This window comes from Leptodactylus fuscus, chromosome 5 (genome assembly GCF_031893055.1).
Source record: "Leptodactylus fuscus isolate aLepFus1 chromosome 5, aLepFus1.hap2, whole genome shotgun sequence".
NCBI classification, from domain to species: Eukaryota; Metazoa; Chordata; class Amphibia; order Anura; family Leptodactylidae; genus Leptodactylus; species Leptodactylus fuscus.
In genome coordinates this window covers 145239136-145366120 of record NC_134269.1, presented here as the reverse complement: position 1 = coordinate 145366120, position 126985 = coordinate 145239136, and the positions used below count along the sequence as shown (strand labels likewise).

At 42.3% G+C, this 126985-nt stretch overlaps 2 protein-coding genes across 3 annotated transcripts; both read left to right on the top strand.

Annotated features, from left to right (window-relative positions):
- The first annotated feature begins 8647 nt into the window (after positions 1 to 8647).
- RAB3IP (RAB3A interacting protein) lies at positions 8648 to 32298 on the top strand. 2 transcript variants are annotated; one of them, XM_075274431.1, is made up of 11 exons: positions 8648 to 8765; positions 21022 to 21285; positions 22340 to 22595; positions 23891 to 23986; positions 25319 to 25396; positions 26256 to 26456; positions 27579 to 27707; positions 28094 to 28206; positions 30982 to 31081; positions 31162 to 31231; positions 31904 to 32298. In XM_075274431.1, the coding sequence occupies exons 2-11, from the start codon at positions 21044 to 21046 to the stop codon at positions 31984 to 31986; spliced, it is 1368 nt and encodes a 455-aa protein (XP_075130532.1). In that variant the 5' UTR covers positions 8648 to 8765; positions 21022 to 21043; the 3' UTR covers positions 31987 to 32298. The 2 variants fall into 2 exon arrangements, with proteins under 2 accessions (XP_075130532.1, XP_075130533.1); XM_075274432.1 differs by lacking the exon at positions 8648 to 8765 and adding an exon at positions 18630 to 18669.
- Positions 32299 to 43534: 11236 nt separating this feature from the next.
- MYRFL (myelin regulatory factor like) lies at positions 43535 to 121154 on the top strand. Its single transcript, XM_075274440.1, has 25 exons — positions 43535 to 43685; positions 62485 to 62575; positions 66236 to 66294; positions 69203 to 69440; positions 72944 to 73035; positions 73161 to 73311; positions 74532 to 74727; positions 76489 to 76565; positions 77376 to 77486; positions 78347 to 78437; positions 88392 to 88592; positions 89844 to 89952; positions 92953 to 93062; positions 93843 to 94006; positions 94216 to 94300; positions 96164 to 96243; positions 97522 to 97596; positions 98650 to 98705; positions 98929 to 99090; positions 100156 to 100218; positions 102977 to 103064; positions 104203 to 104277; positions 115318 to 115426; positions 116687 to 116761; positions 118324 to 121154. Exons 1-25 carry the CDS (start codon positions 43631 to 43633, stop codon positions 118408 to 118410), a joined length of 2700 nt encoding a protein of 899 aa, XP_075130541.1. The 5' UTR covers positions 43535 to 43630; the 3' UTR covers positions 118411 to 121154.
- The last annotated feature ends 5831 nt before the right edge of the window (positions 121155 to 126985 follow it).

The following is a 126985-nucleotide window of genomic DNA, read 5'->3' as shown; positions in this document are numbered from 1 at the left end:
TTTTCGCAAGCTAACTTTTCCCCATAGAAATGCATTGGCCAGTGCTGATTGGCCAGAGTACGGAACTCGACCAATCAGCGCTGGCTCTGCTGGAGGAGGCGGAGTCTAAGATAGCTCCACACCAGTCTCCATTCAGGTCCGACCTTAGACTCCGCCTCCTCCGGCAGAGCCAGCGCTGATTGGCCGAAGGCTGGCCAATGCATTCCTATGCGAATGCAGACTTAGCAGTGCTGAGTCAGTTTTGCTCAACTACACATCTGATGCACACTCGGCACTGCTACATCAGATGTAGCAATCTGATGTAGCAGAGCCGAGGGTGCACTAGAACCCCTGTGCAAACTCAGTTCACGCTAATAGAATGCATTGGCCAGCGCTGATTGGCCAATGCATTCTATTAGCCCGATGAAGTAGAGCTGAATGTGTGTGCTAAGCACACTCATTCAGCACTGCTTCATCACGCCAATACAATGCATTAGCCAGTGCTGATTGGCCAGAGTACGGAATTCGGCCAATCAGCGCTGGCCAATGCATTCTATTAGCCCGATGAAGTAGAGCTGAATGTGTGTGCTAAGCACACACATTCAGCACTGCTTCATCACGCCAATACAATGCATTAGCCAGTGCTGATTGGCCAGAGTACGGAATTCGGCCAATCAGCGCTGGCTCTGCTGGAGGAGGCGGAGTCTAAGGTCGGACCTGAATGGAGACTGGTGTGGAGCGATCTTAGACTCCGCCTCCTCCAGCAGAGCCAGCGCTGATTGGCCGAATTCCGTACTCTGGCCAATCAGCGCTGGCCAATGCATTCTATTAGCCCGATGAAGTAGAGCTGAATGTGTGTGCTAAGCACACACATTCAGCACTGCTTCATCACGCCAATACAATGCATTAGCCAGTGCTGATTGGCCAGAGTACGGAATTCGGCCAATCAGCGCTGGCTCTGCTGGAGGAGGCGGAGTCTAAGATCGCTCCACACCAGTCTCCATTCAGGTCCGACCTTAGACTCCGCCTCCTCCGGCAGAGCCAGCGCTGATTGGCCGAAGGCTGGCCAATGCATTCCTATGCGAATGCAGACTTAGCAGTGCTGAGTCAGTTTTGCTCAACTACACATCTGATGCACACTCGGCACTGCTACATCAGATGTAGCAATCTGATGTAGCAGAGCCGAGGGTGCACTAGAACCCCTGTGCAAACTCAGTTCACGCTAATAGAATGCATTGGCCAGCGCTGATTGGCCAATGCATTCTATTAGCCCGATGAAGTAGAGCTGAATGTGTGTGCTAAGCACACACATTCAGCACTGCTTCATCACGCCAATACAATGCATTAGCCAGTGCTGATTGGCCAGAGTACGGAATTCGGCCAATCAGCGCTGGCTCTGCTGGAGGAGGCGGAGTCTAAGGTCGGACCTGAATGGAGACTGGTGTGGAGCGATCTTAGACTCCGCCTCCTCCAGCAGAGCCAGCGCTGATTGGCCGAATTCCGTACTCTGGCCAATCAGCGCTGGCCAATGCATTCTATTAGCTTGATGAAGCAGAGTGTGCACAAGGGTTCAAGCGCACCCTCGGCTCTGATGTAGCAGAGCTGAGGCTGCACAAGGGTTCAAGCGCACCCTCGGCTCTGATGTAGGAGAGCCGAGGGTGCACTTGAACCCTTGTGCACCCTCAGCTCTGCTACATCAGAGCCGAGGGTGCGCTTGAACCCTTGTGCACACTCTGCTTCATCAAGCTAATAGAATGCATTGGCCAGCGCTGATTGGCCAATGTATTCTATTAGCCTGATGAAGTAGAGCTGAATGTGTGTGCTAAGCACACACATTCAGCTCTACTTCATCGGGCTAATAGAATGCATTGGCCAGCGCTGATTGGCCAGAGTACGGAACTCGACCAATCAGCGCTGGCTCTGCTGGAGGAGGCGGAGTCTAAGATCGCTCCACACCAGTCTCCATTCAGGTCCGACCTTAGACTCCGCCTCCTCCAGCAGAGCCAGCGCTGATTGGCCGAATTCCGTACTCTGGCCAATCAGCACTGGCTAATGCATTGTATTGGCGTGATGAAGCAGTGCTGAATGTGTGTGCTTAGCACACACATTCAGCTCTACTTCATCGGGCTAATAGAATGCATTGGCCAATCAGCGCTGGCCAATGCATTCTATTAGCGTGAACTGAGTTTGCACAGGGGTTCTAGTGCACCCTCGGCTCTGCTACATCAGATTGCTACATCTGATGTAGCAGTGCCGAGTGTGCATCAGATGTGTAGTTGAGCAAAACTGACTCAGCACTGCTAAGTCTGCATTCGCATAGGAATGCATTGGCCAGCCTTCGGCCAATCAGCGCTGGCTCTGCCGGAGGAGGCGGAGTCTAAGGTCGGACCTGAATGGAGACTGGTGTGGAGCGATCTTAGACTCCGCCTCCTCCAGCAGAGCCAGCGCTGATTGGTCGAGTTCCGTACTCTGGCCAATCAGCGCTGGCCAATGCATTCTATTAGCCCGATGAAGTAGAGCTGAATGTGTGTGCTTAGCACACACATTCAGCTCTACTTCATCAGGCTAATAGAATACATTGGCCAATCAGCGCTGGCCAATGCATTCTATTAGCTTGATGAAGCAGAGTGTGCACAAGGGTTCAAGCGCACCCTCGGCTCTGATGTAGCAGAGCTGAGGGTGCACAAGGGTTCAAGTGCACCCTCGGCTCTCCTACATCAGAGCCGAGGGTGCGCTTGAACCCTTGTGCAGCCTCGGCTCTGCTACATCAGAGCCGAGGGTGCGCTTGAACCCTTGTGCACACTCTGCTTCATCAAGCTAATAGAATGCATTGGCCAGCACTGATTGGCCAGAGTACGGAATTCGGCCAATCAGCGCTGGCCAATGCATCCCTATGGGAAAAAATTTATCTCACAAAAATCACAATTACACACCCGATAGAGCCCCAAAAAGTTATTTTTAATAACATTCCCCCCTAAATAAAGGTTATCCCTAGCTATCCCTGCCTGTACAGCTATCCCTGTCTCATAGTCACAAAGTTCACATTCTCATATGACCCGGATTTGAAATCCACTATTCGTCTAAAATGGAGGTCACCTGATTTCGGCAGCCAATGACTTTTTCCAATTTTTTTCAATGCCCCCGGTGTCGTAGTTCCTGTCCCACCTCCCCTGCGCTGTTATTGGTGCAAAAAAGGCGCCAGGGAAGGTGGGAGGGGAATCGAATTTTGGCGCACTTTACCACGTGGTGTTCGATTCGATTCGAACATGGCGAACACCCTGATATCCGATCGAACATGTGTTCGATAGAACACTGTTCGCTCATCTCTATTAATTTCCTATTCCTATTGTAACAACTCCTGGCTTTGCTTCAAAAAAACTGCAGCAAAACCTGCAACATAAAATGCTGTTTTTTAGTCATATGGAGCCTTAGATTAATGATAGGAATCTGCTTAACCTCCAATGAATTGAATTTGGGAGGCTTTTTGAGGTGGATTTTGCAAAATATATAGTTTGAACGTAGCCTAAGAAGTCAGCTTACTGATTTGCTGATGTCCTGAAATACCAACCCCTCTCCACATAGAAGACAAGTTCATCAAGTATAAATCATACTAAGCGACCCCCACTCATCTCCTACAGAGATGGTAGCTCTCCTTGACCTGTGCAGGAGAGCACCTCCATCACTCTTGGTTCCCCATGCCGCTGCGTTTAGGCACTTCCACCTCAAGCTCTGGTCTCTGGTGAATTTTGTGGTGGAGAGCAGGGGTATTGAAATGTATGGAATAGGCTCTCTGGATTATGCACATTATTTACATGTCTTTTTTCAGAGCATTGTAATGTTTGTAAATTCTCTTTCCCTATGCTACACATGCTTTTTACATACATTTTTGTGGGAAAAGGCAATTTGGAAGTCTAGCCTAAGGCCAGCTGGAAATGCTGCGATTCGTCTGTGGCGGAAATGACGCAGGAAAAATTGCGGCGTTATAAAGTAACAGCAAAGTGGATGGGAATCATGCAAATACCATGCCCACTTTGTGTTAAAATCCGCAGTGCGAACACGCTGCGATTTCCAAAACCGGCGTGGTTTTGGAAATCACAGTATGTTAATTATATCTATGGAAACGCCGGTGGCTTTCCTGTAGATATAATGGTAACAGAAATTCCGCGGATAAAAACTCTGTGAACTTTCAGTTCAAAGCGCTGCGGGAAAAACTGCGATGCGTCACCGCCGCGGTTGTTCTGCAGCGCTTTAGCGCGGCATTTTCAGCCCGTGGGGTCTTAGCCTAAGCCATATACAAATTTTAGGACTGCTGTAGTATTTACATACAGTGGCAGGAGGATGCTGATATAGTGAAGGAAATAAGTATTTGATCCCTTGCTAATTTTGTAAGTTTGCCCACTGCAAAGACACGAACAGTCTATAATTTTAAGGGTAGGTTAAATTTAACAGTGAGTGATATTGCATTTTGGATAGAGAAATAAGTATTTGATCCCTCTGCCAAACAAGACTTCATACTTGGTGGCAAAACCCTTGTTGGCGCGCACAGCAGTCAGACGCTGTTTGCAGTTGATGATGAGGTTTGCGCACATGTCAGGAGAAATTGTAGTCCACTCCTCTTTGTAGATCATTTCTAAATCAATAAAATTTTGAGACTGTCGCTTGGCAACTCGGAGCTTCAGCTCGCTCCATAAGTTTTCTATGGGATTAAAGGGATTCAATCATTAAAATGTTTTTTCTCCCTAACACATAGGAATAGCCTTAAGAAATGCTATTCTTCTTCTACCTTTAGAAGTCTTCTCCGTGCCGCCGTTCCATAGATATCTCAGTTTTCTTCGGTATGTAAATGAGTTTGAGCATCCCTGGCCAGACTCTTTCTTCTTCTGGCACAACTTCCCGCAATGTCTTTTTCCAATGGCTTCTTCTGGCTTTAAATGGCGTGCATACACAGACGGCTCTGCCATCCGCCAGAGCCGACTGCGCGTGCTTGCAGCCATTTTCTTCTGGCGCTTACACAGTATTCCCCTGAACGGAATACTGAATGCATTGACAAGAGGTGAGCCTATGAAAGCATAAAGACCCCATAGACTATAATGAGGTGTGTTTTCTGCATGGTGTCTCTACAAAACATGTAGATAAGAAATATGCACAAAAAGGCCTTCCAGTTGGTACAGAGGAACTTGCTCTAGTGCCATCTTTTGGAAGATAACTCCCTATAGATCAATGCCTGGATGTCAGAGAATCTAACAATCAGTGGCATAACTATCGCCATAGTAGCAGAGGCAGCTGTCACAGGGCCTGGGACATTAGGGGCCCAGTGACAGCTGTTACCGCTGCTATCATTATACTCGGGGGTCTTTTCGGATCCCCGAGTATAATGATTGGCGGACTGGGAGAGGTAAGAAACATAAAAAACACTGTTACTTACCTCTCCACGATCCTGGCCAGGCCTTCATCCTAGTTGTCTGACGTCTCTGACGTCACATGAACTCGGCCTGCGTCCTGGGTCATGTGACGTCCGACGTCATTGAAGAAGGACGGCAGCGGAGGCCGACAGCGTAGGAGCCGGGTACAGGTAAGAAACAGTAGTTTTTTATGTTTTTATTCCCCCGGGTCTCCAATTATTATACTCTGGGGTCTGAAAAGACCCCAGAGTATAATAATTGTTTATGGGTGTACACAATGGGACATAATACTGTGTGCAGGAGCCACTATCGGGGATAATACTGTGTGCAGGGGCCACTATGGGGCATAATACTGTGTGCAGGGGCCACTAAGGGACATAATACTGTGTGCAGGGGCCACTAAGGGACATAGTACTGTGTGCAGGGGCCACTAAGGGACATAATACTGTGTACAGGGGCCACTATGGGGGATAATACTGTGTGCAGGGGCCACTATGGGGGATAATACTGTGTGACGGGGCCACTATGGGGCATAATAGAGCGCGCAGGAATGCGTAGGAGGGGGTCGGTTGAGGTCTTCGGCGTCGGTCGGGGGGGCCTATGTCAAAAGTTCGCCACGGGCCCCGCCATTCCTAGTTACGCCACTGCTAACAATCAGGGTCGGACTGGCCCGCCGGTGTACCGGGGAATCCCCCGGTGGGCCCCGACTCCCGGTGTGCATTTTCTCAGATACATTGGTCAGGGGCCCTGACCAATGCATCTGCTTACCTCCCGCGCCACACATCGCTCACTAACCGGGAATCCAGTACAGGATTCCTTGTTAGTGAGCGATAGCTGCTTTCAGCGGTATGTACAAATGTACTTACCGCTGAAAGCTGTCAGTCGGGCCGTGGTCGCGCGGACCACAGCCTACACTGACTGCAGAGTGACCTCTGCCCCGACGCCCGACGCAGATGCTGATGACTGACATCATCAGCACTTGCAGCCGGGAGATGGAGGAGGACGCACGGCTGCTCTTCATGGGACGTGAGACTTAAGGTAAGTTTAATACTCGGGGTGTGGGGGGCCTACTGTGGGGCAAACAATACTGTGTGTGGGGGCCCCTACTGTGATGCATATAATACTGTGTGGGGGGCCCCTACTGTGGGGCAAACAATACTGTGTGTGGGGGCCCAAAATGTAGCATTTAATACTGCATGGGGGGGGCACTATGAAGCATATAATACTGAAGGTGTGGGGGTATGAAACTGGGGGCAAAGATGGATGGGTACATGAAACTGGGGGAAGAGATGGAGGTTGGCAGATGAAAGGGGGCAGAGATGGAGGGGTATATGAAACTGGAGAAAGAGATGGAGGGGGGCGGATGGAGGAGGACATTAAACCGTGGAAGTAGCTGGAGGGGGACCTGTCCACCTCTAGTTGCCCCCAGTTTAATGTCCTGCAGTGATGGAAGCCAATAGCCTGGGGCACATTAAAGGGGTTGTGCAGGATAACATTTTTTTTTTTTTTAATTACAGGTGAAAAAAAACTCCCTAAACTTTCTCTCCTGTCCCCAGTGTTTCTCAGCGCGGTTCGGTCATCCAACTCTCCTTTCTTCCAGCTGAAGTTCCCTCTGCATGTGACAACTAAGGCTAATCAGCAGCCGAAGGGACCTGGGACATCAAAGCCTTTGTGAGGATTTCAAGAAGACAGCAGAGCTGAAGGACCGGACCGTGCTGGGAGGACATTGGAGCTATGCGAGTATGTTTAGTATGTTTTTTGAGGGGGTGGGATGGGTTCGCCTCCCTTAGGATAATTGTAAAAAAAAAAAGAAAAAGATTATACTGGACAACCTCTTTAAAGTGTCGCACATTAGCAGGTGTATATTAAAGGGGTCGTCTAGGCATAGTTTGTTATGGTTTATCCTCAGGATAGGCCAGAGATACCTGATCTGTACAGGACCGATACCCAGCCCTTGGACTGATAAGCTGTACAGAGCCACTTCTGGCACCAGTCCTATACACAAAACGGGGCCAGAAGCAGAAAGCTCAGTCCACTGTATATCAGCCGCCACCTTCTCTGCATCTCAGCATTTATTACACCTTCTCTGCATCTCAGCATTTATTAAAGTCAGTGGGAGCTGAGCTGCAGTGAAGGCGCTGGGTGACTAAACAGCGGATGGAGTTTTCTGCTTCTAGGCCTGCATTGTGTAAAGAACAGGGGTCCCAAGTGGCTCCGTACAGCTGATGGGACCATGTGTCAGCCCCCTACTGATCAGGCATTTATGGCCTATACTGAGCAAAGGATGTAAAAAAGATTGACATTGATTTGGACAACCCCTTTAAAATGCATCGCACATTTTAATGTTCAGTCTCATGGCGACGCCTCATTTCTGGAAATCCTGTACCTAATTGGTCTTTACAGTTACATGAGGTGCAGGACTCCCAGCAAGAAGGCGCTGGCACAAGACTGAATGGACATTAGCAGTGGACAACAGTGTGTCGGGGACAGATGAGTATGCTTTTTATTTATTTATTTTACACTTCATGCCTGCCACATCGGTTGCTCCTCTGCAGATCAGCTTTCCAGGACAGAGCAGGTAATGGTAACCGTTCTAGGAGTTACGCTGTTCACTTGCCATCCAGGGTGTTGCAGTAGGTTTAGGTAGTGCGTTGTTCCACATGGTATAATGGGTGAGCAGCATGGCTCCCGACCTGTTATTACCTTTAGCTGCCCTGTCTCGGTACCGCTGGTCAGCAGGGGTCTAGATGGTGGGCCCCTAGACACAATTCCACTGGTGGGCCCTAGACATCCCAGTCCGACACTGCTAACAATGCTAAAGGAAGTTCCTCTTTTCCACGAAGGGGGTGTTACGTTCATGCTCCTCAGCCTGACATTTTTGTGGCTACTATCCATTTCAAGTATCCACAGCTTGTGGCTGACTCAGCCTGCTAAGTGGCTACCTCAGTGCAGTTTCCCCTAGCTCTTACTAATTCACCTTCTGGAATGGATTGCATGTGTGTCTTGGATGATGACTGATGTAAGTAAGCAGCAGACTATTAATATGTCCCTGTCATTTGCCTCTGTACTCTAGAGGCAGGAAGTGAATGCAATCAAAGCTGCAACAACTTCAGCACTAAGGGTTAACAGCAGACAGGAGTGTGACGTATCCCTCCTGCCTGGTAGTGGAGCCGTCCCAAGGGGAGTGGCCAAGATCCCTGATGGAGCTCCGGAGCCTCAGCAGTGACGTGTGAGTCACGTGCTCTGATTGTAACCAGTAGCGCAGGGTGACCGGGCCTCTGGATGACATGTAGTCTGGTTCTCATTGTGCACCTGTCCGTCTTTGTTGGTGACGTGCAGTGCGGGCACGGGCGTGGATTATCTTTACTCGGGTGGTAATAGCTGGTGAGTGTGAGCTGCACAAGGGGCTTGGGGTGGCACCTGCTCTTCTGCTCAGTGTGACGCTGCCATGGACGGGCGCCTGTCCTTGTGTGAGAGTGCAGAGCAGGAGCTTCCATGTTTACATGTCAGTGCCCTACTGGGAGAGGGGTGACCTAGAGGGCGTCTGTGCCCTGGGTAGTGTCCCAGAAAGGAAGTCACCCAAGAACAGCCATCAGCTGGAGCGCTCACCTGCACCTCCTCTGGTCAGGGCTCTGTACATATCTAAAGTGCTTCACAGACAAGTATATCCAATCCAGCATACAAGTAGATCTGGCACTCTCCTATATCATTGTGGCACTTTAACAATCCAGCCTTGCCAGTAGTTCTATAGGGGACACCGCATGGACACATCTACAGCATAGCAGTGTACAATACACCACAGCAATAACCTTTTTATGGCAGAGTTTACACAGTGCATTTTGCTGAAGAATTGTGTGCGACTTTTGAATTCAGCAATGAGTAGTACATGTTGGGCTAGGTTCACACTAGTGATGGCTAACCAGCAGACCGCTAAAACAGCAGTTACACATGAAGCCTGGCAGACCTCATTGACTATAATGGAATCCGCCATTTTGAAACCAAAAGTGGCGGAGAAAAAAAGTCTTCAATGCAGGAATTTTTTTCTCCCAACGATTTTCGATGGTTTCAGCGACGGGTTCCAACAGATAGTCCGATACAGATGTGAATGTAACCTTACTATACATCTCACTTATATGATAACATCCAGTGCACCACAGCATAATATGTTTAATCATAAAGCTGATATAGTAGTGCATGCAAAAAAAAGTGTTGTGTAAACACAGCCTGAAAACTTGTCCCCCTATATTCATTACCTGTGGGTGTGGCCTGGGCCCTGTTATAGTGTAACTAAACTTTTTAAAATCTTTTTATTTCCTAGCAGCATTTCAGGCACTAACCCTTTCCCGTTGCCACTTTATTTTTTTCTTGTTCACAGTCCTATAAGGGCTTCATTTTTGCAGGACAATTTGTACTTTGTAATGGTACCATTTAATATTCCATACACTATACTAGGAAGCTGGAAAGAAAATCAGAATGTTGCGGGTTTAGAGAAAAACTGCATTTGTGACCCTTTTTTCTTTTTTTGTAGATAGTTTTTTTTGTTTTTTTGTATGGAATTCACTGTGCAGAGAAAATGACATGTTGCCTATATTCTGTGGTTTGGTAAAATGACAGCGATGCCAAATTTATATAGTTTTTGTTTAGCACCTAGATTTACTGTCTTTCACAAGCATGTTGAACTGTGACAATCATCTTACGGAGCACATTACAGTGACAAGCTACATTTGTTTGTTATTTAATGACACTGTTGTAGATGTGAAGTAATACAGTATTAAAGTGTTATAAAACTAGGTAGTTGGTGCACTGGGGGCAGTCTTTCAGATACCTACTCTCACTTCCATGTGTTTTGGAAGTTGAACCTACCACTGCTAAGACCTCATTCACAGCAAGAGCAAATGGCATGTTTGACAGAGGCATCTAAAGGGTTAATGACAGTGGAGAACGCCAGCAATGCTGCTCGGCCTCTGCTGTGTAATTCAGTGGAGATCTGGTGGCTATGGTAGACACTTTGCTCTGTATGCTGGCAAACAGTATTTTAGGCTTTCTTCACACTAATGACATAGATTCCCATTAACAGAGCTAGGACAGATATTGATATTGAATTTCTAACAGATACTGGCAGGTAAATCCCCTTGACCTTAAAGGGATTTCATCATATCATAAAGTGATGACCTATTGCTGGAATGTGCCTTCACTTTCTAAAGATGGGGATCCAACTACTGTGATCCCTACCAAGTCCAAGGATAAAATAAAGCTGCAGCGATGCTTAAGCCCCGTGTCCCCTGGGGCAGATTGTTTTCTTGTACAGCTTTGTTCTTTGTTGCCTTGTTGTATAAAGTATTACAGAAAGTTATGGTACATCCAGAAAGTGATGGTAGGAAAATACCATCACTTTCAGAGATGGACACACACACACACACACACACACACACACTAGTGAATCTCATCCCCACTTTGTAGAAAAACACATGTAGTGGACACACTGCGATTTCCAAAACCATTGTGGTTTTAGATAATGCAGCATGTCAATTTAAACCTACAGAAATATAGACTGTTTCCCCTTAGGTATAATTGCTGAGGAATGCTACGTGTAGAATTATAATCTTTGCATCACTCTCGTATTTGAGATTTTATAATATTTGTGATTAAATCCACTGCTGGTTTGCTGTGTGTGTGTGTATATATATACACTCACCGGCCACTTTATTAGGTACACCTGTCCAACTGCTCGTTAACACTTAATTTCTAATCAGCCAATCACATGGCGGCAACTCAGTGCATTTAGGCATGTAGACATGGTCAAGACAATCTCCTGCAGTTCAAACCGAGCATCAGTATGGGGAAGAAAGGTGATTTGAGTGCCTTTGAACGTGGCATGGTTGTTGGTGCCAGAAGGGCTGGTCTGAGTATTTCAGAAACTGCTGATCTACTGGGATTTTCACGCACAACCATCTCTAGGGTTTACAGTGAATGGTCCGAAAAAGAAAAAACATCCAGTGAGCGGCAGTTCTGTGGGCGGAAATGCGTTGTTGATGCCAGAGGTCAGAGGAGAATGGCCAGACTGGTTCGAGCTGATAGAAAGGCAACAGTGACTCAAATAGCCACCCGTTACAACCAAGGTAGCCAGAAGAGCATCTCTGAACGCACAGTACGTCGAACTTTGAGGCAGATGGGCTACAGCAGCAGAAGACCACACCGGGTGCCACTCCTTTCAGCTAAGAACAGGAAACTGAGGCTACAATTTGCACAAGCTCATCGAAATTGGACAATTGAAGATTGGAAAAACGTTGCCTGGTCTGATGAGTCTCGATTTCTGCTGCGACATTCGGATGGTAGGGTCAGAATTTGGCGTCAACAACATGAAAGCATGGATCCATCCTGCCTTGTATCAACGGTTCAGGTTGGTGGTGGTGGTGTCATGGTGTGGGGAATATTTTCTTGGCACTCTTTGGGCCCCTTGGTACCAATTGAGCATCGTTGCAACGCCAAAGCCTACCTGAGTATTGTTGCTGACCATGTCCATCCCTTTATGACCACAATGTACCCAACATCTGATGGCTACTTTCAGCAGGATAATGCGCCATGTCATAAAGCTGGAATCATCTCAGACTGGTTTCTTGAACATGACAATGAGTTCACTGTACTCCAATGGCCTCCACAGTCACCAGATCTCAATCCAATAGAGCATCTTTGGGATGTGGTGGAACGGGAGATTCGCATCATGGATGTGCAGCCGACAAATCTGCGGCAACTGTGTGATGCCATCATGTCAATATGGACCAAAATCTCTGAGGAATGCTTCCAGCACCTTGTTGAATCTGTGCCACGAAGAATTGAGGCAGTTCTGAAGGCAAAAGGGGTCCAACCCATTACTAGCATGGTGTAACTAATAAAGTGGCCGGTGAGTGTGTGTGTATATATATATATATACACACACACACACGTGTCAGAAGCTTTCCTGCTTATGTGATATTCAGGGCAGCTACTCTTGACAGTGTCCTGAATTTTACCAGGGATACTCCAGGCTAAAGAATTGAGAAGATGTAGTTGGAAGAATAATTCTATTTCTTAATCCATACAAAATGGTATAATGAATTCATTCTCATAAATAATCTGCAGTGTATACTTAAAAATATAAACTATAATTTTATTTTATTCCTTCCGCCATGTTCACAGTACCGTTGCCCTTTTTATTGTTCTGATCCATCAGCAGAATTATAATAATAAAACCCCCCAAAACATAGCAAAACAAAAGGCTTTCCATTTGTAGCCATTGAAATAAGGCTCCTTCTGTTTGAAAAAGGAACCCAGCTGGAGGATCCAAAGTAACATTAAAGTAAGCACTGTACCAGCATGGATACATTTAGTAGCCATAAGTGAAGAGCATAAAATATTGATTCTGGTAGCCTCTGCTCATGTAAACTGATGCTCAGCATTGCCGTCTATGGATGTCAATGAATAATATAGAGACTAGCGGAGGTCACTATTCAGCAGTAACTAAGAAGCACTACTTGGCTCAGTGTAGCCTAGTAAATTCTGGTGTCTGGTTTCTATGGGTTACTGAACTTTCGACTGTTCACAAACTCCGGTATTGAGCGTTGTTTACCAAGAGTAAAAATAATCCGTCCTTGTTGCATATGGAATCCAGTTATAAGCCCAATTTCATATTTTCCAGGCTACACTGTGCTTGGTTGCTAGAACAAAGCCTTCTCAGCCCCCCCAGAAGGCATTGTCTTATTAGCACCACAGCCCCTAACACAATGTGATGGGGAAACCAAAGTAGTGGCACAGTAAGGCCCCCTGCACACAGTTGTAATGCATCTGGATTTCCCAAACGTGATTATATGGCCACAAATTCTGTTACGATTGTAGGTCAAATAAACCAAAGTTACAACCTCATAGGGCTCTATGATGCTGTAAGTTTGCCCATTAAACCTGAGGTCACAATGGAATTTATGGCCGTACTATTGTTCTAAGAAATCCAGACACATTATCTTGTGCTAATAAGACAGTGACATTTGGGGGAAGTTGGGGGTGGTTTGGGAACAAATTATTCTAGCAACCAAGCACATTGTAGCTTTCGTTTTCTTAAACCGGTTTTGGAAATTTGAAAGTGGACTTATGATTATATTTAATTTTTTTTGGCTGCCTAGATCAGCAACAGTTCATAATTATGCATTACTTCTGGAAATGTTTATTTTAGTCTTTGAAATTCAGAATAGGCTCCTGCCTACCTCTTGGGAATGGGGCACAACCAAAATGTTCAGGTCCATTACAGCACAACCTTATTTAGAACTGAGGCCACACATTGAGGCAAAGCTGTGTGTAATTTTTTTGTTCCTCTTTAGGGCCGTGTGAAGGGGCCCTTATTCTGTTTATTAAGCCAAAATTAATAGTGGCTTCAAAAGGAATGGTGAAATACAAGAGAAGCTCTTATAAGTCTCACTTTTTCTAAATTCACTCCTGGCTTTAGATGAAAAATCAGAGCAAGGTCTGCAACAAAATCCACAGCTTTTCTGTAGTGTGTGTGGGGTCTGTCTAAGGAAGCATGCACACAAACGTGTGCGAGCCACCCCCTATGTTTGAACATTACGGTCGTCACATTGATGTCATTTGTACGCCGTCCATGCATCTGCTGGGCTTCAGCCAGCACGGCCGCGATACCAGACTGGAACAGCACCCGTCCTGGGTTTTGCAGCACAGACTCTCAGCTCACATACAGATCTGTGGAAATCACACTCGTGAGCATGGACAGATAAGGTCCCATGTTTGGGGAAAAAGTGCTGCATTTTACAGTATCCTGTTTGGGGTTTGAAAAGTGAGTGCCCGTGAGCAGTTTGTGCTCTCCGCGGCAAAACAGTTTTTTTTTCTAACTGGACACAAGGTCGGACATGCAGGACTTTATGTCCATTTAAAAAAATAAAAACGGTTTTGCCGCGGAGAGAATAAAACGGTCACCGGCGCTTACGGCCGGACACGGTCTGACAGGTTTCCGTCTTCTGCCGGCAGAAGATGGAAACCTGAGTACGGACACCGAATGCTGGTGTGAACCCAGTGTAACTGATGTTAATGTCTCAGTTTTTTAAACTGATCCATTTAATTTTTTTTATACTGTCCATTTTTTTTTTTTTTTGCTGTTTATGCTTTCTGAGCATGCCAGAAAATAAACAGACACAAAATAATGGACAGTAACTGATGGCTATCAGTTACTGTCTGTTACCCATAGACTTCAATGTTAAAATAAATAAAAAAAAATAACGGACACTTGCTGTCCGTTTTTCAAATGGACAGAAAAGTCCTGCATGTAGTGTGTTGTTTTTTTTTGTTTTTTTTTTGTCAGCTTAAAAAAAGGACATGGGTGTAAACAGACACAAATGGACACAAGATAAAAACCCATTGAAATGAATGGAAATTTCAGACGGACCAGCTAGTGTCCATTGGTAAAATCTTGTATCTGACAATAGCTACACGCACTGCTGACGGAATCCAACGGTAGTGTGAACGCCCCCTGAGAGTTCTGCCCTGCACATAATTGTTTTGATATCACATAAAGTAGCCCAAAGCTTTTTAATAATTATTAATATTGACTGTCTCCTGGCATCCAGGATTGGCTTTACTGTAGTCTTCTAAAAGCTTTTAGAATGCATCATCTTTCCTTTAATCTTTTTGGCAGAATCTGTGCTGTGTATTGGATCTTGGCTTAGAAAATGAGACTATTGCAGTATCCTCTGAGGGTAGCGATTGCCAGGAACATCTGAAGATGTAGAAAATCTTTGACCATCAGGGAACAGCTACTGACTTCTGCAGCAAATTCACTTACACTTCCTAGGATGCAAATGCGAATTTTAGTGGGGGAATGTATAGGGAAGTTGTAATGTCACTTGTACTTGATGTCTATGATGCATCTAAACTATAATCTACTGATTTATTAGGGTATGTTTTATTAGCAGGTGCTTATGAAATATTGAAACGTTCCTTTGACTATGATGATCTTATGGCTACTCTAACAGTTTGTTGGAGATTCTTTTATAGATTCTGTGAAAATCTCTACAGATCTCTGTGCTTTCTTGTAAAATGAATTGTAATAGATTAGTAACATTGTGTATGGGTTTAGGTCATTTTAAAGGGGTTGTTCCATGAAATATTGATCAGTAAGTTCCAGCGTTCCGCCACCAGGAACAGCGTCCTGTACGTCTTAAAACAACATCTCATTCTGTGGTGGTAGTTGACTATGCCACCTGAGAAGTAAAAGGACTATCCAACATTGTAAGCAGGTTTCTGCTGTGTGAAATGCCAGATACTGTCTGACTGGTATGTATAGCGAATGTCTGTGAAGGGTTAAACGTCACCCCTCACAAGTAATTCTTATAGTTATGCAGGTATTAAATGAAATGCATCAACCAACCAATTGGGTTAGCCAATTTCAGACCAGTATTGAGAGGCAAATATTATTGTTTTTTAATGAAAAGTTATAGAATTTCCTCAATGGACTCTTTCCTAACTGGAAGAGATCTCCCTGATGGAGATCTTCTCCTTCAGAGCCCAATACCCCATCCCTGGATTAGGCAACTTGAAATTTGACAGGCAAATTTAGGGGACTCTGAGAAGAATTTCTTCCCTGCTAGGCAGCAAAAAGAAAGTCCCCTTGGACATTTATTTTCCAGTTCAGTAGACCTTCACAAAAAATTCTATCCCTCAAATTACTTTTACTTGCTGTGATTTCTGCTAGGAGGATTTCAGAAATCTAGGCCTTCTCTGCCCATTTTCCTTACACTAATATTTTTAAAAACAGAGTAGTTCTGAGACCGCTCTTGTTTTTTACACTAACAAGTAGACTCAGATTTTCACAGGTCTCAGGAGGTGCTTCTACCATATTTCTGCCCTAACCCTCAGTCCCCCGAAAGAACTGGAATATTATTTGCTTAGATGCAAGTTGTCTAACTGGATACCTTGAGTTGTCTTCAGAGTGGATCGTGGATGAGGATAATTTCAGGGTCCTCGTAGAGGGTTTAAAGCCTTATCGTCTGCTATTATTAGGTGAGTGAGCCTGACTCCACCAGGGCTGCAGAGACCTCCTGGGCAGAAAAGGTAGATGCCTCTCTAGCCCAAATCTGTAGGGTGGGTACCTGGAGTCCCATCTCATCATACTTTCTTTAAACACTACAGTTGATGTTTGATAATGAAGCAGTTTTCGGATGAAAGGTGCTCTAGGCTGTAACCTACCACTCACATGGATGATGGGGGTGTCAGTGGATGTTCACTAGTATATTGCATTTGTGACCTCCCTCATATAATATTGGGCCTGGTTGCATCTTGCAGTGAGTTAGTGGTTTTGCCTTTTTCAGTGATAAGTTATACGACATTAACATTCATATTTACCTTAATGTTTATACAAATGAGTCCCAATTTATTTGTTCTTGTTATTGGATATTTGCACTGGTATCTGCTATGAGATCCTTCTATCTGGCAACTGTTGTGTATTGTCCTTATAGGACGCCTTTGTGTTTCTGCTCACATCTTCCCACTAGAAAGGTATTAAAGATGCATGAGAAGCTTTAGTACCGTGTAATTTTACCCCGACTAAGACAGATTTTTTTGCTTTTCTATTGCGAGGATAATTATCAAAAGTAATTTACTGCAACATGAGAAGAGCATTTCCTAGAGCTCACCATGCAGAAGGTTACATTCATCACATTGCTTGCTTGCTCACTTAAAGCAACATTTACCCTCCATTTGTGGTATGGTCATTTATCTCCTTGTAGTGTGGTGTCTGTTGTAGATGACTTGCCGCAGACAGCAAGTGCGAGTCTTTGTTGTTGTAGTGATGTGTTAGATTATTAAAAAGGGACAGTTGCAATACACTAGGCACAGAAAGAGCAGTGGATAAACCGATTGAGCCCATCTGAGAAGGGAAGAAAGAGGTTGGGGATTATATCGTGATCATTCCTTCATTTATTTCTAGCTGTCACTTCTATTCACTGACTTTCATTAAAGAGGACCTTTCACCACCTGTGCAATTCAGGTTCTTAGCATGTGTTAGGCTCCATTCTCATTGAGTAATGCGCCGCTTATTTACACAAGTATACACGTGTCAGAGTGCGGCACTTCAGAACAGATCCCATTGATTTCAATGGGTGCCGGCATACGCGCGCTACACATTGAAATCAATGGGAGGCTTTGATTTTGTGTAGTGCGCGTATGCCTGCACCCATTGAAATCAATGGGATCTTTTTGAGGTGCCGCTCTCTGACACGTGTATATGTGTCTAAGTGAGCGGTGCGTTAGTCCGTGAGAATGGAGCCTTAAAGGGATAATATCATTCAAACACTTTTTTTTTTTTCTGACTACCACGTCGGAATAGCCTTAAGAAAGGCTATTCTTCTCCTACCTTTTGTCGTCTTCTCTGCGCCGCCGTTCGCCTGTAATCTCCAATGCTACGAGAGAAGTCATTTGCATACCAACAAAAACTGGGATTACAGGCGAACGGAGAAGGCTATTCTGATGTGGTAGTCAGAAAAAAAAAAAAAAAAGTGTTTGAATAATAGGATCTCTTTAATATGCACTTCTGCACTGATTCTTGTGCAATTTTCTTTCTAGCCCCCACCATTTCCGAGCAACAAGCACACTTAGTTTTGGTGCCTGATGTGTTATTTAAGCTTCAGGGCTCCATTCAGAGGCAGCCAGTGTCAGAGCTCAGAATCACACTCCTTGTCTGCTCCTGCCTGACACCGCCTTCCTGACAGAGACTAAATAACCTATCAGGCACCAAAATTAACAGCATTGATTGATTGGGAACAGTGGGGGCTGGAAAAAAATTACAACCGTGTTGGAATCAGCAGAGCATCAGCTATTAATTGATGTAAAGAGCTGGACTTGTTGGAGGTTCCTCTTTTAAGTGCTTCTCAAACACGGACGCCCAGCACCCTCATAAATCAGCTAGTTTCTGGACCATGTTTGGAGCCAGAAGCAGTCAACTCCAGGTAGCTCTGTGGTGCAGTTGCAGCCAAGTTCCAATTCACTGTAATGTGGATTTTCTTTTGGGGCCTGTTCACTTGTTAAAGGGGTTGGTCCATACTTTCCTGTCCGCAGTGCTCCAGTGTCTCCCACCACAGTCTGGTCCTGATGCCCCCAGGGTCGTCTTGTGGCAGAAGTCCTCGCTCATGTGACTGCTAAGGCCAATCGGCTGACTAAAGAGAGGACACAGGACCTCACAGGTGACTTCCCAGTCCTTTTACTGAGGCTGTGGCGAGGACTTCCACCAAAACAAGACCCCAGAACAGCAATATTGGTATGCTGTGGGAGACTCTGGATCACCAGGGAACAGGTCAGTTGTGGGGGGTTTTTTTGTCCCCCTCTTTATCCTGGATAACACCTTGTAATGGTTTAGAATCTGCACCAAATCCTTTAGACTGAGGCCTAACATTGCAAAAACATGTTTTTGTTTTTTTTTTTTTTTTGTTTCAGATTTTGCTGCAGATTTTTGAGCCAAAACCTAGTATGGTATCAGAGGAATGGAAAATATGTAGGAAGGATTTATACTTCGACCTTTTACTCAATCCACTTTTGGCTTTGGCTTAAAAAAAAAACGCAGCAAAAAAAGCTGCATTTCTTCAGCATGGGACCTCTGCCTTAAAGGAAGTCTGTCACCAGGGTGAAGCAGACTAAACAAGCACAAATTTAGGCCTAGTTCACACGGGCTAGTGACCGCGTATTTTGTTCCTGATTTTGATGCGGGAAGCCGCGTCAGAATCAGGACCAAAATGCATCTGCCGCAACTGTCGTGGCTTCCCGCTCTGGAGTAGGCCCAAATGAATGGGCTTAGTCCGAAGGAATTGTCTTGACGATAGGGCAGGTTGCTTCTTTTTTTCCGCTCGTGGAAAAAGGAAATGACCGGCTCCCATTGAATTCAATAGGAGGCGGTCATTTGAGCCGGATTTTTACGTGAATTCCGTGTCAAAATCCGGACCATTTTGCCCCATGTGAATGGGGCCTCAGGTCAGGTTTACCTGAATGTAGCGCCTTTTCCTCACGAGATTTCAAGCCTCCATTGCTGAGATATTACGTTATTTCACAATATGTAAATGAGCAATCGAGGACAGCTGTGTTGGTCCAAACTGCTACGCCCCATTTAATATGCCCTCCTTCCCCACCACCCTCCTTTGTGTGGCGGAGCTGGGTGTTATGCTGTGTTCTTACATTTCCACCAGCGTATCAGAGTAATATGGGCTGTAGCAATTTGGAATAAAGTAGCTTCCATTGGTGCCCCAGATTGCTCATTTTCTTATTGTGAAATAAGTGTATATTGGCTATGGAGGCATGCATTTTCATGGGAGGAAAAAAGGTGAGATCAGGTGACTGTGACCATCTATCTGAGTTGCTGCTGACCGTCTCACTTTTAAAAGGATTATCCAGGGTTAGAAGACTTGTCTACTTTCTTTCAGAAAGAGTTCCTCTTCTCAAGCAGTGACATCACATCATTTGATCACACAGCCATGCTTTAGCTCAGTCGCAAAATCTCAGTCTCAAAATCCGTGTACTTGCTTTGTAAACTATCTCTTCATTCTTCTTCCAGATTCAGCACATAAAAACCTGTGGATTAGCTCACTGAATGGGGCTCATCCTAGTGTGGATCCTGCACATAAACTACTCACCTGCAGCAGAAATCTGAGCATCTGCCTCACATCTCTGCTGTGGATCCTCTTATTAATGCATTTAGAAGTCTGTGACGTGTGAACATAATGAAAAAATGTAGGTCAGCACATCCAGGAATCTTCATAAAACCAATGTTTTAGTACATAAAAAATAGGAGAAACTGCTACAAATATCTTTTAGTTTCAGGCCCATGTGTATTAGTCTGAAGGTCGTTTGTGTAGCATGCAGTTTCTCCTACTTCTGTTTTTATGCAAATAAACATTGGTTTTATGAAGATGTGCTCAACTACATTTTTTTTTTTTCATTGCAATTGTACATTGCTGTTGTCAGTGTCTTCTGGTCTGTTCTCTTACAAATACAATTAATCTACGCATTCCCTTTTCTAAGTAAATTGCCCTGTATTCTGCAAAATTAATTTTGCTGGTATGAATTATCATAAATGTAGTTTTTGAGATCTCATGGAAATGAAGTTCTGATAATAATTGTAGCTTTTTATTTAATGCAATGATACTAAAACGGTATGTCAGTGTTTTTCCATTTGTAAAGCTCCCATTGTTGGTGTGAGATTTGGACGCCATTAACTGGCTGCTCCAAAGAGCATTACTGTTAATAAGGATCAAGCTGCAAGTAGATAAGCCTCTGCCCTTGACAGAATGGAATTTATGTTCTTTATTATGCTATGTGAACTGTGCTATTGTATTTTCTTTCTGGTACATTCCATGATGTGGTGACAATGGGTGAACCTCACATCTACAAGCAGGAAAAAAATCCTTGAGAAATGCCAGGTTCATTGAACCTGTATATTTTTAGTTAGTTTCTTGCCCCTTTTGGCAGCTCTGTGCTACTTCATATTTATCAAGCCTCAGTTTGAAGGCGATGCTGGGCACTGTCGCCACCATTGAGAATGGTGGTCTACCTATGTGAAGTTTCCGTTAATTAAACAGAATTTGTTTGTCGCACCCATTAATGATGTGGTTTTTGTCTCCAGGTCTCTGGATGATGCGTTTACTATGGCTAGCGACCCGCTTGAAGGCTTTCACGAAGTGAATCTTGCTTCACCCACAACTCCAGATGTTGGTGTTATCGATATAAAACCTCAGGAAACTACTACCTCACCTAATGTCATTTACAGACATTTAAGTGTCAGCTCAAACCCTAGCCAACCAAACACGTTAAATGCATCTGACTTACCAACACAGCCTGTCTATTCTTCTCCAAGGCATTTGAACTGTCGGGACGTTACAGGGATAAGGTAAGGCACAGGAAATTAGGAATCATGTTAAAGGAGATTTTGGTTTCCTCATGTTTTACATTGTATATGAAATATATGTAGTTTATCTTTTTTAATGGGTAACCAAAATGATGACAGATTGCAAGCTTTTGAGGCTGCTTAGGCCCCTTCGTCAGGCAGGAAGGGACCTAAGTGGCCTTGAAAGCTTGCAGTCTGTCATCCTTTTGGTTAGCCATTAAGGTATCAACTACTGAGGACTCTCAATTTTTATATTTATTTCCACAGGCTAACTAGGCACAAAGATATATTTTTCCTCACACTTTATAGTGAAAATTTTCACTTTTTTTTTTTTTTTATAAGAAATACCTCAAAGTTTTTAAAATCTTTCAAAAGGAACTTTCATTGCTTACTCCCATGGAATAAAAATATTTTCTATGAAAATTCACGCCTCCATTGCCAAGATTTAAATTTATTTCAACATATAGAATTGAAAGCTATGGAGTACTCGGGGCAGTGCAGTTGCTCTAAACAGCTTTATAATACGCCATCCTTCTCCGCTCCCTTCTTTGAGTGACACTGTAGGGAGCTATTCTAAAATATTGTTCTTGCATTCGCACCAGCATATTAGATCAGTGTGGGCATAGCAGTTTTGAGCAACAGCGTCACTCTCTAGGTTCCAGATTGCTAATTTGCATATTGTGAAATAAATTAACTTTCCGCAACAGAGGCCTAAATTTTCATAGGGACAAAAGCGTTACATGACCTATTTGTGTTTCTGGTCCAATATGCTTCACCCTGGTGAAAGGGGCTTACGCCAAGGTAACAACTTATAGGTGAGAACTGTCTGATCAGTAGGGTATAAATGCTGGGACTCCTACTGATAAATGCAGCAGCAGTTCACAAGGGTCCCTAATCTTATGAACCGTGGGGGTACCTGCAACAGATCCCCACCGGACACTTATCCTGTGTTATTTTCATTAAAAAAACAAACAAAAACCCAAACTTTTTTTTTTTTTTAGCCACTTAGTAAATTTCTGAACTTGCTGACTTATATATATTTTTATATCATTTACAGCACCAGCATAACAGACAATTTATCTTGTTCTACCTCTGGATGTCAGACATGTTCCTCCAAGCATGGAAGAAGGAAGGACAGCAATCGAGCAGAGCGAGAATTTTTGCAGGGAGCCGTGACGGACGCAATAGATGGGCCAGATGATGCCTTTAGCTGGAGTACAGACAGCCTGTCCCGTTTACGGAGCCCATCTGTACTAGAAGTCAGAGAGAAAGGATATGAGCGACTAAAAGAGGAACTTGCTAAAGCTCAAAGAGTAATCATTATGCATCCATTTTTAGTAGTAATATGTGTTTGATTGGACCATAAATATGGCCATACACTCCAATTAGCTTTGGACTCTTCTGGTCCAAAGCTACCTTGCATGACTACCCAACACATGCACAGGTTTTGAGTGTAGAGAATAAACTAGCTGCCTGATGCCTCCGGCAGTGGCTTTTCTACCTGAGAACGTAACAGTCATGTAGATGAAATCCAACCGACAGCATCTACTGTCAGGGGAGAGTTGATTGTTCCATTCACATGGTCAACTGGTCCTGTCAAAATCAGCCTGTTCAACTAATATACATCCAATTTGAGTCTGTACCACCGTGTAATAAATACATTAATATTGTCCTTAATATAATTTGTATAGACTTGGTGGCACAGAGTTTGGCTTTACACTGCTGAAAAACAGCAGTTACGGACTAATTCCTTAAATGTATGGAATATTGATGACTGACACAAAAGCTGTGTTCATTCCATTGCTTGTTGGTGGCAGCTGTCCAAGGCTGTCTGAAGATCAGCAGTAGCTCCTTTTAAACTCCTAAATTCCGAAATCAAAAGTGACCATGGCTTCTGAGTGATTTAAGGATGGTGACTTCCTTTGTCACCCCCCCCCCATCAACTAATCCCCCCATCATTGTCGGGGTTAAATGTTTAAAGAAAAGTTCTGATGATCGCCAGCTTCCACATGTTTTACAACAACTCGAATGCCAAAGGTTGCCTACCCCAGTCTATGGGGTCCGCGGGTTTTGAGAGTAGCCACTTTTTTAAGCGGATTAGGTTTCCGTATGGGATGGGGGCGGGGGGGTCCGCTTGGAAACTGAAGTGTGAACCTGGCATAAGTGAAGTGTAATAAAGTTGTTTATAGTACAGATAAAGACAAAACAATATAAGACATTAATCCAGTCTTTACTCCCAAAAAAATTATCATTTATGCTGTGAATGTGTTAAAACAAAAAAATATAAAAAAAATCTATGAACATAACTTGTTATAACAAAAAGGGTTTTTTTTTTTTTTACAATTGGTAGACATAGACCCAATGGTAGACATGGCCCAATGCTTAGATATACATCCCTCAAGTGAAATTATTCAATAGCACAACTTCTCTTAAGTCACTTATGTAGCAGATATTTAAGACATTTATAGCTGTTGGAACACAGTGAGGCGTTCAAGGACAAAGTGTCTCTGTGCTGACAGGGTTAATAATGTTTAATATTTACACACGTGGATACGTTAATGTGTTACATAAATTCAATAGCCTTACCACTACATGTTGTTCCTCCCAGGAGCTTAAATTGAAAGATGAAGAATGTGAAAGACTTTCCAAGGTGCGGGACCAACTGGGACAGGAACTGGAAGAACTAACGGCCAGTCTTTTTGAGGTAGGGGATTCTACTGGATAAGGAATTGTCTTGCACAACACTTTAATTCTTTGTGACACAGTTTGATTTCTAACTACATTAGTAACATAGACCATTACCACATACACAGGTTTATATTAATTCCAAATTGAACAGTATTTTCTGGGTTGATGTCGCAAGTACACTTTAGTAATACTGGTAATACTTTAGAGCTACCAAAATACTGTTACGGTGATAAGTATACAGCTGAACCTCACCATGTTAAATTTTGTTTTTACAGCTTATAATTATATAAAATAAAAGCAATACTGCCTACACATTAACACATAGGCGTTGCTAAGGTCTTAAAATATCTACACCACAGTCTTCTAGCTCTGAAATAATAGGGTAAATATGACATATCCAGTGAATACGTCAGGGTATCAAAGCCTATATTTTAGCACAGCTCTTCATTTACTGTTATAAAATTCTGAAAGGATTCTTCTAACAGGATCAAAATAACACTGTCGTACAAAGGATGAACAATACTGGCAATATTTATATTCTTATTTAATATATTTAGTGCCATGAATAGCCCTGGTATTGCTGAGAATTTAAATACGTAACATGAATAAATGACAAAAATAAGCACAATACACGTGAGCTTTGAACTCACTGTCCTCTTTTCTTATAGAAAATAAAGGGTTACTGCCCACTTGGGGAGCTAGTTAACATATAATGTACCAGGAGCCATACCTATTTAAAGGATGGATTTTTAAAATCGCCAAATTGTTCAGGGGCACAACAAAGAATCAAAACATATTTGGCATCTAGTATTTTATACTTGGTGACTGATCCTCTTTAAATATTTGGACTTTGCAAACCTTTCAAAATTTTTATTTGGTTTGTGTTCTTGGCAAAAAAAAACAACCCAGTATCCTCTTTTATGATTGGTAAATGGAATCTCGGCCGCACAAAGAAGTCCTATTGTTAGATCGTAACAAAAAAAAAAAAAAATTCCTAAAGAAAGACAGGTGCTTTTCTGCTACAAAAACTAGTTGTACTAGACGCTGTTAATAACTTTTATAAGGTTTGGACCTCTTCCTATGAAAACATAAAGTACTCTGGTATTAACTTGACCTGATGGGTGCCCCGATTAACTATTGCAGAAATATCCTGTATACAACGTTAGAATTATATGTGCTAATATTGTATTGATATTTTTTCAATGTCTTAGAAGATTTTCACCTATTTATCATTTTTATGTTGACAATGTGCTTTAATATCAGAACAGTTAGACACAATTTTGCTATTCTTCTTGTACTGATGCCAATAAGTGTGGGGCATTGATTGTCTATTTTGTATTGCTTACAGGAGGCACACAAAATGGTTCGGGAAGCAAATGTAAAACAGGCTACAGCAGAGAAGCAGCTTAAGGAAGCACAGGGAAAGGTATATGTTAAAATGCTCTGGTTCTTCTTTCCACCTATTGATTCTTGTTTGAAGCATCCACTTTATAATCTGTTTCACATTTATTTACGGATAGATTTTCATAGACTTGTAAATGATAGCTCCTTTTTTGTAATATACATTTGTTTTTCATTGGGCCAGCTGTGCGTCTGACCTCTGTACATAACTCTATGGACTAGTTGTAATAACCAATTACAAGTAGTCTTAAATGTAAGCCAATACATATTGGAAACATTGAGGGGAATTTACTAACTCATTTAAGCCAGTTTTCTTGCATAGATGGACATTTTACCTCAATGGCGATCAGGTTTGCTTAGTTCCCATGGCCCTCCCTTATTGTACCCTGGGGTCTGAAGGACCCCAGAATATAACAGCAGTTCAGGTTAGGAAGTTTTGAGTTGAAACGAAATTGCAGTTTGTGAAAACTGTGATAACCAAACCAAAATCACATTGGTTATTTGGATATATGGTCTGTTTATATTTTGATGAATAGCCTCTTAGTAATTCAGGTGCATCTCGTTCCAGTTAGGGATTTAATTAAGACTAGCTTAATTAAGTTTTAATACATTCCTCTTATTTCGTCAAGACCATCTACCATGATATATATGCAGCTAGACTGACTTTAATCAGCAAACACTAGAGTCTGGTATTGCTGCACCTTGTCGTTCTATAGCCTTTGGAGATGTTGTATTGTATCTCCGGCCTGCATTTCTGACCTGTTTATATCATGTCAAATATCTACCAGTAACTACTGTATATAGTTCAGGTAGAGTGGCACTGGTTAATTGTGTTTTATTTTTCATGTCTCTTGTCAATAATAATTTTTTTTTTTTTTTAATAGATAGATGCCTTGCAAGCAGAAATTTCAGCCCTTAAGTCTCTCCTGTCTACATCCCCAACCTCTCCAACAAAAGAGCTACAACCTGGTGGGAAGACTCCATTCAAGAAAGGCCATGCAAGGAACAAAAGCACAAGTAGTGCTATGGGAGGAGGCACTCTGGACCTTACTGTAATGCAACCAATTGTGAAGAAATGTAAGGAGGTAATATATATAATATTTTTTAATCTCTTGTTTTCGGAATACTTTTAACACCAATGTATTCCTTTTACCTTACTTTCAATATATTTTCCTAATGCTGGCTGTTCAATTGTTAACTAATTTTATGTCTACAGAATCCCTGTAAGTGCTTTTTTTTTTTAATAAACTCAATACATAGCTATACAACCAGAAACTTTGTGTATAAAGCCAGCCAAGCACATGATGATATAATTGGTGCATCAGTTGTCTTGGGATTGTTTATATGGTTATAACTGTATGTAATTTACTATATTTACTAGAGGTGTTTTTGAGGTCTGAGGCTCTGAACATATATCAAGCAAGCAAGCAGGAAAAAACAAGGAAGTTGTCACTGTCCAACCCGGGCTCACACATCCATTGTCTATGGCTGTGCCAGATCCATGATAGGAACAAATACCGTATGCACAGTCATGGAGGGAAGGCTCACTACTAGAACTTCCATCTTGAATTACACTGAATCTTTTCCCACAAACCTATTTTATGTTCTAACTCACTAAGCTCCTACTACTCTGATGTATTGCCTTTGTCAGTGGACGGGCGGCAATGACACAGTTCACACAGGCAGTAGGTTTAAAACTCGAGGGGTGTTTTATTCAGTTGCTTCTGCACAAAACAGCGTGCAAATAAAAGAAAACCTAAGCCTGTCCGACTCTACCTATACATCAGCGTACCTTACTAACCTAGAGCAGTTCAAACAAACACGTTATCAAAAGTAGCAGCAAAACTGTGCAAACCCTCCCAGAGGTGCTTTGTCTCTCTCAGGCTGCAAACCTGTCGGCCCTCCTTTTTACCAGTCTTCCTTCTCCGGTAATGAACATTAAGAAGCCTCACTTGGGAGCACCTGAGACTAGGGGCACATTTCATCCCACTCATTTACAGGAGTAAAATGACCCAATATAATTTTACTTGCTGCAGGTTTATAACTTGCTTCACAAAGTTGGTAAAATATTCTGCACTTTCCAGCTTTAGGTTTTCTTGCTTGTAATTCCAGTATATCCATACTGTCTATACATAACCTTATATAGATTAGAAAGTATAAATGTTCAGATTCAGAGATTTCATAGATTTATTTTTTCGATATTACAGGCTGACTTAACACTTTACAATGAATTCAAAGCATGGAAGGAAGAGCCACTGATGGACCCAAAATGTCAGTTTTTGAAAAGGATCTATCAGGAGGACATCTGTCCTTGTTTAGCATTTCCAAAGAATGAGGTAGGTAATTCCTTCCTTCAGGTTGATTTAGTTCTTGTTATAGTCGTTGTAATAATCAGAATATTTTATCCTGCAGAAGATAACATCATCTTGACTTTCATCTTCAATATTGTCTTTCCAGGAAAATTATTTTGAATTGAAAATATTTTTTAAATTTCTCTAAAAAAAAATGTTGAACTGTTTGGAATAAATTTCTGATGGAACAACTGTCATCACGGATCCAGTATTTAGGGCTATGACTGTTCTTTATTGGTTAGGGGGCGGGGAGGCCAAATAGAAACATCTTGGCTTCCATAATGTGAAAGAAGGCTTTTCTAAATCCTTGTGAGTAGCAGATGCTATTGATTATATGTTATTAATAAGACACTGCTATTTTTATCTTGTAGCTGGCAGCAGCAGTGCTTGACGCTGTTGAAAATAACACTTTGAGTATTGAGCCTGCTGGGCTTCAGCCTGTTCGATTTGTGAAAGCCTCAGCTGTTGAATGTGGAGGACCAAAGTAAGTGATAAAATAAAGGTAAAGTTTGATAAACTAATATGCAAAACTGTCCAAAGATGGTATCATGGTTCATTTTGTTTCTTTAAGGTGGAGATTTCACCACTGACTCCAGTTCCTTTGCATCCTTTAATAGACGCCACTCTTCTGATTCCATTGTAATTCTCAGTGGAATCAGTGCAGTTAGTTTGATGCCTGATATGCTTGTTATGTGCTTGGTGGGTATGATGCAGAGCTCTCTGTCTAGAAAGTCAATGTCAGAGTGATGAAGTGCAGTTGTTGAAGTGGTGAAAGGATATCTTTTAAACATTGGTATTTTACTAAATATTGAAATCATTGGATGCTGCCTGACTGCGGACCACCTTATAATATCGAGCTTCACTTCCACTTCTCAGGCCAGTGACGTCCATTAGTCACAAGTCAATGCTGCAGCTCAGACCTATTTATGTAATGGGACTGAGCTAAAGTTCCCAGCTCAGTCACTATATGGTGTATGGTGCAGTGCTTGGATAGGTAGTAAAGCAGCTACAATAATCAATATCATTGTCCTGGAAAACCCATTTTAGGCCGGGGCCCCTCAGGATGGAAAGCTCGCAATTTGCAGCACAGGCAAAGTGGATGGGATTCTAGTGAATTCCATGCCCACTTTGCGGTAAAAATAGTGGTGCGAACACCCTGCGACTTTCAAAACCGGCACGGTTTTGTAAATTTCAGAATGTCAAATATACCTGTGGAAACAGGGCAATACGGTGGCTCAGTGGTTAGCACTGCAGCCTTGCAGCGCTGAAGCCCTGGGTACGAATCCCGCCAGGAACATCATCTGCAAGGAGTTTGCATGTTCTCCCTGTGTTTGTGTGGATTTTCTCCCATTCTATAAAGACTTACTGATAGGGAAAAAAAGAAAAAGAAATGTACATTGTGATCCCTATATGGGTCTCACAATCTACATTTAAAAAAAAAAAATTACGCTGGAAACACTGGCGATTTTCCCCATAGGTTTAATTGTAACTGAAAGTCCGTGGAGGAAAACTGCATTTCATTGCCGCCATGTTGTTTTCCCGCAGTGCTTTTTTTAATTTATTTATTTTGCTGCAGATCGTCCCGTGGGGCCTTAGCCTAACCACTTGTTGTCTGTCACTTGTATGGAGCATTGAGGTTGACCTCAGTGCTCCATGGTGCGCCTATACATGCTGTGAAATAAATTTTATATCTGAAACGGAGGCACAAAGTTTAATGGGGGAAAAGGGTGTTACATTCAGGTTAGTCTGGCCTATCTAATTAAATAGTCGCTAGGGCACATGCACATCTGCTGCTGCATTCAGATTCCTCCTTGAGTCATTGGAGCGGGTCCCAGTGGTGGAGCCTCTAGCAGTCAGACATTTATCATCTTTTCTGTGGATAGATGATAAAGGGATTGCCCCACAATTGACATGTAACTTTCCTGTCTGTAATATAACTGAACCTAGCAGTGCAGCCGCTGAGAAGTCAACATTCTGAAGGGCATGTCTGCCTTTCCCTCAGAAGAATACGGATTCCAATGACGGCAGCCTACTGTATATTCTAGTTGTCCTGCTGGAAGGGAAGGTCAATTTGAGCTTTCTGTTCTAGCTACAACTTTGTCCTTTATTAATCTAGGATCTCACTGCTGCAGTTTACATTTAGTGATTCAAGTCCTGTTCCCAGTTACACTGTCCGGTTTACATAAAATAAAACTTCTATAAAGTCCATCTCAGTATGTAAATTACACACCTTGAGTCATGTGGGCATGTCTTTGCCCCGCCTCAGTCACTGAATCTCTGCTGTAAAACTTCACATCTCACTGTGAGTGACATTCTCCTTTGCTGAAGGGATCAGAAGCAGTGTCCCTGAAATCTCCTACATGTGAACTCTCCTTATTCTTTGGTTAGAAGTGCTAGATTTCAGCAGTCTATGTGCTGAAGTCTTTAAAAAAAGGGATGCCAGTTGCACTGGGTGGATACAATGGATCACATAATGCGATTTGCCTATGGAGGGGAGCTTTATTTTATAAAAATGGAAACCTGATTGGAATCATTATACATTAATCTGCAGCACGATGCCCTTAGTTTAATATGGCAAAAGGTGATCGGTTTCCTTCAGTGTTTTTTAGGGAGTTGTTGGTGGCTAATATAACATTTCTATGTTGTTCTTTTTCTGTGTGTAATTTTTGGCGAACTATACATCCACTTATAATGTTTAGACCAAAGAAGTCCTTTTTTGTACATTAGGAGTGCCCTTAAAGGATCTATAGTTGGACTCTTAAGTTTCTGAAATGAAATGACTTAAATACTCAAATATATTTCTTTGTTGAATAAAATGAACTCTTCAAAAGATTTTTCTGCTTTTAGAGAGTCTGTCAGCAGTAAATTGGTTATAAACCTAATCCCAGTACCTTGTAGAGAAGATGCCACAGGTAACCGATATGCCTCTGTTCAGATTTAGAGCCCCATTTTCATGTCAATTACAATTTTAGTAATATTAAAATGAGGGAAAAACATGCTTTGGCCTTAGCTTGCCTGGTCTTTGGTCTCTGCTCTAGATTCCTGGACAAAGCTTCTTCCACTCATATGAATAAAATTATCGATTTACATGAAACTCGGGCTACAAAGTTCAGTATCAGAGACCTATTTGGAAACTGTAGAAATTATAACCAATTTACTGCTGACAGACTCTCTTGAAGCAGTCTTTATTGTGATTGCCTAAACCTTGTTTAATTTTTACTTTATATTACTATTTTATGTGTTTTGTTTTGTTTTTCAGAAAATGTGCTCTGAGTGGTCAAACAAAATCTTGTAAGCACAGAATCAAACTTGGAGATTCCAGCAATTATTACTATATTTCTCCATGCTGTAGATATAGGGTGAGTATAATGAGAATGTATATTTTGATTTTTCCATTCTATTAAATTTGTGTACTAACGTACTATACTTTATTTACCAGATTACCTCTGTATGTAATTTTTTCACATATATTCGGTACATCCATCAAGGACTTGTAAAACAGCAAGATGGTGAGTAAATACTGTGTTCTATAGGACTAAACAATATTGAGAGCAAAGTTGTTTTGTTAATTTATTGCTGTCTTCCAGTATTGGTATCAATTTAAAAAAAATCCTGCTCTTAACACTTAGCAACAGCTACAGGAAAGGGGAGAAGTGTCTGATTTCTGGGGATTGGACTGCTGAGACACTCAGTTTATAAGAATGGGGTCCTGGAGTGCCGCCTGTCAGTTCAGTTCTATATGACTTTCAGAATGGCAATCTCTGTCATAAAAGTGAATAGAGTGGTAGTCACACCGCTTCATGCACATAGGACATACTGGGCCTCAGATTCTCGTGATTGTTGGAGGTGTAGTCAATCAGTCCTCTGGTGTAAGAAAAAAAAAAATATGCAAATCTATTCTCCAGGATTTAATTAGGAGAACAGTGTACTCTGTATGCCGCCCTCTAGAGGGCAGCATCCTTAACATCATGCATGACTCAGTTAAAAAGACCACTGTAATGATGCAGATTTAATTGCCAAATTAGTATTTCTATTCCAAAAGTAACAGATTGATCAGACATTTATCCACTGTGTTAGCAGTGGAAAAACCCTTTGGACTAAAAATATTTTAAAAACTATATTTTTACTTAAACGCTATTTATATATACGAATACTTGTATTTTTTTTTTCTTATTTTATAGCTGATCAGATGTTCTGGGAAATCATGCAGCTGAGAAAGGAAATGTCTCGAGCAAAGCTTGGATTTTTCAAAGAAGAACTTTAGGACACTAAAATAATATATCTGGACTATGATTATTTTTTTTTTGCCTAAATCCATGAAAACAGAAATCCAGATGGGTAGTGGTAACACAGGGATCTGCGTGTGTAAGCCACCAACTACATATCACAACATATCTATAATCTGTTCTTTGTGAGCTGCACTACTTAGAGTTCATGTGGTATTCTGAACTTGATTTGTCCTGTGTGCGCCTGATACTATTGGCTGCTGAGTTTCTGATAAGCATTTACAGGCATTCCATCTGTAAATTATTAGTGACATCCAAATTTTAAGAAATAAACGGTAGTTTGAAGTTTACTTATTTCTGTATATGTGTACTAGTAGGGCTTTTGAGTGTGTATGTTCGGCTGGTTTTGGAACTCCTGTAGAAGTGAATGGAAAGAGCTGCAGTTGTGTGGTCACCCTTATATTCTGTGTCCACACGATGCACATCATCATTCACTGTCCCCTACAGAGGTGTATGTCCTGGAGGGTATGCTATGAATTCACCCAAATTCACATGACCAAATTCATCTGCAAAACTCTGTGTTGGCCTGATTTACCAGCCTGAAAAGTATGCAAGGAGGGACTGCTAGGTAAGTGTCTTATTTTAAAACCAGGAATCTTGTAGACAACATAAGGTGTATATATACTTGCACTTCAACAACTGTGCAGGAGAACATTTTATTATTCTCCTGTCCCTTTCACTTCCCATAACCCCAGGGAAGAGGGTACCATGGACTGCCCTGAAACTGGCTCTTTCTCACACCCTTGATAGCGGTGGGTATCTGGGTAAGGCTATGTTCACATTTTCGCCCATGTGTCCATTGTATTGGTTCGTTGGAGCATCAGAACTGTGGCTACATGGATCACTTATACAACAGACACCCAATGGTGCCCAATTGACCCCATTGACTATAATACAATCTGTTCGGTGTCTAATCTTTTAAATGGAAACTACTGGACAAAAAAGGTTAGATTTGCGGCACTTTTAGCCTGTTGATATTGATATATGTGAACCCAGTCTTAGAGTTGTCTTATTTATTATTGGCCTTCATGGAGATAAGTTTAATATGGATAGAGGGGGGGCACTACTTTACAAAGTTTACTCAAGGTCACTGCCATCCTCCCTTAGCTAGGTAGCCTGGGTCAAGTGACATAAGTTAAGCGGTCCTGTTCCAGTATAATGTTTAATTTAACCAAACGCTAACAGTAGGAATGCTCCCCCCCACCTTTAGCATTTCTGATTAAAGAGCCAGCACCTAGGGGGTTGGGGGACAGGACTTGTTTCTGCAATCTGGACCCAGAGTTTACACATGGATAAAGTCCAAAACTATGCAGCATATAGTAGTAATTTAGGTTTTATTTATAAAAAAAAAAAAATCTGGTAGACTGAGGTGTCCCCTATGCTTATGGCTAATATATCCCAACTCAAGCAAGCTTTTCTGTCTCGCAACAGACAATGAAAATTGCATCTCCTTGGGGTGATCCAGAACATACATTAGTCTTGAGAGGAATAAGCCCCGTCGTCCAAAAATCTAAATCTTTACAGATCTGTGAAAGCAGTGGGTGGAATATATATTCCATGATAACAAATACCTGAGGAAGGTCAAAAAGGGAGTAATTCCTCTAAATGAGAGCCTGCTCCCCAAATGATAGAGACATCCAGTGCTTCATAATTGGCTGATTTTATTTTATTTTTTAAAGTTATAGGCACTAGAGATGAGCGAGTAGTTCGATCGAGTAGGTATTCGAACATATAGTCGAAAATTGAGGTCTACTCAAATCGAATTTCGAATATTTCACTAGTCGCCCATCTGTACTGTATATACTTTTTTTTTTCTTCATGCCTACGTTGTCCTAGTTCCCGTCCCACCTCCCCTGCGCAGTTATTGGTGTAAAAAAAACAAACGCCAGGGAAGGTGGGGAGGAATCGAAACTTTACTGCGTGGTATTCGACAGAGTACGAGTATTTCGAATACCGTAGTATTCGATCAAATACCTACTAGAACTAGATCGATTACTACTTGCTCATCTCTAATAAGCACCCCAAAATGGTGACTTTGAGGAATGACTTGCATTTTTTTTTTTTTCCCAAACAGAAGTCTTCATCTTTCTACATCAACAGGAAAATAAAAATCCACTGCCAAAAATGGGAGCCGCTCGCTTCTTTTTTTCCGCTAGCTATTCCAGCCATGCTCCCCTGGTAAATGCTCCCTCTCCAAGGGTGAAGCCTTCAGGCCGTTCCCACCTCTTCCTCTTTCTCGGGTACCTTTTGCACCACGGTCCTCCCTGATGCAGCATGTCTGAAGTCATTTAGTCTCAGATTTCTGCCAGGCCTAAGCTGCATTTAGCCCTGCTGGGCTCTAGTAAAGTGCTACTTTTCCCCTGCAGTTCAGGCTTTGTTGCCTGCCTCTAGGTGCTATGGCAGAGCGGTAGAGGGTTATGCGCGAGTGGGAGGGGCCTAATTTCCTGCTCATGAGAAATCTTGAGAGGGCTTTTTAGGGGCTTTGTCAAAGCTTCCCCTTACTGCTCTGAGCTGTGCAAATTAGGCTTTTTTTGGGGGATACTTCCCCTCCTGCTATAGGTGGTGGTCTGCCCTCTTGAGGGAATTAATGTAACATATAGTATTCCACCCATCTGTACTCCCACTACAGCCCTTTCCTTGCTACAGTGGCCCCTATTCTCTGGCACAGGCTCATATTGTCTAAAATCTCTGACTAAAGGCCGTTTACATCAGGCTTCTCTCCTGTGTTCAGGCTGGATAAAGTTCTCTATTACAGTCCCATAGGCCTCCCCTTTGGCCACTTCCTCACAAAACAACTTCTTGTGAAGTGGCGGCCTGCCTCCCTGAGTCCGAGCCAAGTACCTTCCTGCCACGCAGGATTCCATGCAGCCTACATGGGACCCCCTCTGCATGAGGCTGAGTTTTCAGACCCTTCTTTTGGTGGCTCCCTTCCCTCACAACAGACACTGACCTTGTTTGGGACCCTGTTAAGCTTCCCCTCTATAGAGCAGTAACTGGAATGGAGCTGATTATATTCTGGTGCCACACTTAAGGTCTCCCACGCTTTTTGTGCCTCAATGCCTGTATGTGTTTTTACAGTCCGCATCGCTGTGTGCCCCCTTTCAGTTCCTGTTACAGTGAACTGTGCCAATGTAACATTCTGAGAGAGAAACATTATCCCAGCTCAGGCATGGATTAGTGTGATCCATAGAGTCCTAGAATGGTGTACGGCTGAATGCCTAACTTCCAACCTCCAGACACTCCTGGTCTAATACTTGGAGCCGTATTTGAACAAGACAGAGGAGAGAAACCATAAGAATAAGCAAGATGGTGAAGGGATTCTTCTTGTTAAGTAATTTCTGTATAGTCATTAGGCCTTCTGTTGGAAGTAGGCCATCGGTTCCTTGCTGTCTAGGCTAACTTGGGGAGCTTTTCCAGTTCCTTGTTGTCACAGGTTTTTCTCTAAGTAAACCTTAGTGGCCTACTACTGCCTGACTGTTGCTCAGGAGTTAGACCACTGGTATTGTGAACCAGGGTGTTGCAAGTTCAGAGGTTGCTGGGATTTTCATCCCTGCATCTGACTCCCTCACCTACCCTTGTTCTCCTCAAGCAACTAAGTTGTCTGGACAGGCACTTGCAGCAGTATTTCATCTGAATTGACATGTCTTTATTAGTTGTCATCTTCCTTCGCCTCCTCCCCATGAGCCAGTGGGGCCTCGCTGAACCATCCTGACATTCTCTTTTGAGGGGAAGGATCTAATGAGCTGTTTACATGACCTTGGTTCAGTTACGCTCCTGTCTGGTTCAGACGTCAGGTTCTCTGTCCTCTTCTCACATTCCTTTCTGGAGGCAGTCATCCAGAGCCTCAGCTGTCCTCTATTCCCAGTCTTGCTTGTTCGGAGATCCTCTGTCTTTTGTCTTCCTTTAGTCCCAGGATTGGACCATCAGAGTTCCCCAGCATTCTGCAGTGTTATTGTGGAATGATCTGCTTGATTGTAGCCTTCTTTTAGTCTTCGGCTATGACCCTTACAGTTTTTGGGCTTGTTGACCTGTTCCAGCCCTCTTTATACTACACTTCCCCTTTGCTGGTGTGTAGTGCTCCTATTCTGCTAAGACTCCAGCAGCGTGTCCCTCGGTCAGCCAATCCAGCCTGACTCCTGGTTCAGCGGTGACCTCCTCAGTTGCTGTCAGGTCTAGGTGCCTCTTAGCCCATTCCCTGCACCTTGGGGTTGGTGGTAGGTGTGTCTACCTCTTGTCTGGCCTCTCCGTGGAAGAAAGCCTCCCATATCTTACCAGTTCCTGCTAGTCAAACCTGATTATGGCGATCTTAGGAAGGATGTTCTTAGGAGGCCATAAGGGGAGATCACAAGGAGGCCATAAAGGGATTCTCATAGTGGGCAGCATTTGGGGTCTCCTTGTGGACTCCACTTATGACTTCCTTGTGGTCTCCTTCATTATCTACCTCCTGTTTATGGGCCAAGACTCTGTCCCCCCCCCCCCCCCCCAGCTCCTTGTGGTCAGGCCTGAACTTGCATACCTCCCTATGCTGTGTGCCTTCTTTCTGATTGAGGTCTGTTCCTTGGTCCCTTCATAAATTTCAGCTGAATTGTGGGTTCACTGTTCCTGCAAAGTGGTGTTTTGTTTTTTTTTTTCTTTTGGCCTCTGGGTCTCTCTGGATTGAGTGGGTTAGTGTCAGTATTGGCGTTTACCCACTGACCCAGTATATGTTGTTCATGTCTCCCCAAGGGTGCCCCGCATTTTAGATACTAATGCCTTATTTGGTACCATCTTGGCTACCATATGGGCCTGATCCTAGCCCTCTCTACCCTTCACCAAAGGCCTCCAATCATGTACCTCTGTGGCTTTTGCAGCCTACTTTAGTCCAGAAGGCCTTGTGAACGACAACCTTTACGGCATTTATCTCCTGAGGGCCTTGGCTTTAGTATCTTATGACATTTTGAAAATCCTAGCTGGTTCTCCATTTTATCCAGTAAATCCTATGGTTCCAGTTGGTCCCCTCATTCTTTGGCAATCTAATGTTTGTGTCCTCTAGGATGGCATTGGTATTCTCACCAGATGCTGCCGGTCCAGTACAGGCTTCCTCTTCTTTCTCTGAGGTTTGGGCTGATCCATCTCTTCTGCTGTTAATCAACTGCAGGGCGTTTTCTCTTCCCACCCTCTGGGACTACTTTAGGATGTACTGTGGATGGTCCACTAATGATATAAATGAGAAGTGGATTTTTTTACTTACCGTAAAATATATATATTTTTTTTCCCTAGAAGGAAAAAATAGCAAAATGCCGTATTTTTAGGCTGATTCTGTCTTGAAAAACCCATTGAAATCAATAGGAGGAGAAAAAACATGACTCGTTTTTTATGCAGTTTTTGCAATAACTGCATCAACATTCTCAAGCACTTTAAGGGAAGTTTCCTGGTCCATACAAAGTGCTGGGGGCAAACAAACGTGGTAAAAAACTGCAATGAAAAATGCGTCAAAAAACTTTCCTAATCTTTGAAGCATATTTTTTCAGCCTGCAAAAAAAACCCTCTGTGAACATACCCTTAGGTGTTACAGGCTGTCTTATACAATGCCTCCCCTGATTATGACACCACCAATTACTTAGTAGCAAGGACTGCCATGCTCACTAGAAGGCCTTCATACTCAAACCTGATCATTGTTGGATCCAAGTAGAACCTAGATTCTTTGCTAAAGATGATGGTTTCAGTTGATATCAGCCCAGGCTTCTCAGTCACGACCACCCTGCAAACTAATCCAGTGGTGGCTGACTAAGCAATGGTAGGACATGTAATAGGCGCAGTGACACCTAATTTCCTTCTCTAAGTGTTTGGAAATGCCCAGGCAGAGGCAAGGGTGTGTGAGGAAGGTGCCACTTGTGTCTAGATGGTAGACGCATGCTGCTAGACTATTCAAACAATCCTCTCTACTGGTGGTCTGTCTGGCACAACTGGAGACTGTTGACTGTATATGCCCTTATGTATCCACTCTCTCAACACCTCCTAACAGTTAGGTCAGTATAGCTGAGATGGTGGGCAGTTTATCAAAACAGTTATTCTGCTTCACTCAGTACATTAATATGCCCAGTTTACAAACTTTTAGAAGTTGCATATGTCTTTGAGTGCATCTTAGAGGCATGTCTAGTAGTCAGTGATCTCTCATGAAGAGGAGCACTACCAAAAAGTAGCACTTGAGTGTTTGGTTTTTTTTTGAGTTTTTTTTTTTTCTTTTTCTTTTTTCTAAATCTGTAAAGGCATTAGGGACAGCACTTGTATGCCCTCTTGTGGCAAGCCCCAGTTTCTAACCAGACCACACGTGTGATCATTTACATATCTTGTGACTGAGACCTAATCAACTGCAGGGTTAGAAAACACTCCAAAATTTCTGGAATGCATTTGGTCGCATAATAATCATATATTGGCATTTTTGTCTATTGGATATGGTGGAATATGACTATTTGGTTTTATGAGGACACCTTGTGGCCTTGAAACACGAAAAAAGGTGTGTGTGTGTGTGTGTGTGTGTGTGTGTGTGTGTGTGTGTGTGTGTGTGGTTTTTTTTTTTCTGTTAAAATATATAGCATTTAATATTTTGGGTTATAGTGGACATGCTCCTGTCTGGTAAGGTTTATGACACAATTTCTTACAAGAGCTCCCTTACTTGCTCCACATTCTTATATACGCACTTGTTTTGAGCTTTACAGCTCTGGAATGTCATTCTCCTTTTCCGAGCTGAAAGCATAGGTCTGAATAACTTCTTATCTCTTTACCTCATTCTATAATAAGTAAAGAACCAGGTATAAAACCAAACATAACAAGCAATATGACCAAGGTTATTTTCCATGAAGCTTGCCAGTATTACGTAACTCTGGTGAATGATCTCGTGTTCATCAGAAAGCTTTCCTTCTATTCTCAGAATGTTTAGCAGCGGAGTGCTGCATGGACCAAAGATCTGTTATGTGGGTCATCCTATAAATACACCACCTTTATGTCTGTAAACCTAGTCCACGCACATGGGGCCACTTTCTACGTTCACACAGCTGAATTTTTCGTAGCTGAAAAATTCAGCTTCAGGCCAAGGCTCCATGTATTTGACCACAGCAGAAATTCATTCTGGGTTTTCCTGCACCGCTTTGCACAAAGTTTTAACTGCTTCCATTATACCTGTGGAAATGCAGGTGGTTTTCCTATAGGTATATTTGGGATGCTTCAATTACCAAAACCAGTCAGTCCGTTGGTCGTTCAGGGTCTTTGAGGAAGGGGAGGGGGTCATTGTTACAGCATTCCACCAAAAAAAAAAAAAAAATTTGCAAAAATTCTACATTTCCGGGGTTTTTTTTTCTGTCAAGACGGGGTGCTGAGTGCACATTAACGAGAAATTAAAATTTAACTTTTTTTCTTTTAGCAAATGGCTGCAATGAAACAAAGAGTGAAAAATTTAAAAGGGTCTGAATACTTTCAGTACCCACTGTACATGGACCCCAGTGGTGGTGTGATAGTCTAAAAAGATACGTTCCCCCTTAAAAAAACAAAAAAACTAAACGAAAACATATAGAAATAAATGTAAGGCAAAGCAGGAATAAGATCATTTCTGATAATACACTTCGACATAAATCACGTGGATCTGATAATACACTTCGACATTATAAATCACGTGGATCGGAAATAACACCATTATGCAAGGTATAACTTTCATTACTGTACTGTACTAAGCTGAGTACATCAAGGGCAATAATAATTAGAGATGAGCGAACACTAAAATGTTCGAGGTTCGAAATTCGATTCGAACAGCCGCTCACTGTTCGAGTGTTCGAATGGGTTTCGAACCCCATTATAGTCTATGGGGAACATAAACTCGTTAAGGGGGAAACCCAAATTCGTGTCTGGAGGGTCACCAAGTCCACTATGACACCCCAGGAAATGATACCAACACCCTGGAATGACACTGGGACAGCAGGGGAAGCATGTCTGGGGGCATAAAAGTCACTTTATTTCATGGAAATCCCTGTCAGTTTGCGATTTTCGCAAGCTAACTTTTCCCCATAGAAATGCATTGGCCAGTGCTGATTGGCCAGAGTACGGAACTCGACCAATCAGCGCTGGCTCTGCTGGAGGAGGCGGAGTCTAAGATCGCTCCACACCAGTCTCCATTCAGGTCCGACCTTAGACATTAAGACTAGGTCCGACTAGGTCTAGGTCCGACCTTAGACCTTAGACTAGTGCACCCTCGGCTCTGCTACATCAGATTGCTACATCTGATGTAGCAGTGCCGAGTGTGCATCAGATGTGTAGTTGAGCTGGCAGAGCCAGCGCTGATTGGCCGAAGGCTGGCCAATGCATTCCTATGCGAATGCAGACTTAGCAGTGCTGAGTCAGTTTTGCTCAACTACACATCTGATGCACACTCGGCACTGCTACATCAGATGTAGCAATCTGATGTAGCAGAGCCGAGGGTGCACTAGAACCCCTGTGCAAACTCAGTTCACGCTAATAGAATGCATTGGCCAGCGCTGATTGGCCAATGCATTCTATTAGCCCGATGAAGTAGAGCTGAATGTGTGTGCTAAGCACACACATTCAGCACTGCTTCATCACGCCAATACAATGCATTAGCCAGTGCTGATTGGCCAGAGTATGGAATTCGGCCAATCAGCGCTGGCTCTGCTGGAGGAGGCGGAGTCTAAGGTCGGACCTGAATGGAGACTGGTGTGGAGCGATCTTAGACTCCGCCTCCTCCAGCAGAGCCAGCGCTGATTGGCCGAATTCCGTACTCTGGCCAATCAGCACTGGCTAATGCATTGTATTGGCGTGATGAAGCAGTGCTGAATGTGTGTGCTTAGCACACACATTCAGCTCTACTTCATCGGGCTAATAGAATGCATTGGCCAGCGCTGATTGGCCGAATTTCGTACTCTGGCCAATCAGCACTGGCTAATGCATTGTATTGGCGTGATGAAGCAGTGCTGAATGTGTGTGCTTAGCACACACATTCAGCTCTACTTCATCGGGCTAATAGAATGCATTGGCCAATCAGCGCTGGCCAATGCATTCTATTAGCGTGAACTGAGTTTGCACAGGGGTTCTAGTGCACCCTCGGCTCTGCTACATCAGATTGCTACATCTGATGTAGCAGTGCCGAGTGTGCATCAGATGTGTAGTTGAGCAAAACTGACTCAGCACTGCTAAGTCTCTGCATTCGCATAGGAATGCATTGGCCAGCCTTCGGCCAATCAGCGCTGGCTCTGCCGGAGGAGGCGGAGTCTAAGGTCGGACCTGAATGGAGACTGGTGTGGAGCGATCTTAGACTCCGCCTCCTCCAGCAGAGCCAGCGCTGATTGGTCGAGTTCCGTACTGTGGCCAATCAGCGCTGGCCAATGCATTCTATTAGCCCGATGAAGTAGAGCTGAATGTGTGTGCTTAGCACACACATTCAGCTCTACTTCATCAGGCTAATAGAATACATTGGCCAATCAGCGCTGGCCAATGCATTCTATTAGCTTGATGAAGCAGAGTGTGCACAAGGGTTCAAGCGCACCCTCTGCTCTGATGTAGCAGAGCTGAGGGTGCACAAGGGTTCAAGTGCACCCTCGGCTCTCCTACATCAGAGCCGAGGGTGCGCTTGAACCCTTGTGCAGCCTCGGCTCTGCTACATCAGAGCCGAGGGTGCGCTTGAACCCTTGTGCACACTCTGCTTCATCAAGCTAATAGAATGCATTGGCCAGCACTGATTGGCCAGAGTACGGAATTCGGCCAATCAGCGCTGGCCAATGCATCCCTATGGGAAAAAGTTTATCTCACAAAAATCACAATTACACACCCGATAGAGCCCCAAAAAGTTATTTTTAATAACATTCCCCCCTAAATAAAGGTTATCCCTAGCTATCCCTGCCTGTACAGCTATCCCTGTCTCATAGTCACAAAGTTCACATTCTCATATGACCCGGATTTGAAATCCACTATTCGTCTAAAATGGAGGTCACCTGTTTTCGGCAGCCAATGACTTTTTCCAATTTTTTTCAATGCCCCCGGTGTCGTAGTTCCTGTCCCACCTCCCCTGCGCTGTTATTGGTGCAAAAAAGGCGCCAGGGAAGGTGGGAGGGGAATCGAATTTTGGCGCACTTTACCACGTGGTGTTCGATTCGATTCGAACATGGCGAACACCCTGATATCCGATCGAACATGTGTTCGATAGAACACTGTTCGCTCATCTCTAATAATAATGCAAACTGTGAAAGTGATTAACTCCTTCCCACCAAGGGCATTTTTTTGATTTTCGTTATTGACCCTCCCCCCTTCCAAACCCCATAATTTTTTTTTTTTTAATTTCTCTGCCCTCAGAGCCATATGAGGACTTAATGTTTGCGGGACAAATTGTTCTTCATGATGCCACCATTAATCTGTACAATGTACTGGGAAGCTGGAAAAAAAAAAAATCAGAATGGGGGGGATATGAAGAAAAAGTGCATTACTGTGCTTTTCTTATGGGATTCATTTTTACGGCGTTCACGGTGCAGACAAATTGTATCTATCTTCTATGTTTTGGTACGATTCCGGGGATGCCAAATTTATATGATTTTATTTACATTTTAACCCCTTAACAATAATCCAAAATTGTGCCAAAATTTTACGGGGCCGGGTGCACTTTTTAGTTATACCATTTTGGGGAATTGCTTTTGCTTTGATCTTTTTTTTTATTCAAATTTTTATCAGAGTCAAAACAGTGGAAAAAAATGGCGGTTTGGCACTTTTGACTTTTTTTTTTTCCTCACTACGGCCTTTACCGTATAGGAAAAATATTTTTAGTGATTTGTAGAGCGGGTGATTTCGGACACAGGGATACCTAATGTGTCTGTGTTTCACAGTATTTAACTACTTTTATATGTGTTCTAGGCAAATGAGTGTGATTTGAATTTTTAATACTTTTTCATTTTTATTTTGTATTTATTAGACACCCTAGGGGTCTTGAACTCTGGGTTACCAATTTAGAGCAGTTTTTTGACTGTTAGGCCAGGTTTACATCTGCGTTCAGTATTACGTTTGGGGAGTCTGCTTGTGGTCCGTGTGCTTTCATTCCAAGCGGACTTCCCAAACGAAATACTGAACGCAGATGTGAACCAAGCCTTAGAATTGTACTAAGCTTCATTACTTATGATCCTTTTAACATGTTCCTGCTGCTGTGTCATCCAAATAATATCCAGGGAGGTGTATCATGATCCTTGACTGCATACATTGTAAAAATATTTTTGCTGCATGGAAGGACAAATGTTAGATAAGAATTAATGGTTATTACTCTTGGTCTACGCATGTGCTCAACTTATGGAGCAAAGGTCTCCAGAACCAGGAAGGGATGGTCATGGTCTAATCTTCCGCTGAATTAAAAAAAAAAAAAAAACATTTTTCAAGAGATATTCAGTAAATTCAGGTATCATCTGTACATTTTCTGAAATGACTGTTCGGAGGTAATGGAGTATAGAAACCAAGTGGATTACAGCAGCTTTTTTCTGCTATGCTACAAGGAGCCATGACCAGGCACTCTCATATGGAAGTATGGCCTAGTAAAGCTTTCTGGGATTTCTGATTACATTTTTTTCAGGATTTTTCCATTAAACAATTGCCAAGGAAATAGTCATGGACCGTTTGGATGTATTAGGGGAAAATGAAGCATTACAGCAATTCTTTGAAGGTAATTTTTTTTCCACGATAATTGATATATAATTTTTTTCCAGTTATTTTGTCTTTTCTTTAGTAATTCTTCACACTTTTAAGAAATCTCTGTACTTCTAAATGATTGTATGTTATACCTGGGAATATATCAGCTGGCTATAGTGCATATGATCAAAAATAACTAAATTTAGAAAATTCATATTTAACATTATATTCTGTAAGAGTCTGTTCACATTAGCATAATGGTTTTTCTTAAAAGAACTTAGACATCTTTTCATAGATTCCTTTTAAAATGGGTCTCCATGAATCCTGAAAAACACATCATGGCTTTTAGGAGACAATACCTTCATAATGCAGAACCATATGGAAGCATACAAAGTGCCTACAGCTCTGTAATATAAAGCTGCTTTGACTCCATGTGCTTCCATACAGCTTCCATGTATATGACTTTGCCATGTGTATGATGCCTAAGTTTTTTTATACTTTACCTCTGTTTAGGATACAATGCTGGAACTGGAAAAACAAAATGGGCATGAAAAATTTCCTTCACATATGCCTTTATTCATTCCCGGACACATTTATTTCTGCTGTGTTGTGAATGTGATTTGATGAAATTCAAGTAAATTGCAGGAAAATGGTATGGTCTTTAGGACTTGCTGCATGTTGTTACGCATGACATTGCTGAAACATCTGTTGGCTTATGTAAAGAGTAGAGGAGGGGTAAACTATGAAGATTAGTTTTGGACTGAATTTGTTCAGATTGAACCAGAAGTGCAATTAGATTACTCTGGGCTCTATCCAGAGTATAACAGTTGGAGGCGCAGTGGAGATGTAAAAATAAATAAAAATAAATAATAATAATAAATTTCCCTCACCTCTTCTGGGCCTCCTTGCAGTGTGCTGTGCTCTATGGGTCAACTTCTGGTCTCTACCGATTTCCTGGGTGACTTCTTGTGCCCTGGGGTCACTGCTGATGCCTGTGATTGGGCATCAGCAGTCACATGGGTTATGCTAAGTGTCATGAAACATTTGGAAGATTCTAGTAACAAGTCAATGACCCAAAACGAAAAAGCAAGTCTACATCTGAATGACTGAGTTAAAAGAAGAAACTCATGTCTTACATTAGTCTAGTCATTATTTTTGCTTAGCTTCTGTGCATTTAACAAAGTTGACAGAAATCAAAAGCACAATGGAATAAAATAAAAGTACTATATCCTAATAAAGAAAAAAATGCCTCTTTCTCCACTTAGCTCTACTTCCCTTACTCCTCTGGTTCCTAATTTACTTTCTCAGCTAAATCAGTCTTAATATAAGAATAGCCTATCTATTCATTAAGTGCTTAGGTTACTTTCTATCCATGTTAGTCTATGAAGAGGGGAGAGGCAGCAGGAGATGTCAGCTACTGGAAGGAGACCACAAAGATGAGGCTGCTGTTGCATCTAGTAAGTGTTGTAGCTCTCCACAGTGCTTCCCTATAATATTCTCCATACTGTTGCTCCAGCTTCTCTTTGTGTTTGTGAAAGACAGATATAGCGGAGCAGGATCTCCTCTTCTTTTGTGTGCTGTGTATGTGAGTTATTATAGTAGCTAACATTGTATGGTAAGGACCAAAGCCTCCATGGACCCTGGAATACTGCTGTACAGGGAGAAAGATGAAGGGGGTTCTACCCCTATATTATCTGGATTGTTGACAGATTACACATTAGGTTCAGTGGTTCAGGTGTATTAAAATGGTCTAAAAACTTAGTTGCCACAGCAACCAATCACAATGTAGCTTTCATATGCAAAAGCAGAATCTAAAATGAAATCTGCGCTATGATTGGTTGCTATGTGCAAAGACCATTATACTTTTACATCATTAAATTATATTAATCAGCTCTACTGACATTAGGTAGGCTCACAGTAGTGTTCAAGTCTCCATAGGAGACTTTGTCCCAGATTCTGATTAAAATTGGTGGCGAGAAGTCCTTTGAGGACTTTTCTCTCTTCCGGTTTCAGTATAAAATTGTTGAAAACCGGCCATAAACCCAGCAGACCTCATTATAGTTTTCATGTGAACCCTGTTTTTCAGTGGACAGGGTTTCCATCTTTTAGGTCCCCATGCGGACCCAAAGGATGGAAATTTGAATGCTAGTGTGAATCTAGCTTTGAGTCCTAAAAAAAAAAAATATAAGGTATGATTTGAAATGCATCTTTAAGTGTCAGGATGTTGAATACCATAGCTCTTGTTCACCAGTTACATTTAACAGTGTAAGTGGGTAGGCACTGTCAGTGGAGAAATTGTACAGCATATTGCACATACCTCCCAACTTTCAAAGGACTGAAGGATGGACAGAATGTGCGGCGCACAATGCGTGTCACTGCAAGTTTATCCCCACCCCCAATTCCCATCAATTTCTCTTTGTGCGCCTACACAGTATAACACCTCTACAGTCACCCTGACATCGTATGCCGCCTCATTATAATGTCCATCTCCAACTGCCTCCACAGAATAAACTCCCTCTCTTGGTGTGTCCACAGTATAATGTCCACTCCCAGCTCCGCCAGAAAAGTATAATGTCTTTTTCAGTTGCCCAAACCGTTTAATGTCCACCTCCGTTATGGTAATTTTTATTTTGTATCGTGTCGTCGGGGGTGGGGCTATAACCTTTATTAACGGTGTTTTATTAGTGTGGTGGTGGTTTTTTTTTTTAATTTTATTTACACTTTTTTTTAAAAAACTTTTTTTATTATATTTTTTATTTTATTTTTTTCAGATTGTGTCACCATAAAGTCATTAGAGACCTTTTGGGGGCATCTGGTCACTTTTTTTTTTTTTTTTTGTTACAGAGGCTGATTTCCTCTGCAACTGAGGCTGGTAAATTTAGCCTCAGTTGCAAGAGAAATACAGCCTCCTGCACGCTGTATACGCAGTATACAGAGCTGATCTGGGTCCTGTAGGACCCAGCAGCTTTTGCAAGATGCTGCTCCCGGCGGATCACATGACCGCCGGGTCAGAGAGCGGCCGCATCATGGCGGCACCCATAGCCGTGTATACAGCGCTCATTGAGCACTGTATACACAGCAATCGAGGTGGCAGGGAAGGGAATAAACCTTCCCTGACATCTCTCTGGGAGCTCCGGTACGTCCTGTCAGAACTAGGCAACCACTTCCCGGATGTATAAAGTCTATGGGCGGTCCGGAAGTGGTTAAGGTAGCCACTTTCTTATGCTGATTAAGTCCCCAATGCGGACTCTCCAAATGAAAACCCATGCGCAGATGTGAACCGGGCCTTAGAATGTTATATTAGTTATATACTGCTGACATCAACAGCTGCACTGATGCAAATAAAACTTAACGTTTAACAATACATTAAAACTCGTGTCAACAGACATATATAAACATCTAAAAACCTTCCTAGAGGAAAGATTAAGTACAAAGGTGACATGTGCAATATATTCTTTTCAGCTTCGCAACACCTAACGGTGGGAAGAAAAATATCTACACGGTAACATGCACTGTAGGACAATCACCGCACAGTGACCATAAATTACTTAGTCTGTCTGGTATAATATAATATGAAACGGTCTTACCATAGGATGTAAGTAGGTTGTAGGTAGGAGCCAAAAATTGGTGTCGGGCGTAACACAGGAGGATATAAATCCCTCATTTTAACCTACCGATAAGCCCTAGCCCCCAATTGACTCCCGCCCTTACAAGGGCAGTAACAAGCTGTCCCTCAAGGCAAGACCCTATATGTCCCTATCCGTTTCCTGGCACAGTGTTGCACCAATCATCAGGGGACCTTATGCTAAGATGACTGCTATTGACAGACTACTGGTTCTATCCCATAAAGATGCCTACAGTGGTAGGACACCTTCAGAATGAAGAGGCTCTATCCCTCTCACGCTGACTGCAGATGGTAACACTGGCAGGTAGTTATTAGAGATGAGTGAGTACTATTCGAAACAGCAGTTTCGAATAGCACACACCCATAGCAATGAATGGAGCGGGCCGGCACGCAGACAGGCTGGCGTCCTGCCGCTTAACTCCCTGTGTGCCGCTGCGTCCATTCATTCCTATGGGTGCATGCTATTCGAAACTGCCATTTCGAATAGTACTCACTCATCTCTAGTAGTTATGACATACTGTAAGTTAGGGTTATCTCAAACATGGTGTTTTTCCTTTATAAATTACGGTCTTGGCGATGTGCGCGTTTAAGGCTTGTGCATGGGGGTGGGTAGCACTGCATTTTTGCCTGCGCTGAAAAGTCTGGGAGATGGTGGGTTGCTGTGAAGAGGCGCATGATGGTACAGGAGAAGGAGCTGAGGCAGGAAAAGGGGAGGATGAGGCAGAAGTCTCCAAAGTGGTGGAGGCACATGTGGAGGTTTCATGGCTGCTGGTCTAGACTGCAGCGCCAGCAAACTGCAGTATATTTGTCGCACATACATTTAAAAAATTTCAAACCACCCAAGACTGTGGCCTCGATGTGTGAGTTTTTCTAGGCTAGGTAGAAGAGAGAACATTTTGGGCCCTGCTGGCTGTGGCCTGGCTTCGGTGAAGCAGCTGTCCTCTGCCTCTGGACATGCCTCTGCCTCTAGCCACCCTCTTTGGTGCTGCACTTCCCTCCACATCTACACTGCTCTCCCCGCTTGACATCCGCCCTGTCCAGGTCGGGTCAGTGTCCTCGTCGTCCACCACCTCCTCTTCCAATTCCTCTGACAGCTCCACCACCTTCTCCTCTTGCACACCACACATGGCAACAGGCTGCCCTGATGGCAACTCTGTCTTGTCATCGTCGTGACTGAGGGCCGATTTGCTGGTGAACAACAGGAAATAACGGATGCTCCAGTGTTTGTGCATCAGGACACAGCAACTCATCTGTTACCTCTGGTGATTCAGGACGTGGTGGGACAGAGAGAGGGACAGTGGATGGACCTGAAAACAGCTCCTTGGAGGTGGGAAAGGTGGGATTAGGTTGCTGGGAAGAGTGGGCATGTTGTGAGGAAGGAGGACCAGACTGTTGGGTAGGAGGAGAAGTAGGTAGAGGTAGAGGTAGAGGCTGACTGGCTGATGGAGAATGTGCTGGAAGCATTGTCCGCTAGCCATTGTAACACCTCTTCCTGGTGCTCGGGCCTGGTTAGGGTTGTACCCTGCACCCTACTTAATGTGGCCATCAAGCCGGAGACTGTGGGGAAGCGCAATGCTTGCTGCCGCAGAGCAGTAGGCACAGTAGACGCTGTTGGTTGAGCGCAACTTTGCTCCACATCTGCATTTCCACGCCCCCATCCTCGTCCCCATCCCCTTGCGCTAGCCTTATGCATTTTTTGATGTATACTAATGCCCTTTTTAATGCCCTGAGAAAAGCTGGTTTGTACGTATATAGCAGGAGGTAACTGCTCTGTATTCCTGCAAATTTGTGTGTGTGTGTGTGTGTGGGGGGACACCCCAAAGAAAAGCTGGTTTGCACATATATAGCAAGAAGTAACTGCTGTGGATTCCTGCTATTTTGTGTGGGGACACCCCTAACAAAAGCTGGTGTGCACATAAATAGCAACAAGTAACTGTTCTGTATCCTTGTTTTCCACCGTCCGTGGAAAGCTCCACTCCTCTCCCTGCAGTATATAGCTCTGAAAAGAGCTGCTGTTCTTCGGGTTTTCCCTGCCTATCTGAAGCTAATGCCTATCTAGCCCTCAGCAGATATGTTTCTCTCCCTATCTCTGACCACGAATATGGCGGCAGCCGTTCTTATAAATGGGAGGTCACATGTTTTCGGCAGCCAATGGGTTTTTTCAATTTTTTTCACTGCCTCCGTTGTCGTAGTTCCTGTCCCACAGCCCCTGCACAGTTATTGGTGCAAAAAACGCGCCAGGGAATGTGGGAATGGATACAAATTTTTACTACGTTTGCCACGTGGTATTCGATTGGGAACGAATACATCGAACCCCTTGATATTCGATCGAATACCTATTCCATCGAACGGTGTTCGCTCATCTCTACTAAGCACCCTTTTGGCCTATCATAGTGAAAGTTCAGAGTTATCAAGTTTTTGTGTGCCATTTCTCACTCATAGAGAAGATCCTTGTTGCAGCTAAAGTACACCTTGAGGTTAAAGTAGCATTCAGATTATTCATTATTCCTAGTAAAAAGTAATATTTTTTCTGTATGAATTCTTCTTGATCTCTTCTGTGCCCTCATGTAATAGAAACTTTAATAGATTATTCAATTTGACCCAGAACATGACTTCATTTTTACCCTGACTGTTGTCCTCAATAACTCAACAGGCCATCCACTAAAATGTCGTTATCAGTGAAGCTATACGCCCACACCTATACGCCTACAGTACACTCTTACCTGCCTACACCTCTATTCTTGTGATTGTGTATACTCTTGTGAACTCATTGATGCCTTGAAGGCCTCTCACTATAGCATACGTTTGTCCTTGCTCTTTGCTGATCAATGACCTAAATACAGTTGGATAGAGTTATGAAACACTGTATCTGTTGTGCATTGTAACGAGTCACAGCACAGCTTTAATTTCTTTTAGAACACTTGGTAAATAAAAACTGTGCTGGGATTATTTGCAGGTAATGATGCTCTGTATCTACTCCTTTGGACATATTAAGGTTGCATACTATGGACCCTACCTCATGCTTTCAGCTTAACATTATTGATACCTTTACAAACCTGATGAAGGGCTTCCTCGGCCTGAAATATTGCTCATTCTAAGTCATATGATTATGGACTCAAATTCTATGATAGTGTAAAATTTTCAATACAGCTTCATATTGATATGTTATAAAGTAAGCAAGCTCAAAGAAATAATTTGGAGTACGGTCCATCCTTTTCCATTGTTACAATAGAATCCTCATCATTTGCAATGACATTGTTTTGCCTACATTTTGTCTGATACATTATTGCCAAGGGATTCCTGCACACCCATAATTTCCACCTCCAGATTTCCCCCTAGCTCCCCTATAAGTAGTGGCGTAACTAAAGTCTTGTGGGCTCTGGTGAAATCTTTTGTCCAGGGCCCCCTACCTCATCACTACAGCAAATTCTTGATAGTGGTGGTAATGGATGCTAAGGAGTTTAATCAACCTTGGTGTGGTTACAGTAATCTCAGATATGAGTCAGGGGCTAATTATGGTTTCCCAAAATGCGTAAGCTATGTTTTCAATTTTGTCTTGGATCCTTATCAATTGGATGTATTTTAGTCTAATGTGACGTAAAGGTTACATTATAATGTATATGGCATGCTGGAATTTTTTTTTATTACTTTTTAATCTGTGGGTTGCCGTGGCTTATGTGCCAGATGGAACCTGCAAACTCAATACTGATGACAGAGTTTATGGGCCCCCTAAGGCATCTGGGCCTCAATGAAAATGCACCCTCTGCACTCCCTCAAGTTACAACCCTGCCTATGAGAATAAATACCAGTAGTTGTACCACACACCCTGCCACTACTACCTCCACTGTCTATAGTCAAGTATTCCTCCTTTGCTTCTCTTATCACCCAGCTCATCAAAAAGAGGGGGATAGTGAGGAGACTGACTAGGAGAAATAGATTTCTCAGCAGGTGTCTCTTTAGTACCAGGAATCTCTGTCAGTGAAGAAGATGAGGAGGAGGAGCACACAGAAGACAATATCCTCTTGCGAGAGGGACAAGTTAAAGGGGTATTCCCACCTCACATACTCAGCAGTCTTCACTCTTGTAAAATTTTCTTTCTTCCTGGTTTCTTGCATCATTTGGTGGGCGGGGTTTCACAGGCAACCTGCCGTTTAGCCCCACCCCCAAATTCGCGTGTAGCTCCGCCCACCCACATTGGACTATGAAGTACAGGCAGCAGCAACTCCATTCTGTGTTACATACAGAGACTGCCTGTCTCTGCCATAATGAACACAACTGAATTAGCTAACCTGATAACTGGGAGAACAGAAGAAATGAAAGCAGCTCCTCTATCTGATAGCAGGAAGCTAGGTCACATGGTGTAGACACAGGATTAGCTAGATACACAGGCTCGCTCCCTGCACTTAGCCCCTCCTCCCTCCCCCCTGAGAGCAGCAGATACATCATTTGACTCAGGAGCAGCTAGGTCAGGGCTGTGGCCACAAAGAATCGAATAAAGTAATATAGTGGACAAACAAAGCAGTTTTGCTGAAGCAATGTATTTAGGAAAAGTCTTACATCCACATTAACAAGCAGCATCGATAGGATCCTTGTGATGGGACAACCACTTTAAGTGATCAAAAACTTCCTCCTCATTCATCTCAGGAAGTGCAACAATCCTTCGGCTACTGGAGGTGCTACCAAAACTTTTCTCTATGTGGGGCTCACAATCTACATAAAAAAAACAAACAAAAAAAACTTTTGCCACCCATATCCTTATTGTTGGTACTTGTTCAAATGTGTTGCTCTTCCACCTCCTTTTGCCTGTCCCCTGTTCAGCTTTTTACTCATATTAATTGCACAAGGCTTAATGATAATAGTGGTTGTCAACAATTTTGACACTGCATGTATGTGTTGTTGTTTTTTTAAAAACTAAAAAATTTTTTTTAGCAAAGCTCTAAAAGCACTACTTAGTGACTATTACACTAGAAGTGCATGAGTCAGCTTTAGATTATTTAGTTTTTTAGATTGATAGACTGCAATACTGTATATACACTGATGAGCAAAAAGGGTAACAATTAGAGATGAGCGAGTAGTACTCGATCGAGTAGGTATTCGATCGAATACTACAGTATTCGAAATACTCATACTCGATCGAGTACCACTCGCTGTTCGAATGTAAAAGTTCGATGCAGAACCAGCATTGATTGGCCGAATGCTATACAGTCGGCCAATCAATGCTGGTTCTTCTCCTACCTTTAGAAGTCTTCTCCGTGCAGCTTCCCCGCTGCGTCTTCCGGCTCTTCATTCACTCTGCCAGGCATCGGGTCTGGGCAGAGCCGACTGCGCTTGTCCGCTTGTAGTGCGGGCATGCGCAATCGGCTCTGCCCAGGCCCGATGCCTGGCAGAGTGAATGAAGAGCCGGAGGACGCCGCGGGGACGCTGCAAGGAGAGTACTGCTCGGAGGATCCAGCCCGACCCTCACTCGTGGACTTGGTAAGTATAATTTGATCGAATGTTGCCTACCCCTAAAACGAGCATTTTCCCCCCATAGACTATAACAGGGTTCGATTCGAGTAGTCGAATATTGAGGGGCTACTCAAAACGAATATCGAACCTCGGACATTTTACTGTTCGCTCATCTCTAGTAACAATGTTTTGAACATTTGACTTTCAGGCTCCATATCTCCCCATCCACTACAGCTTCGAACGTGAAACTATCATCATTTTAGAGACAATCATTTGGCTATGTCATACTTAAATTTCACTTTCAACTATTTAGCATATTATTAGTTTTGAAGATTCATGACATGTTTTGCTCCTAAAAATCTAAATTTGAACTTTTTCTAAATCCATCTTTGGCTTTCAGCACTGCCTGAATACTTCTGGCAATGAATGTTCTCAATAAGATTCAATCAAGTATGTTTCAACTGAAATTTGATCCCAATTCTCTTCTACACCTACCCAATGTTGGTGCATATTGGTTGACTCAATTGCTTATGAATATAGCTTTTTCTTCAACTCTACCCACCAGTGTTCGATTGGGTTGAGGTCTGTGGTCCAAAGAAACCCCTCTACTTCATTGTCTGTTTCTTTGCTAATCTCAACCAATAATACGGCCTGTTGTCCTATTGGAACACACTGTAGTCTTTTTCACACCCACAGTACTTTAGTGTACAAAGTAACTCATCTTGTAGGATACTTGCATAAAGCTCAGGATTGAGACCAACATCAATCCTGGTTAAGTATCCAATGCCTTTGGGTGTGAAACAACCTCATATCATCAGGCTTCCTCCACTCATCTTGACAGTTCCTTCAATTTATTGATCCGTTAGCCCCCTTTTCCCTTGTTTCTTCCAGATCCATTTGCACCCATCAGTGCCCAGTTTATTGACGTTTGTCTCATCACTCCAATTCACCCTTTTCCAATCTTCTAGCGTCCACTTTTTGTATGTTTTTTTGCAAACTGGAGCCAATGTTTCTTATGACAATATTAAAGTCAAGGCTTCTTCACTTTTTTTCAGGTCACCATTCCAGTCTTGTGTAACATGCGTCACACAGTACTCACTTTGACATCTCACTATTACGAAGCATATGAGCCACCTCCACTGCTGTATTTGTTGTGCCAAAGCTAATAGACCTTGTGATGAGCTAATTTGTCGACTTTAATATTTTGCCGAGACTTTCACCTCTTGGCTTTGGAATGGATGAAAGGACTTCACTGTATTCTTACAATTGTCATGGCACTCACATGATGTAATTTGGCAATTTTCTTGGCCAAGAGCCCATTATCGATGAGCTAGATGAGGAGGGTTCCTCTTTTCTTGGGAAATCTTCGTGGCTGATTCATGAGTTGAACCAGTGACCTTTTGATTGGGAATCAACCTAATAACACACTGAGCTATTAGGGAAAGTGAGAACAAGTTGTAAGTTATAGCATACAAGAAGAAAAAGATTTTTCCACCACCAGGAGCAAAACGGTAACAATACAGTTACATGACAAGAATCTGAGTTACTAATCATATGCTAAATCAATAAAAGTCAATTAATGTATGAGATAGCCAAGATGATTGTCTATAAAATGATGGTAGTCTCACGATCAAAGATGTATTGCATGGTGAGATATGGAGCATGAAAGTCAAAAGTTCAAAACATTGTTACCCTTTTGCTCGTCTGTCTACATATTTGAGCATAAAAAAAATGCTTAAACGAATATTTATTTCAGATTACCACATACTATAACACCATGAAGTGGTTGAGCAGAGCAGAAAAAACCCTTAGAATTTTTTTTTAAATTTTTTTTTAGATTAGTGCAGACTGCAGGACTGTATATATGAGCAGCAACAAAAAAAATACTTTAACACTTTTTTTTAGATTAGCAGAGACTGTATATTGGGCGAACAAAAAAAAAAAAATACTGACATAATGGAGATTTTTTTCAGATTAGGCTGAATCAGCATTTTGTTGTTAAAACAGCAATTTCTATTTAATGAAAAAAAATTTAAAATTTGCTCAAAAAACAGTTTCCAAAACGTTTTTCACTAGCAGGACTGACTGCCAATAAAAATGATGTTTAACCTTTTCCAAACCGCCCATTGGGTTTTTATGTCTGGATAGTGGCTTCTTTGTTCTGCAAGGATGTACCGATACGTCCATGCAGCTGCTGAAATGGTGAGCCGGCTGTAATTATAGCCGTAGCTCCCAAAGAAAAGGCAGGGATGGTTTAATACCGTCCCTGCCTTCCCTATCTCTGTTTATACACAACTATGGGAGCTGCCATGATGCAGCTCCGCTCTGACCCGGAGGTCATGTGATCCACCGGGATCATAGGCTATAAAGGCTAGTTCACACAGAGTTTTTTGCAGGCAAATTTTGATGCAGAATCCGCCTGCAAAACAGCTCCCATTGACTTCAATGAGAGCCGCTCGCTTTTTTCCCCCGCTAACTAGTAGCAGAAAAAAGAAGCGAGATGCCCCATCTTGCCATAGATTCCGTGGCTGATTCAGCCGTGGCGTCTGTGGCTCGAAACGCGCTCCTCTTTAGCACCATTCATTCAGGCCTAATCAGGAGCGGGATGCCGTGAACTGAAAATGTGTCCTAAACCAGAAATTGGTATGATACTGAAGTGGTTACACACTCTGTATACAGATGAAACAAAAAAATAAATAAAATAAAACAAATGAAACTGTTCTATTGCCCAACAGACTAATATCTATGATTGTATCACTAATCTGCCTGTAATTGATGAAATCTGAATAAACAGACTTATTTCTAAGACTCTCTAGTACTCCAGAACTGTGTGCTCCGTATAATGCTTTCAGATGAATCACAGATCTTTCCCTACATCCACCATTACATCAATGCCTCTTGTTCAAGCTTATAGCTCTTTATATAGTGTATATAACATCAGCACAGTAAGTTGTCCACTACCACTGTCTATTTGCTAAGAGGCTGTCTGCTCATTTCGGATGGTGTTAGAATGTCACACAGACCTAAAAGACATATCTTGATGACATAGTCGTCAACAAGAGCGGGAGACAGCTGCTGAACCTGTGCCGGAGTCTGGGACTGTACATAATGAACAGGCGTACCAGAGGGGACTCTCAGGGATGCTTCACACTAAACTCCCACATGGGCAACAGCGTGGTGGACTATGTCATCACAGACACAGACCCAGCAGACATAGATGCTCTCATAGTCACCCTTGAGACACACCTGTCAGACCACAACCAGATCCTGCTGTACATGAGATCTACTGACAAGCCACTCACACAGCAGCCCCACCAGATTGGTCTCTACAACCTACCACCATCCTTTAAATGGGCCAGTCACCAGGCCACCGAATACACCAATGCGGCTAACCGACCCGAAATCAAGGAACTGCTCACAAACTTATATGAGTTCCTACCAGCCAGACCAACAAGGGGTCACCCGAGCAGTGAAGGACTTCAGTAACATCCTGTACACCACGGCAGAACTAGCAGGCCTGAAACAGACAAAGCCCAAGAGACTGACTAACAAACAGTCTCACAAATGGTTTGACAGCAACTGCAAGGCTCTACGCCGTTCTCTAAGGGCAGTCTCCAACCAGAAACACAGATACCCCAACAACAGAGAGACGAGGGAAGCCTACAACAATCTATGCAAGCAATACAAAGGCATCCTCAGAGAGAAGAAACAGAGATACCTCTCCCACAAAATAGAGCAACTTGAGGACTCCCTCCAGGACAGCTCATTCTGGGAGACCTGGCACCACATGGGCACAAAGCCCAAGAAAAACTCTCTCCACATCCAAAATGGCAATATCTGGCTCAACTACTTCAGAGGTCTCTACAAAAACATCCCAGAAGAAGAACTAACCCCAGAACAGCAACAGATAATGACCAAACCGAGGGACATGGAGAAAGTCATCAAAGACTTCCAGAACCCTCTGGACTCACCAATCACCATAAAAGACATACAGGAAAGAATTGCCCTGCTGAAAGGCAAAAAGGCCAGCGGCCCTGACGGCATCCTACCAGAGATGATCAAATACAGCCCTCCAGCAATACACGCGGCACTGGCAAAGCTATTCACCCTTGTCCTCAACACCGGACACTTCCCTGAAGACTGGAACAAAGGCCTCATAACCCCCATCTACAAGAATGGAGACCATTATGACCCCAACAACTACAGAGGGATCTGCATCAGCAGCATGCTGGGGAAACTGTTCAACAGCATCATCAATAACAGAATCCTCACCTTCCTCACATAACACGAGGTCCTCAGCAAGAGCCAAGCAGGGTTCATGCCAAACCACCGCACCACGGACCATATCTACACCCTGCACAGCCTCATCAAGACGCACGTCCACAACACCAGAAGAGGCAAGATATTCACCTGCTTTGTGGACTTTAAGAAGGCGTTTGATTCAGTATGGCATCCAGGCCTGCTCCTGAAACTCCTAGAGAGTGGAATAGGAGGAAGAACATATGACGTCATCAAGAGCTCCTACACCGGAAACCAGTGCAGTGTAAAGGTGAATGGGAAAAGGACAGCATACTTCCAACAGGCCAGAGGGGTCAGACAAGGCTGTAGCCTGAGCCCAACGCTCTTCAACATCTACATCAATGAACTGGCTACAGCCCTGGAGGCCTCACCAACCCCAGGCCTCACCCTGAACAATCGGGAGGTGAAGTTCCTGCTATACGCCGACGACCTCCTACTCCTGGCCCCCACCGAGAAAGACCTCCAAGAAAGCCTGTCAATGCTGGAAAAATTCAGCACCACATGGGCTCTACCCATCAACCACAAGAAGACCAAAGTCATGGTATTTCAGAAGAAAGGCCACAATAAAGCCTCCACCCCACAATTCACACTGAACGGCTCCGCACTGGAGAAAACCAACAGCTACACCTACCTGGGGCTGGAGCTCAGCCAATCAGGAAGCTTCAAAGCAGCAATAGAAACCCTGAAAGCAAAAGCCTGCAGAACCTTCTATGCCATCAGAAGACAACTGTACCACCTCAAACCACCGGTGAGGGTATGGTTGAAGATATTTGACGCAGTCATCTCCCCGATCCTTCTCTATGGCAGTGAGGTTTGGGGCCCAGCCACCTACCCAGACCAGTCAAAGTGGCATTCCAGCCCAACAGAGAACTTCCACCTGGAGTTCTGCAAGTACCTGCTCGCAGCACCTCCAACATGGCCTGCAGGGCAGAGCTAGGCAGACTACCCTATGGCTCACCATGCAGAAGAGGGCGCTATCATTCTGGACTCACATACAGGGCAGCAGTCCTGGCTCTTACCACCACCAAGCCTGGCTGAGCCACAGAGCCCAGAGAAAAACTGATACCCCCCAACCAAGCATCAGCCATCTGCCAAGCCAAAACCCCCAACATGCCCTGAACAAGGCTCAAATAAAAGGAGTCATTGAGAGAGACAAAGAGCGGTACATCGAGGAATGGAGAAGTGCAATAAATAACTCCAAGAAACTCACCGTGTACCAGTCACTGCAAAGAGACTACACCATGGCCATCTACCTGGAGAGAATACGCCACCCCAAACACAGACAGACCCTGAGCTGGTACAGACTGAGCGCCCACAACCTGGAGATGGAGATGAGGCGACACAGGCAGACGTACAAGCCACGGGAGAACAGACTGTGCCAGCACTGTGACCAGGGGGCCCTAGAAGACGAGACCCCCTTCCTGCTACACTGCACCAAATACTCAGCTGTGAGGGCCGTCTACTACCAAAGACTCTCTGCCCACATCCCAGACTTCATATCTGCAGACGAGAAGAGGAAACTCTACATCCTACTGGTAGAAGAAGAGGCCACTGTGGAGATCGCTGCCCAATACGTGTCCAGCTGTCACCAAACAAGAGGAAGATGAGACTCCACAGACTGTTATACCCCAAACCACCCGCCCCACCCCACCTCCCCATATAGCGGTCACCAACTAAGAGGAAGTTGAGACTCCATGGACTGTTATACCCCAAATCAGCCACCCCACCCCCTTACTCTCCCCCTCGACTCCAACTCCCCCCCCCACTCCCCCCCACTTTACTAGTTTTGGCAATGCCAAATATCCATTCGGACGTGATTCTCTTTGTTTCCTCATACAATAGTAAAGTCCACATTTGAGTAACTGTAGGGTGTTAGAAGCCATGTCCTTACAAATAATGACCTTAGTTGGGCATCTTTGATAGATCCTTACCCAAGTTGGGCTTGTTTATCAGTTTAGTATATTAGTTTGTGCTTTATATGTCTTATTGTGGATAGTGTGATGTGTATTACGCTGTCTATTGTCATTTATATACTGATAAATTATTGCACTGTAGAATCTATCACTGTCACTTTAATTGTGTTTGCTGCTGAGTCATAAGGTCTGGCAGTTTCTGGAAAGAGGATGGCTGGTTATCAACTAAATGGGTGGAACCCAGAAACACCTATTGGTTGTGCCAAGGGTAGTCTCATTTTCACACGACCCAATGTACAGCTTTTGCGTGCTAAGACCGGATTACTTATAGTCATGCAAGATGGAAAGTCCCTCTATAAAAGGAATCTTTCCTGCTCCTTTTGCATTTTCTGTCTGGAGCTCAAGAGCTACAAGAACTGTGATCCAGCTGCCTTTTTTTTTTTTTTTGGTAGCTAACAAAATGTGGAACAGGGGCATACTTGGCCTTTCTCAACCTTTTGGCATAGTTAATCAGTGCTCTGGTCCTATACACAGTCATACAATAGTAATTCTCTCTGTGTGCTACCTTCAATAATATCATCCCCTTTGTGTCCTATACACTAAAAATCCTCCCTTTCTGCCCTCATGCAATAGGAATACCCATCTTTTTCTTCTCTGTGCACTCTTCCAATTTATGGTGATCTGTAGAGATGAGCGAACAGTGAAATATTCGATATTCGTTTCGAATAGCCCCTCAATATTAGACTATTCGAACGAATATCAAACCCCATTATGGTCTATGGGGGAAAACCGTTCGTTTCAGGGGAAACCACAATTCGACTCAGGAGGGTCACCAAGTCCACTATGACTTGGGGAAGCATGTCTGGGGGCATCTAACAAGCCCAAGTCATAGTTTTACCCCACCATCACAGCCTATCAACTACACACTTTCCACACTCAAACCACTATGAAAGTGGAAAAATACCTGGAAACCTTCTTTCCTTCCCAATTGGATGGACAGAAACCCAAATTTTAGGCTAATGAAACATTACCAATCACCCCTTTAAATCACGTTGCCCATGACAACCACAGATGGAATAGGCAATGGGAAATCCAACAGTACCCACCCTTAACTGCCATTGTGTATGTGTGTGTGATATGGTAAGACCTTCAAAAATTCACTTTTCCGGCCCTTAACGTGAGCCCTTCCAAATTAAGTTAGAGGCCCTTAAGCTGAGCTACCAGCAGAGATTGAGGCCCTTGAGGTGACTTCAAACTTTTACCAGCAGAGTTTTAGGCCCTTTAACTTAGTTCAGCCTTGCACCATCAGAGTTTTTTGCCCTTTGGGTGAGTTGAGCCTTGCACCAGCAGAGTGTTAGCCCCTTTAAAATTGTTAGCCCCTAAAACAGTGGTTCCAGAACCATCACTCTCATTGTGTTGGATTGATGCAGTGGATTGGAGTGAGGACCCAGACATTGACCTTGATTGTGATTGGGAAATTGATAACATTTTGGCATCAAGTCCTGGGGGTAACTTTTATTTAGAGGACCGCAAAGGTGGAGAATTGGCTGCAACCACTACTACTGGTAATGGTCCTCTAATATCGGACTCTACATTACCTCTACAGGGTTCTGATCAGGTGTTAATAGTCCAAACAACATGCTACAGTACTTTAGATGTAGATCAGAAACCATTTTCCCTTCCGACACCAGATTTAACCAAGCTTCATCATCATCATCATCATCATCATCATCATCATCATCCTGCTGAGATGGAGCCACTAAAGGAAACCTTGCCTTCCAAGAGTCCTTTGGAGCTGAACAAAATTCACCAACAGTGTTTTTGGCCCTCGAGGTTAGTTGAGCCTTGCACCAGCAGTGTTTTTGGCCCTCGAGGTTAGTTGAGCCTTGCACCAGCAGTGTTTTTGGCCCTCGAGGTTAGTTGAGCCTTGCACCAGCAGTGTTTTTGACCCTTGAGGTGAGTTTTGCCTTTAAACAGTACTGTTTTTTGACCTTCAGGTGAGTTGAGCTATGTTTTATTTTTTGGCCCTTGTGGTGACTAAAACCTTGTTGCAGCAGTGTTTTCTTTTTTGGCCCTTGGGGTAACCCCTAAAAAATTAGATTTCAGGCCCTTGGGGGTGAGCCCTAAAACATTAATTTTCAGGCCCTTGGGCTAGGGCCCTATAAAATTGCATTGCAGACCTTGGGGGTATCCATGAAAAATTAATTAAAATTAAAAAAATGTTTGTTTTTTTTTTAAGAATTACATTAGGGTGAAGGGGCTGGGGGTTGGAGGAGGAGGATGATGATGATGATGAGTAAATTGGGACAAGGGGCACTTGCTGGCAGCCCCTCTCCAGAACCTGGACTGTGGTCTGGATACCCAGCTAGATATCCTTGTCCATGTCCTCGCCCACGTCCCCTGCTGCTACTGTGGAGTGGCACTGCTGGCAGCCCCTCTCCAGTACCTGGACTGTGGACTGCATACCCAGCTGGATATCCACGTTCTCGCCCACGTCCCCTGCTGCATGATTGGCAGGTTCACTGTATGTTTCTCACACTGAGAACAAGCTCTCCCTATCACTCCAAAAAGAAAATGAGACGAAGATGGCCAACACTATTCTTATGAATCAGAGGTCACATGTTTTCAGCAGCTAATGGGTTTTTCCAATTTTTTTTCAATGCCTACGTTGTCGTAGTTCCTGTCCCACCTCCCCTGCACAGTTATTGGTGTAAAAACCGCGCCAGGGAAGGTGGGAGGGGATACGAATTTTTACTGTGTTTGCGCGTTATTCGATTGGAATCGAATATATCGAACAGCCTGATATTCGATTGGATACCAATTCGATCGAACACCGTTCACTCATCTCTAGTGATCTATTAATGTCAGTAAAATAAACAAACAATGGAAACTTAACTAACCATGACCTCCACAAGTAACAAAATTTCTATGGCATCCTGGCATCCATTGTCGGTTCTGAATCTCTGATGCCAGCCTAAGATAGCTTATGGCTTACCAATGACTCTTTGCTCCACCATAGTTTTCAACTGAATCTGCATAAATATGAAAATAGTGCTCACCTATTGATCTAGATGGGCCACTTTTCCTCCTCCTCCGGTCTTGGTCACAGTTGCATCCTCCACGGTCAATGCACACCTATTCTTAATATCTATGAATCTCAGAAAGTCTGTGTGCTAGAAACTGACACACTTTTCCAGAGTAATTTCAGATGTTGCTTTATACCAGTTTTCTGGCACAAGCAATGTTAAATGTATCAGAATGAAATGTCTCACCTACTTTTGTAGACAAAGGGTTAACGAGACAGACTCAATTAAGGATTAACAACTGGGCTCCATGTCATGCACAGTATGCCCCTTAGGCTATGTTGTTGTCATTTTCTACAGTTATTATGGTTTTATCAATAAAATCATTATGGCATTATTTTATTTTGGTACCTAATAATGGAAAATGAAAGGTTGTATAACAGTGCTGAAGTAGTTCTTCATTATCCTGCTGTACTTTTGTTTCACTTCCTATTGCCTAACCCTTCATTCTATGTAATCACGCAGGCCAGGATGTACACAGAGCCTTGGATAATCCTATGGTGGATACGAGCATGCTGGAGGAGTATATTAGTAGCGACTATGCATTTGGAGCATTGTAAGTGATAATCAGTTTCTCTGTACAAATGTACATCTATGTATACTCTGTGTTTGTGTTTTTACATGCATTTCTCTGTGTCATGGGAATCATTGCAACAATGAAGAATGTTTTATGTGAGACATATTTCCATATTAGGAAATTCTGCATTAATAGAGAAAGATTCTTCTGTTTAGAAACCTAATCTTGTGTCTAGAGTAGAGAGGTTACAAGAGTTTTTCATTACACATAGTCCTTTGATTTGAATAGGATCTGTGTAATACTTGGAGGATCTTTTACCACCTCCATCAACTTCAGTTCTTAGCATCATTTAATAGGCACCGCTCCACTGATTCCAGCACTGTTGGAATTTTTTTTCTCTAGCCCCCACCATTCATGAACAATCAGTTAGTTTTGGTGCCTGATATGCTGCTTATTTTCTTTACTGTCAGATAGGCAGAGTCAGGCAAGAGTCAGGTAGGTGTACTACAGAGCTTTGAGTTTCAGAGTTCAGATCACACCCCTTATTTGCTCCTGACTGACCTCACCCATCAGATACATATCAGGGCTAGAGAAAAAAACCTGCAGTGAAATCAGTGTAGCAGCACCTATTATATGATGCAAAGAGCAGGACTTGGTGGTGAAAAGTTCTCTTTAAAGTTTCATGCCCTCTAAAAAAAAAGCATATTATACATCATTACAAAGTTTAGTCCATTGAATTCAGAGCACTTTTAGTTGTGTCTGCCGGTTTCACCAGTTCCAGAGATATCATTGCTGTTAATTTTGGCTAGCAGAGGACCAGCCTTACAACTCGGGGTCATTGCTGGATGGTGGGGAACACTCCCCTTGACAGTCTTGAACTGTGAAGGGAGGAGGGTTCCATATGTTGACAAATTTTGCTTGACTGAGCAGAGACCCAGGGGGTTAATTATTCCAGAGTTCCTCCTAAAAAATTTTACCCAATCTAAGCACTGTCTACGATGCTATGAGTCCTTCCAATGGGATTATTTCTCCCATACTGAAAAATATGACTACAGTACAGGGAAATAGTCCTGCATGGAAGCAAGAATTCCTATCATCACAAGATACTATAATATTCGGTCCAGGAAAAGTAGATAACATACAGCATTTCACAGATCAAACATGGCAGTCTGATACCAGCCTACAGCTACATTCACATGATAGTGAAAACTGGCAGTAAGACATCTGTTTTTTTACTGGCCACAGAGAAGCATTAATTTAACTGTCAGTGAATGGGGGCTATTCTCATGACCGCTATTTTGATGGTTAGTTGTCATGGACTGTCAAAATATAGGTCATGTCCTACTTTTTGGATGTTTTCACATATCCCTCCATACACTGAAATGTATGGTGGATCCATGAATACGTGTGCCACATGTGTGCAAGAAAGCCGAAAAAAATAAATGTTTTTCAAGACTGTTTTGCACCTCTTTTGTGTATATCTAGCTTTCATCTATACCTTTTTTTGCTTTGTATACAATCTTGGTTTTATGTGCTAAAACCACCAAATCTGCACTGTATGAACAGCATGTTAGGCTGGTGCCGACTGTGTCTCAATTATTACTTATAACAAGGATAACACAGGGCATTCCAGATTTTCTTTACTGTCTCTTACATCAGTTCACTAAAAAATTTTTTACAGTTTTTAAGAATACCAAGTTTGCCACTTTGCTGTTTGTATAAGTTATAAGAAAATTCTATTCTTGAAAATGGTGTGTGCTTTTGTGAACTGTTAACTTATTAGATCTGACAGTTCTTTATTGATTTAAACAGCTTACTTTTTGTTAATCTTTCATGTATCTGACAGGTAAATGCTGAGTACTTTCAGGTTAGTGTCAGTTATCTGATGTAAAGCCCACACATTTCTAATCAGTAAGTTGAAGCATTGTAAAGAAAGAACATCCTGAGTACATTTAGAAAAACTCTACATTGCAGGCAACACATTAACAGAATATGTCACTCTGGAGAAATAACATATATTTGCTCACTTACTGAGGTAGAGAAGACAGAATAGATAAGCAGTAGCCTGGCTATTCATCACAAAACGCTCTGCGGCATTGTCAATCTCAGCTAACCCTGGCATTGCACAGTGCACGCACTTGGGAAGGTTCAAGGGGACCCTGTCGAAGCCTCTCACCTCTGCCAGATCAGTCCTCTCTGCGCCAAGCTGATGAGATGCAAATGCATCGATATGGCTGTCCTTGGCTGAGAGACTGTATCTGGTAAAATCCCAACATCATTGCAAACAAAGGCCTCTGAGAAGGTCGGCACGATGTTAAAGGGAGCGGCCTCTATTGGATGTCTTGACTGAGACTCTGTCTTCCTAATTACATCATGGAAGACAGACTTGCACATTCTCAGTGAGCGCCCTCTATTGGTGTGCATACTTGAGGCACTGGCATCCTAATTACATCATGGAAGACAGACTTGCACATTCTCAGTGAGCGCCCTCTATTGGTGTGCATACTTGAGGCACTGGCATCCTAATTACATCATGGAAGTCAGACTTTCATATTCTTCCCTTGGGAAGGTTTATGAAGACTAGCATTTTCAACATAAATGATGCCTATCCTCCACTGAGCTGTGTACCTGGAGGGAAATTTTCAGCATAATATACACCAGATTTCTAATAAATATTGTGGGGCTAATTGCCCCACCCCTGAATGCCCTCGCCATGCTCTCTTTTCAGGAAAGTGGCAAAAATGAAAAAGAGGCAAATTGGCATACAATTTATAATAAATCTACCCCATTGGACTTCATCTGCCCTATCGTAAATATAATCATCCTTTAGTCTCTCAACCAGGCTATGGATAGTATAACATACTGGGTAAATTATTTCAGAATCTCTCCAGTATATTGTTATGTACTTTAAATACACTGGATGTCCAATGATGTCTAGGTGCAGAGTCAGGCGAGTCAGTATTTCCATCTTCTCAATTGCATTGCAGAGGCCCCAGGCCAATAGTCTAAGAGGGCCCTAGTTCAAGGCAGCAGGCTACTACAGGACCCTAGCACAGGACCAGTCAGAGGCAAGGGCTAGGCAGCAGGTTACTGACAGGACTAGTCAAAGGCGAGGGCTAGGCAACAGGCTACTGACAGCATCAGTCAGAGGCAAGGGCTAGGCAGCAGGCTACTGACAGGACATCAGCACCGGACCAGTCAGAGGCAAGGGCTAGGCAGCAGGTTACTGACAGGACCAGTCAAAGGCAAGGGCTAGGCAGCAGGCTACTGACAGGACATCAGCACAGGACCAGTCAGAGGCAAGGGCTAGGCAGCAGGTTACTGACAGGACCAGTCAAAGGCAAGGGCTAGGCAGCAGGCTACTGACAGGACATCAGCACAGGACCAGTCAGAGGCAAGGGCTAGGCAGCAGGCTACTGACAGGACATCAGCACAGGACCAGTCAGAGGCAAGGGCTAGGCAGCAGGCTACTACTGCATTTTAGGAAGTAGTGTCAAGTAATATTTCCATGTAGCTGAATAGTGGAAACCCAGAATGAATTTTACTGCTGGGCCCTATGTCTCACACTGGTAATCTCTTATAGTATAAGTTCTTTTTTCTACAGTTGCAGCTATATGATCCAATTAACAGTATCATACATTATTTTTTTTTATTAAAATGAGTTGTCAGCTCATAATCCTTTTCTCTACTATTAATCAGATTACCGGACTCTCCTCCTGATTCTGGATCAGAACCTTGTTCACCTCCACAAATCAATGGCAAGTAAAATCCAAAACTATGAAAACATTGAAGTTCTGATACTGATGAGAACAGCCAAGGCTCAGGAAAATCTACCGCACATACATACAATCTTATATATATGTAGATTTACTAAAATGGTCTAAAAGCAAAACTGTCTTATTTGACCATAACAACCAATCACAAGGCTGTTATTGACTGAAATGAGCAACTAGTACAGTTTTACTTTTAGATTGTCTTACTAAACATGCCCCTCTGTGCTTTTGTAGACAATGGCCATAGTGATATAAGGCGTTCCGTTGCAGGTTGTTGATAAAAGGGCAGTCTGAAATCAGTATTTGAAAACAGCCATCTAGTTGTGTGTTGGACCTTTAGAATTTCATACATGAACAGCCTTGATACGCTTAAGTCAGAGAATTACCTGTGAAATTGGGGAGTAGGAGTGCTGTTTCCGATTATGAAACCCAGGGTCCATCATCATCATCCGTTGCTGGATTAGGTAAATCAATTTAATCTCCTAGGACAACCCCTTTAAAGAAGTGACCAACTCTATTTGACTTCCCCTCCTTTAGAGGCTGCTGAGGAATTCACCTCAAAATACATCTTAAAGATATGTCATGTGATTTCATTCTGGAATATCACCAGAATGAATTATTATTGAGAAGTATTGGAGCTAGTTATTAGACTATGACCCACATTTACTAATAGATAGTAAGTATGAACATGACATTCTGCCAGAATTATTGCAGTGGCTGATGCTGTGTGCATGGTGTTGTGCTGGATGATAAATCTAGACTACATGCGGCATAATGTGCCATGTTTTAGTGTACTTTATGTGGTTTCTTACGTGTACATTGTGTCAGCCTTTGAATCTAAGATTGTTCCTGTTCAGTGATAGTAATTGGAGATTTTGATAAGGAGCTGAAACAGAAAGTACATTGGAAAGTTGCAGAGTCCCTTTTGTCACTCCTGTTTTATGAATTATTACAGTTCATTGCTAATCTCACATTTAGAATTATTCAGTAAAGCATGTGCATGGAGATTTACATAATACAAACTCCATTTCATATTGTTAATAAATGACTAGGACCAGGGTTCAATCCACAAGGTGATTTTGAGTGATAGTTGTACTGGCTATTATATTATAAATATGGACCTTATTGCTAGTTACAAAGTAGCAAGCAGCGACACTTTGGGCTTCCAACTTAATGTTCATTGAGACTCATATCACAAGGACTTGATCTGATATCCAGCTCTGAATACTAGCTGTAAGCCTCAGACAGATCCAATTCCATCTAACCAAAGAAGTCTATGGAGAGGGGAGGAGGAGCCAGAGGGAGATTGATATTAGACTGAGTGAACAGTTAAATTCTATCATTAAAAATGTTAATTTTAAACTGTTTACACTGTAATGTAGCCTTTATAAAGGCTATTCTAGTCATACCCTTGTTTTGAAGATCTTCATGATAGTTTTCAAGCAATTCTATCTTTGTCAATTAAGTCCAGGGAGCATAGAGCATAAGGGGTGTTAGTGTTGGTCTGGGAACATAGCCACATCATAGGTATCAACACCTCTTTTCATATATATGCTTAGCTAATATCTTCCTAGTTTTGTCACTTATAGCTGTGCTGTCCAGCTGAGTCTCAAATCTTGCGCATATCCATTACACGCAGTCAGTTTGGGTTGCGGCGTAGTGTACTGCACATGCTCGGTGTGCCATTGTGGTTCTCGCAATGAGCCGAATTATTTAAAAACTATTGGTAGGATCTTAAAAACAAAGGTATGTCTGGAATAGCCTTTATAAAGGCTACATTACTGTGTCCACAGTTTAAAATGAACATTTTTAATGACAGATGCCATTTAAAGGGGTTATGTGGAGAGTAAAAAATTGTCGCAGTGCATTCACTGCACTGGATAAATATCCATACTCTTATAAATGAGATTCCCACAATGCCCTGATTATTCCAGAGGAATTCTGGGAATCTCTGTGTGCATCTTATTCTGCTGGCGTTCCAGCTCTCTGTTGAAATACCAATTCCGTTCTGCTCGTGCTGGCATATAGAGGAGAGTTGGGTCAGTGACATGAACGAGAGTTGGAGCACCAACAGGAGAGACTTCCGACACCCGCATGCCATAAATGATACCCATTGCCATAAATGCACTATAAGAACTTTTCTCTTCCCACATAACTCCTTTAGGCCGGCGCTTCACACTGTGAAAATGCAGTGCTCTGGCCACAGTGGAAACACTGTGGCGAAAAACACTGCGGTTTATAGTATATATAAAGTGGATGGGATTTTGACTAATCTACACACTGCAGAAAAAAAATATGCAGCAGAAATGCTGAGTTTTCAAAAAAGTGAATGTTTTTACAAATCACAGAATGTCGATTATACCTACGGAACTGCTGGTGTTTTTACCTCTGTCTTTTTCACAGCATTTTTCAGCTGTGGCTCACTACATGGGGCCGTAGCCTGATAAATGGGGTAGGAAGATATATATTACAAGACAGACTACTTGGCCTCACTTGTACTATTCATTTATGAAATGTTGTTTTATAATTGGAGGTATGCTTTATGGAAATCACTGGCAGTATTACTGAATTGATAAGATCCAAATTATTGAGGGAAGAGCCAGAAGTGCAAGGATCACAAGATGACTGGTTAATTATTGCCAATGTCTTCTGTACAGTAGTGCAACGACCTAGTTGCTGCCCAACACTGTAGAAACTGATGTTTTCTTTCATTCCTAGGTGATGCGATTTTACTATATATAAACACAAACTTAAAAGCATTTGTCAACTATCTCCAGCAATAGATTGATATTCCATAAGTGCCCGAGATGGGAATACCCCTTTAATGTGAATCTTAGTAATACGTAGACATGGCATAATGCCCATACAATAACACCATGCCTGTTCATTTCAGGTCGAATTCACACTACTTGCTGGTCCAATGGGCTGCAACCCTCACTTACGACACGTGTTTCGGGATCCTGCAGATACATGGAGCAGTCGCCTAATCCTGGGGTCCGCTCCCATCCCACTTCACAGGACAGCTGTATGAAAGTGAACAACCAAGGCTCAGCCTGGAATGGCTCTTCACCACCATCTTGCATGGAATACAATTATCCACATATTCAGCCGCGGGTCACCCCAAGCAACAGGTTGCATTAAAGCTTTGTAATGTGATCAGTGCATGCTCAAAATTTTCCAAACGTCATCCATAAAAACAACTCTTTATGTGGCAATAGTGGTCCGGAATGATCTGCAAAGTGGCTTTTTGTAAATAATATTTCTTCATGTTAGAATGAAAACGTTTGAAACTTGCTAAAACGTTTTGGGTATTAAATGCTTATATCAAGCTTGCTTTTATAGAATCATTCGATATTTCCCAACTTTCAGAGAACCAAAGGAAGGACAAAATCTGGAGTGTACTGAGAAAATTTCATTTATAATAAGCCACACCATTAACACGCTCATACCCTCTTTAGCCCCACCCAATTGCAAACAGTATAATGCCTCTTTAGTTGCTCCAACAGAGTATAATGCCTCATCTTCTGCCCCCTCTTAGCCTCACACAGTATAATTTCCCCCTTGTGGCCCTCAGTGTAAAATCTCCACAGTGGATCTCACATAATACATGCTGAAAGAAAAAAGTAATAATTGCCTTGCCATGTTCCCCCTTAGTCCACTCTGTTCTCTGAGGCAAGTCACTTGGACACTGCTTGTGTAATATAGTAATGTCATTACTTCACTCCTTCCAGTAGGAGAGTCAGGGATTGAATGGTTAAACAGGGAACAGACAGCGACTGATGCAGATGAGTTGCATTTAGGATATACCTGGGACAGCACCCTAGGAAAACTATCTTTTATGCTGCGCAAGCCAGGACATTTAGGCTGCATGTGTAAGATTTTCCACTAGATGTCACTATAGTAATGGATTTATTTGCTTACATTTATTCCTCACTAAAAAGCCCTATTGTTATGTTAGTTGGGCCGTCAACAATATTCTGTGGAGATGTACAGATAGCACGCCTTTCCAGACCTAGAGTAGGTTCTCCTTAATGTAATAAATGGAAAGAAGAATGTAATGAAAATGACTAAATTGTGTCCTACTGACTTGTATATATACCTCAAATTATATACTGGTCCTTGAACAGTAAAAACTGTGAGTTATAAACAAAATTGATAAAAGTGCGGAAACCCCTTGTAATGATAGAGCCCCTTTAAAAAGCAGCTGGAAGGGTGGCAATAGCAAGAAGATAATTTAAAGGGACAGTCTACTGGTCAATCATTTGCAGGGAAAATATACTGTAGTATTACATGGAAGTCCCTATAATAGGAGGACGGCTCAGATCAAAAGCCACTCAGATACAACAGTTGTCAGTTCATGCCCATAGAGGGGAGTCCCCTTCTATAATAGCCATAATGGGATTGTTTGTTTTTTGTTTTTTAAACACAGCACCATATTAAAGTAAAACAGAATAATGTTCTATGAATATAAGATATATTAGAGATAGATACAAAATATGTTCTGAAATCATTGGTAAACTACTTAGAATATCATATGTAAATTTATATAAAGGTAGTATGGCTGTATGTTTTCAGTGACCACACTCACGATATCAATGCAGTTCCATAGATTTAGAAAACAAATCCAGCTAGATCTGTTGTCATTTCTATATATACATATATCTTAACACACACACACACACACACACACACACACACACACACACACACACACACACACACACATATATACAGTCCTGTGAAAAAGTTTGGGCACCCCTATTAATCTTAATAGTAATATTTCAGGATTGAAATGAGGTTTATTGTACTAACAGAAAATGTGCAATATGCATTAAACCAAAATTTGACTGGTGCAAAAGTATGGGCACCTCAACAGAAAAGTGACATTAATATTTAGTAGATCCTCCTTTTGCAAAGATAACAGCCTCTAGTCGCTTCCTGTAGCTTTTAATCAGTTCCTGGATCCTGGATGAAGGTATTTTGGACAAACAATTCAAGTTCAGTTAAGTTAGATGGTCGCCGAGCATGGACAGCCCGCTTCAAATCATCCCACAGATGTTCAATGATATTCAGGTCTGGGGACTGGGATGGCCATTCCAGAACATTGTCATTGTTCCTCTGCATGAATGCCTGAGGATTTGGAGCGGTGTTTTGGATCATTGTCTTGCTGAAATATCCATCCCCGGCGTAACTTCAACTTCGTCACTGATTCTTGAACATTATTCTCAAGAATCTGCTGATACTGAGTGGAATCCATGCGACTCTCAACTTTAACAAGATTCCCGATGCCGGCATTGGCCACACAGCCCCAAAGCATGATGGAACCTCCACCAAATTTTACAGTGGGTAGCATGTGTTTTTCTTGGAATGCTGTTTCTTTTTGGACGCCATGCATAACGCCTTTTTTTTTATAACCAAACAACTCAATTTTTGTTTCCAAAATGAAGCTGCCTTGTCCAAATGTGCTTTTTCATACCTCAGGCAACTCTATTTGTGGCATACGTGCAGAAACGGCTTCTTTCTCATCACTCTCCCATACAGCTTCTATTTGTGCAAAGTGCGCTGTATAGTTGACCGATGCACAGTGACACCATCTGCAGCAAGATGATGCTGCAGCTCTTTGGAGGTGGTCTGTGGATTGTCCTTGACTGTTCTCACCATTCTTCTTCTCTGCCTTTCTGATATTTTTCTTGGCCTGCCACTTCTGGGCTTAACAAGAACTGTCCCTGTGGTCTTCCATTTCCTTACTATGTTCCTCACAGTGGAAACTGACAGGTTAAATCTCTGAGACAACTTTTTGTATCCTTCCCCTGAACAACTATGTTGAACAATCTTTGTTTTCAGATCATTTGAGAGTTGTTTTGAGTAGCCCATGATGCCACTCTTCAGAGGAGATTCAAATAGGAGATCAACTTGCAATTGGCCACCTTAAATACCTTTTCTTATGATTGGATACATCTGGCTATGAAGTTCAAAGCTCACTGAGGTTACAAAACCAATTTTGTGCTTCAGTAAGTCAGTAAAAAGTAGTTAGGGGAATTCAAATCAATAAAATGATAAGGGTGCCCATACTTTTGCACCGGTCAAATTTTGGTTTAATGCATATTGCACATTTTCTGTTAGTACAATAAACCTCATTTCAATCCTGAAATATTACTGTGTCCATCAGTTATTAGATATATCAAACTGAAATGGCTGTTGCAAACACCAAAATATTTAGAACAAAAAATGATTAAGATTAATAGGGGTGCCCAAACTTTTTCATAGGACTGTATATATATATATATATATATATATATATACATATATACACATATATACACATATATACACACACACACACATCTTACTCATATGCTTAAATAGAGAATCAATAAGAGCACGCAAAAGGTAGGCTTCTGTAAAGTAAAATATGACCTGAGGTCATTCTGATGCACTTCTGCATTTGTACCAAAGCCATAAGACCCCAACACCTCCTGCAGTTTTAGGAAACTTACATTAGATTACCATAGGATTTTATGGTAAACCAGGTTTAGTTTCTTGATCCGCAGGGCCCTGGCTCCTGGAGCTGTAATACAAAAGTACTAGGGTCCTACTTTCACAACATTAATATCTATGTCACTTTGTTTTCAAGGTCTTCAGTATCTTCCTCTAAGAAGCGAAAGCATGTACACTTGGAAGAAAGAGAGGACTGGTCAAAGGCCTGGAATGTAGACACCAGACAAAGTAATTCTTTATTATGTGGTAATAACCGCATGGATCTTTACAGTTACCAGTACTATATTCAGCTGTCTAGTTCTGATATGGGCATTTTATTCTACAGTTTGTAGTAAAGACTTCTTCTTTTATAGAATCACCTGCTGACTGCATGATAGACGTGCATGGATATGAAAGCGATGGACAGACAGTATCTTCCATTGACAGATGTTATCAGTCACTAGCTTGGAAGCCATACCAGACTGCAAGTTGGAGTAGCCTGTACAATACACATTCTGAGCAAATGTAAGAAATGATTCTAAATAAGGAAAAAGACATACAATTGTATATAATAATAATAATAATAATAATAATAATATTATGTGATGTCTGCAATGGCATGCACGGCATGGTGTACCAAGGTCTACCTTTTGTAGCATGATAGTAACATAAAAATCTAAACCAATAGTGGATTGTTTTATAGCTTGTGATACTGCCTATTATGGCACCTTATATCAAAAGCTAACAGAAATGATACATTTATTCGATTGGACAGCAATTAACTTTGTAACACTCAAGTGCAAGAGGGAAATTTAATTCATAACAGAAGCTGAAAGTGGGTAGAGGCTTAGGCCTAGTTCACATCTGCATTTAGTATTCCGTTCAGGGAGTCCTGTCATGACATGTGCGTACCAGTGATTGGATTTGGACAGTGAAGGAAAGGTCTGAGTCACACACAACCCCCAAGGCAGCGGGCCTGCTGCCTAGGAGTTATGGTAAGGCTGGAGCCTGAAATGGTTATATCAGGGATAGATCTATTTGATGGTGGAAACAGCAGTAGGTTCAGTGTTTGAAAGATTCAGTTTCATATAGAGCATGGACCTGATATTTCAGACCGCAAACAGACACTGGTGTTCTGTATCAGTGCAGGGGTGATATCATGGGATGAGGTATATAGTTGGGTGTCATTAGCATAAAGATGGTACTGGAAGCCAAATCTGGTGATGGTTTGTCCAATATGGGCTGTGTAGTGAGAGAAGAGCAGGGGGCCTAGGACCGAGCCCTGAGGAACCCCAACAGCAAGGGAAAGAGGGGAAGAAACACAGTCCGCAAATGATACACTGGATGTGCGGTCTGAGAGATGAGAGGAAAACCAAGAGAGCGCAGTGTCTGTGAGGCTGACAGAGCGGAGCATAGTGAGGAGGATTTGGTGGTCAACAGTGTCAAACAGTGTCAAATGCTGCTGAGAGATCCAGAAGAATAAGAAGAGAATAATCGCCAGTGGAGATGAAGGGGAGGTTAGAAATAGGTCAATAGTTTTTTGGTACCATAACCCTATAATGGTACTACTATTAGGAAGTACAGAGACTCCTGCTTTATGATCACTAGTGTTTCTCTCATGTACCATGGTATGTGTTTTTATATTAAAGCACAGACAAGAAGCTGGTCTAATTTCTTAAAATAAATCTTGGTCATCTATATGTAATGTAATGTAATGAAAGTGCCGATGATGTGTTCTCTTATAGCCCTGCCTTGGGATACCAAGTAATCACCGACAAAGGATTTAACTTCTCAACAGTGGATGATGCATATGTATGCCAGAAAAAGAACCACTTTCAGGTCACAGTCCATATCCGAGTGCTTGGAAACCCCAAATATGTCAGAACACAGATGGGCCTGAACCCTGTTGACAGTTTTCATTTGAAAGTCTTTGGAGTAAAGGTAAGCTGCATACCATGCATACTTAGATCTCTACAATGATGTACTATGAGAAGCATTGAACCTACAGTGTAAATATAGCTTGGGACACTTTTTCTGGTCTTTTCTAAGTCTACCTATTTGGGTTCTGATTGTGAGAGGACCTATGGCAAACCCAGTCAAACACGGGGAGAGTATACAAGATTTGCTTCTGATTCTTGGGGATACTTTATGTAATAGGGGCTCAAGGCAAAAGCTTTCTTTGTCACTTGATAAATGAGGATCTGTAACCACTGAGCCATATGTGAAAGATCTGCTTTTCCCCTTAGTTTTCATTTTTTGTTCCCATTACACTATTGGACTATAATTTAAAAAATCTATTAAAACATACATAAAGGGCTTAAAAGCAGGGTGATGTCATTAGAAAACCTGGATCAAACAAGAGAAAAATATATATATGGTACTGTAAGTGTGTAGTATGTAGTGCTGCGCTATATTGTAGAGAGGCGCTACTAGTCAGTCAATACGTGCATGCATTTCACTAATACAGGGTTTTTACCAGTGAAATGACCATATAGATTTGTTCGACCCTCCAGTTAAGCTTTGTGTTGAGTCTGGTTTTAAGATACAGTAGCCCAAACTAAGGACCACTGAATGTTGAAAATATTGTATCCTGAGACCATTGTAACTGTCTCAAAATTTAAGGGAAAACATGGGAATAGGGAAATTTTAAAGAAGACCTGTCATCTCTCCGGACATGTTTAATATAGTAAATACTTATTGCCATAAAATTACAATACTGGACCATCTTTTCTGCTTTGTGCTGTTCCTCTGTTATCCCTCCTGGAAATACAATAATTAATTGACAACTGGGTCTAATCATTCTTCTTAACAAAGAGGTTTGTCCCTACACAGTCTGAGGCAAGAGCTACAGATAGCCTTTTTGTGTTTAAGATGTTTTCTATAAATTAGTACAAATGTTACTATGCAATTTTCAAGAGTTTTCCAAGTTTCTCCTTTTATTAAATTGTCTCAGGGTCTCCAGTATGTATTGAGTTTAAAATTAAAAGGTTAATCACTCACTTGACAAGGAGAAATTTTTGGATACTGAATTATGATTATTATTATTGATAGGAATTTCAGAAGGATTGTTTTTATTATAGTGAGAGAAGAAAATCTAGGCGTAGATCTAGTCTGATGCTGACTATATAGGTTGACCTCCTATAGACAAAGTAAGTGATTACCCACAGGCCCATATTTCCTATTGTGGTTATAGCAAGACACTGCTGTAAATGTGGCGCTTCTTGGCACATCTAGTTTAGAATAAAATTTCTCAACTTGCTGGACACATGGTTGTGGATTCTCAGAAAAAGATGGAGTGACAAAAATATGCCAAAAATGCACCAAGATTGCGTAATAAAATTCTAGCTGAAAATAAGCTAGCTAATAGGCGGTATAAACATAGTCTAGACTGTGTAAAAATATGTCAGATTTATCATCGAGCATCAGTCACTGTGATAAATCTGGCGTGTTTTTAGACTGCCTGTGTAAGTTTACACTATCTACCGGTTACTAAATCTGGGCCTCAGTTGTATATATAGTAATACATTGTCAGGACGGATAACAGAGGAATGCCACAATGCAGAATTCTGCAAAAAGGTGGAAGGTCCTTCAAGTAACACAAGTAGGTACATAGCTTAATAAACCTAAGCAGTAGCAGTGTATAAATATACTGTGTATAATGTATATGATTCCAGTACGCCAACTTATTCAATGTTGTTATAGGTAGAAGCTACGAACCAGACAATTACCATTGAACAGTCTCAGGCTGACCGCTCGAAGAGACCTTTCCATCCTGTTACGTAAGTGCATTTCTCACCAACCTCTTAGACCAGCTGTGTCAATTTCATCAGCCTTATGGTTGTCCTCAAAGGGCCATTAGTAATTCTGCCACTATAAATGTAGCTCTGCCATTTAGGTGTAGTTACATTTATAGCCTGTTGAAGGGAACCATAAGACTGATGTTAACATATTGTTAATACATATAGGTAATAATGTCCTAATTATTTCCCCTCCTACAATAGTAATAATCGCTTCATAGGTCCTATTTATCATCCAGATAGATATTGGTGACCCCCAAAGGTAATAGTTCTCCCCATCCTGAATTACATCACATACAATCCTGGTGAATTTCAAATGAACCTCTTTTTCCTGCAAATCGCTGATGTATCACCCGGCTGTGTCCCTCTTCTATAATCCTTCTGGCTACCCTGTCACCTGTGGTGTGGTATTGCAAGTGGTACCATAGAGCAGGATGCAGCGTGGCTGGAAGGACATTAAGGCTAAGGCCCAACATTGTGGAAACACAGCTTTTTAATGTTGCAGATTTTGCTGCAGTTTTGAGCCAAAGTCAAGAATAGCTACAGCAGGAATGGGACATATATAGAAAGCTTATACTTCTCCCCGCTGCTCAATCCACGCCTGGCTTTGGCCGATAAAAAAATAAAAGGTATCCCTGGAATAGCCTTCCTAAAGGCTATGCAAAGATATGTTTAGTTAAAAATGCCTATTGCCAATGATAGATTCCCCTGAAGTTTACTATTTGACAATTTGTGGTTCAAGACAATTCTTTTCTCAAAGTTTACCAAACTTCAATTTTTATTTTTTTTTAGGGTAACGTTACCCCCAGATCAGGTAACTAAAGTTACCCTGGGAAGGTTACATTTTAGTGAAACTACGGCAAATAACATGAGGAAGAAAGGGAAACCAAATCCAGATCAGAGGTATTGTACAATGCATGTTCTTAATGATATGGCAACTGTGACTACCTAAAATATAGTTAATGTTGTGCTACAGAACACTGGTGAATGCAGCAATGTAGAAATGGGCCATTTTTGCCCTCCTCTTACAAGTGAAAAGAGTATGCTTGAGGATGTCATGTAGCATTGTTCAGTCTCGACAGCTCCTACTCTCTTTCAGAAGTGATGCCATAAAACAGTAGACACAATGCCCTCATAACAATTCTTACCATACTTTTAGGACTGTTATCACTGCATTCTCTTTACAATTGAATGAAGCCTTAGTAAGGGTAGATTCTCGTCACGCTTTATCCATCCATTTAACTGATCTGCTAAAAACGGATGCTAAAAGAAGGCCATTTGTTTCCAATGTTGAAAAAATCTGTCCCTGTTTGTTTTTTTCTGTGATGAAATGGTTGCCTTTCTATTGTTATACAGATCTACTAAATGGAAGGCCAGAACATAATGCGTTCACATTACTGTAGAATTAACATCCCATAGTGTAGTAAGGTGTGAATGTGAGCATAGCAAAAACATATGGAAACACATTGATATAATGTCTGGGTATATTTTCATGCTAGTGGGTAACTGAGTGGTTATTTTCCTTGGATTACAAAATGGCTTCCAGCAAATTATTGTTAACAGTAGTAAAAGCAGCTTTTGGATACAATTTGTATGGTGTGTAAGGTGGGAATAAGCTGCAAACTGTTCTCTTTTTCTTGGTTAAATTCAGCTAGGATAAAATGGGGAAATCATTTTTAGGAACTATCCACAGTAGAGCAGCTACGTGGTTTTTTTTTTTTTTTTTTTTTGTCCTAAGCTTGTCCGGGTTGTCATTTACACAGGTATTTCATGTTGGTGATTGGTCTGTATGCTGTCAGTAAGGGGGAACCTTATCTAGTAGTCGCACATGTCTCAGAAAGAATCATTGTGAGGGTAAGTGGTTTTTTTTTCATTTCTATATACATTTTAACATCTACATGTGCTAAAATATCGCATGAGGGTATTCGTGCCAAGTCACGAGGAGCAACAAAGTACATTCAGAAATTTTAAGCTTTTTTTCCGACTAGAAAAAGTTACGTCCACTTATACTTGTTAAATAAAGATCAATGGCCTCAGCATACCTGAGGTCACATCTAATATTCGGTTTAGACCTGAACTGGGCAGAAACTGATGAGGTTAAAGGTCTTGTGAATACTTGTGTTTGTCTTATGACTCAAGAAATGTCTGGCTGCTCAAAGTAGGTAGTACAAGAAATTCCGCTTTTTCAATATCTACCAAAAATATTAAGAATTGTACATATTTCTACTGCATTAATTATAATTCTCATCGACCACCTTCTGCAGTGTGATGAATGGCCCAGAGTTATGATTTTTTTCCCATGCCCATCTCAGATATATTCCCCATTTGCCTCAGATGGATTCCCTCTACCTGATTAGCAGGATGTGAGAGATAGTGTCCACGATTACCCCCTGGAAGTGGCTTTGATCATCCCTGTGTTTCACCCTGGGCATGGCATTAGCATGTCTGTGCGAACTTCGTTAATCCTAGCAGGGGGCCATCCTGGCTCTGAAAGTTCTAACACTTAGTGGTAGACTGCTCGACTCCGTTAAAACTTCAGTCAGTTATGGGATTTATGAAGTTATGGTCACAGGAAAAATGATACAGTCATGACAATAACTTCCTCCTGTGCACAGTACCAGGCCGCACGTTTTGAGCCCAAGCACGATCCAATCAGAGGCCTAGGAGGGGTTCCAGCACTGAACTCGTTACCCATAGGGAATTGGGAAATCATCCTTGGTCTCTACCTGATGGGGATTTTGTGAGGAACCCCATCATGCCCCTAGCCAAACAGTGGGTTCACCTGGTAAAGAGTTATGGCCATTTATAGTTATTCTGGTATAAGGTGAGGGGGCTGAGATGCCCACCTTGCTGACCTCATTGTGGGAGGGGGCTGAGGGGAGATATATTGTCACCCATGCCAGGACCCGGCGTCTTTTGTTCTTTGGCTGTGTTCTTCCTGGTCTACTGGCATGTGTCACTAGGTGCTGTGATGCTGTGGAACATGTTCCCCTGGACTATTGACTAACGCCTATGGAAATACCATGCACCCTGGACTATTCTGTTAATGGGGTCATCAACTCCTTTCCATCTGTGGACTACCTAACAGGACTCTAAAGCTATGTGCCCTGGATTTCATGAGTGGAATTCCGGAGACCGAATCTGGTATTATATCCCTGTTTCTAATCTTTTATTCTTTTTATCTTACTGCACGTACCTTTCTGTAACCGTATAAGCTTGTAACCGCCAGAGTATATCTTTATATATATCTCTGGCTGACTAGTGTCGACCATCTTGGGTTAATAAAATTTTAAAACTTTAGAAGGCTCTTCTCGTATTATCCTATAAAGCCCGGTCCACTCTCTGGCTGTGAGAGTGGACGGTATAGATAAGAAGGTGATTGCGGTTTCTGCGCCAAAGTGGTTCTGGGCGAGACTGCGATTCATCACATTGGTGGCAGCGTGGTGGGATATAGGATAAACAGTGCTGTGAGTTCGTTATAACTCAAGCATTGGGGATTGTTGCGACAAGCCTATGAGTTGAGCCCGGTACTAGAACAAGCTGTATATTCGGTGAAAGTGTGATTTAGTGCTCTTTCCTTCTTTCTTTCTTTCTATCTGCCTATCCTATCCTCTGTTCTGTAAGACCGTTCAGCGGATGGCTAGCGGTCTGAGGAGCAGAACCAGGGAGTTGCAACCACTTGCATCCAGTGGCACTGAGCAGATGGCTGATGAGCAGACAGGAGCCGTGGTGCAAGATATGGAGGAAAGCACAGCAGAACTCCCTGTGCCTAGGACTAATTCTCCTAACAGACCCAGCAGTCTCGGGTCTATGGAGGGAATAGACTTTACGTTGCAACTGGCCCTGCAGCAGTTGGGCCCCAGTGACGCTAATGCTCGCCTACAGTTGATCCTTGAGCATCAAAGGGATGTGAGAGCCGCAGCGGAGAGGGCCCATCAGTTAGAAATGGCCCGGCTGCAGATGTCTAATCGCCCTTATCAAGGCCAAGATGGCTATGCACAGAGACCTCGCCAGGAGGACTTCCCAGTCTTGGAGCCAGATGGGGACTTGGACAGGTTCTTGCAGGGATTTGAGAGGGCATGCAAACAGTATCAACTCCCAGAAGCCGAATGGGTCCGTTATCTGACTCCTCGGCTGAAGGGCAAAGCTCTGGATGCCTATCTGAGCGTACCAGCCGGGAGGGCCCAGGATTATGAGTCTGTCAAAGCAGCACTGATCCAGAGATACCAGCTCACACCGGAGGTGTATCGCCTAAAGTTCCGGAGTATACAGAAGAAACCTACGGAGAGCTTTACAGATGCAACGGCCCGGATGTGTGTGTGGTTCCAGCAGTGGACGGATGGCAAAACCGTCACCACCAAGGAGGAGCTCGCCGACATTATGCTACGGGAGCAGTTGTTGAATATCTGTCCCGAGGAGGTGCAGCAGTACATCTTGGACCAGGACCCCGGGGATGTTTATGCGACTGCGGCCTTGGCAGATCGCTATGTCGCCAACCGGAGGTCTCGGAAGCCTGCCAGCCACAGCTGGAGGGGGGGTAAGACAAACTTGACCCCGAAGGGTCCCCCTAATTCCCCTGTCCCAAAAACTCCGGACACCCTGGTGACCCCCTCCAAGCCCCGAGGGGAGGTCCGGCGGTGTTTTGCCTGTAACCAGCCTGGACATATCAGTCCGAAGTGCCCCAACCGCCATAAGAACCCCCCTGCTCCCCGAACTACCCCGGCTGACCCGTCTGTGTATTTGGTTGGGGGTTTGGGGGCTCCATCTAATGCTAACCGTCAACAGGTTACTGTGGGGGATAAAGTGGTCATGGGATTTCGGGACACTGGGGCGGGTGTTACCCTGGTGCAACCTGATGTGGTCCCTCTGGACAGTATTATCCCTGGGAAAACTCTGACCCTGAGGGGTATTGGACAAGAACGTTTTACCGTGCCCATGGCTTGGGTCCATTTGGACTGGGGTGCGGGAAGAGGAATGCGGGAGGTGGGAGTGATGCCTGACCTGCCTGCTAACGTACTGTTGGGGACTGACTTAGGGCCCCTGGTGTCCCATTATGGGGTGGAAGTTGCTCCAAATGTTTGTGATACTTTGTCTGTTAAGGTTGATGCAGATGTGATGCTGAAGTCTGTCCCCCAGGCAGAGGGAGGGGTTAGCTGTGTGCTCCCAGCAGAGTTCAGTGAAAATGCTAATGAGGCTGTGCCTGTGTCTGTGAAGGAAGAGAGGGCTGCAGTGTCTGTGGACACGCCCACCCCTGCGGGGGCTGATGACCCCCTCTCTCTGACCTTGTCTCAAGCCCGCCCCTCTACAACCCTCTTTGACACACCAGATGTTAATGATAATGCTGTCAATGCCAATGTCATTCTTGATGTGTGTCCTGTAACTATTGTTGATGTACCAGGTGGCCAGGCGAGTCATGGAGGTCTCAGGGACATTCCGGGTCTGGGACCGACTGCAGACGTTGCGGTGGTCACCCGCAGCCAGCGGGCTAAGGAGGTGGAAGGTACCCCAGCTCCGGGGCCGCTCCTTCCACCGCCCGGCGAAGGTACTGAGATCGCTGTGTCTAGCCCTTCTACCCTGGAGCCGGATGAATCCGGCAGGTATGAAACATGCTTGTCCCTACTGTCTAGCTCCAGTCAGGAGTTCAGGGACGCGGTCCAGGCTGACCCAAGTCTGGATGCTTTGAAGGAGCGTGCCGCTCGACCTCCCTTGGAAACGGACAAGGAACGCGTGTACTGGGAGCAAGGGAGGTTGTACCGGGAGACTGTCCCCACCGGGGAAGAGGGGAGTCTGCTCTGGGAGAGGCATTTAGTGGTACCCCAGCCCTATCGGGCAGAGTTGTCGCGTATCGCTCATGACATTCCCCTGGCAGGCCACCTAGGAGTCACCAAGACCAAGGCCCGCCTCAGCCACTTGTTCTATTGGCCCAGGATGGGGAAGGACGTAGCTAGATACTGCTGTTCATGTGACACCTGTCAGAGGATGGGCAAGGCGGGGCAGAGCTCCAAGGCCCCTATGATACCTATGCCCATCATAACCGAACCTTTCCAGTGGGTGGCTGTGGACCTCATTGGACCCCTGTCCATCCCCAGCCGCACCGGGAAACGTTACATATTAACGGTAGTAGACTATGCTACTAGATACCCAGAAGCTGTTGCGCTGTCCTCCACCCGGGCCGATGTAGTGGCTAAGGCGCTGGTAGGCATCTTCTCCCGTGTTGGGTTCCCCAGGGAGATGCTCACGGACCAAGGTACCCAGTTCATGTCTGCCTTGATGCAAGGCCTGTGTAAGGTAACAGAGGTGCAGCATCTGGTGACCAGCCCGTACCATCCACAGACCAATGGCCTCTGTGAACGGTTCAATGGCACCTTGAAGCAGATGCTTCGGATGTTAGTCGAGTCCCATGGGCCCGACTGGGAGCCGTATCTCCCGCACCTGCTGTTTGCTTACCGGGAGGTGCCTCAAGCCTCGACGGGGTTCTCCCCCTTCGAGCTCTTGTATGGGAGACGTGTACGTGGGCCCCTAGCTCTCGTGAAAGAGTCGTGGGAAGGAGACTCGACCATCCCAGGTGTGCCAGTCGTGGAGTATGTCCTGCGACTCCGCAAACAAATGCAGACTATGGCGCAGCTGGTGCATGACAACGTGGTCCAGGCCCAGGCCAACCAGAAGCGCTGGTATGATCAGAATGCTCGTGAAAAAACTTACCAGCCGGGGCAGAAGGTATGGGTCCTAGTCCCAGAGCCCCCTGACAAGCTCCAGGCCAAGTGGGCTGGTCCATACGTCGTGCACCAGCAGGTCAACAGCGCCAGCTATCTGGTCACAATTGATCCGGACCGGAACAGGCACAAAGTCTTCCATGTCAACATGATGAAGGATCATCATGACCAGGAAGCCAGTGCCTTTCTGGTGTGCAGTCTGCTAGAAGAGGGGGAGGAGGATGGCCTTGTTGACTTGCTTGCTCATTTTAGGGTAGGGGAGTCCCCCGGAGAGGCCCAGGTGAATCCCCTGCTAGCAGAGGCCCAACGGTCCCAGCTTAACGAAGTTCTGCACTCCCTCCCTGGTCTGTTCTCCGGGAAGCCTGGGAGAACCGACCAGGCTATCCACCATGTGGATACCGGGAATCATACCCCTATCCGGCGATCGCCATACCGCGTCTCCTCCGAGGTACAGGTCCAGATGCGAAAGGAGATCGACGAAATGCTGGAACTGGGGGTGATTCAGCCCTCGCACAGTGCCTGGGCTTCGCCTGTAGTCCTTGTGCCCAAAAAAGACCGGACCACCCGGTTCTGTGTGGACTACAGGGGTCTCAATGAGATTACGGTCGATGATGCGTACCCCATGCCGCGCATCGATGACCTGCTTGACCGGTTAGGTAAGGCCCAATACCTGTCCATCATGGACTTGAGTCGAGGATACTGGCAGATTCCGCTGTCCCCACAGGCCCAGGAGCGGTCTGCCTTTATCACCCCCTTTGGACTGTACGAGTCCACTGTCCTGCCATTCGGCATGAAGAATGTCCCTGCCACTTTTCAGCGGATGGTCAACTCCCTGCTGTCGGGATGTGAAGGGTTCGCGACTGCGTACCTGGACGACATTGCCGTCTTCAGTCCCACTTGGGAGGAACACCTACAGCACCTGGCGCAGGTGCTGGGGCGGATCCACCAGGCGGGCTTGACCATCAAGCCAGAAAAGTGCCAGTTGGGCATGCGCGAGGTCCAATACCTGGGACACCGGGTAGGTGGGGGAGCTCTGAGACCCGAACCTGAGAAGCTGGACGTGATCACGTCCTGGCCAACCCCCCGGACCAAGCGACAGGTGATGTCTTTCCTGGGTACGGCAGGGTACTATAGGAAGTTTGTACCAAACTATAGTGCTCTGGCGGCTCCCCTGACAGACCTCACCAAGAAGAAGCTGCCGCAAGCTGTCCAGTGGACGGCTGCCTGCGAGCACTCCTTCCGGGCCCTGAAAGCGGCCCTGGCCAGCGCCCCTGTACTACAAGCGTACGATGAGTCACGTCCGCTTGTTCTACAGACGGACGCCAGCACCTACGGCCTCGGTGCTGTGCTGAGTCAGGTTGACTCTGCAGGGCACGAGCACCCGGTGCAGTACCTCAGTAGAAAGCTTCTACCGCGGGAAGTGGCCTACGCCACGGTGGAGAAGGAATGCCTAGCAATTGTCTGGGCCCTGCAGCATCTGCAACCCTACTTGTATGGGCGCCACTTCACCGTGGTGACGGACCACAACCCTCTGACCTGGATCAAACGTGTAGGTCAGAATGGACGGCTGCTGCGGTGGAGTCTAGTGCTCCAGCAGTACAACTACGACATCCGCCACAAGCCCGGCCGGGCCCATGGCAATGCCGACGGTTTGTCCAGGCGCGGTGAGGCTGCGGAGGTGTGTGAGGAAGAGGATCGTAGGGTCCTCCTTCCTCCCAGCACGCTCTAAAAGGGGGAGGTGTGATGAATGGCCCAGAGTTATGATTTTTTTCCCATGCCCATCTCAGATATATTCCCCATTTGCCTCAGATGGATTCCCTCTACCTGATTAGCAGGATGTGAGAGATAGTGTCCACGATTACCCCCTGGAAGTGGCTTTGATCATCCCTGTGTTTCACCCTGGGCATGGCATTAGCATGTCTGTGCGAACTTCGTTAATCCTAGCAGGGGGCCATCCTGGCTCTGAAAGTTCTAACACTTAGTGGTAGACTGCTCGACTCCGTTAAAACTTCAGTCAGTTATGGGATTTATGAAGTTATGGTCACAGGAAAAATGATACAGTCATGACAATAACTTCCTCCTGTGCACAGTACCAGGCCGCACGTTTTGAGCCCAAGCACGATCCAATCAGAGGCCTAGGAGGGGTTCCAGCACTGAACTCGTTACCCATAGGGAATTGGGAAATCATCCTTGGTCTCTACCTGATGGGGATTTTGTGAGGAACCCCATCATGCCCCTAGCCAAACAGTGGGTTCACCTGGTAAAGAGTTATGGCCATTTATAGTTATTCTGGTATAAGGTGAGGGGGCTGAGATGCCCACCTTGCTGACCTCATTGTGGGAGGGGGCTGAGGGGAGATATATTGTCACCCATGCCAGGACCCGGCGTCTTTTGTTCTTTGGCTGTGTTCTTCCTGGTCTACTGGCATGTGTCACTAGGTGCTGTGATGCTGTGGAACATGTTCCCCTGGACTATTGACTAACGCCTATGGAAATACCATGCACCCTGGACTATTCTGTTAATGGGGTCATCAACTCCTTTCCATCTGTGGACTACCTAACAGGACTCTAAAGCTATGTGCCCTGGATTTCATGAGTGGAATTCCGGAGACCGAATCTGGTATTATATCCCTGTTTCTAATCTTTTATTCTTTTTATCTTACTGCACGTACCTTTCTGTAACCGTATAAGCTTGTAACCGCCAGAGTATATCTTTATATATATCTCTGGCTGACTAGTGTCGACCATCTTGGGTTAATAAAATTTTAAAACTTTAGAAGGCTCTTCTCGTATTATCCTATAAAGCCCGGTCCACTCTCTGGCTGTGAGAGTGGACGGTATAGATAAGAAGGTGATTGCGGTTTCTGCGCCAAAGTGGTTCTGGGCGAGACTGCGATTCATCACATGCAGTTTTATTGGTGCAAGTATTAATAAATATGGGCCTGCATCAGGTATGAACCCTGAATGACTCTTGTCTTATCAAGCTAGTTATAAATATCTAAGATGAACTATTCTGTACAGAAGAAAATGAGAAAGCTGGTATTGTAAGTAAATGTGTGAAGAGGGACTGCACAAGCTAGCTGACAAATGACGCTGTATCTCGCGCACACGGTCCTCTGTGATGGAGTTTATGTCAGTACATGCGACTCCCCATCACTCAGATTCGGATGAGAAGGAAGAGATGTCATCAAGATGTTTCACCAGAGTTTACATCTGCCAGCAGAAGCAATACTTGGGATTATACTAACCCTGCTTTATCCTTGAGATCAGTAAGAGATCAAAGATGGTAAAATGGAAGCAGGGTGAAGTCAGGGAATGTGGCAGGGGTGAAATTCTATTTAGAGCTATTAGACAACTATGTGAATCATGGAAGTCTAATCTCTGGCAGGGGGAAAGGTTAGGGAAACGTACTCCTTTGTCCATGTTTGTGGTCAGTATCTGTTAAGAACAGATATGCAGTATGTTTATGGCAATGGTATTTTAAAGGGGATTGTTTGGTCTTAGGCCAAGGCCCTAGATCATATAAATGCAGCACATTTGTGTTTTACAGTAAAGTGTATGAGATTTCATCTCATCTCATCAAGTAAAAAAAAAAACCCTGCATATTACAAAACACCTGCTGGGCTACAAAAAAGAGAACAGTGCACAAATGTGTTATGACTAGATGGTAGTCGCTCCAGTCCAATGCACTTACAATACTTGTGATGTTGCAAGGTGACAAGATGGTTTGTGTTGCTACTAAAATCACCATGTAGCCCCAGACTTATATGAGGCATAAATGGTTCCATTGTAACTCTGTCACTCAAGGGTCCACATAATGCTGGGACTGGCCCAGGACTGAGCTTCTGTATATAAAGGAGAGCAAGTTCTAGACTCTGAACAACTGAGCTGTAATGAGCTCTTAGATATATACTGTATGAAGACTGTATACTGTAACAGTAATTGAAGGGGTTTTCTGTACCTAATACACATTTTGTACTGATAACCTATAAGCAGAATAGGTAATTAGCATTCAATCTATGGTAGTCTGACACCTGGGCCCTCCACAGATCAGCAGTTCTAGCAGGCTCAAGCTACTGCAGCAGATGGGGAGCATGTGCAGTCTGCTCCTACTCAAGCTATACAGTGACCTCGTCTACTGTATATGGGGTAGTGCTGCACCGAACGTATTACTTAAACAAGAATAGATTGGACATGCTCCCCATCCACTGGTGCAGCTTCTGACATCTGGAGGCTTCTGGAACAGGTAATCAGCAGTGGTGTAACTAGGGCCACGCCATTCCTAGTCAGACCACTGATTTCGGGTCTTTTCAGACCCCAGAGTATAATAATCGGAGACCGAGGGGGACAACCAACATAAAAAACACTGTTACTTACATCTCCTTGGCTCTGCTGCACTCCTCGGTGGTGTTGGCCATCTTCAGTGACATCCGGGACATAAGTTACATGACCTGGGACATAAGTAGGCCCGAAGGCTGTCTGGAGCCTGGAGAGTTAAGTAAGGGTGCATTCACACTGAGTAAACGCTAGCTTATTTTGTAGGGTAAAATTACACTTGTAAATTTTGCTATCCCATTGACTTCAATGATATTTTTTTACAAGTGTAAAAATACGCCTGTAAAAAATACGCCTGTAAAAAATACGCCTGTAAAAATACGCCTGTAAAATGTCATTGAAGTCAATGGGATAGCAAAATTTACAAGTGTAATTTTACTCTACAGAATAAGCTAGCGTTTACTCAGTGTGAATGCACCCTAACAGCGTTTTTATGTGCCCTTACCTATCCTGGGCTTCCAATCAATATACTCTGAGGCCTAGTAATGGCCTAGTAAAAAAAAAAAACTGCAGCGGTAACGGCTGTCGCTGGGCCCCTAATGCCCCGGGCCCTGTGGCAGCTGCTACCACTGCTACCCCGGTAATTACGCCCCTGGTCATCAGTATGGAAGATGCATTAGAGGTTAGAAAACCCCTTTATCTTCCAGTATTATCCATGAATTATGCAGCGTCTATTTACTGTAGCTATACAGCACCTACAGCTACATAGCATGTATGCAGTTAAACACAAACTTTCATGTATTTTGTGCTTTGTATCTTAGGCATCAAACCCTGGGCAGTTTGAAAATGATAATGATGTCCTATGGCAGAGAGGGCATGTCCCAGAGACAGTGGTGTCTCATGGTCGAGTAGGAATTAACACTGACACACCAGATGAAGCTCTGGTTGTCTGTGGCAATGTGAAAGTGATGGGGACGGTCATGCATCCTTCTGACAGGCGAGCGAAGAGGAACATCCAGGAGGTAAGCCCCAAGGAGCTCTTATGCTATTCTGGTCTACACTGTTGAATGCAAACATCATTCAAGTGACACACAAGATATGGCTTCTTCAAAATACATCAAAACTGTGACCTGTATAGAAGAATACCTGAGTGGCAACCTTATGTTACATTCACATTCGGTCATCCTCCTGGTTTCAGTCTATTACCTTAAATTCATCAATGATATTAGTGTTTGGTTCCGTGTATTTTGTCACTTTCACATAATAGCCAACAAGGTCTAGAAATGCAAGAATGGCCCGGTTTCTCACATACTGAAAAAGCCATAAAGCATGTGGCATTAGGCTGGTTTCACACAATAGTTGTTTGTTGTCAAAGGATGACAACCGGAGTAAAACCATGCAAATGTTCCTCTTGGTTGGATTCAACCCCAGCATTGCAAGGTAACAGTGCTAACCACTGAACCACCATGCTGCCCCAGGTAGTTATTGCAACGAGTCAGATATATATACAGTTTAAAGGGATTCTACCATTAAACTACCTTTTTTTCTAATGAACACGTCGGAATAGCCTTAAGAAAGGCTATTCATCTCCTACCTTTAGACGTGGTCTCCGCCGCGCCGTTCCGTAGAAATACCTGTTTTAACCGGTATGCAAATGAGCTCTCCGCAGCAATGAGGGCGGGCCCTAGTGTTGAAACACCGATGAGCGCGTCCCCATTGCTGCCCAGAGCTCTTTCCAGCACCGCCTCCTTGTTCTGCAGCAACTCCGCCTCTTCTGGCTTCTCTTGCTCTTGTAGTTCTATACAGGAGCATAGAGAGGCTACCCCAAAATGGCCACCGGCCAGCTCCTGTATTGAACTGCAAGAGCGGCTACCCAAAAATGGCCGCCGGCCGGCTCCTGTATTGAACTGCAAGAGCGGCTACCCAAAAATGGCCGGCAGCCATTTTTGGGTAGCCGCTCTTGCAGTTCAATACAGGAGCCGGCTGGCGGCCATTTTGGGGTGGCCTCTCTATGCTCCTGTATAGAACTACAAGAGCAAGAGAAGCTAGAAGAGGCGGAGTTGCTGCAGAAGAAGGAGGCGGCGCAGGAAAGAGCTCTCGGGTAGCAATGGGGATGCGCTCATCTGCCTTTCAGCGCTGGAGCCCGCCCTCATTGCTGCGGAGAGCTCATTTGTATATATATATGTATGTATATGTAATAATACTGTATGACTAGTTCAGGAATGATATCCGAAACTGTACTGGCACTGTATACGACATTTTATTTTTTTCAGGTGGACACAATGGAGCAGCTCAGAAGAATAGCTCAGATGAGGCTGGTAGAATATGACTATAGACCTGAATTTGCAACCACCATGGGAATTGACTCTCTTCATGAAACAGGTTTCATTTTTACTTTTCATTAAAAAAAATATGTATTTTCAGAATTTCAAATTTAATATGATTTTATTTTGAAGTATTTTAAAAAGGCAATATTTCATCTGATGGGCTTTCAATATAATTCATAGTTGTACGACTTCATCCACAATACCTTTGTTTATGGGTTACTGTTTCTCAGATTATAAACCAGAGACTAGAAATATAAGAAACCTTAAAGGGATTCTATTATTAAGATCACATTTTTTTCTCGATCACACATAGAAATAGCCTTAAGAATGGCTATTCGTCTCCTACCTTTAGATGTCTTCTCTGCGCCGCTGTTCGGTAGAAATCCCGGAATTCGTCTGTATGCAAATGAGTTCTCTCGCAGCACTGGAGACTGTTCTCAGCACTCAAACAGCATTGGGGGCATCCCCAATGCTGCAAGAGAAATCTCTAGCGCCGCCTCCATCTTCTTCTGTAATGCCTTTTCCCTGTGTCTTCTTCTGTCCTGTGTTAAAAGTATAGTTAACAGTCAGTCTAAGGCCTTATTAACCTGACATTTCAAATTTACAGAAAAAAAAGTAAATCTAGACTCAGGGCCGGCGTCAGCGCACGGCATAGTCGGGCAAGTGCCGGGGCCCACAGAGCCTCTGGGGGCCCCCGGCACTTGCCTGTCACGATTTCAGCTCATCGGCGTCCGTCCGCCGATGAGCTGGAATACATACGCGATTAAAGCAGGAGCTGTGAGTTCAGCTCCTACTTTAAAGCTCCGGCCCAGCTTGCGTGTGTAGGCGTGATGACGTCATCACGCATACACACACAAGCCGGGCCGCAGCTAAGCAGGAGCTGAACTCACAGCTCCTGCTTTAATCGCGTATGTGACTAGAGAGAGGAGCGTCGGGGGATCGATGGAAGGTGAGTGATGGAAGGTGAGTATAAGTGTTTGTTTTGTATTAAATATAAAGGTGGAACATAATGAAGGGGGCCCATGAAACTGGGGGGCAAATAAAGGGGAGGGGGGGAACGGCATGACACTGGAGAACATGAAGGTGGTGGGGAGAGAACGGCATCAAACTGGGGACAAAGATGGAGGGGGCCCAATGAAACTGGGGGGCAAATGAAGGGGAGGGGGGAACGGCATGACACTGGGGCAGATGAAGGGGGTGGGGAGAGAACAGCATGACACTGGGGCAGAGACGGGGGACATGAAACTGTGGGCAGATGAAGGGGGAGAACGTGATGAAACTAGGGACAGAGATGGAGGGGGGACATGAAACTGGGGGCAAAGGAAGGGTGTATATGAAACTGGGGGAGAGATGGAGGGGGGGCATATAATTTACGGGTGACTGTAGGAGGATTGTACTGTGTGGGAGCACATGATAAATGAATGAGAATGGGTGGAATCAACAAAAGTGGGTGGAGCCAAATTTGCCACGGCGCGCATAGCGCGCCGCACATTTTGCTCCTCTTTCTTCTCCTTAAAAATTGGGAGGTATGGCGTTGGTGACACCACACTCCTGCATGACGTCACTCGCTTCATCTGCGACGCACAGTGTCTCGACTCCCCCGCCTCCTTTACAAGGGGGCCCACTGAGGCTCTGTCGCCCAAGGGCCCATAAAAACCTGGAGCCGGCCCTGTCTAGACTTCTCCACATCTGTAACAACCCCTAAAATAAAATGACGTTATTTATTCTACATGATAAACACCATAAGCATTAAAATTTCAGAATTGATGTTTTCTGATAATCTCACCTCTCTAAAACAAAAAGTGATAAAAACTGATCAATAAGCTACAATGAAATAAAATGGAAAATGGGGATGTAGAGAGGACCTTTCATGTCTTCATCAATGTGTAATAGTATATACCGCTAGAGAGCCGAAATTGCACCGAATTCAGCACACTGTAGACTTTCCTGGTATGTGCCTCTGCGCTGGGGATATAAGTGCTGTTAGTTTCGGCACTGATATATCCCCACTGTCAGAAGGTCAGGCCTTACAGTCTAGGGTTGCTGAGCTGTGAGGAACCCCTGCCTTACTTTACTGTAACATAGCCATGTACTGTCAGAGGGGACATTCTCACAGCTCAGCATTATCACAGCGCTGCAGGAAAAACCTTGATGTGTTTCCGCCACACTTTTTTCAGCAGTGTTTTTTGGCTGTGGCTCGCTGCTTGGGGCCTTAGCCTGACAGGTTTCCTTTAACCTGGTATTCTGGCATTCATTCTATGTGATATCGGCGGCCACCGATATCAGTAGCGGTCATGCTGCGGTCACATCCACATGCTTATGGCAACTATCGCTAATGCTTATCTTATACCTATTTACCTTATTAGCCCCTGAGGATTCAAATAACAAAGAAACGGGCTAGCGTTTTTCCCACAGTGCAGTTTATGTAGTGTATATTCGTATAATCGTTCACAGCCTCTATTTTGTGTCCGGTGTTGCTCAGGACTGACACCCTTATCACTGAATACCATTGGTGTGGCATTAGGCCAGTAGCCTCGGGATAGGTGATCAGGGGTTGGACCTATTTGCCATCTAGTGAGCACACACAGAACGTTAAGGACCTTCTGATTCAGCTGACGGATTTACAAGTGTTATAGGGAGAGAGGGTTATTAGATAGCCATTTGGCATATCTGGAAGATATTATCTATTTATCCATCCCACTCCCCTAGCTAATAACTGCACTAATACATTAATTTGGGATTGAGGAACTGAGTGCTTGTAGTACTTAGAGTCCTCGTTCTTAGTGACCACAAGTGACCTTTTTTTAATATTGTATCTAAAGTATTTTAAATGATTTAATAAAAGTGAAGTTTTATAGATTTCTCTAGTTCATTCAGTCAGTGAAATGATCAATACAGAATTAACTTGTATTTGATAGGATCTATTTATAGTTAGGACATGACAGAATTTTCAGTAGCCTGCCATATTTTTGGTCCCCAGATTCCAGAATACTGGATTTCAGTGTAAATGTATAATATAAGGAAACAAAAGCCAAGACTCTTATCTATCCTACAGGTATAATTGCTCAAGAAGTGAGAAATGTCTTGCCACATGCTGTTAAAGAAGCAGGCAATGTTACATGTGAAAATGGAGAGACCATAGAAAACTTACTTATGGTAGATAAAGTAAGTATAGTTATATACAATGTGTGTTTTATGAATGAATTATTAATTTTGAATTATCTAGGAATAATTTGCAGGTTGTGCTTTCATTAGCTCTTTTATCGTATGTTTCTGTTGACTTTTAGGCTACCTTCACCCATAGTATTTGTATGTTATTATTCTCAAAAAAAAAAAAAAAGCCTGTATTGATATACATTTTTATTGCTTTTTTTTCCCCTCCTGGCATTTTTTTTCACAAAGTATATTTCTGTTTTTTCCTATAATGGAATCAATTGGAAAGTGCTTGAAAAAAGCAATAGAGGTCAAAAATACCATTAAGTGCAAAAAACCTCCCCAAAACACCAAAAAAGCCTGCAGAATGTTTTTATGGTAAAAAAAAACAAACATGCAGCACAAAAAACGTTTGGAATGCCTTAAAGTGCATTCACATAACAGTTGTGTGAATGCACTCTTAGGGAGGGTTCACACGGAGTTACATGCCGCGTGATGTGGAAAATCACGGCCGCAAAATAGCGCCGCGTATACGATCCACGCTCCCATTAAAATCAATGGGAGCGTGAACGGCCCACGGCAGGTAACTCCGTGTGAACCCTCCCTTAAGCTAAGGCCCCAGGTGGTCTCCCTCCCCATGCGGTTCTTCCCTCAGTGCTTTGCACAGAAAGTTTGGGGAGGTTTCCCATGCTCCCTTTCTGCTTCATTAACACCTATAGGGAAACCGCCAGCATTTCCGTAGATATAATTGACATGCTGCAATTTGTGTTTGACTCTTCTCTCCTCTCTTAGGACCAGATCTTTATGGAAAATGTGGGCGCTGTGAAACAGCTTTGTAAACTGACAAATAACCTTGAAATGAGGATCGAGGAGCTTGAACTATGGAACCAAAAGCTTGCCAAATTAAAGCGAATAAGCAGCTTAAAGCAAACCACCAGCGAAAGGTCGCCTTCAAGGTTAGAGAAAATTCATTGCTACTCCTACAATTGTAACAATATGCACAGATTATTCATGTGTTGTTACATGAAAGCAATATTCATGATCTAAGAACGCAATACAAACTGTGGGATTTTACTATGAACCTACAGGGAATAAATGATTATAACACACAATGGCTGCCTGGACCTTACTTCTGATTTTAAAGTCTATTTGCATTTTATTACAGATTCAGCAAGATCAGCCATGTCCCACTTCAAAAAGCAGCCCCAATGAAACCAAAAAAGGTCAGTGGAAGAAAAGAAGACCATCAGGTAAATTATACAAAAGACTCAATTATTAGCTAATATATGTCATAAAAATATTCAATGATATAATAAAAGGACTATAATAAACATACAGAATGAGATCTTAAAAGGAGTAGAATGAAAAAAATATACCGATCTCATAAACCGTGTAATAGAAATACTTAATGATATCAGTACTACACATAAGGGATAAGCAATGAGGCTGTGATAAGGGCACATAAAAAGTGGATTTATACTAGATTTACACCAAATCATTATACTAGTATAAAACCAGTACCACATTTACCAGAGCCTGTAGGCACAAATTCTGCCAGTTTAGACTCCATCTATCAAGTAAGCCACACTGTAAGACCTGGGCATAACTACCAGGGCAGCAGACATAACCACTGCAATGGGGCCCAACAACTGACGCTAGGTTCACACCTGCGTTCAGGGTCTCTGTTCTGTGGTTTCTGGCATGCAGAAGACGGAAACCACAGACCGGGTCCGGCCGTGAGCGGCGGTGAGCGTTTTATGCTCTCCGCCGCGAAACCGTTTTTTTTAATCTGGACACAGAGTACTGCATGTCCGACTCTGTGTCCGGATTATAAAACCCGGTTTCGCGGCGGAGAGCGCAAAACGCTCACCGCCGCTCACGGCCGGACAGCTTTCTCACCCATTCAAATGAATGGGTGAGAAAGAGTCCTGCAGGTTTCCGTCTCCTGCTCTGTTTTATGCAGGAAACGGAAACCTGCAGTATGGAGAGGAGAATGCATATGTGAACAAGCCCTAAGGGGCTTATTTACAATGAGACCTTATGGTGATAACTAGGGATGATAGGAAAAATTGAAAACTGAATGTGCCTCCATTACTGCAACACAATAATTCTCGCATGTGACATCATCATATTTACTTTTTTAATATGCCGTCATGTCAACGTATATTCTGTGATCTTTTTCTTTGTATATTATTCCCTGTCATGAGAACACAGTGGGGATTATCCTTGTACTGTGATATTACTGTATATAGTACTACTGTGTGCATTATCCCTGAACTGTAACATCATTGTGTATATTACCCCTGTACTGTGACATCACTATATTTATGTTCCCTGTACTGTGATATCCCATTGTGCATTATCTGGTACTAGGACATCACTGTGTGTATTATCCATGTACTATAACATCACTGTTTACATTATCCCAGAACTCTGACATCACTATGTGCATTATCTCTTGTGTATGATGACCAATTTAATAGTACACTTAAGTCCTGTTTTGATTTAGATTTCTCTTTTGTTCATTCACTTTATTAAATAAATTATTATCCCTTCACCTATTGAAAGCTTTCTTTATATATAAAACAACAAAACTTTGTTGTTTTTTATATTTTATAACCACTAGCTAACACGGTACCAAAACAAACATTTTTCTTTATATATGTCATCAGAGTAAGTATCCTTCTCACATAGCTCTTTAGAAATGACTTTGGTGTTCACTCTAATGTTTTGTAAATTCATCTATTTCTAATGGGACTCAGCTACTGTTTACCATTATAGTCCTGTAATGACTGTGATATAGCCACACCAGTGATTATCCATATGGTCCTATAAAGATCCGTTCCTATAAATGGTCCACTGAAAGGTTCTCCTGATCAGCTGACAGACAAGCAAACTTTCATCTGTCAGCTGATTCCATCCTTAAAGGTGTCTGAGATGGGAATACAAGGCTTATTCATCACTCTGGCCAATATAAAGCTGTATTTAGTCAACACAATACCTCACTATCCCAATGTTTTATGACTTTCAAAAACACCATTATGACCTTGTGATTAGAGTTACTGTAAACACTTCACACTAATTCTGTTTTTGCTTCTTTTTTCTGTTTTCAGGTTCCAACCAAACAACAGCAATGTTCTAAAAGGATTTTTCAAACAACTGTAATGGCTTTAATCTCTGTTATGGCACTTTGGTAAATGCATATTTTAATGAAATGTACATTACTTTATCATATTACTATGCTATACATGGTAAATATGGGGTATTACTGTCCCAGGCCTTTATAGCAGGTTGGTTTCCACTTCTAATACCCCATATTTCATGAGAACAAGAATCCAGACTTAATGTCATGTAAGCTTGCTCAATTCTTCCTATAACTTCCATAAACTTAAATGGAGAGAGCCACACACATGCTCAGCCTCTGCATGGTGCGGTTTAGGGTCAGTTTTCATGGTGGTAATTTTTTTCCTACATTTAGGACATTTATTTAGTTGTATAAATCAACTAAAATAGAAATATATTTGCACATATAAACAATATATAATATAAATCTGTCCAACACAAGTATCCAGTTTCTCGACTGAAACTTAGTTGTGTGAATGCAAGGTTAGGGTTAGCATTGTGAAAGGTTAAAGGTCAGTCTCATCTACATGAAAATCGTCAATCTTCATGTCCCCATTGCTTGGTTCATGCACATATGTTTACCACTCATTTGACTAGAGCAGTGAGTATGAATTGTTTTTTATTATTATTATTAGAGATGAGCGAACAGTAAAATGTTCGAGGTTCGATATTCGTTTCGAGTAGCCCATCAATATTCGACTACTCGAATCGAATATCGAACCCCATTATAGTCTATGGGAGGAAAATGCTCGTTTCAGGGGTAGTCAATGTTCGATCAAATTATACTTACCAAGTCCATGAGTGAGGGTCGGGCTGGATCCTCCGAGAAGTCTTCTCCTTGCAGCGTCCCCGCGGCATCTTCCGGCTCTGAATTCACTCTGCCAGGCATCGGGCCTGGGCAGAGCCGACTGCGCATGCCCGCACTACAAGCGGACATGCGCAGTCGGCTCTGCCCAGGCCCGATGCCTAGCAGAGTGAATGAAGAGCCGGAAGACCGCTGCGGGGAAGCTGCATGGAGAAGACTTCTAAAGGTAGGAGAAGAACCAGCGTTGATTGGCCGACTGTATAGCATTCGGCCAATCAATGCTGGTTCTGCATCGAACTTTTCCATTCAAATAGCGAGTGGTACTCAATCGAGTGCGAGTATTCCAAATACCGTAGTATTCGATCGAATACCTACTCGATCAAGTACTACTCGCTCATCTCTAATTATTATTATTATTTATTTATATAGCACCATTAATTCCATGGTGCTTTACAGTTGGGGATTACATATGATACACAAAATATTTAGGTGGATAGATATAATACTAACAATGACCAACTGAATCTTGTCTGTATCTTTCAGTGCTCTGACCATTTCCACATTGTATATCCTCTATGTCCAAGAAGAAGCCATTGAGCGAGAACCACCATCATCAGTGTACGTATTTTGCTTTGTGTTGATAACACAGTTCACAAATAAGATGTTATACAGTTATAGTTCCAGTGATGGACACAAACAGCAGGACAAGATGAACTTGTAAACACCCCCTATGTCCCAATGAATGGTCTTTGACACAGGGTAGTTATCACCCAAACAATTGATTATACACATATTTGTTCTTGACCACAGACCACTGTAACATGTCCAGAGACAAGCAATAAAATGCTAGTTTGTCAATGAGATCACTGTGGATTTGCTGCCAACAATAATATGTAAAGTGTATTAGAGCATGGGTTACGAAAAATCTGGAGAGGACACAAAATGAGTTGAAGCTGGGACATATCTCCTTCTGACTGGGACAGGGCCCAGAATCTGGAACTGTCCCACTGAATCCAAGGCAGTTGGGAGGTATTATTATTATCATAATAATAATATAATATATATTATAATGACTTATCCTTAGGCGTGTACAGAGCCGTTTGCTGTCAGATATGTATCCTGTGCTATAAACTTCTGACTGGTGCGGGGCTCGAGTGTCGGATTCCCACTGTTCCTAAATTAATGACCTGTCCTATGGATAGGTAATTAATCGTCAGTTTTGAATAACCCTTTTAATTGCTTAGGACTTATTTAAGTCATGGACTGCATATGTACCTATTGATATTAATGGACTCATGCAGACGTCTATTCTCCATTGTTTCGGGAGAAAAGAACTAATACATGCCCTAATTTTGTCAGTTTTGTTGACCAGAAAATATCATTCTAGTTTATGAATATCATCCGTATGTTGTCCATCTGTCATGGACCCAGAAATATTGCAAAATCTAGTAAAATAAACAAAGAAATAAATAGATCTGTTCTTCACCTATGGAAAATGTTTCATCCGCAGTCTGCACACGACCTGAAAATAAATCACTGTCTATGATTACATGGGAATCACATGTCTGTAAGATGTGGACATCAGCATAAGCTCTTGGTCTTTCCTTTGCTCTGTACACAGCAATAGTATTACATAGTAATTATGTTTCTCTATTTTCCCACCAAACACAGGAACAATTTTACAGACATCACAAGTTCATTATTGCCTTCAATATACACTACCTTGGGTATGTTCTAGTTATATATTCCATTTACATTTTTAGCTTCTAACTTTTGTTCTCTGCTACAAAATTGTTAAAGATAGAAAAATGTATTTTGTATCAGCATGAGATGCAATTGTGTATTGTCATTGCACCAACAATTCTGCTGCTTGGCATATAAATGCATTGTTAACGTAGTTATATAGAGAACTTTCTAGAATCACTAAACCTAAATAACTTCATTCAACAGCTATAACTAAATCTATGTCTACAACTACCCGAGATTCATCAGGGGGAGGACAGGAAATTAGTTTCTGTGATATCTTGCCCTGTGATCAAGAATACTGCTGTTCAATCCAACAAAGCAAGCTGAGAGACATCAGTTATGAGAGAGAGCAGTATCCCGAAACAAGTAAGTATGTGTTGTCAACACCACTCAAGAAATACACTTCAGCAAATGACAATTTCTACATCAGCTACATAAGGGAATTCAGAATCCCCTACCAGGAACATTTTATTAAAAACCAAAGGAGCTCGTCATGGCGATATTAAAAACTGATAGCAACACAATTAGAAGGCATTATCCAATGAATAAACTCTAGATTATTCTGTAACGTCATGCAAAATGTAACCATGTTTATTTGGAATAATTGACAAAATGCTTCTGTGTGTAGATACAGACTTTACATAGTTATTATGGAGCATCCTGGAGTTTATTTAATCCCTCATCATGTCTAGTCCTGGTGGTCACCAGTGCCGCACCTCCCATGAGGCGACCTGAAGCGAGCGCTTCAGGCGGCACTATGCCAGGGCCTCAGGGAGGGCGGCATTTTTGCTAACCTAAGCCAGTCCAGGACAAGCTGTCCTGGACTGGCTTAGCACGGAGCGGTGGTTTGGGGAGGCCACTGGAGCAGAAGCCTCCCCGCACGCTCAGGCAGAGCGCAGGCAGTCTCCGGGCCTGCTCTCTGCCGGCGAACGGCGCTAAGCCCCGCCCCTCTGCTAAGTCACTCCCCCATCCCGCCCCCTCCCCCGGCGGGGGGGGGGCAGCTTTCTGCACTTCGCCTCGGGCAGCGAAAGGGGCAGGTTCACCCCTGGTGGTCACACATGTTCAGTGGCTCAGCCACAATTACTCAATATTTATGTGTACAGGGGCAGAGTGATATTGTGCAGGTCAACCAATAAGAATCAATGCACATGAAACAACTTCTCACAGCTCTGGACACATTATAAGTATATATCAATGCTATATAGACACAGGAATATTTTCTAATACATTCAGTTGAAATAACAATATGACAGTTTTGCAAACATTTAAGCAATGAGATTCTGCCACATTCTGCAAATAGTCTGTAGGATCACCAGATTATCTGTAACACAAGTGTGCAATGGTTTTTTCACTTATAGTATATTGTTATGCCTATTCATTTGTATTTAATATAGTAGCAGAGTTATTTGTGATTTAAATATTTTTTTTTAGGAAATCTAAGTAAACTTGCGACAAAATGGAGATGGCACAATAAGCCGGGATATTCAAGTGACTGTAAGTTAATACTTTTATCATGGGCCAACTATTTTTAGTTTAATAGACTTGGGTAAATAAGTGGCTCTGAGTCAAAATAGTAAGAATCCTTCATTCATAAACGCATATTCTAATAAAATTTAGTATTGTTTCACTCACTGGATAAGCAAATGTTTGGCATTTAGTGGTAATATGGTCTGCCTTGCTGCCATACAACATTGTCTTTTCTTCTAGGTCAACAAGTATAGCAAAGAAGCAACTGTCCTGTGGCAGCCGCTCTTTTCTCGTTGTTTATAAAGACAGTCTATTAAGTGGTTGTTCCATTTTTCAGCACAATTGGCAAGAGTGCAGAAGCACTGTTGTCTGTTTTTAGAGACTTGGACATACTGTATGTTATATTGATAGCAATGATATATTTAGAAAAGCTGATATACACCATGTAAGGGAATTCTCCACAGTTGAGTTGAGGAGCAGAGGCCCAAAAGGAGAGATTGAAATGGAGCAACCTTCTGCTTCTGGTTAGAAACCCAACACCCCTAACTACCTGAGTCAGAATTTCCCCATTTCATTTACATGATCCTTGTTTTAAACACGTATTCCCAACTTACCCCTTTTGATGGCTGAAATGAGAATACCACCTGAGGTGGTTGGGTCTTAAAGAAACAATTAAACATGGCTGCTCTATGCTGCTTTCATATGGCTGTTCCATAGCTCCATTGTACATCTATGGGACAGTAGCACAGCTGTATTCTGTTTTTTTCTCTAACCCCTGATCCAGGGCTGTTTCCAAAGGTTTTTTTCAAGGTTTCAGTGACCAGTGAATACATTACATACAAATTAACAAAAAAATATACTAACCTAATGAGACTTGCCTTCAGACACTAGTTGTAGTGATGTCTTTGGCTTGGCACTCAGTGTGACTCCCTGCCACAGACATCATCAGCCGAAGTCTGAATGACAGATCACGGAGCGGCTAGCCCAGCTGAGGTGTCTCCACTACCATAGTGCCCGGTGTAGATGCACCATTTGCCCTAAGGTTATAGCAGCCCTGTACTGGTTTTGTTGCCTGGACCTAAAGCCATGTATTCTCATCTCACCCATGACTAGAAATGGCTCTTTATTTGCTTCAACCTTTGTAGAATGTGCAGAGAAGGGATCACTGCACAGATTTTCCCACCAATTAATAAAATGGGTACATACAGACAACTTTTTCTGGGCCCCTCTCTTTGGGGGCCTTATAATAGTATCATAGTCTTCTTTTATGTTATGTACTCCTTGACTTCTCGAGGAGTTACTAAATGGATTAATATAAGCACATTAGCTAGCTAGAAATTGGAAAGAGAGATTTACAATTTTAAGTAAATCTTTAAAGACACTGAGGGTGATATATCAAGACGGGTATACACTCCAGTATCAATGCCCTGGGCAACAGAGTAAACATGGCCAATTTTCAGAAAAACCATGTGGAAAAACTAGTGTAAAACATATAATATATTCCCTCCATTGTGTTTAGAATAATTGAAGTTATTTATGTCTGTGACGGACATTGGGCAAGCTAAATGTATATGTCATTAAGGGAGTAAAGCCAATAACTGTATGGTTCACAGTTAAATCTTTGGCCTGTATCAGCTTTATAACTGGATGCCTGACAGAATTTTCACAAGTTAAGTCCTAAAATATATGATTATAAAAAAGATCCCATAGTTATACTTTAATTAGTTGTCAGAGTACAGCAGCCTCCTGGACAATTTTGTTCTCCGTTTTATTCCTCTTAATATACTTTATATCTCATTTATATTGTATGTATATATAGAACTATCTTTCCCTGTAACAAAATATAATAGGTCATTTGAAAAGAAATTTTATTGAGAAATATTTTTCATAGGATAAAATAATGACCTATTTTACTCTTCTGGATGGATGGATATCACTGTGATCTATGTGAACTATGATCTTTTTGTATGTCAACACTAATTATTTTGCATGACTATTTACAGTTAGGTCCAAAATTTTTGGGCAGTGACTCAAGTTTTAGCATTTTAGCTGTTTACCAGAAAATACTCAAGATCTAGTTATATAATCAATACAGGCATAAAGTGCAGACTCTCGGCTTTAATTTGAGGGTATTCATATCCTAATTGGAGGAAGGGTTTAGAAATTAAAGATCTGTAATATGTAGCTGTCTCTTTTTCAAGGGACCAAAAGTAATTGGGCAATTATCTCAAAAGCTATTTAATGGACTTCATGGGTTATTCCCTTGTTAAAGAGGACCTTTCATGGATTTGTGCACATGCGGTGTTATATACCTCTGGAAAGCCGACAGTGCGCACTGTAATCTTTCCCGATCTGTGCCCCGGGTGAAGAGCTATCGGTCCAGGTACCGTAGCTCTTCACAGTCAGAAGGGCGTTTCTGACACTCTGTCAGGAATGTCCTTCTGCACAGCAGCGCCTATAGCGCTATACTGTGTGAGCGGGGAGGAACGCCCCCTCCCTCTGCTCACAGTGCTTGTCCATAGACGAGTATTATCAGGAGTAAGTTTGTTTTCATATGAAAAAGTTCATTGCTATATCTGATGAGAAGGAAAAACTTCCTCAATTGTAGACACTTTTCCTATAAATATCAGTGTTGGCCTGTGACTTTGTCTAAGTTAATAATTTTGGCCCACTGTGTATTTGGGTTTGACACCTCTAAAAAAAAACGACACTGCTATGTTAATGCTTTTACCCCATTCATATATATCATGTTATATATTCGTATACTATTTCCTTGCTTCTTCAGGGATTGACACTTCGATCAGCTCTATGCAGATTGTGGAAAATCAGCATGTGATAAACCGCCACTTCTGTAGAAAAAGCTTGCAGTGTGGGTAAGAGATTCTTAACATTATATTGAGTGTAAAGTACAGAATCCTGATCGGCTTTACATACAACACTAAATTGTCATTAAGACACAGAAATCTGCAAATATGTACATATAATCAATAGTCAGGAGAATTACTTACCAGCAGAAGGCAGTATTGTCTAAGAGGATATAAGTGCAGCTTAAGAATGCTACAAGTCTTTCTGTTATTTGGAAGTGCACCGTGACTTCTTACATCTATACCCTCACATTGTATATTCAGAAAGAACTTTATTATGCAATAAGACTCTATAAGGGTTAAACATATGAAGTGCTGTCAGGTGGACATAGAGAGTATGTTAGATGTGATGTGATATACATCACATTGTATAGATTATATATCAGTGAGCTATAGCTTTCCTACAAGTAACTATAGACATTAGATCATACTCAGGATTATCCATCACCTTAGACAGCCTGATGTCTACGGGTTAGAACAACTGTCTTTTGTTGAGAACTACCTTAAATGCTTTCATTGAAGTTCAATGACTTCTTTGGGCTGTATGTTTTTCTAAGAAATTTGAGAAAGGCTCTATAAAGAACGCCACATTTTTTCTTCACTAACCTCTTTGGAGTGTTACCCGTTTTTATATGTTTCTGTTTTCAATGTATGGTACACCTATACATTACACATAGTGTGTCCCCGCAGTCACCAGCATGTGACAAGGTTTCCTTGACCATAGGGGCAACATGGTGGCTCAGTGGTTAGCATTGCAGCCTTGCAGCGCTGGAGCCCTGGGTTGGAATCCCACCAGAAACAACATCTGCAAGGAGTTTGTATGTTCTCCAAGTTTGCATGGATTTCCTTCCATTCTACAAAAACATACTGATAGGGAAAAAAAAGTACATTGTGATCCCTATATGAGGCTCACAATCTACATTTAAAAAAAAAAAAAAAAAGGTTCCCAGGACCATGTGAATAATGTTTATGTGCAGCAGTGCTTTTGTCAGCGGGAGCTGAAGGGAGTGTTTATTTTAAAAAGCAAATGTCTGGGAAATCCTCTTGTTTCTCATGTATATGAGGACTAAATGCACAGTCCAGAGAACCCCTGTATATTAATTAGTACTAAACCTATAACATTTTTATGTATTACTTTATATTTTAGGTCTGGTATTTACTTCTATGCCATACCAGTGAATAAGTATACTCCTACCAATATGCGGATAACTTTAGAGATTAAGTAAGTAAAATTATATTCTGTTGCACTGGAAGAATTATTGTATTCATTTGCATTAAAACTTGAAGGTGTTTAATAGATCTAGTTTTATTCTAATTTTCAGGAAGAGTTAGGCTTAGTTCACATTTGCGCCAGTCTACACCATAGGGGCCACAATATTACAGCTTCATCCCAGTCATATGAATGGGATGCAGCCACATTACCCTACAATGCTGCTAAGTTTGCAGGCTGTATGTAGGCAGACTAATATATTCAATAAAGAGGCCACAGCACTCTCAGGAGTCAACAGAAAGGTCATCAATATCCTGATCCTGGAAAACTCATGACATTTGAATGTGCCCGTGTCTACAGGACCTTCGACTATCTAATATGTATGAGGGCAGACATCTGCACCTGAACATTGCAGTCATCACAACAACTATGGCATAGCACAGACCATTCAGACAATTTTGGCAGTTTTGTGTTGTGTATCTGGCTAAAGAAATCACCAGACATATACTCTGTTGTACCACAACCAGAAGTTTTATTATAGTTGGCAAACAGAGTTAGAAACAGAGAATATGGCATACAAAGCAGCAGTGGGAAATGCAAGTGACTCACTCCTGTTTCACAGTAGTTGATTCCAGGCACAATGTGGAACCAATGTGCTAACTCCCCCTGGAAAGGCATGAAGGCCACTCTATACTCCATGCCTTTGTGACCCAAGCATCACGTCACAGGCAGCTCAGGGTCATCAAACCACAAGACGTCCCTGAAGAATTTCTGTGGTCCAGCTCTTAGATACAACCAGCATTTTGCCCTCACAAGAAAGCACAGCAACATACTCTTTGCATAGTCGACAGTTCAGGACAACTATGGCAAAATATAGACTAATCAGAACAAACACCATTTCTAGTGTGATGGCAGCTAGCCTTGGGTACGGGACCACTATTGATCTCCACCTAAGTGTGCTGCCTAATGGGATTAACCCTTTCTACCTCTCATATTGGAGTCAGTTAAGGAAAAAGGGTTAAGCAAATTGAATTTACTTGCCTAGTGTGCAAAGGAGCAGCTCATCATGTTACAGATAAAGAGAAGTACATAACTTGTAGTACTAAACTATGCTGTAGAGAGGCACTTCTAGTAATGCCAATTAGGGTTTGCACTTTACTAGTATAGGGGTTTTACCAGTGAAATAACCATAGTGATGTGTGGGAACCTTCAGCCAAGCATTGTAGGTCAAAGTAACCAACACCAGAATCTCTTCTTAAATGGGCTTTTCCTGTTAGCATTACTATATATAAACTTGTAGACAACTAAAAGTTTAACATCTTTGAAAATATAAAGAATTAAACATTTTGCAGTTTTATAGACTTTCTCTGACCATCTTAGTGGTGACAGTCTTTTGTCTTGATGGGTTTCCAATGGATATGACCATGAATGCAGGAACTTTCTATTGTCTGCAACTTGTCAGAAACCCAGCTGTGATTTCCGTACAGTGGACAGGTTATAAGGCAAGAACACTACGTGCATAAGATCCACAATACGGATATCATGGCTGGGTTTCTGACAATTCCCAGATCATAGAAAGTTCCTGCATTCATTGTTGTATCCATTGCCAACTAATTAAGACAAGAAACTGTCACCACTAAGGCTAGGTTCACATTTGTGCCAGAGTCTCCATTGGAGACTCCACCGCAGAAACTTGGCATAGATAAAAGTCCTGCACAGAGGACCTTTCTCTCCACCGGTTTCAGTATAAAACCGGCAGAACCCCAATCGACATCCTCCCGCGGACCCCATTATAGTGTGCAGGTGTGTGTGGGTAACTGCTGTTTTATTTGATCCAGCTCTCCATTGTTTGGGCCACCTGGCACATCCAAACGATGGACACACTTTGCCCAAAAGTGAACCTAGCCTAAGAAGGCTAGACAAAATCTTCAACACACTACAGAATTTGTTTTCACACATATATGTAATATATATATATATATATATATATATATATATATATATATATATATATATATATAAAAGTTTAACTTTTAATTGTCTACAAATTTAAATATAGTTTTGTTCATGGGACAATCTCTTAAATATTGCAAAAAAAAGCTTTCAAACGTGGAAAAAAATCGATGCATGAAACCAATCTGCAAATCAGTAAAACTAAAGTGGAACATTTTTTAAGTATGTACATTTTGTTCAGCAGAAAATACCTCCTTTCATTAGTCAGCTATGGCAAGGTAATGGAGCTGAGGTTTGCACTAGAAGCAGAATGTTAGATACAGAAACATTGTATCTGTTTCTTACAATACCATAGCAACTGTCGGGCATTGCTACTGTTCTGTTTCCAGCATGAACATGTCCTTCATTATTTATCTCAAAAAAGTTTCATAAGCAAAGTATATAGTAGAAGAAAATATTAAAATGTAGTGTTCTCAAAAAGCCTTCAGTTTGTAAAGGGGTATTCCAAAATTTAATAAAACATAGGGAATCGAACAAAAAAGAAAAACTAACTCACCTTCTAACGGCTCCTCCATTCTTGTACTACGGGTCTGTCCTTTGGGGATCCCAGTCCATGGAGCACATGTCAAAACCATCATTCATCTGACTACTCAATAAATGGCTTCACTGGAGATTAGTGATTGGTTCAGTGGTCATGTTAATGATGGATTTGATGCCATTACTCTTGGTCAGATAGGAACCAGAATCCTGAGGGTCTAGACCAAGAGCTCTGGAACAAAGGTGTCTCTAGAAGGGGAGTTAGTTTTATTTCTTCTCTTAGAGGCTTATCTTCTTCCCTAATAGAATATCCTCTTAAGTGTTATCCTAAAATTAATTTTACCATATTTCAGACCAGTATTTTATTGCACTCTTGTAAAGATTAATGTGCATCAGGTTGTGTAGACTTAAAGTGCCCAATGGGCACCATGCAACTGCTCATACAACGTCAGTAACTGTCGGAAAACCACTCCTTCAGCCAGCAGCTATTCCTCCAAGTCCCCTATATGCGTATATGCTCAACTTGGTTCACAATTTATGTGTTTTCAATGTGGAAAGTGGAATAAGTTACTTCCAAAAACCTCTGTTAGCATGGTACCTGCAGGGAGAACAATAGGATTAAGTGTTGAAATTAAAGGGATCCTATCATTCAATCACTTTTTTTTTTTTTATCATTAACACGTCGGAATAGCCTTAAAAAAGGCTATTCTTCTCCTGCCTTTCGTTGTCTTCTCCGCGCCGCTGTTCTCCTAAAATCCTGTCTTTTGTCGGTATGTAAGTGAGTTCTCTCACAGGACTGGGGGCGGCCCTAGAACTCAAAACAGCACTGGGGGCGTCCCCAATGCTGCCAGAAATCTCTCCAGCGCCGCCTCCATCTTCTTCTGGAACGAGGTCTTCACCACGTCTTCTTCCGGCGGTGGCTTCTAACTTCTAGGCCTGGGACCTAGGGCAAAGCCGTCTGTGCATGCCCGCGGCCACGAGAAAATGGCCGCTTACAATGCCATGTAAGCGGACATTTTTCTGGCCAAAGATGTATATTTGGGTGTCATCGGCATAGCAATGGTATTGAAAACCATGAGATTCTATGAGTTGGCTTAGGCCAAGGGTGTAGATGGAGAACAGGAGGGGTCCTAGGACGGAGCCTTGGGGGACACCTACAGAGAGAGGGCATGATGAGGAGGTGGTGTGTGAGTGGGAGATGCTGAATGTCGTCGTTGAGGTATGAGGAGATCCAGGAAAGGGCCAGGTCTGAGATACCAAGGGATGAGAGAATTTCTAACAGGAGGGAGTGGTCAACTGTGTCAAAGGCAGAGGAGAGGTCAAGGAGGAGGAGGACAGAGTAATGGCGCTTGGCTTTGGCGGTTAGAAGTTCATTAGTGACTTAGGGCAGTTTCAGTGGAGTGACGGGGTCTGAAGCCTGACTGTAGTCTGTCAAAGAGCAGGTTGGACGAGAGATAGGAGGAGAGTTATGAGTGGATGTGTTGCTCAAGCAATTTTGAGGTGTACGGGAGCATTGAGATGGGACAAGCGTTGGCTGGAGAGGACGGGTCAAGGGCCTGTTTCTTAAGTATAGGTGTGACTGTGGCGTGTTTGAAGGCAGAGGGGAAGGATCCATTGGCTAGAGATAGGTTGAAGAGATGGGTTAGGGCCGGAGTAATGACTTTAGTGAGTTTGGGGATGAGATGTGACCGGATCAGGTCAAGCGCGCAGGATGTGAGGTAGGAGAAGAATAGCCTTTCTTAAGGCTATTCCGACGTGTTAAAGAGGACTTTTCACCACTTTTGGGCACATGCAGTGTTATATACTGCCAGAAAGCCGACAGTGCGCTGAATTCAGCGCACTGTCGGCTTTCCCGATCTGTGCCCGGTGTAAAGAGCTTACGGTGCCGGTACCGTAGTGCTCTATGGTCAGAAGGGCGTTTCTGACCATTAGCCAGAGACGTCCTTCTGCCTCGCGGCGCCAATCACGCTGTGCTGTGGAGCGGGGAGGAACTCCCCCCTCCCGCTCCTGATAATGCTCGTCTATGGACGAGCTGTGTGAGCAGAGGGAGGGGGCGTTCCTCCCCGCTCCACAGCACAGCGCGATTGGCGCCGCGAGGCAGAAGGACGTCTCTGGCTAATGGTCAGAAACGCCCTTCTGACCATAGAGCACTACGGTACCGGCACCGTAAACTCTTTACACCGGGCACAGATCGGGAAATCCGACAGTGCGCTGAAATCAGCGCACTGTCTGCTTTCCATCAGTATATAACACTGCATGTGCCCAAAAGTGGTGAAAGGTCCTCTTTAATGATAAAAAAAAAAAAGTGATTGAATGATAGGATCCCTTTAACCATGCTCAATCCTTCTTTCCCCTGACATTGGGGTAAAGTTGGAGACCCCCAACTTTGTGACTATGTTTGAGGGGAAAAGGATTGCTGTTCACGTTTCTTTAGTTGGAGAGGTAGTTATGAAATTCCTAAATCTTTGTATTTTCAAATATTGTGAATTGTTCTCAGCACAGTGTTAACTGAACAGCAGTCCATGTAAAATGCTTTCTTCCCTGCTTGTCAGCAGATGACTAGAGCCTGTGTAGTAACACAGCAATATATAAAAAAAAAAACTGAGAAGACTACTTTTAAGAATTGGCTTGTGAGGATTTAATGTTATAGTAACATCTCAGGATAGAAGTGTGAGGGGACGTACCTACTACTGTTAAGAAAGTGTGTGACTCTCATCGATCATAGGATGAGAGCAATGGACATTAACAACGATAAAGTGACTCCTCCATTTGTGTCCGTTCCCATTGACTCCAATGTAAACAACATGATGGAAGCTTTCCTCCATCATGTTTGTCCTGCGTGCAGAAGTTTTTCTTCCATCAGAAAAGTAAAAAACATAATGGATTTCATACACTTTTGGATCTTTTGTGGAGCTGATGCTATGTTCCCATCTGCACCTGAATGGCTATTGTCCTGGTACATCGGAGGACCAGAACTATAGACACATGGACTGCTAAAACAGACTGATGGACCCCATTGACTATAAATGGGACCTGTCGGATGTCCGTTGTTTTAAATTTAATAAGTCGGACTTATACCACTTTTTCATCCAGCAATTTTCATAGAAAAACATAGAAACTAACCCCCCCACTTCTCCCTTGTGTGGTAACTAGGCAGATATGCTATTCAGGAGTTTGGGAGAGAGTTCTCCCTTTCAATGTGAGTTGCAGAATTGTATGGGTTAATGGGTATTTCTTGACTGGTTCTGCAGTGCTGCCCTCCGGCTTGTACTTAAATTCTTTGGTTACGATTATTTATGAGCCATTATAGCAGTTCTGTTGTTATCCTTGTTTCCTAGTGAGGCTGTGGACAGATTATATATGTTGATAAAAATGTTCCGCATCCATAATGCACTGCTTACCTAGGTTTCATTAACCATTTATTTCATTTATCACCACTTGTGATTATTCCTTTTGCATCTCCAAACAAGTTCAGCCAGGAATAACATTCAATTTACTTTCTTGTCCTCTTAACAAATTGTAGCTGCTGCAGGAAAACAATTATTATGTTGGCTCCATGCCACCGAATGCTTGTCTGTGTACTAAACAGTTGGGGAAAACACTTATTTACTTGGCATGGAGACTCAGCAACTCTTCTGCATTTATTTTTCAGGCTTTTAATTGATATTGTTTTAGTCACATGTGCTCAAAGATACTTGCAAACTATAGTTGCCAAGGACTTTACAGTCACATCTGTGGGTAAGCCAGGCCAAGAAGATATGCCCTGTCATCTTTTTGTCATTCTGCCATCTTTAACATCAAAATGTCCAGATGAGAATTGTTAAACAAAGACTATTGAATTTACAAACAAAGACTTTGATTTAGAAGACTCACTGACAAGCAAAAGGGGAACAATGTTTGAACTTTTGACTTTCAGACTCCATATCTCACCATCCACTACAGCTTAGAACATGAGACAACCATCATTTTATAGATGATCATCTTGACCAGGGGTGCTCACACTTTTTCAGCATGTGAACTACTTTATAAACTGACCAAGGCAAAAGATCTACTACCCACTTCTTTTGGGTGGGGCGTGTCTGTGGGTGTTCTGTGGCCGCCCAGGGATCCCCAGTGTCTGCTTGTTCACAGTGCAGGCTGAAAGTTATCTCTGGACACTGGCAAGCTGGGGCTGCGGCAGCCCCGCCTGCCAGTGTCCGGAGAGGACTCTCAGCCTGCGCTGTGAACAAGCAGCACCCCGGCTCCCTCCATCCCTAAGAGCGGGGAGCGCGTCATCCCCCGGAGCTGCTGCTGCCCGGCCTGCAAGTGTCTGGAGTGCTTGTTCGCAGAGCAGGCTGAGAGTCGACTCTCAGCCTGCACTGTGAACAAGCAGACACCGGGGATCCCTGGCTGCATCCCGCGATCGACCCAAATGTTTGCGATCGACATATTGGGCACCCCTGATCTTGACTATCTCATACGTATATTTGATTTGCAACTATTTAGGATATGATTAGTTAGGCAGATTCTTGTCAGGTAACTGCATTGCTCCTGTTTTGCTTGGATGTAGCATCACTCAAGAGGACATTGTAAAGTAAGTAGTGTAGTAGTGCCCAACTGAATCAAAACATTTTCCAGTGCGGTGGGATCAGAGGAGGAAATCAGCAGCAAAGAGAACTTACAGATGAAACAAAGCAGCTGGTGATGTTCCAACCAGGACATGGTGAGGCCCAGACTGGAAGCATGCAGCTGGTCATGCTTAGGGGAGAGAGACCGAAACTGGGATACTGCATAGTCTTACGTCGTCATGGTCAGACTAATACAAGAAACACTGAAAGGAGCAGCCCAACGGGAACATGGGATTGTGGAACAAGGGGCTGGGGATACTCGCTATACCCATTCCACAACACACTGAATCCCATACACTGAGGAAGAGAGCAGAGAGAAATGTGTGACAGGCTTGTCACGGTCAGTAGTGAGCCAGAATACAAAACAGGGAGAAAAGGGGTGTCACGAGTAGCTCTTTCTTAATAGCCACCCACTGCTTGTAGGAATCCTAATAGCGCTAATCAAAGAGGCACAACAGGATCATGGCCTTGTCATACAAAAAAGGGTTAAAAGCAATTATAGTGGCGGTAGCGTTCCTTTAACACAAATAGATCTATTCCTAACAGACTGGAATACCAGTAGCTAAGGGGGCATTCACGCTACCGTTGGTGTCCGTACAAGATTTTAGCAATGGACACTAGTTAGTACGTTTGCAATTTCCATTCATTTCAATGGGATTTTATCTTTTGTCCTTTAGTGTTCATTTACAACCATAGCTATCAGTTACTGTCAGTTTGTATCTGTTATGATAGGTGGCAGTTTTTTATTTTTTTTTTAAACAGACACCTTCTGAGCGGACACTAACGGTAGTGTGAACCCTGCCTAAGATGAGGGAATTCCTACTGACTCTTTTCTATAGAGCAAGAAGGAACAGCACACAGACATCCATTTAAAAATAACTGGCCTTGAGAAAGGTTGACAAAGCCAAAACACTCATGTAAAGATTAGACCTAGTTTATTTCTTTGAATTGGAAGCTGTATACTGTTACATCTTGCTCTATTGTGTTAGGTAGTGAACCATGTGGTAAGGTGCACTTCAGCCACATCATTGAGCTTTTATGGAAAGTGCTATACTTGTGTCTAATGCTTGTGGCATGGTTAGTGTATAAATTCTGAAAAAATGATGATAAAAAGCAAGATTAATAGAAATGTTCTTAATGCAAGCCAGTGATGTGAAGGGACTGTTCAGTCTTAAGTTTCTTAACCAGTACACATAGCATTTTCTAATGAAATGTGATACAATGTTCATTCTCACTTTAACAATGGTCACCATTAAAGTGAGATTGATTAATAGAACCGGTTTTTTTTCTATTGCTACTTGTAATCCACTGGAATAGACGGCACGTTGGCTTGCATTGTCATTTGCAGTAATCCCTTTTATTGTACTATTACTCAGACTTTTCATTCCCTTGACACACTGTAATCTTCTTGTTTTCTCATTTAATTCCCCATCACTTCTGCTGTTTAGTTCATTTCTGCACAGAGACACATCCAGCCCAATCCTCTGCTTTGATGTGAGCTTTACAAGCCTCCATAGAGAAACACTCTGGAGAGCCCTTGACCCAACTGTCAGCTCACCCTTTTCTCAGAGCGATTGTTAGGAATTATGGTTCACTTTCTTCTACACCTAACATTTACCACGTTCCGACTGCGGTGTGGGAGGAAACGATTTCACTGAACAATTAAGAGACAAATGTTTTTTTAATCACCATTTCATGCGCCTATGAGTGTTTTTAAATAGGATCTATTGAAGGGAACTGAACACTAGATATTTCACTTAGATGACTGCGGCAAACATGTCCTTATGTCACATTCCCAGGACATGAAAGCCATTTGTTGTGAAATCACAAATACATAGTCATAGTAAACTGGCAAATATATGTGAAAAGCAAAACCTTTACACCAAATGAGGATGTTGAACATATTTATTTCATGATGGTTATATAGCACCAACATATCCTGCAGCGCTGTACAGAGATTATCATTCTATTCAGTCCCTGTCCTTGATGGGGCTCACAATGTAATTTCCCTACCTCATACACATGAATTAGGGCCAATTCCATAAAACCTTATGTACCTACCAGAATGTTTTTTGAAGTGCGCTGTGTAGAACATTATTCTGCATTGCAACAGTGCTAATTATTGTTTCCAACAAAGTGTTAACGGATTATAGGCATCGCTTCAATAAATGTATGTGTTACTCTATTCTCTCAGTTCTAGCTATAGCAGCCATTAAGTTTTGGCACATCAGTAATATACACTACTAGAGGATTTGGTAATGGCCAAGTTGACCATTCTGGTCTATAGGACATGGAGATGCAGAGTAGTCATGGCTTTCACATGCTATGGCCTGACACCTTGTAGTCACAATGGGCAGGAAAGGGTCCCTATGAAAATGAACACTCACATCTTTTGGGTTTTCTGTTCTGCAACCATAGTGGCTACCCATTCTTGTGGTCTGATTCTGAGATTGGGCCCTGAGTGTCAGTGAAGTGAACCTAGTGTTTGCCAGAGAAGCGGTACCTGCAGGAACACAAACTCCAAATAACATTAAAAATCTAATTATAATGTGATTGGTATTAATATCATAATTAAGGAGAACAAACTAACTCCATTCATCCATTTACAGCTGATTAGGTTTTTTTTTTTATATCACAAATTTTATATGATCACATTTTTATATTATTTACAGTTTTTACTAGCCCCATTATTATTCCCAGTTTACATTCATGGGTGTAGGTGGGCTTAAAGTTTAATGATGAGGTTTCTGACTAATGGACCCCATCAGACACCCCCACAGACATTATTTACTTCTGAACGTCTACCTAAAACTTTTAATCTAAACTCCCACTAGCAAGAAAAATGATGCGCATTTCTTTGTGAACTGATAGATCTAATAAATCTCTCAGAATAATTTATGTCCCTGACAATACATGAAATTAAAAAACATGCATTAAATACAGCTCAAGTATTTTTAATTTCCTATATTATAATTACTGGAAGAATACTTGATAATAGTTTGCCTTTAAAACCTTATTTTTCACTTTATGGAAAATGTGTAAAAAAATTAAAGGGACACTCATTCTATTGTAAAAATTAGGTTTTAAGTAGAGATGAGCGAACAGTAAAATATTTGTTTCGAATAGCCGCTCAATATTCGACTATTCGAACGAATATCGAACCCCATTATAGTCTATGGGGAAAAATGCTTTGTTTCAGGGGATCCCACCATTCGACTCAGGAGAGTCACCAAGTCCACTATCACACCCCAGGAAATGATGCCAACACCCTGGAATGCAACTGGGACAGCAGGGGAAGCATGTCTGGGGGCATCTAACATACCCAAGTACCTGTATTATGTTGGGATCCCCGTCAGCTTGCGATATGCGCGAGCTGACTTTTTCCCATAGGAGTGCATTGACCAGCATTGACTGGCCAGTGTACAGCATTCGGCCACTCAACGCTGGTTCTGCCGGAGGAGGCGGAGTCTAATATCTGTCCACAGCAGTTTCCATTGTGGTCCGATCTCAGATGTAGCAGTGCTGACACAGCACTGCTACACGGAGAAGCGGCAGAGCTCAGCACACACAGAGATGCAGCAGTGCTGAGTCTGCAGCATGGTTCAGCGCACACTCAGCACTGCTACATCAGATGCAGCTGAGTGTGCAGCATGGTTCAAAGCACACTCAGCACTGCTACATCAGATGCAGCAGAGCTGAGTGTGCAGCATGGGCTAATTCAAAAGCTACTGAGGCAATTTACATACAAAAGGTAGGTGTGAAATAGCCTTTCTAAAGTCTTTGCAAGTATGCGCTTAGATAAAAATGACTTTTCCCAATGATAGAGCCCCTTTAAAATGATATTTCTTATATATTATAGTCTCATACTGTAGATGAAGAGGAAAAGTCAAATATGAGTTTGTAAAAATACAGTTGATATAATTGACATTTTAACTGTTTTCCATATGTTTTATAGCACTACAGAACCCCTGATCGTATACCAGTGTAAGGTGACACTGGGAAATATTTGCAACCGAGGAACTTTCAACAGGAAAAAAAGAGAAGCTTCTCCAGAGTCAACTCAGGTATGAAAAGTCAATATGGAGGTCAATTGGGATTATCCAGTTTAGAGCACCCAATTCATACACTATATGCAAGATTTCAAAATCTGTTAGGTGGGCCCCTAAAACAAGTTCTTGAATAGGAGTAGCCTGCATGTGCTGCCAACTGTTCACTAGCGTTTGGTACATTAGGCTGCCACAACTGCTGACCTGTGCAGGGTCCAGATGTCAGACCCCCACAGATCACATAGTGGACCAATCCTATTTTGGGGATAGAATTCCTTGAAGAAAATGCACATCAAATGGAAAATGACATTTTCATAAAAGAAAATCCTAATACAGGCATTGAATGAATAGATAACATTATGCTCCGTATACTTGTTTATTATGTAACAGCAGAGGCCTCTCTCTATACAGTATTTCATGTATAGCTATATACTCTATGCTGACACAATACATCTTTTTGCTTTGCTTGTAATTCCTGAAGGTTGTTGCTTGTTTTAGAGCTGTATTACAGTGAGTATAATGTGCCAAGTTCTTCTTTATAGCTATACCCATGGTTCTCTAATAAACACACAGATTTGCTGTCTTAAAAAAAAACAACAAAAAACCCCCCACACTTTCGAGGGTTTATTTAATGACTATACTTCAGTTCTACGAACCAGTCTCTAACCTAAAAGTATATTGTTTTGTTATTGGAAAGAACAGATACAGTCAAGGTGATATCTAGATATATATTGGCTTGGATGGCATTTTTGGAGCCAAATGAGAAGATTAAGCCAAATATGAGCAATATATCCTTACAGATTGTACTAATAAAAAGGTTTTATGGACTTGGCTGCTAAAGGAAATACTTAGGTTTTATTGATATGAGCTAGAGCTTATTCACCTGCAAGGTTTGATTTTAATGTATTCACGTGTTCTTTCTGAATGGTTAGTTAAAGAAACTGACTCCATCTTTGTCCGTTTTGATGGACCCATTTGGAAGTCATTGGATCTGTTTTTAACAGATGTAAAAGGGATTGACATCTTAAAAACACATCAGTGGGTTAGGTAGAAAAAAGATCAATGAAATTCATCTTATTTTTTTTTTTTCTTCAGTCAAATCATTTATTGGGTATCAAGTACTAAAACTTTGGTCATTAAGTTTGTATAGGCTACTTGTATGGATTACGAGGCATACCTTGATTAATCTTATAAGCTGAAGAGTTTTATATGCATATTTTTCTGTATTCTTCATAGTGCATGAATAAATTGACTCAATTGTTTTGTGGTGTTATCTAGGGTCTCCAGCACCAATGGATTCTCCCAGCTGCCCGGCTGTTTGACAGTGAATACCATTTCCGTGTAGCCACACCGGTGAGTTTATATCAAATAATATAATAGATTCTTCAATTTGTTCATATGATTTATTTCACTAATATCACCTTATTTACGCAGAATGTTCATAGTGTAGCATAGTGTAACAGGCTCAAATATGAATATTGCAAGTCCATTGCAGAATAGAAGAAAACATTGGAATCCACAATGTTCGCAACTCAATTTAGCTACAATTGAAAAATGTAAAGGGCATTCTTGTCATAGACAATGCTTGTTTGGCATTCTCCTTATCTCCCATAGACTTCAATGGATATAACTATGTGAAATTACTGTTACCTCTCCATTAAACTCAATAGAAAGTGGAGAGGCCACAAACTGGCAAACAAGGGTCAGGGGAACTCCATTCTGCTATGCCACTTCTGGCCCCTACATCAGCATATACGTGACTTAGAGAAGATGTTGATAGTGACAGATCCCCTTTAATGGCAAATACTTTTATTATGGGAATATCCCTTTAACTCAATAAATATGTGAAACAAGCAGATTGATTTGGAGTTCTGTATCAGAAAAAAATGGACTCCTGCCCAAATAAATTGTAAATGAATCAGCAGAGAGTCCTTGCTTGATCCTTCTTCCTTTCCTCTTTTTGCCCACTACAGCTTAGTCGCTCACCAGAACCTATACATCATCATATGAAATGCATAGAAGGGCTTTAGTGGAGGTTTTCTTCTGCAAACATGGATGAGCCGCTTTACGCTGGGTTCACACCAGCGTTCGATCTCCATTCTGAGGTTTCCGTCTTTTGCATGCAGAAGACTGAAACCTGTCAGACCCGATCCGGCCGTGAGCGTGCTGGTGAGCGTTTTATGCTCTCCACGGCGAAACCGTTTTTTTTAAAACCGGACACAAAGTCCTGCATGTCCGACTCGGTGTCCGGTTAAAAAAAAATGGTTTCACCGCGGAGAGCATAACATGCTCACCGGCGCTCATGGCTGGACACTTTTCAAACCCATTCTAATGAATGGGTTTGAAAGATGCTGGCAGGTTTCTTTCTCCTGCACTGTTTTGTGCAGGATACCTGCAGAACGGAGACTGGGCGCAGATGTGAACAAGCCCTTACTCAGATGTACTTAATAAAAAAATAATAATAATTAGGTATAATAATATTTTGGTAATTGGTAATATTTTTTTTCACAGACAGTTTTTTGAGTAATATTTGTATTTTGAATTATCTAATTCAATGTTTTCCAAACTATGGTGTTGCGACCTATCCCCGATGTTTGCGCTGTCAAAGAGCTGATACAGCCGCTGTCTTGGGTCACATGACCCTCAATCAGCAGCCATAACTACAGTGCCACACAGCTTATCATCAGGCAGGAGGTGTGCGTGACTTTGAGCATACTTGGCAGAATTCTAGGAGAGGAAGACACATGGAAGGTTGGACAAATAGGCTTACAGTCTGTTGGAGCCAAGTGATAAAAGGATGAGGAAGCGACTGCAAAGTATCATCTCACTCCCCTCCCTTCCACGGTAGACCAATAAAAAAATACAGCCTGCAAAGTCCCTTTAAGCTAATGATAACTTGTTTATTTTCTTTCTAGGATCTTGCAAACTGCTCCACAGATCCACACTTTGCTGGAATCTTATATACAGACTATTTCCTTTATTTTTATCGGGAATGTAAATAGACCGCATATTACTATTTCTCTATGCTTGCACATATTTCCTGTACAAACTTTTATATACTTTGTTTCTATTCTCCCTGAGTTTGCCACAGCTACATTAGATTTGGATAATAGCGATTCCCGCTTATCTTTTGATGTTACATTGTTATAAATGAGGACTCAGAAAGCATGAGCTGTCCAAGTGTATATGAGAGAAATACTACGGTTTCTTCAAGTTTGGTGTATCGGATTTCCGTCATCAATGAAATTCAAAACCTGTCTGGAAGGCCCCTCAATATATACTATATTCTATATACTGCATGTATCTCCTTTATTAGGATCAGATTTCTGTTGCCTGGAGTGCACAATGTGACAATCATTGTCCTTCTTAGAGGGGTTGTCCCATCTCAAGAATCCTATCTATACTGGTAGCTTATGTAAATTGAAGACTTTTCCTAAATATATTGCTTTAGAAATTCTGCTTCGTTTTCATGCTATGTGACCTTATTCCACCCGTTGTTTACACAGCGTTGCTATAACCACACACCTGTGAGATAGGACAAGTGATGTCACTTACTCAGGGCTGGATTGTTAATCGTTCAGCTAATTGCAGTTTAGAGTCTGTTATCTCTCTATGTAAACACACAGATAACAGTGAGTCTGTTCTCTACAAGAATCTGCATATTATCTGACCTGTATAAGTGTTGTGAGACTTCTCAGGCTGTTCAGTAAGAGGGAGGAGGAGGGGAGAGAGAAATACAGGAAGCGAGAAGAAGAGACTGCAAACAAACTGCTGAAACACTGAGATGGAAAAAGCCCTTTAAGAACTAACACTTAAAGTCATTGAACTTCTGCATGCAATATTTGTATAATATTTGTATCATCTCTTTAGTACAAAAATTGTGAAATACAATAAGTAAATCATTCCTGTGTAAGGAGATTCAGCCAAAATGTGAGATGAAAATAATGATGTAATTGCAGATTCTGTTTATTTAGCTTATTTGCTATTGTGCAGCTTAGTTTTCTCTATCATTTCTGTCCCAAAAAGTGAATTACTCAATTGCATTTTTGCTCTTTTTTTGCCTTACACTGAATGTAATGGTATGCTGTCGCTATTGGCCTTCTGGGTACAATCAATATAGTCTTTAATATACTTCCGAACCAGTTTATGAATTGAAATAAATTAGTCACATAACACACACATTTTTTTATTTAAAGCTAGCCACAGCTGACTGACCATGACATGCACATTTAAACTATTTTAAAGTATATTAGACTATGCCACTGGATATGTGAAAGTTTAGCTTTGTATGAATATGTTACTAAGGGTTTAGAATCAGTATTACAGATTTGTACAATCCCAAAATGTACGGGGCCATAGTACAGGATCAATATAAGTCCCTACTGTACGTTCATATACCTCTGATTTGATATGGAGACATATAGATGTTTGTTTTTTTACTGGATTCAGTATGAATCAATGCAAGCTCCATACTATTATATATGTACAGGCAACTTTTCCTTTGGAACCATTGTTTCTAGGACAGAATAACACTATGAATCACTGTGTACACTAATCTGATGTCTACGTGAGCCCTAAAACTGGCCATGCACAATAGATTGGTTGGGTAAGATACTGCAGCATTGTTTCTCAACCTTTTCTAGCCAAGTACCCCCTTGTAAAAAAATAAAAATAAATAAAAAGTTCCAACCATGTTCCCCCAAGCGGATACTGGTCTCTGTCACTTGAAAGATCCTGCTCTGAGTTTCAAAGCCTGAGCACTTGCTAAATCTGTCATTTCCAGAGCAGGGTTTTATCAGCCATATTGTGTAACCCTTGAGAATACAATGTGTAACCCCTGGGGTTGTGAACCACTGGCCTAAAGTATATGGCCAGTTTCTGGGTCACAGCTCCATTTTCTTTGTGCATGCACTGCTAACTAGAAGAAGTCCTATGGCTGAACATGTATGTTTACTGTCATATGTAGGAGGGGTAGCTGGGCAGCAGACACTGGTGCTGCTTATCTTCTGGGGGAAAAATAAATATTGTACTTTAATTTGACTAAGAAATCAGATTATTTTGCAGATTTAATTGATATTAGTAAAATCTGCGGAAATTATGTTGCTAGAAGGGAACTGAAACCAAAATTTTTTGTACAGGGTCCACCACCAAGCATATATATCGCCAAAGTCCAGTAGCTAATAGATGACAGCTCACCTGAACAACTGGTAGGACAGGCAGCACTTCATAAATGCCGAAACACATCCCAGGTCCGCAATGATGTAGCGGCTTTACTCATTCTGATGTTTAATCATTTCAATTTAATTAAAACCCATTAACAGGATAAAGAATAGATGTAAATAACAAGCGTGTCACCATTGGATGCATTTCATCGACTCTTTCACCTTTTTTTTATCATCCTTACGATTTTATTTAATGTACGTTGAAACCTTAAAGGGTCTGTCATCACGGAAACTCGATATAAAACCAGGCATTGTGCATCGTAGCAGACGTGCTGAGCACCATTATTCCTTTAGTATACCTAATACTGTAAATGTAACATTTCCTTGAAAATGAAGTTCAGGTTGAATAGATGCCTGTCAGAGCCTCTGTATTTAAAGCCGCATTTACATATTTCTAAAAATGGCTTTTTTCAAGGAAACGGTGAGTCAGTTGGACTAGGTAAGATGGAGCTCAGCATAAGGTCTCCTACAATGTACTGTGGCTGCTTTGATATCGAGTTTCCTGGTGACAGACTTCCTTTAAGACTGGTATACATATCATGCTTGAAATTTGAATTGTTCATTCCTTGATATTTTAGATCTTGTAGATACTTGTGAAGGATTTCTCATAAATGATATAAAGTATGTTCAATACATCATCACTTTAAATAAAGTTATATGCGTTTTGTCCATATAAATGAGTGAATTTACTGTGTTTTATAATACTATTTGCATAGCATGATATTTAATGTCATCTACAATTATTTCTAGTACAGCCCCCTAGCCTTTTATAAGTAAAAATATATATTAACCTCCTTCAGTCGCCATATTGTGAGACACAAAGTCCTGCATGTCCAACTTTGTGTCCCTGCAAAAAAGCGGTTTCCAGGCGGAGAGGCAGCACACTGACACTGCCTGTTTGCTTTATAAACCCATTGAAATGAATGGGGTTTAAACTGACCGTCTGCAAGCAATCCCCGAGCTGTTTTTCCTGCAATTTCGGCAGAATCACAGTGGGAGGACAGCGGTTCAAGTGTGAATGACCCCTATACTGTACATGGATAGTGAACAGATATGAAGGTCTCTGAGCCCTAAAGCTGGACATACAAATACCGTATTATATTTACCTTTAGGTGCAAATTCTTTATTCTTTAGTATCATGAAGTAGATTAGAAGCCTCAAAAACAAAGTAAAGTAAATGATCCTTGTGCCTTTATGACAGCTTCCATGATTTGCTTTAAGTTCAGTGTTAGTGGGCACATTTTTACCCTCTCGCGATCCAAAACAGTATAGAAACATAAAAGTCTGACAGTGGGAGAACTGCACATCTTTCAACCATATCTTATGGAAGTTTGCTTCAACTACTCTTCAATAAAATAATATTATCTGATATTGCTTCTGATCAACACCTCCGCCCCAAACTAATTTCAGATCGTGCCCCCTTGTTCTTGTGTGTAATTTCTTTGCCTAAAAATAATTTACTGATGTGGACGTCTGGACAGTATTGTGGCCAGTCTAGTAGTCTGAGGACACCTGTAATGCGGCATTCACACTTGCGCCGCTGTCTGCCCTTTGGTTTTCCGTCCTAATCCCTGGTAAAACTGCATAGGGGACAGCTAACCGTTGGTGTCTGTACACAGCCTCTCCATGGTAAAACTGTTTTTTTGTACGGACACACAGTCCTGCATGTCCGACTTTGTGTCTGTACTAGTAATACAATTATGAGTCGGGACATCCCTTTAATAATTAAGCACATGAGGTTGTACAGTGATAGGAAGAGATGCTTAGCCAGTTGGCACAAAATTATTAAAAGCTGAAAAAGTGACCGTGTCATTATCTGTATGATCTATATTCTAGGGTTACACCTGTGTGGATATGGTTTGCATGAAGTGTATTAGAAAATGATTTTTGCTCAGAGGCTTAAAGTCCTGAGCCCCAGCTGGCATTTTTGATGCATCACTAAGCATTACAATATAGACTCCTCTAATCCACATCAGTGTGGCCTCTGAGAAACATCATTGCTCTAACCTTTTGCCGAGATGAAATCACTCCAGTTCTATAAGAATAAAGTCAGAATAATACTTTAGTATTCAGGAAAATACTTTGGGAAAGTATTTTAAATACAAATACTAAATACTACTTCAAAAGTATTTTAAAAATACTAAAATACTTGAAAAATTTAAACCAAAAATTTAATAAAAACAAAAAATTGAACAATTGAACATAGGCTAAACGAACCTAATTTACTGTATTTCATTACATAATCATACAGTATTCCCGATCGGATACTTTTTTTAAAAAAAAACAAGTAAATAACACGTTAAAAACGTAGAAATTGTTTTTATCATTAATAAATTAACAAGTTAACTCAGCGTGGGCGAGATTCGTCAATTCTCGGGACACGTGAGAAAGTTCTTTGAACGTATTTTACTTGTTTTAAAAAAAGATATTAATTTTGTTTTTATATTTTATATAATTATATTTAATTTTTAATTTGAAATCTGCTTTTTATTTTAATTTTTAATAGTGTGGTAAAAAATAGATTGTCCAAAAAATAAGGAAAAGGCTTTTATCACTTTCTACTCAGGCACCCCTAAACCATACGTCCGGTTTTAATAATTTGCTTCGGGGTTGGGGATTGTAAAATAAAAACCAAACAATAATGTAATTAAATAACTTACCCTTAAGTGCTTAAGGACGTTGGACGTTGTTTATTTGACCCGTGATTAGAGATGAGCGAGTACTATTCGAAACGGCCATTTTGAATAGCACGCACCCATAGGAATGAATGGAAGCGGCCGGCATGCAGACATTGCCAGCAGCCTTCCGCTTAACCCTCTGTGTGCCAGCTGCGTCCATTCATTCCTATGGGTGTGTGCTATTCGAAATGGGAGTTTCCAATAGTACTCACTCATCTCTACCCGTGATTAACTTGTTTGGACAGGCCTTGCAGTAAGCAGACACTTTTTGTCCTGCCCCTGCCGCTTCGAATTTAGTCTTGTTAACTTTGAAAAAAGTTCCGTCCAAAATTGCAGGGAGATGTGGGTCTTTGAGAATCATTGTCAGTATTATGATTTTCCTCCATTTTTGAAGTAATTTTACAGAATGGATTCTGTGATCGGGATGATTAAAAACTATAAAAATAAATCACGCTTCACTACAAAGCGGACTTGCGTTGCTGGAATGCGCTGGAATTTTCCCTCCTCTCGTTGCACCTCGCACGAGATACAAGAAACGAGAGTGATGACGTGACTCGTGCTGTCTTTTTTTTTTTTTTTTTTTAAGTGCGGTGAGGCGGGTTATTTAAATTCCAACATTTGTTTTGAATTTAGACAGTAATTAAAATATGTAAAATACGTCCTAAAAGTATTTTAATTACAAATACAAAATACTAAATAAGAAAAGTATTTTAATTACAAAATACAAATACCTGACATGTATTTTAAATACAAATTTTAATTACTTGTATTTTAAATACTCCCGAACACTGAATACTTACATATATTTCTAATGGGCAAATTGTTATAAATTTTAGGTCTGTTATAAAACAATTCTATAAATCTAATACCAATGAGCAAAGATGTCTGATGTCATCTATCAACATGAAAAAACATAACTCTCAAGTTAGTCCTTACCACCCTAGTACTACCTTACACCAGGAGCGAAGAGGATACTGAATAATTGAAGCGATGGCTGCTCATAAACACTTATCTTTTAGATGGCTGCCTAGCAATAGAAAGCAATGTATAACACTATTTGGAATTGGGATTGTATTCTGTGCAGGTATGAATACATTATTTGAAGTGCCATAAAGATAATCACAATGTGAATGTGAGGAAATGCCAACATTAGGAGCCTATTTATTAACTAGTACAGAGAGAGTATATTGGCACCATAGTAACAGCTCACAGATGGAAAACCATCTGTCACATACTTTAACATGACAGGAGAGGAGGAAAGAAGTTTGTTATAGAATGTAAGTGATCAATTTATAGAGATTACTTTATCTCAATATGATCCTATTAAGGCCATGTGTATTAAATGTAAGACAGTACTCATGCCTAGTTCATAGATTCATTATTTAACAGGTTTTTTGTTTTTTCTAAATTAAAATGAAAAATTATTTTCAGGGGTATTAGGCACAAGCATCAGGAAACAGAAAGGCAACAGTATTTACACTAAAAAAACAACCTTTATTTTCCTATTTTAGCGCAAATAAGTGAGTTTTTCTCAGAAATCCTGTTAATGCAGCCACACAATACATGGTACTTCAATAGGGACCCCAAGCAAATAGTTTTCTCAAGGGTATCTACTAAGCTGGATCCAGCCCTCTGTGCAGACTACAACTACTGAGAGTCAAGGCTCCTTGGGTACACTTCCAATTTGTCTTGTCAATAGGGGATAGAGACAATTACTATGGTAAGAATTCTGTGCAAGACTAGGAGCTACTTGAAATTGGTGATGAATTATGGCTTCGGTCTTGGATCTGGAATGGTGAAACTAAGAAGTGCTTTAATAAAAACTATAAAATATCTATATTGTTCTGACTTCTCAGAGAACATTTAAGAATTTTGTTAATTACTTCAACCTAAACAAAACACAATGTGGTAAATTCCTATGATGTCACCTATTAACTCCCTACTTGCCTTACAATGGAAACCCTGCCAACTGTTGTATTTTGTACAATAGCACCCGAAACAACACAGCACAGGTCATATAACCAGCAAAATCTTCTCACTTCTGTATTACACACTTCCCAAGACGCTGTTCTTTGGGACCCCATTATGGTTCCCTATAGGCATCTTCATCAACCTTTTGGGATCTTACAGTCCAAATTCACTCTTTCTATAAAGTTAAAAGAGGTTGTGTGCGGTCTTTACAAGGCCCCATGTTAGAGAGCAAAAGGAGCTGAGCACATGGATATATAGTTTTGTGGCAAAAGTTTCTGTAAACTTTTCATTTATTTATATCCCTGTACTTTCTATGCTTGTGTAACGTGGGCAGTGCATTGCAGACCTACTGCGCTACTAAACCAGTTTAGTTTAGGCAACCAAGAGCAGACCACTCTTCCTCCTTTAACCGCCATATTGGCATCTGGTCTTTGCTGTGGGGTGTCGACATGAGGTCCATATGAAGTACATGAGGTCTGCTGAGAATGGCAGTATGCCAGCTAACACAGATCGCAAACATGACAGCTAGTAAGGAGTTCAGTGGACGTTCCTAACAGTGATTGACAGCCGCACACTATGTCTGTTACAGGGATAGTTGTCAATCACTGGGCTACCCACTGGACTCAATTACACCTTAAAAGCATCATCATTATTATCAAGACTCTGGCTATTTGTTATTGATCGTGCCCACTCTGACATCCCACAAGGCCTACAGAACATTTCCTTCACAGAATTTTCATAATATACCAATAATACTTATGTATGGTTGCAGCCTCAATGATAGGAGTGTATATATCATAGGGTCTTTTTTCATCCTTCTCAAGTACTACTCTAAGCAGTTGAGCCATGGGATAAGGGCTTTTCCTACAAGCATTTCTTCATTGGAAGTTCAATTGAACTTGTTAAATCCCATTATCTAATATATTGCTCATCGTGTGAGTATAGCATTGTAGGCGAACTTGATTTTTGTATTGATAGACCACTGATACAAGCTATGTTAGCAGTCACCATAATTTCATGTTTTTTGTGACATTTTGTGGATATTTTTGCTTTATAGTGCTGCGGAATGTGTTGTAGCTATATAAATAAAATGTATTATTAATCATGGTGAACCTATATTTTCTATTAAAAAAATAAATAAATGGGTGTATTGAAGTATCCATTATGCTACAATATTTTGCAATGTATATATTATTTGACATTGGTAATGGAGCACTTTAAGAACAAGTTTATAACTAGGGGATGGTTTTAGGTGTCACTTTGGCAAATCAGTGATTTTTTTGTAGTTTTGGATTTTTATTAAAGTGCTAAAACATATCAAAAATATAAATTTGGTACCACTGTAATCATACTGTCCCCCAGAACGTAAGTAACATGTCATTGGCTGAACAGCTTAAAAACAAAACCATTAAGAAAATGGCACAAATGTAAGTTTTTTTTGTAATTTCACCCCATTCTGAATTTTTTGGGGCTTCTCAGTACATCATAAAGAGTATTAAATGGTACCATTGTAAAGTACAAGTTGTCTCACAAAAACTAAGTCCTTATTAGAGATGAGCGAACACTAAAATGTTCGAGGTTCGAAATTCAATTCGAACAGCCGCTCACTGTTCGTGTGTTCAAACGGTTTTCGAACCCCATTATAGTCTATGGGGAACATATACTCGTTAAGGGGGAAACCCAAATCCGTGTCTGGAGGGTCACCA

Excerpts from the sequence above, each read along its gene's own strand:
- RAB3IP (XM_075274431.1), top strand. The coding sequence starts at position 21,044 with ATGGCTAGCGACCCGCTTGAAGGCTTTCACGAAGTGAATCTTGCTTCA. Across the intron at positions 26,457-27,578 it reads TTGTGAAGAAATGTAAGGAG|GCTGACTTAACACTTTACAA; the intron begins GTAATATATATA and ends TCGATATTACAG. Across the intron at positions 31,082-31,161 it reads CTCCATGCTGTAGATATAGG|ATTACCTCTGTATGTAATTT; the intron begins GTGAGTATAATG and ends TTTATTTACCAG.
- MYRFL (XM_075274440.1), top strand. The coding sequence starts at position 43,631 with ATGGACCGTTTGGATGTATTAGGGGAAAATGAAGCATTACAGCAATTC. Across the intron at positions 78,438-88,391 it reads CAGAAAGAATCATTGTGAGG|GCATCAAACCCTGGGCAGTT; the intron begins GTAAGTGGTTTT and ends TTTGTATCTTAG. Across the intron at positions 88,593-89,843 it reads CGAAGAGGAACATCCAGGAG|GTGGACACAATGGAGCAGCT; the intron begins GTAAGCCCCAAG and ends TATTTTTTTCAG.